General features: G+C 43.3%; 3 protein-coding genes across 8 annotated transcripts; 2 read left to right on the forward strand and 1 right to left on the reverse strand.

Annotated features, from left to right (window-relative positions):
- The first annotated feature begins 12,642 nt into the window (after positions 1-12,642).
- SPDEF (SAM pointed domain containing ETS transcription factor) lies at positions 12,643-38,896 on the forward strand. 3 transcript variants are annotated; one of them, XM_081915610.1, is made up of 6 exons: positions 12,643-13,099; positions 31,896-32,387; positions 34,839-35,036; positions 35,476-35,523; positions 37,055-37,195; positions 38,109-38,896. In XM_081915610.1, the coding sequence occupies exons 2-6, from the start codon at positions 31,922-31,924 to the stop codon at positions 38,285-38,287; spliced, it is 1,032 nt and encodes a 343-aa protein (XP_081771736.1). In that variant the 5' UTR covers positions 12,643-13,099; positions 31,896-31,921; the 3' UTR covers positions 38,288-38,896. The 3 variants fall into 3 exon arrangements, with proteins under 3 accessions (XP_081771736.1, XP_081771737.1, XP_081771735.1); XM_081915611.1 differs by lacking the exon at positions 12,643-13,099 and adding an exon at positions 15,112-15,150; XM_081915609.1 differs by lacking the exon at positions 12,643-13,099 and adding an exon at positions 15,231-15,347.
- Positions 38,897-42,337: 3,441 nt separating this feature from the next.
- PACSIN1 (protein kinase C and casein kinase substrate in neurons 1) lies at positions 42,338-121,306 on the reverse strand. 4 transcript variants are annotated; one of them, XM_081915597.1, is made up of 11 exons: positions 98,543-99,041; positions 72,947-73,117; positions 60,766-60,886; positions 59,320-59,476; positions 57,391-57,626; positions 56,487-56,642; positions 54,847-55,022; positions 50,869-50,992; positions 50,092-50,222; positions 49,784-49,977; positions 42,338-48,293 (listed from the first exon to the last, which is right to left on the reverse strand). In XM_081915597.1, the coding sequence occupies exons 3-11, from the start codon at positions 60,826-60,828 to the stop codon at positions 48,184-48,186; spliced, it is 1,347 nt and encodes a 448-aa protein (XP_081771723.1). In that variant the 5' UTR covers positions 60,829-60,886; positions 72,947-73,117; positions 98,543-99,041; the 3' UTR covers positions 42,338-48,183. The 4 variants fall into 4 exon arrangements, with proteins under 4 accessions (XP_081771723.1, XP_081771724.1, XP_081771722.1 ...); XM_081915598.1 differs by lacking the exons at positions 72,947-73,117; positions 98,543-99,041 and adding an exon at positions 121,286-121,306; XM_081915596.1 differs by lacking the exon at positions 72,947-73,117 and having other exon boundaries at positions 98,543-99,040.
- A 9,135-nt stretch (positions 121,307-130,441) lies between these two features.
- LOC309372251 (small ribosomal subunit protein eS10) lies at positions 130,442-136,520 on the forward strand. The gene is made up of 6 exons (XM_081915641.1): positions 130,442-130,594; positions 131,905-132,054; positions 132,669-132,840; positions 134,621-134,698; positions 135,279-135,334; positions 136,425-136,520. Exons 2-6 carry the CDS (start codon positions 131,905-131,907, stop codon positions 136,464-136,466), a joined length of 498 nt encoding a protein of 165 aa, XP_081771767.1. The 5' UTR covers positions 130,442-130,594; the 3' UTR covers positions 136,467-136,520.
- The last annotated feature ends 7,659 nt before the right edge of the window (positions 136,521-144,179 follow it).

Raw genomic sequence — 144,179 nt, forward strand, 5'->3', positions numbered from 1 at the left:
TTTTCCATGGTGCTTGCATGCTTAGTGCATGCATAGAGTTCTCCAAGATGCTCATTGTGTTTCTTATATGTGTGCACCCAGTGTGCTGAGTTCCACCTGCATATGAACTTCCCTGTTGTTTGTTATGAGTGTGGAAGTTCTTGTGCAGATGGAGCTTAGTGAGCACACTGACCAATGTGATCAAGAGCAGATCTGTGTAGCTTTGTGCTCAGGTTTCTCTAAATGGCTGCCATTTGTGGAACTGGCCAGTGATTGGCTTTGCTGCTTCAGGACTGCTTCATATGGAATCCAAGTTGTAAAAACACTTACAGAAACAAGCACGCCATACTGCAGAAGTAAGAATGCCCATGTTTTTCCTATGGTGTGGGGGAAATGCCTCATGAAGTTGCCTTAAAGTTAGTTAAAGCTACTAGTTGTGCTAATGGAGATTTCACTTGCTTGGGAAGCTTTAGATCAGTATGTAACATCCAAGCAGCATTAGTATGAGTGTTGCAAATCTTGATTCCACTTGTGTAATGAACAGGGTTGGGAATCTTTCTCAGTCTGAGGGTCAGATTCTTATCTGGCCAACCCTCCGAGAACCAAGTGGGTGTGCCCAAACTATAAGTGAGCATGTCCAATGCTTAGCTTGTTAAATAAAGTTCTTACCTTTTAAATAAAGCATGAAAAAATTTTGCTCCAATGCAACGAAGGGAAATGTGTCACTGAAAGAGGAGTCTGCAGCCACAGGGGCATCTTATCTTTTGCACTGTTGTCAGAAACACTCCTTACCTGTATACCTTTGCACATGCAGTGCTGAGCACAGTGTGTTTAAACAAGGTTGTCCAGATCTGGCAAGTGTTTATCCACAGCCATCCTGGGAATAAGGAGTAAACTGAATTAAAACAAAGAAGCATGTTGTGTTGTTGTTTACATTGTAAGGGGGTCATTTGACGCACATAAATAAAAGTTCCATACACATCTGACATGTGTAGAAAAATTTGGATATAAATGTGGTCCAGACAGGTGGCCTTTGCTGCGGAGGTTCTAGGCTTCAGTGTCATTTCTGCTGAAGAGTATTACTTTACCTTTGTGTGACTCACAAAGCATGATTAAGTCCAGGAAATTCCACCTGATGTTAGAGACAAGACAGTCAAGGATTACGTGCCTGTGGTTTATTTGATGATATTCATAACCCTCAATGGTTTTATTACATGCTACCATAAGGTACATGTCTATTGTCCTTGTGGTGAACCTGAGGTGAGCTGGAAAGGCAGGGAGATTCCTTCAGACCAAGTCATTTATTTTCTTATTCTCTGCTGCCATGATCTTGTGGGAAGAGCCATTGAACCCAACCAAATCAGTTTCCAGAAAGGACAAGAGGGAAAAAGAAAAAAGAAACACAATCCTTTGTTTATTTTCCCTTTTATTGCTTGTAGTGTTTTTTTTTTCTTTTCTTTTCTGGTGCTGTGCCCTGTTCTTTGAATTCCACTGTTTTGCCTATGTAACAAGATCTGGTTTGAATGGCAGTTGTGGAATATCTGTGGTTGCGAAATGCTGGGCTTTCTCATTCATTAGGTTGCGTATGTGAGAGAGCCTGTTATGTCACCTGCTGTTTGGAGCAGAAGAACCTGAAAATGCAAACGAAATCCAAGAGGCTCAAACATGGCAATTTCACTTAATCCATGTGTTGCTGCTAACCTGTGGCTGAACTACAACACTCATCCTGCCTTAGCCTGCATGGCCAAGTGTGTGGGATGATGCAGTTCATCAATATCTGGAGGTTCACAGATTGGCCATCCCTGGTGTAATGCATTAACACTCTTGTGATCAATCTATTATCCCTTTAAGCCATGTTTGTACTAGGCGGTTTTCTCCCTGGCAACAAGCAATTTTCAACTTGTCCCTCCTTACCCTGGTAAAATCTATATATATGTTTACAGCATTTTAGTGAGAAAGCTGCCTCAGGTGGCAGGTGCTGGGGTATCACAGAGTACGGTAGAATAATAGAATCATAGAATTGTAGAGTTAGAAGTGACCCCCGAGGGTAATCTAGTCTAACTCCCTGCAATGCAGGATAATTGTGATGGCAAGCTGTTGGGGACAGAGATGTGCATGACACACAGTTCACTCTAATGGGAAACAATTGCAATCTGGACTACTGGGATGGAACTTCAATTTCAACTGACTATTCAGCAAAGTGATTGCTCCCGTGAAGTAAGGCCTTACAAGGCTTTCCTCATCTGAATCCTGCAACAGGCACCTGCTGCTACTTGCGAATCTTGTTGAAGAGTTCCACATACTGGACCATTGTGCCAGCTGAGCTGTAGATGTTGTCATGCTTATTGCCAAACACAGAAGGGATTCCAGGAGCGTGACTTCTCATGAAGCTCTGCACGAACTCCATTAACAGGTTCCAGCAGTCGTTGGCTACCACACACGGACAGTATTCCACCTGGCAACAGAAACAAAAGCTCTGAAACAGAGAGGACTAGAGAAAATCCAGGGGATTCACTTGGCCCCTGGAGCTGAGGTTCCCTAGCCCTGGCCTAGAACTATATCAACAGATATTTATCAGGTCAAAATAAAACTGACCCATAGAACTGTGGTGTTACCCAAGTGGCCACAAAGGGTTTGAATAAAATGGGTTAAACTGTAGGAAAGATATATACTTTTTAGGTCAGTTATGATCTTGTTTTTCAGCCAGATTGCAACCTTTCTTCATCCTTCCTTTTTTGAGAGGAAAAGTGGATGTTGTAGCCATGGGCTGACTTGATTCCCCACTACCCAATATATAGAAACATTAGGGAAGGTTCTAGAAAGACATAACCTAATTCACTCTGAGTTGTGTTCTTCATGTGTGGGGAAAAACTAAAAGGAGGTTTAATCATCTGCTGATTGCTTCTGGTCTTCAGCGGGAGCTCCAGGCTACATCCTCTGTCAGGAAGGCCAATAGGTACTTTTCATTCCTGATTCAGCTGTTGCCTTCTCTGTAGCACACATGGTATGATCTATCTGCCTCTTATACATGCTAGGCAAGTATTATGAATGAGAACCAATGTGTATTTGCTCTTTGGTAATTGACAACTGGTGTGTTCTGACTGGGTGAGATTCTAATGTGCCTAATCTCAACCTGTGCTACTGCTTTGGACCTCTTAATTGAGTGATGGGGAAAGGGTGTGATGATGACCCTCTAAGGGAGTTACGTGCACAGATGTTGGAACCTGGCGACTTGATACTCCAGTTAGATTTCCCCCCTCAGAAATACCACACTGGTCTAACTCAATCGTGTGGCAGCTTTTGATTAGTGTGTAAATGTATGGTACATCTAGGCCTAGTGGCAAAGCTGAGACAACCAGATTGAATTCTATGATCCCCATAGGTGGCTGGGTAAGGGCTCTCCAAAGGACCCTAGCTACATCACACCCAATTAACTGTAGCATTCCAGAAATAATTCTTAGAGGGAAACCAACTGCAGTTTGTCTTATACTCTAGTCCCAAAGTTAGCACAAATTCAGCCTTTCTGGTCTCACTGTGAGGCTACAGTAGGTTGGCAGACTCCCAAAGCAGCATTTGAATTGATGCGCTGTAAACCCTTTTGCTACAGTTCCCCTTCAGGCACAAAGAGAAAGTAAACAGTCTCCTGGGATTAATTAAATTGCAGTGGAACTGAATATTTTTAAACCCTGGAAACGCAACCTGGCCCTGGACCCTTATTGTAATAAGCATTTGCTTTGTGTACTTTTCACACACAAAGATTCTTCTGCTCTGTCTCCTATTAGGTCAGGGGTGTTTGCAGAAGGAATGCTTTCATGGGGAAGATAGGCCAATTTGGAATGCTCTCTGTCAGATGCATCTTTCCTAAGATGGTCTCTGCCAGTGCTACTGTGTTCCATTGGAGCTCTAAGCTTGAGCACATTCTAGCTAGGGTGTCAACAGTTTTCGCCAAATGAACAAGAGCTGGAGAGTAGCACTTCTCTTGCTTGCAATGGGATCCAAATGGTGACTGATCTCTTTTTACTTCCTGCACAGTTTTAGGAGACTGGCAGTGCCATGGGGTGTTTGTGTCCAAAGATAAGCACTTTGGGATCCCATTAATGTCAATGAAATTAATTAACTGAAATCAATGTAAGTTTTTAACTTTGGATGGATTGTGCAAAAAAAAAAAAAACAAATTTGAAAGACTTTTATTGGTTTTGATATGTTGATATTGTAAGTTTCTGAATGTTGCCATAGTATATGTGTGTTTCAGTTGAGAATCTTGTGATTATATTATTTCAGTTCTTGTTTTGTCTTTTACTTCTTGTGCTCCTTGCTGGAAGAGGAAGACATCCAACAAATAAATAAAAATCCATTTTTAAAGCCCAGCTGCATGAATTGCGTGTAGGTGTCCAAGATACTTGATTCTACTTCAGTGTAAAAGGGTGTTTTTGAAGATGCTGGGAACTTTTGGATAGAGAATATCGTAGAGAAGATGTGTTCGACAATTTGCAGACACTGAAAAGGAATAGTATAATTGCTTCCATTGATACAACGGCTAAAAGCAGCTCAGCATGTATTTCCCTTTGCTATATAACTTTTAGGAAAACACTGAGGGCCCTCTAGATGTCCTTTTTATTGTGCATTTATAATAATTTGTGCTCATGATGGCGTAGAGACAATTACATGATATCCCACTTTGCCTCAGCAAAGGTTTCAGGTGGAGTGCCAGACATTCTGCTTTGTTTCAAATTGGTGTGTGTCCTGCAGTTTCCTGCCAAAATTCTGTAACTTTTTATACCACAAATGTTCCAGGGGGTGAGGGTAAGGGTGTTCTCCTGCTTTTGTTGTGCTATAGCACAAGAGTGACTCTCCAGATTGCACTAATGCAGTAACCATGGGAAACATTGCTGAACAATGTTGCATTTTAAGGTTTCACTCTGTTTTAGTTTTATGTTGGCTTTGATTTATGTGCTACTTCTTTTGAAAGTTGATTTGAGTTACTTTTTGTATATACAGTCATACCTTATGTTACATTTGCTTCAGGTTGCGCCCCACGGCAACCCGGAGGTACCGGAAAGGGTTACTTCTGGGTTTCGCCGCTCGCGCATGCGCAAACACGCAAAATGACGTCACACGCATGAGCAGAAGCAGCGAATCGCGACCCGCGCGTGCGCAGACGCGGGTTGCGTTCTTTTCAGGTTGCGATTGGGCCTCTGGAACGGATCCCGTTCGCAACCATAGGTACCACTGTATATAAAAAGTGCACTAAGAAGTGCAATAAATAATATAATAAAATGCATACATATACACATAACTTTATTTGTATTCCACTGTTTCAACCATACTCAAGGTGGCTTAAAACATGAAAAAATGCATAACTACAACATAACAACAGCAACAACTCCTCCAATGATAAACCTCAACCAATACCCCAGCCCCTAATAGCGCCTAACACCTAGCAAAGCAAAATGCTGAGTGGGTGATGCAGTACTGATCCACGATTAGTGCACTATTTTTGTGCCAGTGACATGTTGCAGAGTACACCCACCAGTCTGCAGGGGCCCTAACTCTGTAGATCCCAGTGGCTTTCATGCTAGGTAACCTTCTCCAGCGCAGGCATTTCTCCTGCTACTTCATCTTTGTTTCTAAGCTGCGTTATGTTAGCAACTACAGGAAACCTTCGAACAGCAATTAATGAAGGCTGTCAGGTTGTTTATTTTATGTAGTAGATTTCTCCCATTGTGCCATATCTTAAGTTTCCACATTTAAAGACACTCCTGCATTTCTATTCATAAACTATGATAAAGTTATCTTTGCTTAGACAGGGTACAAGTGGAGGCAGTGGCATAGCGTGGGTTGTCAGCACCCGGGGCAAGGCAAGTAATTTGCGCCCCCAACCCGTGGATTTGCGCCCCCTAACCCGTGGATTTGCGCCCCTAATCCATGGATTTGCACCCCCTAACCCCCAGATGTTGCGCCCGGTGCGGCCGGCCCCCCCTGCACCCCCCACGCTACGCCACTGAGTGGAGGAGCCGAGACATGCTCAGAGTGCTGCTTCCAAGTTCTTACATAAAATTAACTCCAATTGAGAGTACTAGAGATGGTAGTAGCCTCCCAGCAATTTTCTTTCTCCTGATGACCTCTGCATGTAGGTGGCTTTTGATTTATCTCTTCTGGTAGCTTTGCATGGACCTTTGCAGCATTGCCATTTTGCTGAATTAGATGGGTTGAAATCAACTTACTTGATTAATGGTCCTTTTTTCTCTTTTGCTGAAAAAAAAAGTGCTTTGATACATGTGAGTGGCTGGTCTTTAAGGGCTGAAAGGCATGGGACTCCTCTTAAAAGGAAGTCAGCATCTTTCTACCATGTAGGGTTGGGAGGACATAAGGGCCTTTTATGGAAAAAGGAAGCACCGAGAATGGCAAAACAGGAACATCACAAAGAACGGAAGTATGCTTCCCTCTGCCATATGTGAAGTAGCAAGCACCAGTTGTTTCAAACAGCTCGAAAAACACATAACATGACCCTTCTGAATCAGGTCACTGGTCCACGCCCATCCAGTGCAGCAACCTATTCTCACAGTGGCCAACTAGATGACTCTAGGAAGTCTATAAGCAGGACATGAGTGCCACAGCAATTCTCTGTGATGTGAGACTTCCAGTACTTGCTATTCAGAGGCATATAGTGATAGAACATAGTCATCATGGCTAGAAAGAAAAAGATGAGCAAGAAGAGTTGAGAATCGAGATAATAATTTACACTGTGAGACTTGAAGACCAAGGAGCAAAACAAGGCAACAATCAGAACATGATAAAATAAGCACTGGAATAATATTTTTAGAAGTCAGTAGATTTTTTTTAAAAAAAACCACAGTTTTTATTACATAGAGAGAACCAAACTTTAAGTAGTGCATGAATTTAAGCCAAAAAAAGAAGTCTCAAACTTAACACCTAGATATGCAACATGCTGAGAAAACCAAAATATGATACAGTGGTACCTCGGGTTACAAACGCTTCAGATTACAGATGCTTCAGGTTACAGACTCTGCTAACCCAGAAATAGTACCTCGGGTTAAGAACTTTGCTTCAGGATGAGAACAGAAATCGTGCAGTGGCGGCATGGCAGCAGTGGGAGGCCCCATCAGCTAAAGTGGTACCTCAGGTTAAGAACAGTTTCAGGTTAAGAACGGACCTCCAGAACGAATTAGGTTCTTAACCTGAGGTACCACTGTATACTCTTTGTTTGTTTATGTAATTTGTATACCAGCCTTCATCAAAACGATCCCAGTGTGGTTTGTTTGGAGCAAGGATGGGGAACCTGTGCCCCTCCAGATGTTGTTGGACTCCAACTCACATCAGCTCCGGTCACCATGACCAATTGTCAAGGATAATGTGAGTTGTAGACCAACAATATCTGGAGGGCAACAGGTTCCTCGTCCCTGGTTTAGAGGATGAGTATTTCTATGAACTGGGACGCGGGTGGCGCTGTGGGTAAAATCTCAGCACCTAGGACTTGCCGATCGCATGGTTGGCGGTTCGAATCCCCGTGGCGGGGTGCGCTCCCGTTGTTCGGTCCCAGCGCCTGCCAACCTAGCAGTTCGAAAGCGCCTCCGGGTGCAAGTAGATAAATAGGGACCGCTTACCAGCGGGAAGGTAAACAGCGTTTCCGTGTGCTGCGCTGGCTCGCCAGATGCAGCTTGTCACGCTGGCCACGTGACCCGGAAGTGTCTGCGGACAGCGCTGGCTCCCGGCCTCTAGAGTGAGATGAACGCACAACCCTAGAGTCTGTCAAGACTGGCCCGCACGGGCAGGGGTACCTTTACCTTTTATTTCTATGAACTAAGTTAATCCTGAAATATATCCCTTTGTTCACCTTTCCTAGTGGGAAGATGAGCTGCACAACGTGATTCCTTGCTGGGCCGAGGAAAGCTGTTTAGGTTCTTACACAGGCAGATGGGAGCAGTGAAAGAGCAACTCTGTCTTGCAGTTTGTGAGTCTGCCATGAAGGATCAGGTGCTGCCAGTTCGTACAAGGACAAGAGGGGAAGCCAGTTGGAGTGGATGCAAGGCACTTGTTTTCCACTGAACATCGCTAGAAGTACAGGCTGCTCTTCTAACACTGAGTTAATGAAAAGTTTCTTGGCTCTAGCACACCAGAGTCCCATCCCTACCTCCTGCCACGTGTGTAAAACCTGACTTGGATTATAAAGTACTCCTCAAAATGAGAAAAGAAAAAAGCCACCCGCAGTGACAAAGGAGGCAATCTAGAGAAAACTGTTCCACCACGATAAGATAACTTTGATATACAGTATTTCAAAAGAGAGACTTAAACCCCTCACAGTTATTGATAGCATGGGAATGTACATGGAGTGCTTATGCCAGTGCTTGTGAAACTTTAATGTGTAGGCATCCTTTAATTTTAGAAGCAAAACAGTGTTTTGATTGTGCGCTTATCTGTCTTGCGGCTTTCCATTGCAAAGAAACTAGTGAAGGAAATGGGGACCTTTCCCCTCTGGATCAACCACAGCCTGAACTACTGATGGCAAAGGAGTTTTTCTGTAATGTCTTGGACTGCTAAGTGGCACTTTAACATTCTAAAGCAAACAAGAGATTGCCATTTCCTCTCTGATAACAAAGCAGCATTTACTTAGTACTACACTGTTTTTTTAAAAAATGGAATCCGCAGATTCTACTCTTCTTGAGGAACAGAGAGGATCTGCCATGTTACCAGAAAGCAAAAAGGATGATCTTGCTTGACAGTTCAAGAAATCTATTCTTAGTGACAAAGCAGGATCTGGTTTTACCTGTCTGGACTTGGACTCTACCATCTGTGTAGAGGGGCTGTAGAAAATGAGAAACCAAGGAATGCAGTTAACAGAGGAAATAAAAGTAAAAGCATAGTGTCATATCCAATGGACACAACTAACTTATTTCCACCAACTTCAAAGGGTCTATTCTGAATGGAATGTAATTGGCTAGAATTCATAAGGATTTTCATATCGAGTTGAAACAATTGTCCACCCAGCTTCACATTCTGCCTTTCAACTGAGGTCAGCCAAGCGCCTCTGAGAAATTTATAAACTTAGATGTCAGCATCTAACTTAAATTCCTCTCTCTCCCGACTGACCAACTTTCCAGCTCCCATTGGTTGTTGGGTCACCAGGAGGCATATCCAGGGCCTGTCTATCACAGATGGTGATACAGTGGTACCTCAAGTTAAGTACTCAATTCGTTCCGGAGGTTCGTACTTAACCTGAAACTGTTCTTAACCTGAAGCACCACTTTAGCTAATGGGGCCTCCTGCTGCGCCACCGCTGCACGATTTCTGTTCTCATCCTGAAGCAAAGTTCTTAACCTGAAGCACTACTTCTAAGTTAGCGGAGTCTGTAACCTGAAGCATATGTAACCCAAGGTACCACTGTATCCAGTTTCTGTTGTTTGATCTCAGCATCTTATGATCAGAGGTCTGCTGTCTTTGAGTGTGGAAAGGGTGGTCCTAGAGAACATAAGTATTGGCCATCAATAAAGTTCATCTCATCTGTCTTTGTACCTAGTTCTTTAAAACAAAACCTTTATGCTAGAAGTCACCTCAATACCCTATAATGATTAAGTCACAGGGCTAAGTGTTGGAACACATATCACTCTTCATGTTGATCCTACTGTCTAGCTTTCCATTTTGTCTTAATGTTAATGTATAACATAGAAATCAGCCCTGAGTGCTCACTGGAAGGACAGATCCTGAAGCTGAGGCTCCAATACTTTGGCCACCTCATGAGAAGAGAAGACTCCCTGGAAAAGACCCTGATGTTGGGAAAGATTGAGGGCACAAGGAGAAGGGGACGACAGAGGACGAGATGGTTGGACAGTGTTCTCAAAGCTACCAGCATAAGTTTGACCAAACTGCGGGAGGCAGTGGAAGACAGGAGTGCCTGGCGTGCTCTGGTCCATGGGGTCAAGAAGAGTCGGACACGACCAAACGACTAAACAACAACAACATAACATAGAAATAGAATTGTAGAGATGGAAGGGCCCCAGGGGTCATCTAGTACAACTCCCTGCAATGCAGGAATCTCACCTAAAGCATACACGACAGATGGCCACCCAACCTCTGAACTCCAGAGACACAGCAGGACTCCTGACAGTCCTCCTTTTTGTGTGTCACATTCTCCAGGGGTTTGCTTCCAGCATTGAGTGATCTTTCTTCTGCCTAGGGACACCCTGCCTGCGTCTCTGTTCCAGGACAATCCACTCTAGTGAGAATTTCCTCATCTTGTCCGATAGCTCAAAGTGTGGATCGGCGAGCCTCAAGTTGCTGTACCTTCTCTTTCAGGAAGGCAACCAGCTTCCCCTTGGTGCAGGTGTAGTTTTGCATGAGCTCAGGCAGGAAGACAAATATAGCACAGGTGTTGCACATCACTGCAGCAGCTTGCTCACTGTCCATGTCTCTTGGTCCTATGTACACTGTGTGACGGCACTCCAGGCTTCCCCCTCAAACTCCCCCACCAAATACCCTCACAAACATTCTTATTTACCAGTCCTAGTCATGACAGCTTCACCTGCTGGATTTCTTCCTGCAGTGCTCAAATTAAAAGTGCAGCAGAGCTGTCTTCCTGCAGGTGGTGCTGTTGGCGCTGCTCCAGCCCATGTATGAAACAGGTGCTTCACTAAGATGGCGGCTCCCATGAAGCACAGCGCTTGAGGAGAGGGAAGGCTGGGAAGCTGCAAATATGAGCTTTTTTCCCAGATGCTGAGAGGAGAGCACAGCCACCTGAGGACTTCTGGACAGTTTTTGTCCCCCACCTTTCCACCTTTCCACTTTTTCTTGTTTGCTTTCTTATTTGTCTTGGGACTGCCTGGGCATTGGAGGGGGTGGAGGGGTGGGAAGAAGAGGCTTCTTCTTCCCTGTGTTTGTCTGGCTGGCTCGTCTTTGCTCCCTTTATACCTCCCCCACCGATTAAACACAGATTAAAAACTCAGCGCTGGAGACACAGAGAGTTCCATTTTGAGAATGAATCCTTTATTTTCATACTTTCTCCATGTCACTCATTGTTTTATAAACCTCTGTCAGTTCCTCCCCTGCAGCCATTTCCCCTCCTGGCTAAACAAACCCAACTATTTAATCCTCCCCCCCCCTTTTTGGTATCAGAAGCTATCTATTTCTCTGACCTTTGTTCATTTGCTTCTGCTCAAATGGATGTTGAACCCCTGATACTCTAGAGAAGCTGAAGAATTGCCAGAAAACCATTCTCAACTAGGAATGGGGAATAAATTTGATTTAGTTCACATTGATAACTGAACCTACAAGATTCACTCTATCTGAAACAGTATGTGAACCAAAACTCAGGCAGTTTGTGTTTCTGAATTTTGCAATGCTCTTCTCCAACCAACTAATGTGTACAAATATATCTATACTAGAGCTGCTGCCTCTGTCTGAGGCTACAAAGCCTTTTCTGCAGTGGTGCCCAACAAGGGAACTCCCATCTCAGTTAAGCTGGCCTGATGCTCCCGTTGTTGTTTTTGCTTCTTCATTATCTGCCAGGTGCTTGACAGAGTCTGTACTGTTCCTCTGAAAACAGATTTTTCTCAGCTTTTTTTTTTTTAAATTGTTCCCTGCTATTTTTAGTTATTGTTTCCCCTCCCCACTTTTACTGATGTTGTTAGCTACCCTAAGGCTTTGGCAAGAAGACAGGATATTAATCTTGATAGTCCCAAAAAAGTTCATCTAAGGAGAATAGTAGAACTATGCATGTAATAATTGCAAAATATATGATTACTTGTGCATGTATATACAGGGGGGATTATAGTGTTGTTCATCCCTTGAATAATTATTATTTACACTGATGTCCATATTTGCCCCTAGCCTTCATGCACAAAGTTATATGTAGAAATTTGTGGCTTTGTTTCCTTTTAGTTTTGATAGTCTTCATATATACGCACACACAGGTCAAACAACTGCATCCCCTTTACAGCTTGAGGGATTCTGTACTATAGTTGAACTTGCCCAATAGCCTTTGCCAACCTGGTGCCCTCCACCATTTTGGATGCCAACTCCTATTTCCCACAGGCAGTCTTCTGTGAGAAGAGGGTGCTGGACTAGATGGGCCATTGGCTTGAACCACCAGGTTTGTCTTAGGTTGCTGTGCATCATCATAACCTGCCTCCTAGTTTCTGTAGTATAGGCTCCTGCTGACATGGTGGCTATGCTCTGCCTCTGTGGTTGAGGCACTGACGCTTCTGAATTCCAGTTGCTGAATACTACAGGAGGAGAGAATGCTCTTGTGCTCAGCTCCTGCCTGCAGGTTTCCCACAGGCATGTGTATGCTGGACTAGATAGGCTATTGGCCTGATCAGGCAGGCCCTTCTTACGTTCTTATGACATGCCATTGAGTTTGCCTTGTAGTGCATATATACATGAGGAGATTTCAAAGCTAGCCTACAGGCAGTGTATAAGCTCTCTCTTTCTGGATGTGTTGGGCACAAAGGGTTGTTAGTCCAGCTGGAGTTCTGAATGATTTAAAGATAGAGACAGAGAGGGCAAATTGCTGGGGTAAGAGGATTTGTTTGTTTGACTTGTACGTGGGATTTTCACATATTCAAGGGTTAACTGTAGGCTGGGATATTTAAACACCTCCAACTGAGGTAAGCACACAACTTGTTTGTTCAGGTAAATAAGGAAGGAATTAGATATAATGGGCAAAGGAAGCTTTTTCCTGAACACATTGCATTCCTAGTGTTCAGTTCAGCTGCAGGGCTATCCCTGGTACATAACTAGAGTTAGGTGCCTGTTATCTGAATGCATTTCTTTACATATTCAGCCCCTGCCACTGAGCTGCTCTGAACAGTCTGGTGGCCTGTATGCATTCCACAACCTGTGGCAGATGCTTTAGGTGGTCTCTTCCACCCCAGGAAGTTTGATGTGTCTTTAAGTACATGGCCCTGTTGCAAATAGTCATTTGATTCTGGTGCAAGAAGAAACATCGACCTCAGCTGTTTGGTTGCCTTAACCAAGTCCCCAGCCTCTTTTCTTTGAGTCCTCCATGCCCAGTGGGGGCATTTCAGATTGACAAGAGCATTTTCCTTACAACTTTACTGGATCGATGCTGCCACTGATAGCTGCCACTTCTCTGCTAACCTAAAGGGTAAGTGTGAACATTTTTAACTGATAGATGTCAGAAGCAAGCCTCTCCACTGTTTCAAAAACCCAATGCTATATCTCTGTCTGAAGTAATGTGTATGTATGTCTTGTTCTAAGCGAGCTATGATTTTTAAGATTTTCCTTTTGGCATCCCCTTACATGAACAGTCCATTCTTTGTCACCAGATGCCACTTGGCTGAATGTGTACAATTCCCCCCTTCCTTGCAATCTAAGGGATCTTCAGCAACCTGAGAAAATACATAAGTTGTCCTGCAACTACTGTTTTGCCGATGCAACATAACTATGCCTTTGACAATGTTCCCCAAGGTTAGCCATCCCTGTATTTGATCTGCAACAGCCATTCTACACGTAAAACCATTGCTTGACGTTAAAGCCATCAAGCGCCACATGTTTGTGTGTGGACTCTCTTGCTGTGCTTGTCCACCTGGCAACTTACTGCATTTCTGGCTCGATGCATGAACTCAAAACTAGAAGTGTCAGAAGCCATACCAGTCCTGGGGGCGGTGGCTGCGGGGGGAAGGAATAAATTGTTTCACAAGAGATTTTTCTGCCATTTTCTGCTGTGCTAGGTGCACTGACTTCAACATTTCTACAGTGCACTGTGTAGATTACTGGGGTTCACAGTAGAAGCTCTGTGGCTTGGGAGGGTCAAATGTGCTGCATCTAAAGCAAAGCTGTGTAGTGTAGCATAGATCTTATAAATAACTGGCATGTAACTATGATGACTGGTTGTTGGCATCCATCTGTCTCGAGAGATAGTGGAGTGTACTGGGGGGAAGGGTTTGAAGTCAAACCACTGCATTAGTAGCACTGAAGTGACCTTCCTGGGGCACAAAACAGGGCAGTGTGTATGGAGATATTGGGCTGCCCAGACAAAAAGAACCCCCTCTTGGCTCCACTAATGTGGTCCAAAGGAAAGCAGAGCAATACGTTTGCCACCAGCGTGCCTGCAGGAGTTGCTGGAAGGGGCCACCCAACCTTCTTAGGAACTCCACTCTGGATTTGTGTAGGGTTATCTCTCAAAGATGTCTTGCAAGGCAGTAAATGTTTAGGATCAGAGTTTTCCTTCTCCTAGATGGGCTACTTTCCCAAGTTGACGAGCCCCATCTGCCCCTCACTTCCCTCTACAGCATATGCAAGAAACTGCCTTCTTGCCCCCACAACTGGTCTCGTCCATTCAATCTGCTGGAGCTTGTCTTCGCATGCAGGGGAAGTCCCTAACTCACTGAGGGTCTAAGTCCCATCTGTTACCCTCACCAGGTTTAACTGACCAGTCAAAGCCGTTCCTGGAATGTGGCTGCTGACAGCACCTAGGAGCCACAGGTGAAGGCTAAGTGCAGAATGGGGACCAAAGGTGGACAATGTACTACTCCTCCCCTAACACCCCACACACTCCTCAACCTATTAACAGTTCTAATAATTCACTGAAGTAGTTTTAGGTACATGTGAAACAGAATTCAGCAGCCGTGACTTAAAGCTAATTTGGTGATGATTGGTGGCTGAGACATAGCTACAGAAGGCCATTCTGCATCTTTCATTCTTATCCCCCTCACCGCAAACCAGTAGCCTCTTCAAGCTGCTCCCCTCAGTTCCCCTGCCCCAGGGCCAAAGGCAAATTGACATTATGCTGGTTTGTTTCCCCCCCTTTGTGGTTATGCTTGGTTAGTGAAACACAAATGACACCTCACCTGCCAAATCCCTTCACAACTATTTCTCAAAGATGCAGGATTCCTTGCCGGGCAAGCAACTTCCCAGGAGAGGGAAGAGGGATTTATAAGCAAGGGCTTCTCACCATTTTGAGGGGAACATCAAGCTCTGCTGCTCAGCTGGGACATGCTCAGGTTTGAGTTCTGCTGGTAGCCAGACCACGCCCTGCGCTGTTCCCATCTGAGCAGTGGGAATCAATAGAGTTGCAGGTGGAGAGAGGGCAGTCTGACCCTGGGACATGAAGACCTGTTCGCAAAGGAATAGGAACATCAAAGCCAGCTCAGAATAGGGGGCGCCATTACCCATGCATCTCTGCAGTGTCTCCAGGTAAACAGTTGCATGGATATTGGTTTTCCACTTATGCTTCTGTCCGATCGAAATGTGGATGGAAGAACTGACAACCTGATCTTTCCTCTTAACACCTAGTGACAATTTGTTGAAAATGGCTAATTTAGGGAATTTCTTTGGAGGGAGAGTGGTTGATGAACTGAGGATTAAGGATGAAGTGCTGGGGAGAGATAAAGGTGAGAATATATGAAAGGGTGCTCCCAGAAACTTTTGACTGCAACATCACTCTTTGATTTATTAACAATAGAAAAAGATGTTTACTTCTTTCCAGGTAAGAACTCCATTTACTTTGTAGACTTTATGTTGAGAATAAATTTGACTCACTGCCAGTAAAAACTTTTGTGGCACCAGAGCATTTCTCTCTTTTTTCTCATTGGTGGGGAATTTTGGAGATCAGAGCTTAAATCCATGATCAGCCATGGTTACATTGAGTAGTTTTTCTCAACCACGTTGTTCATCTCTAAAGTGGGCATTTTAATAAGGACTCCTCAATAAAGCATATTAGCAAAGAGAAGTCTGACAGAAGCATTCTGCATGTTAAAAGCTCCTTTTAGAGGGAACATAACTGTGAGTAAGAGAGGACACAACTGGGTCAGTGAATAATTGTGTGTGTTACCCCATTCAGAGTTATTGGGAGACAAAGTTGGAATTTGTATCAATACAATGTGGTTCTTCCTTATATTAGCATAGTACAGCACCATTTGCTATCAAGGTGTCCTTATGTAATTTTGAGCATGAAGTATAATGTGCAATATAAAACACTGATAAACTGCAATAAGGTATAGTACAGTGAGACATTGCAATATGGTGAAGTGTAGTTCACACGGCATTGGTACTAGAATCAATATCAGGGTAAGCAGCTGTCTGTCGCTGTCAAAATGAATGTGGCAAACATGTAGCAACTGCAGTTTACACAGGTAGGATGCTGTGCACAATGATCAACATCTTCTGTGGCAGCGCTGTGGTGATCCATCCATTAGTTTACGGAGCTGAAGAAACATTAAATCTGGATTTTTTAAAACAAACACAACCATTTGATTCTTTGGTGAAGTATGAATAAGAATTCAGAATCCAAGGTGCTCCAGCCTCTATCCTCTGTTTCCCACCTGCAAAATGGGGGCAATACTGCCACCTATCTTTAAAAGGTGAATGTTGAGGGAAAGTAGTGCAGTATATGTTATTACTGGGAGGGATTCTCTCCATTGCTGAACTTCCACAAGCTTACAGAATTCATTCTTGAAAGTTCTTTCAGAACACTAGGCCAAGGGTGGTTAACCTCCCATTGACCCTGACCATTGGTCATGTTGGCTATGGCTGATGGGAGTTGTAGTTCAGCAACATCTGGAGGGCCATGGGTTAACCACCTTTGTGCTAGGCCAACAAAAGTATTGCATCTACCTAATTAACAAGTCCACTTACATGGTAGATAAATGACTGTTGTGAAGTATAGGTTGACTTGCCTTCTGGAGAAGCAAGTCAGATGTGGAGGGCTTTCTGTGTGTGGAGGAGTGCTATTCCGTCAGGCGGCAGACCTAGACCCCCAGGTTACAAATAGAACTCACTGAGCTTTCTCTGCAAAGGTGTGGATCAGAACCAGGGACAGTTCTCAAGGGCATCTGTGGCTCTGCTCTTGAAATATTGGGGTGGGGCTGATTGAATTAAGCATCCTCTCTACATGGTGTCAGACAAAATTGTGAGAAATTCTGATCTGTGGTGGGTTGGTGGGTGCCATTCACAGTGACAATGAAATGAAGCTTCCTTGCAGTGCAACATTTGGGTTGTGAGTTGAAGTTTTCAGACTCTTAAAAGTGCACACGGTGGAAAATTATCAGAATCGAAGGGGAAATTATGAACCGTTCTACTCACATCTCAGTACTGAATAATATTGGCCTAGAAAATATTGAACTTGATAAAACAGTGGGAATATAATGAGATACAAAAATATCTGTGTGTTCCTAAATCTTTACACGCCATGGACATGAAGTAAATAAATAATAGAATTTTATTTTGGGAAGCTTTGCGTTTGAAACTACCTGACAACCAAAACAATGTTCTCCTTTTTGATTCTGAGCCTGAGCTGAACCCACTCCTAAGAGGGTAAGCATGAGTCTTTTAAATTGACTGCCGAGTTACGGGCAACCCACACCATCCTGACAATCCCAAACACTCGCTCTGGAAATCTAGTCCCATGAAAATGTCCTTGCAGAAATATGGACTTTCCAGTGATGATAACCAGGCATTTTGACAGCCTCGGCTGGCTATCTCCATTTCCCAGTTTCTTAACTTCACTTGGCTCTGAAGTAGCAAAGTATTTTTCATGACCAATTTGATAAGCCAATAAAAGGCATCTAATTGACTTCTCCTCCCCACCAGCTGGCTGGCAGGCAAAACAAAGCAAACAGGGCTTTAGTTATTCTGCACCCAACCTGCTGAACATTGATAACTTTTGTCTCCAAGTGCTTGGAACCCAGGTGGTTCTTCTACTTGGTTTGTTTTTCCTGTTGTGTAGTACCTAATGCCCTAAGTGTTGGAAGGTGCCCAGGGACCAAATCTGTCAGCTCCTTTCATCATATTAGAGTGAGTTAGTAGGCATTCTTGACGATACTAATTCCAAGCACGGGCAGTGGGAACAGCCACACTCACTCTGATGTTCTGATCAATGGGTAGGTCTTAAGATATTAGGCCTGGTGGGAGGTAGAATCTGTATACTGCTGGAAGCAGCTGACAAAACGCTCTGGGGAAGGAAATGTAATAAAATATTGAGCTGAGAGTTTTGCCAAGTTGATGATTGACAGGGCTGCTATCTTGATCTGTCTATTGATCTAGATATGTTGTATACCTGAATGCAATTTAAATTGAGAACTGGTGTGTGCTGCATACAGAGGTACACATATACATGATTGTATATTCCCCCCTTAAAATGAAATTATTTCTTTGTAGGGGAAAAATATCACATATGAAGAACCCCTCAGAGTTCTGCAATCTGTGTGAAGAACAACCACCATTGGAAACCATAGTAAAGGTGTAGACTGTAATCTCAGCTCCATATTTGGATTGGTGAACATCAGTGTCAGGCAATGTGGCGCCTTTCAGATGTCATGCACTACAACTCCCATCATCTCTAACCACTGACCATGGTGGCTGGGGCTGATGGGAGTTGTAGTCCAACAATATCTGGAGGGTGCCAACACATTGACTTTCTCTTTCCTAGCTGTGCATAAAGTCAGAATCAAATTCTTGATTCCAGAGTCAAATTTTTAAGATCTCAGGGTGGGCTACAACAATTAAATACAATGTTAAAACAATTTAAAACAACTTATACTCCTAAAACTACCCATGCTTAGGTGTCAAATCCCAGTGTTTGAATATTTTAAAGTTTGAATAGTTTTTAGCTCTTGCTGCGACTTTCATTTATATTTTTGAATTTGCATTTGCTTTCTTATTCTGTCTTTATTTTTGAATGAGCTGCCCTGGAAGCACAGCTGCACGGCAGAGTCTTAATTTTAAAAATAAAATAAAAATAGCCATATGATCCTTTTCCAGGCTAGTTCCACTTCTCTGTTTCTCTCACATTGTAAAGACCACACACAGGCTTGCAGTCTGGATTAATTTTATTTACAGAGTCAGTATGTCACCTAAAGCAGTGTTCTCTAGGCTGCTTACAGAAATAGAAGAAAAAAATAAAATACAATAAAAGCAAATCAGTGAAACAACAAAAAGCAGTATTAAAAAAATGAGCAGCAGCAAGTTCGACATCACTGAAAGCAGAACCTAAAGTGTGGTGGAACAGTGCCCAGCTTTAGTTTAAATTAAGGTAAGAAAATCCAGGCAACGTTACCAGGTTTTGTGTCACCAAAAGACTGAAAATACAGATGTAGCACTCATATCTGCTATCTGAGCTTCTCTCTCCTCTGCTATAAAGAGTGCTATCAATTTGCATATGTTTACTAAGAGCTCTGCTGTGGAATTCATCCTAAACCAACCTATTTGCCTGCAGAATTAAGTTTAATTAATAGGATCATTGTCGAGAGCAGGCTTTATTCTCTGCTCTCAGCATAGGTGAACCAAGCTCTGTTGAGGTCAGCAGCAAAAAAGAACAGTTAGCCAAAGCTGGGTTCCATGATGACATTAGAAAATGTTGTCCAGACCTAAATGTGAATGGTTACTGAAAGTAAGATAGATTTAGACGCCAGACAAACAGAATTCAGAAGGAGATGCATAGACTGCTGAAGGGGAATCCCAGGGCTCCAAGAGGGTCTTTGTGACCAGTGGTAGGTGGGGTGGTTATTTACCTTTTTGAACAAGTCCAGAACCATAGTATTTTTAGACCTTCCTTTCTTCCATATAAGCAGGTAGTGCTGGTAGCCAGGGCTCCATATTACCAACAACCTCTGCTGAGCCCTTTTGGGTGAGGAGAGGCTTTGGTGCACTTATCTATGCCTTCCAACCTTTTTAATGGTCTAGTGCTTGATCTGGTGCTGCCCTTGAAGAGAATATGGAAGTCTGAGTGGTGACATTAACCAACCTTTTCAGAAGGTAAAATTAAAATTATTTGGTTTTCCAAAACCAGTTCATGTGCTTCTTCATCAAACGTAGACTTACCAAACTAAATGTTGCCCAATAACAAAAATAATAGCCTTTTTCAATTCCTCACACTGAAAAACATATTTTTAAAACCCCTGACTGAAGAAATTTGCAAAAATTAAGTTTCATCTCCTAAAATGACATGCCCTATGGGGTGGGGAGGTATATGGGTGCAATAGTCCACATTTAGCAATAGATTAAGACAGCCCACCCTTGAGCCTTCAAGTTTTGTTGATTCTGACCTGACTCACTCCCTGTGCCATTTCAAATCTGTCGCATGTCTTAAGGTGTGGCTCTGCCTTGCCAGATGCCTGAGGGCCAAACTGCAAGTTATACAAATAATGTGACTGTTGTGTGGTTGTTTTTGACTTGTGAAATAGGTGTTGCAAAAGAGGCCACTAGGATTGGGACCAAACTTCTCAGGGAAGAGGGGTAGCCCATTATTCCTGTGCTACAACCATCCACCTCAAAGCTGCTGTTTTTATTGACACAATATTTATTTGGTGCATTTATATCCTGCCTTTCTTCCATCACGGAAGGCAGTGTGCATGTGGTTCCTGGGCAGTCTCCCATCCAGGCACCGACTCTAGCTTTACAAGTCATATGGACTACAAATGTGTCTCATTTTGAAATCAAAGTTGTGATTCTCAGGGGTGTTGAATTCTGCAAACCCCATGTCAGTACCAAACTCCATTGTAAAATGGACATTAGCAGTCTGTCAAGCAGAGCCCGGCCACTCCAAGATTGCATTAAGCCAGGTAATTTTGGTGCAAGTTAAGCCATAGTTTCCTTTCCTTTGAGATAATTTGATATACAAAATTTGGGCCAAAACCCCAAAATTGTTAATCAACATGAAAGGGTTTAGCTTTAGTCTCAGGCTCTCTCCAAGGTGCTGGGGCTGACAACGAGGAACTAAGGAGGAAACACCCCCACCCCTGTTAATGACCTGTTAATGACCTGTTATGATTAACCGCTGTTTGCTTAAGCCCCAAGCAATTAGACTGTCTCTGCCTTTGAAAAATTAATAAGAGCACTGAGAAGAAATAAAACTCCAGTGGCTACCTGTAGCATGGAGCTGCAGATTCAAAGCCCATTGGGTCCTTCTGAAATATTTGAAATGAATTATAATGATGTAGGAATCGTGGGCTCAAGTGTGTAGAAAAGTGAGGTGATAGAGGGAAAATGTTTGAGAAGAGAAATAATAGAAATATGAAACAGAGACCAGTCACTGAACATTTAATGAGCTTTGGGGACAAAATTAAGGAGAGTGATGTTTTTTAATCACTAGAGAAGGTTCAGTGGTGGAAAAAAGAGGGTGAAATTGCAGTGTGGATGTATATAATGTGCCTACAGAAGCAAGGAGCTCAGAGTCCTAGTCAGAGTCATGGAAAGGAAGGACTTTGTAACTGGTCAAAAGCTGTGGATTTGATGTTTTAATTAAGGGATGGAAAGAGGGTTGTGAGAGAGAAAAAACTAGCTTTCCTTTCCTTTCTTTGGATAGTTGCTATTTCCCTGGCTTGCTGTTGCAGTGAATCCATTTCTTTTTTAGAGCAGCTTCTCCATGTAAACAGTTCCCCACCTATCCCATAAACATAAAGGCAGCAGGCAGCCTCCGTGCCAAAGCCAGAGAAAGCCAAACAAAGGTCCCCACCCATAAAGTACAGCACGTTTTGTCAGAAGATCACTCAGGCCTTTTGCTTTCACAGTCTAGGCAGCCTTCGTCAACCTGTGCCCACCAGCAGTGCTAGATATGGCCCATGGGAGTTGTAGTCCACAACATCAGTCATGGCCTGTTGGTTCCTAGAAGTCAAGACTGAAATGTTTGATGGTGCCTCTTTGGGACCTTGGTGTGTTTTGCCTCTGGTCTGGCAAGCTGTGGAGCACAACCATGAAGCAGGGAAGTGTGGGTAGAACAGACAGGAGTGCTGTTCCAGCTCTCTGCTGCAACCAAGCCAGCAGGCCCTACTATCCAGGGATGCCATAAGCCACCAGCTACTTGTGATATTCACAGGCGTCGTAAGTTGGCTACCATTAATTTAAAGCAGCCTTCACCAACCTGGTACCCTCCGGACATTGTTGGACCACAACTCCCATCAGTGTGCTGGCTGGGGCTGATGGGAGTTGTAGTCCAGCAACATATGGAAAGCAGCAGGTTGGTGAAGACTTCTTTAGAGCAGGGTTGGGAGGGGGGACTTTTACAGGCCAAGGGCCACATTATCAGTGGAGAATAATGATCAGAGTTCAAGGGCCCATTCCAGCCAGACGAAAGCACATAAGGAAGGTGTGAAGCAGGCCCAGTGAAGACTGTGGCCTGAGAAGAGACCCATGGGTCAGCTTGAGAAGTCTGGAGGGGGGTGCATTTGGACCCTGGGCACAGGGCACCCCACCCCTGCTGTAGAGAATGAAGTTCATCCCTTCTACCTGACAAGAAATGAGGTTTCAGTGGTCTGAAATATAAATGTTGCTGTTCCACTAGCCCCATCTATCCTCACCTTAGTTACTTAATAGGCTGTCTGGGGAAGGATACTTATAGCTAAGGCAGGTGGAACACAGCAGAAACAAACTACATCTGGCATAAGAAGCCAGGCACAAGCCCTGCAGATTAGATGGCAATTGGGATGTGCTACCAAGAGTGGGGTGTGCAGTTGGGAAAGTAATTCTGCAACACCCAGCATAAAACCTAGTAACTTTTACATGTAGGATATAAACATCTTGTCTGTGTCAGTGTGCACTGCTTGAAATGCTGATGGGAAGGTGGTGGCGTTTCGTCCCATGTTTTCCCGACCAGGACATGGAGAGCCTGAGCATGCAGGTGACAGGGAGAGGCCAACAGGCAGCTGCAGCTCTGCTGACGTCAAGCCATCAAAATGCCTGGCATGCTATCTACTTCATTATCTCCTTTGCTTGTGGTCTAGGCAGGAGTATGATCTAATCCCACTTCCAAGCAACCCCCCACCGTCATAATTCGGCAGAGGGCTTCCAATAAAGGGCCTTGCAAGCTGTTACCAGATTCTCTTTTGTGTCGGAAGCCACATGGGGGCTGGATTTAGGGCTGATTTCTTGGGGCCTTAATTTAATCCAGAGCAAATAAACTGGAGGTTTGGAGCTGGGCAACATCTCTCTGGGTAACCTAGAGGCATAAGCACTCTTTGGGGATTCCTAGTATTAGAAGCATTATTCCCACCTGCTCCCCAAAAGCAGTTTTCTGAACAGCTGGCATTGTCCTTGACCTGTGGAGAGCCAGACTTCATGGTATTTAACAGGAAAAGATCCATGGCCTTTGCGGGATAAAATAATTACATGGTTGAAGGGGCAAACAGTCCATCAGCTCCAAATCTGTGTGGTAAAATATGACCCTACCTATATCATATTTTGCCATATGCAACCTGCATAATCTATCCACAGGTCAACCCACAGAATGCAGTCTGTTTGAAAACCTATCTCATCTGAGTAAATTCTATAGGAATATCTTTCCTGGCTTAGATACAGCCATTTATTCAGTCTTGTGTTCAGCCTCTGATAGAGACTATAGGCAGGATCCACCTAACCGGTCCCATCAATGGAAGCCCTGCACAACGACTTCCACTTGTGCAGTGGGGCTTCCCCTGCTCTTCTCCCTCTGTGTGCCCCCACACCTCAGAAAATGGCTGTGGGGGAAGGGGATCAGGAAGATCCCCAAAATAGCACACGGGGAGGAGAGGAGGTGTTATTCTGCCTGGCAAGCTGGAGTGCTTGCAGAAGACGAGATGATTGGAGTGTGATGTACTTGAGAGAACTTAGTCCCTTGAGTCCCTTATTAGTCTTCTGGTAATGATGAGGATGTTTATTTGTTGCAACTTACCTAATAATAATAAAAAGGGATGCAGGTGGCGCTGTGGGTTAAACCACAGAGCCTAGAACTTGCCGATCAGAAGGTTGGCTGTTCGAATCCCTGTGACGGGGTGAGCTCCCATTGTTTGGTCCCTGCTCCTGCCAACCTAGCAGTTCGAAAGCATGTCAAAGTGCAAGTAGATAAATAGGTACCACTCTGGTGGGAAGGTAAACGGCCTTTCCGTGTGCTGCTCTGGTTCGCCAGAAGTGGCTTGGTCATGCTGGCCACATGACCCGGAAGCTATATGCTGGTTCCCTCGGCCAATAAAGCGAGATGAGCGCTGCAACCCCAGAGTCGGTCACGACTGAACCTAATGGTCAGGGGTCCCTTTACCTTTACCTAATAAAAAATGGAAACCACAAAGAACCAACAATAACAACAACTATAAAGCAAGACCTAAAGTGATGGCCACAAACTTGGAAGGCTGTAAAAGAGGATTTGACAAACTCATGGTAGATGAAGCTATCAATGGCTACTAACCACAATAGCTATGTTCTCCCTCTGCTGTCAGAGGCAGTGTGCTTCTGAGTGCCAGGTGGGGAGAATCACAGGTGGGGAAAGTTGCTGTTGCACTCAGGTATGTGGCCTTCCTATAGGCATATGCAGAAAGTGCTGCTGTGCTCATGTCCTGTGTTTGGGCTTCCCAGAGGCATCTGGTTGGCCACTGTGAGAACAGGATCCTGCACTGGATTGGCCTTTGACCTGATCTAGCAGGGCTCTTCTTAAGAGCTTACTGGCTGCTGTCCCTTTCACTACTGTTCATGGGACAGCAAATATTCACTTTCTTTTTCTATCTATGCCACATGTTACTGTTGTTGTTAACATGGGATAGAAGGTAGAGGCAAAACCTAAGACTGAATCCAGCCACTGTTTTACACTGGTGATATTATAGACCATTTTTAGCACAAACTGCCTTGCTCTGTTTTGTAAACGAATGTTCCCCTTATTTGAGTACATAGGAAGCTGCCTTTTATCAGGTCCGACTATTTGTCCTCTTGCCTAGTATTTTCTGTTCTGACTGGCAGCAGATGTCCAGGATCTCAGCAAAGGTTTTCCACACAACCTGCTCCTTGTCTTTTAACTGAAGTTGTCTTTTAACTGAAGAACCTGCATGCAAAAGCAAGTCCTCTATCACTGAACTATGGTCCCTTGCCTAAATGGTTTTCAGTGAATGAGGATGTGCCCTAAACAATACCCAACACTCTCCTGCGCTGCACATGGCAAGAGCAGGTCAGCAGTAGTCAGCAAACCTTTCTTTTGTGGGACTTGGTTGTTACTAATCTTCTCCCTGAGGAACCTCAAACAAGTTCTGATGAACCCCAAGGACTCCAGAATACAGTTTGAAAACATATGCAAAATACCATCCCAATCTCTGAGCGGTGCAAGATTCCAGGGATTCCAGGCACTTACTCAGGGTTCATGTTTCCTTTTGGGAATGAGGCACAGTGGAGACTGTGGTGTCTTTATGATTTATGGTTTATTGACACATATATACAATCTGAGTCTATGATGGAGAAGTTCTGTGATAGAGTCTATGATGGATGCCCCTCTGAACAGCAGTGAAGTGCCATTCAGATGTTGCTGGACTCCCATCAGTTCCAGCCTGCGTATCTTATGGTAATGGTAGTTATAATCAAACATCTGGAGATTGGGGAAGGCTGATCTAGAATTAAACTGGAGGACTAATTAATTTTTGATTTGCATTTGTAATGAGGCATGGTAGTTCTATTAGCCCAATACATTTTGCAGTTCAAAGCCAAGCCAAGATGCATCCTACAACCCCAATGTTAGGGTCAGCACTTCAAAAAGTCCTGCTGTGCCATTCAAACACTAATTCCAGTCTCCACCTATCTCCCCTCTTAGTGTTATCTGAAGCAGGTCCCTATTGCATGGCAGGGGCATGACAACATGTATGAATATTAGCTGTGCACAAGTGACAGATCCCTTTAGGTCCTGTTCCCTCCCCACTGAGATCTGGTGTCAGATTTTCCATGTGCTCTGGGAACCAGAGGCCCAACTCATTTGCTCACATATCATGTTCTGCAGCACAGGCTCTTGCTGTCCCTGGGATATCAATGTCCCAAATTTATGCTGCTGCTTTTCCCTTTTTCCTGTTTCTGTCGTCTGTTGGCTTCTCCTGCCTGTGGAACTGCCAACAAGAACCAGGACATTCTGGGACTTAAGAGAGCATGTTGCATAAAGAGGCACACACATCTCTCTTCTAGAATTTCCTGTACAGGCACAAATTCTCTCCCCCTCACCCCAATTGTTGTTTTCCAACACTGATTCAGATCAACTCCAACAAATCTCACAAGATCTCGTGTGATCCCATATAGATCCAGGGAAATTAGAAGAAGCATCTTCAAGCATGATCTTTATCAATACTATAATGAATAGAATAGAATAGAACAGAATAGAATAAGGCTAGGCTTCCTTCATATCTGGGTGAAGTTCCAATTTCCCCTGCCTAGGCTCACATCAGCTTAATTAGGAACATTAAAATTTATGCCAGTATCTTTCATGAACATTTGGTTGGAAGCATAGTCTTATTTTAAGACTGTCCTCCACTTTCTTCCCTATTTGCAGGATAAAGCACTAAAAATACAGAGAGAGAGAGAGAGAGAGAGAGAGAGAGAGAGAGAGAGAGAGAGAGAGAGACCTGGTGGGTTCAGCCACATTTGTGAGCAATTGTACATGTTCTCATGTGAATGCAGCAGAGACATCCATTCTGTCAAAACTTGTGTCAGTGGGTGATATAATTTGGGGGGATGGGTATGTGAGAAATGAACCCAGTGATGCTGTATGGTCTGAAGGCATGTGAGGCTGCAGAAGCACAGCAGATTTGAGTCTGGCCAGTGCCTGGATGGGTGATTGTCTTGGATCACCTTGGGTTCCATGATGGAAGAAAGGTGGGATAGAAATGTAAGGGGGAAATTAAATGAGAGTAAACATTTTGGGTGCATTAATGAAGTTTGCAGGATCATAGTTGCTGGAAGTGGTGCCAGTAGAAATACTACTTTCCATAATTTTAGAAGTCACAAATATGTCTTCTCAAATATTGAGGGCTGGGGGTGGCGGTGGTGGAATATAGGTTGGTGGTAACTGAGCATGCAGTTTGCATGCAGATGGGTCCAGGTTCAATTCCTGGTATGTCTAGTTAAAACATTCAGGTAGCAAGTAATGGAGAAAGAAAGAACTACCTGAGACCCTGGAGAGCTCCTACCAACCAGAGTAGTAATACTGGGCTAAATGTAGTATAAATGGTAGAAGACAGCTTCCTATGTGGCTAAATATATTGTCAGCAGTTTGTATTTTCACCGGGAGCTCTCCAAAGGTCACAGTCTTCTGTCTTAATGGAAGCCTTTGAGTTGAACAATCCCTTGAGCATCTGTGCCTGATTTGTCAGCGCTGTGTTTGAATTACCTGCCCATTAGAAATTACACTGTGCCAGCAAGTCTGAGTTGAAACCAACTTGTACTGCCTGTGCACGGAAGGAACGGAGTGCTTGCTTTGCTTAGGTTAAGTTGTTCTTTTATTTGCTTTTTCTGCAAAAAGAGCCAAACTTTCACAGATCTACGACAGAGATACGGCTTTTGAAATGTCAGCCTTTTACATTGTACTTTGATTAGTACAAACAACGCTGCAGTTTTTTAAAAAAATGATCAAATGCTAAAGTTTTCTTGAAATCTTTTTTTTCTTTTCTTTAACTATGGGTATTAATTTCAGCTATGATTATAATTTTCCAATTATAACATGCCATGTAAGAGATAGGATTTAATAGTGATCAAATGAGGTCAGCAACTCATGCGGTTATTTATTATTTTTATTTTAAAGAGCTCCACAGTTCATGTGTTTGTGTCACCGCTGGAAAACCCTTTTACCTCCCCAGTGCCCCACTTTCTAAATCTGTAACATATCTTGTCTTTAGCTGTAGCTGTGCAGATCCACATGAGTTTTTAATTTCATTTAATTATCCCTCCCAGAGATAATTAGGAAATATCTGTAGCTGTAAATTAGAGATGTTGGACCACTCTGTGTGATAAGTGGCAGGAACCTGCATGCCTGGTTTGCTTTAAGAACAAATCAAACTGTAAGATGCCCTCTTCCACTTGTCTTTCATTGGCCAGTAATGGGTCTCTGGCTTGCAGCAAGTGGTGACATTTAATTATATCTTATTTACGATATAGCATTCATGTTGGGGAGCAAATATGGGTCCAGCCCTTGGGCAGAAACTTACTAGAAACAGCAGTACGGAAATGAATTTTTTTGGCACACTGAAGTGAGCAAAGATAGTAACGTACTGTACAGAACACTTCTGCAAATAAAACCCTTACACAAAGGGCACCTTTATTTGGCTCAAAGAAGGCTACAGCAAGCTCGAGAGATTCCTTTGCTGCTGTTTTTAAATGTGAGCTGTGATTCCCAGGAACCTGAAAGGTGGCCCAAAATGCTACACTGAAATAAGTCATGGCATGAAGGCAATGAACCAGTGCCCTTCCTCATACCAATATTCCCACCTCTATAACGGTAAAGCCATTCATCCTTATTTTGCTGACATGAAATTGATAATAGTTTCTGGTTGGCATGTGGTGGTTGAAAATTTGTGGCTTAATAGTTTGAACTCACGTTTTACTCGTTTTTAGCAGTCCTGTGTGCTGCTAGAAATGACAGGGGTTAAAAGCAGTACAGTGGTACCTCAGGTTAAGTACTTAATTCATTCTGGAGGTCTGTTCTTAACCTGAAACAGTTCTTAACCTGAAGCACCACTTTAGCTAATGGGGCCTCCAGCTGCCGCTGCATAATTTCTGTTCTCATCCTGAAGCAAAGTTCTTAACCTGAGGTAATATTTCTGGGTTAGTGGAGTCTGTAACCTGAAGCGTATGTAACCTGAAGCGTATGTAACCCGAGGTACCACTGTATACACATTGTTGGCTTGAATACAAACAAATAAAATAAATGTATGCTACTTTTGTTAGGGTCATTGCTGTATGATTGGGTTTGGTCATTGCTGTGCTTCTTACTAGCACTGAGTCACGATTTCTGAAATGCCACATGAAAATTCTAGAGTTCTTTGACAGAGAGTATAATACAATTTGAGGATGGGGAGGGTTGTGTGGCGATACCAATAAAAAGAAGAGGCCTTGTAAGCTATGGACTCCAGACACATTTGGATATCCTAGCCTCAACAGCAGCCTTTTAACCACACTCTCATTTCAGAGTGATTCTTTCCCCTCCCACCTTTAAAGCCTCAGGGAACAGCCAGGCTTTCTGTTTGGTTTGTGACAGTTACCAAGGTTGCCATGGAAATTCAGAAGGCTCATCCCTTTCTCTGTTGAGGCCAGGCCTCTCTGTACCAAAGACAGATGGGTGTGATGTTTTAAAGCTCAGATTAAAATAAAAGAAAGTTCATTCAGATCATGATTTCAGGGCTGAAATGTTTGTGGATAAATAATCCATCAGATGTCACCTGTCTGAACTTGTGTATAGGACAGTTCTTTGAGGGAGATTGTACCAGGCCAAATGTGGATACTGCAGTGACTGAGATTTAGGAGATCTGGGTTCCATTATCTCTGCTGCCATGCACTTTATATAAGATTCTGGTTCATTTAGCTAGTCTCAGATCTTCACTTCTAATATTTCAATGACACTTGCCTGTGCCCACCTTCATAAACATTGTTAAGCTATGTCTAAGGCTGTGGGGGGTGCTCATTCTGCTGTCTCCCCAAAACCTTGATTCTTGGAACTTAGTGCATGTTTATTTGGAAATAAATAACCTGTTTCAGGCAGGTGTGTTTAGGTTCAAAGTCAAACTCTAGGTTCTCCTATGTGCATCCACCCTGGCCTTCTGAATGTGTTCAACTTACCTGCCTGGTACTTGATAAGATACCAAAACATTATTTTCTGTAGCAAGCAGGTGTTTTGTTTTTGTTTTTAAATCAAATCTACTTTTCACAGCAAGTGGAGAATCAATCAAATCTGGTGGGAAAGCTCTGATGGCGTGATGCATTCGATTCATATCACCTCACCTATTCCCAGTTTGATGGAAAATGTCTTCAAAAAGCCAAACCTCCCAAGAAGTCACTGAGAGTTGTTAGGGGACCTGTGGTAGACCAGCACCGTTTGCAAACTGCAGTTCCCAGGATTCCTTGGGGGAAAGCCTTGACTGTTAAAGTGGTATAAGAGTGCTTTAAATGCATTGTATGGATTTGACCCTAGTTTTTGCTCTGTACAAGAAGACATTGCAACAAACTAGAGCAAAGGTGTGAGTTCACACTCAACAGCCACAATCACAGTGTCTTTTCTATTACATTTGTGTACATTTTGGATATCCCACTGATGTCCAATTAACTCCTGCACATATACATCCCTCAGCCTTGATGTTATCTCTGCATGCACACATGTGTCCAGGAACTTAACACCACAAAGAAGTGGTCTTCTTTTATATACACTTCTGCTTGAGTGTGGCTGACTGGAGTGATTTTTAAAAGGAAAACAGAATGTTTCAATATCTCACTATGCTTTATGAAGGGAATAGAAGAGAAGCTACTGAGAAGTGGACTGTGTGTGGTCCATACCTGAGCCCTTTAATCTTAGAAGGAAAAGCAGCATACAGTGGTACCTCGGGTTAAGTACTTAATTTATTCCGGAGGTCCGTTCTTAACCTGAAACTGTTCTTAACCTGAAGCACCACTTTAGCTAATGGGGCCTCCTGCTGCTGCCGCGCCGCCAGAGTACGATTTCTGTTCTTGTCCTGAAGCAAAGTTCTTAACCTGAAGCACTATTGCTGGGTTAGCAGAGTCTGTAACCTGAAGCGTATGTAACCCGAGGTACCACTGTATCACAGGGAGCAAGCAAGTTGTTGTCTGCATAGCAATGCAAACAAATAATGATTCTCAAATAATCCAAATGGGCTTTATTCTGATATCTCACCTGGGGTAGATAGGAGAATTTTCTGAAAACAATAGTTCAAAAGTAGCTGTTTGAGGACCTCCCCTGTCACACTGACCTTCCATTTCATTCTGACATTAAAACTGCAGAAAGAATACCTGGCCAGAAGAAGACCGTATGAGATGCTGGTCTCTGTACCATGTGAGCATCCAGCCTTTGCTTGCAGGGCTGTCAGCTGTGCATTACACCCCAATGGCATTTTAAAATGTTAGTTTAGCCACAGTTCTGGTTGCTGGGCAATTTAAGATGTGTAAATATTCACATAAGTAGGAGTTTCCCTTCATCTGGGTGAAATAGACACCACAGTTTTGTTTTGACCCCTAAACATGTAAAGGTTCACAGAGTAACACGGGCATGCTCCAGCCCCTGTGTCAATAGCATTTTACATGATCACATCTGATTTCTCTTTTAAACACACACACACACACACACACACACACACACACACACACCAGTGAATAAACTATTGAGATTCTTAGAAAGTTGAGATAATTTGGATCTGTTTTAGTTCTTTACTTTTTTGTATGTTTTAAAGTAGGATTGCAATTGTTTCTTGATTTTACTGTTTTATCCTTTGTAAACTGCTTTGAGGGCTTTTTCTTCTTAATAATCAAGCAGTCTATAAAATTTATGAAACAAACAAACATGCAAATTGTAAGGAAGTCTCACCATTGGAGTAGAATTGAATATATAGAATTAAGCTGGCTCTGCAACCAAGGTGCTCCTTTGAGAGGCAACGTGCAGACTAAGGATGACAAACAGGAATACAGACGCAAGTTTATCATACCAAAAAACAAAATAAAATACCAGACTGAACTTTCAAACTCCAGCACTAAATGTGGTTTGAGCCCATCTGTGATTTTTTTGGTCGTGTGTTGACAAGTTCCCTTTGATGCGTTCGGCATGTTAAAGGTTTTGGTCCCTCCTCCTTTCTCACCCTCAGGAAAGTAGAAAGAGATTTGCTGTTGCTCACCATAAAGATATTATCTGATCCTGATCATGGGCAACTCTCTCTTCTGCATTTGATTATCCCTTTGCCCTTACTGACAGGATTCCTTCCCCTGCCCTCTTATTGCCAAATGACCCAGAAGAGAAGTTGCCTGGGCTCATGAAGAGCTATTTAACCTATTTTCATCTAGAGGTCTCTTTGGCCACAGAGTGACTCTTTGGTGGTTTCTTTCCTGTTAACAGGCTTAGCTCTCCTCCATTGTGCCTGATCACTGGGCAGAAATGCAGAAATTACTATCAAACCATCCCTTCTAACTGGTGTGTGGGTTTCTCTGCCCCCCCTTTCCTTCCTTCTCCCTTTCCTTGATGACAGATCTGGAGACAAACCTGTGCAGAGTGATGGGCAGTGCTGACCAAGGTTTGACTGCTCTGCCGCGCAGCCGGGTCACCCTTCAAGATCCTTTGCTCTATTCTGGTCTCGACAAACTGCCTGTTGCCCAAGACCCTGACAGCCAGAGTTGGAGGTCCCTTGACAGTCCTAGCCCTCCTGCCACACCCGAGCAAACCCTACCCACCTTCTGCTTGCAGTACTTTGATATGCTTTACCCAGACGACAGCAACTGGGTTCCGAAGGGTCTGGCCGAAAGCCAGCAGCCCAGCAGCCAAGGCGGCAGGGCAGAAGTACCTAAAGAACCTGAGCAGTGCCCTATCATTGACAGTCAAGGTTTGAGCCTTACACCTGATATGGACTACCAAGCCAGTCTTCACCTGGAAGAACACTCCCTGGAGCAAGTGCAGAGTATGGTGGTGGGTGAAGTGCTCAAGGACATTGAAACAGCTTGCAAGCTTCTCAATATCGCTGCAGGTGAGTACCTAGAGCATCCTCTTCTTTTACTGCTTGGGAGGCCTAGCTAGGAAGGCCTATTAGCCCACTGAGGGGAAATATTTATTTATGGTGTGGTTGCTGCTGAGTTAATTTCTAGGCAATGATGCAAATTCGTAAGCTGAAGTCAATATTGCTTGCCTAACATTGGCGGGTCCCATGCTAGTCTCAGGCCACCACTTATGTTGCCTGTGAAAGATACCGTGTATGCTGTTGGTGCAATGTGGCTATTGAATAGAGTTGCCACAATGGGCATGAGTCAAAACTGCATTGGGGTTGGCATGAGAATGTATGGAATAGGCCCTTGCCTCAGTGGCAGACCTTGGGGGTCTCAAATTTCACTGGTGCCCTCCCCCTGCCTCTTGTCTTCTGGTTTACTTCATAGTTGCAGCGCCCCCTGCAGTTGCACCAGCCACACTTCCCTAAATCTGCCTCTGCTTTCCTACCTCCTTGCTTTCAACCTCTGTAACAAGGGGGCCTGAAAGCATTCTTCATATGATATTGTGTAGAATGGCCTATGCGGGGCCCGCTCTGTTTAATCATTGGCTTATCTCAAGCATCTAAAGCCAATTGAAATCTGTGAAAACTCTGTTGACTTCTGTTCTGCCAAATGTTGACCTTTAGCCCATGAAACAGAGTGGTTGCGAATCCCATTAATAATAATAATAATAATAATAATAATAATAATAATAATAATAATACTCCACCCATCTGCTTGGGCTTCCTCAGCCACTCTGGGCAGCTTCCAGCACATAAAAAGCGTCAAACATTAAAAACTTCCCAATAATGGACTGCCTCCACATGTCTTCTAAAAGTTGTGCACTTCTTTATCTCCTTGACATCGGATGTCAAATTCTAAAGACTAAGAATTTGTGATCTAAAATATTCTGTCACCCAAACCCCCCAAATTCTGCAAAATATTCAGTTTCACATTTCCCACTCGACCCTGTGGTTTGTTTTTTTTTAAGGGAAGGAACAGGGAATAACCCATGCTTCTGATTACAGTTAGCTGCAGAGAGGAATGGTGTTTCACATTGTGAAGCTCTACATACTCAAAAGGCAGGGGCCAAGGGGAAAGATACTGGGCTGGCCCAACAGTTTTGTGTCTCCTGAAATGGGTGCTGTCAACTGGAAAAATATGAAGCAGGATGGGGTTTTTTATTCATTAACCATTTGGGATAAGCCCTTCGAGACTTTATCAAGCCACAGGCTTATTATGCAGCAGCATTCCTTCCTTTCCCTTGATTCGTCAATGTCCCCTCCCTCCATATGAGGAAGATCAGAGAAGTATCTGGGAATGGATGTGAGAATGTTTATCAGAATATTGTGCCCTATATCTGCTGAGTGTGCTATTCTAGGCACCAGTCTTGCTACTTTCCCCACTTGCCCTGGAATTAGCATTGTTCACCCACATAGAACTCCTGGGTGACTTGCAGAAGACTTATTTGATTTTGTTTTCTGCTGTCTTGGAGCTATAAGGAAAGACTTCACAGCTGGTAGCGCACATTATGACATGAATGCACCATTACAACTATCAGTACTGATTATTTTTTTACTTCTACCATCCCAGTGGCTCTTGAACTGTCTAGGACTTTTGTTTCAGTGTATCTGAAGAAGTGTGCATGCACACAAAAGCTCATACAAACTTAGTTGGTCTCTAAGGTGCTACTGGAAGGATTTTTTTTATTTTGTTTTGACTACAGCAGACCAACACGGCTACCTACCTGTATCTTGAACTGCTGTTCTTTTTCTCAATTTGAATCAAAGGCGGTTTAGGAGAAAATGCATCAAAATGATGCAATGTTTCGTAAGAAGCAACAGGATAGATATTGATTGTGGCTAACACGTGTATGCAATTTCCCAAACCAGTAGTAGAAGCACAGTCATCTGTGTACGTAGCCTGGGTCTCTGTGTGATATAAACAAATGCTACACCATGAAAAATGGCAGCTTGGAGATCACACACTGGCATCAGAGGTATTGGCTGAAGAATTTAAAAAACCACACAGCAAAAGTTGTAGCAGAAGGCATGGGGGAAAGAACTCTCTATCACTATGCATTGGCAAATGAGGCAATTTGACTTTTTGTAGATTTTTTTTTTTAAGCAGAATGATAATTTTGTTTCATATTCTTTCAGTGTGAGACACGGAGAATGTGTTTACATTTTATTCTCATTGTTCAATTCCTTACTATGTCATTAGCATTGTGTTAGGTCTGGAATAAATTTCATTTCAAGCATGGGGAGTTTCCCCACACATATACCTTTGAGAGTTGTGGACAAACCAGAACGTGGGGGAAGTTCTCCTCTGCTAATGCTGGTCATCTAGAATGCTTTGTGCATTTTCTTTGTAGATGAATTATACTTAAGACAATACAAACTGTTGGGGTTTTTTTGGGGGGGAATATACCCAGTATCTCTTTGTTTCCCTTATAGACCCAGCAGATTGGACTCCAGGGAATGTCCAGAAGTGGATCTTGTGGACAGAACACCAATACAGGCTCCCCCAGATTGGGAAATCATTCCAGGATCTGGGTGGGAAGGACCTGTGTGCCATGTCTGAGGAGCAGTTCCGTCAGCGATCCCCAGCATGTGGGGATGTCCTGCATGCTCATCTGGACATCTGGAAGTCAGGTATCTAGAGACTGAGCTGGAAAAAATATATATTACAGCTAAAAAGCAGAACTTTTTTTTAAAACTCTTAGCAATCTCCTATTGCTGTCTGGGAATTCATTCCTGCAAACCAATGCTGCCTTTACAGGGAAAGGGAAATAATTTATGTTGATGGAACTTTTCATACCATTGGCTTATGGCCATGTTCACTGAAATTGTGCCAGCATTCAGCCTGATGGAACAGCAAGTCTTTCGGTTCAATTATTTCTCTGTTAGGCAATCAATAGTGGAAATGATGTAGGGTGGATGGGCCTGTCACGCAGCAGGGAACTGGGGTTTTCCTTCCAAATCTATGAGCAAGTGCTTTCCTTGAGATCCTCAGGTGTGGGGAAACGGGGCCCATCAGAGTGCAATGGCCAGACCACTGGACTATCCTGTGACATTTGTGTTTGTTTCCCAGCTGCCTGGATGAAGGAGAAAGCTGCCCCTGGAGAGATGCATTACTGTGGTGAGCTCAGCCTTTCCGCATGTAACCAAAGCAAGCAGTAAATGAGTGAATGAATGAATGAATGAATGAATGAATGAATGATGTGGGGAGGAGAGTAGAAACAGCTGGGAAGCGACTGGGGTGCAGATGAAGAGGTTCAGGAAACCAAGTGGTGTTTTTAGCCACTATGCAAATGAATTGCAGTATGACTTGTAACAGATGCCAGTTTGTGTTCTGCTTATTGTGTTGTCTTCTTGCTGTTGGGCAAAAAGAGGAAATGTATACTTCCATTCTTTTGGGGTGATTTTTAAAATTAGAATTAAAATAGTTGTACCCCACCTTTCCACGAAAATGTCAAGGCAGCTTAGAAACAGGTGACTGGAGCTGATGGGAGTTGTAGGTCAAAGTATCCAGAGGGCACCAGGTAGATGTAAGAAGAGCCTGCTGGATCAAGCCACTGGCCCATTAGTTCAGCATCCTGTTCTCACAGTGACTGATCAGATGTCTATGGGAAACCAGCAAGATAGATCCGAGCACAAGAGCCCTCTCCCTTTCTGTAGTTTCAGAAGCAACTGGTATAGTGGAACCCCGGTTTTCAAACGTAATCCATTCCAGAAGTCTGTTCTGCTTCCAAAATGTTCAAAAACTGAGGATCAAAGGGCTGTCAGAAAGTTCAATGGGGAAAATTGAGAAATGCACCTTGGAAGTGCACATTTGGAAATGAAAGCATTCACTTCCAGGTTTTCGGCATTCGGCTTCCAAAATGTTTGGCAGCCAAGACGTTCGAAAACCGAGGTTTGACTATATTCAGAAGCATTGTTGTCTCCAACTATAGAGGCAGATCCTAGCCATCATGGCTTGTAGCCATCAATAACCACCCCCTCTATAAATTTGTCTAATCCTATTTCAAAGCCATCCAAGTTAGTGGCCATCACTGCCTCCTGTGGGAGTAAGATTGATTGATTGATTGATTGATTGATTGATGTGCCGGCCATCTAACTGGGTTACCCCAGTCATTCTGGGTGGCCTCCAACCAATTAAAACACAGTAAGACATCAAACATTAAAACTTCCCTATACAGGGCTGCCTTTAGATGTCTTCTAAAATAGTTTAACTATGCGCTGTGAGAATAAGTACTTTTAAAAAATCTGTCCTGAATCTTCCAACAGTGCAACAATAGAGAAGGCTCTCTCTTGTATCTCGGCTAAATGTAGCTGAGATGTTAGTGGGATGGAAAGCAGAGCCTTTGCTGTGGGTATTTATGGACAGACAGGCTGATATGGGAGGAGGTGATCATTTGGACAGCTTCGTTCTAAGCCATTTAGTGCTTTAAATGTATCAATCAGCATTTTGAATTCATTATGGAAATAAACAGGAAGCCAGTGTAGCTCTTGCAAAAGGAGTCACTTGCTCCCAACCATTTGCCCCAGTCACAGGCCTAATTGCCACATTCTCTAGTGGGTGAAATTGCTGGACATTTTTCAAAGGCAGCTCTGTGCAAAGTGCATTGTAGCAATCTAATCTGCCTTCTCCTGGCCATGGTAATTTATAGGAAGTGAAGAGAACTGGACAGACAGTGAGGTGGACTCATCCTGCTCTGGCCAACCCATTCACTTGTGGCAGTTTCTGAAAGAGCTTCTTCTGAAACCCCATAACTATGGACGCTTCATTCGCTGGCTTAATAAGGAAAAAGGTGAGTGTTGTTGATTCCTTCTTGAAATTTCAGTGCCACCTCCTGACTTAGGGGCATAGGCCTTCATCTCCAGGTTTCATTCATGCAGTCATAAACTCAGAGATATTTTTATGGTGGTAGTTCATATGTCCAGGCATATTAAACCATTGGCATGAAACCTCTGACCTCCATTACTCATGATTCATATATGTAAGGTTACTATTGTGCCTCTCCATATTTAAGTGATATGTGACCTATTCCCATTAAGCTCTCTTGCAGTATTTGGTGCTTATGAGGTCATTGAAAACTTCTTTTTTGCTGCTGCTTATTTATTTATTTAAAAGTATTTTTTTGAAGCCCATGCTTCAGCTAAAAAGTCCTCCAATATCACTCACACATCACTGAAAAAGACAGCCCTGTACTTGGGCTTAGAAACTAAACAGATATGACACTAAAGATAAATAGATTGGGAGGGAGGAGGAAATATGCAAACTCAGCTACAAGATCAGTCTCTGACCAACATCTGATGTGGCAGCTGGAGCCAGAGTTAGAGAGGTATGGGGCTGACAATAATAATATTTATTAATTAGTGATTGTTTTATATCCTCCTTACATGTCATAAGGAGCTCAAAATGGAATCCCGTCAAGCTCTTAGATTCAAGTTCTTATAATGACCAGCTGGGGCAGAAAACCTCAAGGGGGGTAGGTGCCAAAAGACGTGGGTCTCTCAACCACACCAACAGAGTTTTGCTTCCTTTACTACAGCCTGATGTTAATGGCTGTCTGTTAAATAAACTACATTTTCAATTAGACACTCTTCCGATTCAAAATATTGTTACAGTGCCTGGGAGTTGATTACGGTTAGATTGTAAATAGATTTGGGTGAAAACAAATGCTTTAATTGGCCTTGCTGCTTGTCATATTTACTTTCTAGGTATATTCAAGATTGAAGATTCCGCCCAGGTGGCTCGTTTATGGGGAATCCGGAAGAACCGGCCTGCTATGAACTATGACAAGCTGAGTCGCTCCATCCGGCAATATTATAAGAAAGGGATCATCAGGAAACCAGACATCTCCCAACGCCTGGTCTACCAGTTTGTACACCCTGTCTGAAGAACAAATTCAGAAACACTGACTACATTATGAGCTGGAGGACTTCTGGAAGCATGGTACCCCTTAACCTCTGCAATATAACAATTTTAAAATGCAGATGAAGTCAGGGGTTGGACAAGAGGCAGGAGCCCATTGGATTCGGCTGCTGAACTTCCAAATAATCATGAGACCCCTGCTTGTTACTTGAGAACAAGGAAACAAATAAACTATTGTTGTCAAAGTAAAACAGCAAAGAGAAGTAACTGCTGTGAAATGTATGAAGTATGTATGCTTCATTTTGGGATTCACAGATCTGAATATACAAAATTTTACCTTTCTGTACATTTATCTAAACATATTATCTATACATAACCAGCTGCATGCTTATGGGAAGTCAAGAGGAGGAGGAAGGGTAACAGTAGAGAGAGACTCGACTCTAACCAGCAGATGTTGCTTCCTTTTCAGTGAAGTCATTGGTAGAATATGGTAGGAATAAAAGCAAAGGGGGGGGGGTGTTGTTGTTGTTCTGCAACTTTGCTAAATGCAAACTAGGAAGCAAATCTCTCAAAGCCGCTCATAAACGAGTCAGATCTTGCAATAAATGCATTTGGGAAGGACCTCATAGCCTAATCATCAGTGCTGCATTGTTCCATATTCTGTCATGCTGCAGTGCAAACCTCTGAGTTGTCTGAATGCCCCAATACCCTCTGATCTTCCTTTGCTGTCCGCTTATGAAGCAGAAAGCAAAAATTATTATGAGACGAGGAAATTGCTATGGCAGAGGAGAGACAACAATCTGAGTGACCCCCCCCCCCATTTTTACTAATGGCACAACAGCTTGGGATTTGATGTTGGAGATATGGAGTTTTATATTGATACAAACGAGGGGTAGTCTTCAGTATAAGAGGTATGACGTAAGTTGAGAATCTGGCTGGCAATACTATATTGGATCTATGATTAAGAAGAGAGTATGAGCCTATCTCAAGGGAACAGCTCAGAAAGCCTACCCAAGTTTGGTATTAATGGACCAGCCACTTTCTCATACAGTCAGTGAATAAGAATGGTGACTGTTTGAGGTATTGTTAGGAGAAGGACAGAGTCACCCATTCTCAGTGTGTGAATGAGCCTGGCTTGAGAGGAAAGACAATAGGATCGTGTACAGTCCTTTTCTGGCAGAGCTCATGCTGACCCAAGACTAGAACACTCTGGCACCTGCATGCTTACAGGGGCCAATTGGCTTAGCATTTGGGTAAATCTGAGAAAAGCAGTGCCACCACTAGGCTCTCATGGTGCTGCTGGCAATCATATAAGGTGGTGTGATGCTGATCCCTGGGGGATGGCAACCATCCCAAGAACGGACAAAGCCGTAGTGCCTTTGCTGTTGACTTTCTGAAAATATGATGCTGGGTTTTTGTTGTTGTTGCGGTTCAGTAGCTAATGCTAGGAATTAGAGAGCACCTCCCAATCTCACAGGGTGGCTTTCCATGAATCACTCTCTTGTCACTCAGATGCTCTCAGTTCCCTGCCTGCAAAATTGCCTGTGCCAAATTAAGCCAACTGTGTGCACTTTGTAACTCGGATGGATGGACAACAGCAAGGCAAAGAAGGATGTGCCATGCACACTATTTACCTCACACTGCAAATTGAGAGGATGTGGGGGAATAGTTGCATGTGTGTGGTCCTTCTGTTCTTCTGTTTTACTTGCAGACATCCTGGCAAAATCACCAGACCTTGTTGAAAAAAATCTGTCAGGGCAACCAAAGAATAGAAGACTGAAGTTCCTCTTAATACCATGGAACAAGCACAACATTGAGACTTGTGTAATAAATAGCCAGAATGGGTACAAGGGAATCTGTTTACTGTACTGAATAATGCATAGTAGCTTAAATTACCTTTGTGTGTGTGTGTGTGTGTTCAGAATATTAGTGCAAATTATTACTTTGTGTAGACAGTCTTTGAATCTGAAGGTAAGTGCCTTCTCAAGGTGCAAGACCAATTCTTCGCCAAATGTTATCTGAAACTGCCTAACCAAATTGTTGCAGTTGTCATCCTCCTTTCTGGAGGGGCTCCTGTGCCTTTTAAGAGCTGCACAACAGACAGAAATTAAAAAGGTCAAGTTGCTCCCTTGCTAATTCATCTCAGAGTTAGCCCAGTCATTTCATTAACAGAATTCTCTTCACATGGGTTTGAGACACAGCAAACCCACCTTAATTTTCCATGGGCTTGGGTGGAGGGGACAAGTCTTCATTTTAGCAGTGGCCTCATATAGTTGTCGCAGTTTGATATTCAGGTTTTCAGAACAGGACGTGTTAATTCAATTCACTATGGAGCATAGGTCAGTATGTGTTGGCCCTCGAGGATGCTGAGTGACTCTCTCACAACTGTCAGTCGCTGAGACACAATAGTAGGTGAGTAATGGGGCTTGTCATGGGACGCAGGTGGCGCTGTGGGTTAAAGCCTCAGTGCCTAGGACTTGCCGATCGAAAGGTCGGCGGTTCGAATCCCTGCGGCGGGGTGCGCTCCCACTGCTCAGTCCCAGCGCCTGCCAACCTAGCAGTTCGAAAGCACCTCCAGGTGCAAGTAGATAAATAGGGACCGCTTACCAGCGGGAAGGTAAACGGCGTTTCCGTGTGCGGCTCTGGCTCGCCAGATGCAGCTTTGTCACGCTGGCCACGTGACCCGGAAGTGTCTCCGGACAGCGCTGGCCCCTGGCCTCTTAAGTGAGATGGGCGCACAACCCCAGAGTCTGTCAAGACTGGCCCGTACGGGCAGGGGTACCTTTACCTTTACCTTTAATGGGGCTTGTCAAAGAATCATTTTGGGGGATGAGTGTAAGAGTCCCATCCCTACTCTCTTGTCTCTGCAAATTGTTTAATCCTACTTTGCAAAATCCAGGATGCAGCTTTCCGCTACTCCTATGATCTTTAATGTGCAGTTTGTTCAACCTTTGACTAATTTGTGTTCAAAGTGATTTTCTTTTACATTTCTGTGTCTTGACAGCTCATAGCTTAAATGGAGAATTTAGAGACAAAGGTCCTTATGAAATTACTAACCCATATAAAAAATACATACTTAAAACCAATTTCCAATAGCTGTTATGGCAACTGCTTTTTCCTTGGTTTGTGGAAACATTAATATTTGATTAGCAGGTGGGATCCTTTTATAGAAAAAAACACAATCAAATGTGCCCGTTTTGGGTATTATTCAACTATGTTTGATTCAGAGAAGTCCCATTGAAATTAATGGATTGAACACTGCCATATTTATTCATTTCAATGGGCCAATTGCATGTAAGTTGAATGCCACGCTTAATTTCTTTATAGTGGAAGCATAGAATATAGATGCTGCTGCCGTTTGTAAAATGGAAATGTACAGATTGGGGGAGTCAACCACATCCTTGCAGTGCATAATAGGAAGACAGCAAGCAAGCACCTGGAAAATAAAACAGCTGCAGGGAATTATGATAAATGCTTAAAGAAAATGGAACTGTGTGGCTATTGTGTGGCATAACAAAAAGCACCTTCTTTCCTCCCCACATTGCAATAAATTATGATGCTTCGAGCAGAAGAAGTTGGTGGTGATGAGAAATTTATATTAGAGTGTGCAAGGGGATTGTTGCTTCTTGAGGATATGCATCTATTCATATGCACACTATGGGTCCTAAGGACGTACAGTACCTCTTGGGAGTGTAAATACCTGGCTGTAGCACAGGACTGAGGAAAGACATCACTAGGGAATAGTTGCTTCCTGGAAGATAAGTGCTCAAAAAATAAAAAGTTAAAAACAACTCAGATTGCCTAATGTGCTCTGTCAGTTAATGCAGCTGTGAAATCCGCATGTGATAAAGGGCTCCTGTACCTTTAACAGCAGATACAGTTTTGCCCATCACTACAGCACCTGAGGAACACAACTGCACCTGCTGAATTCCTGCTAGAGGTATCTGTTAAAGGCACAGGAGCACTATTTTCTGTTGCATGTTGTCAACCCATGTTGAGTTTCCGTTTCCTGTGTCATAAAACCTGATCCCTCCCTAGAATCTCTGCCAACAGCAACAAAGCTAAACACACTGTGCATGAATAAAATAATCCTTTTATTATTGTTTTTCTTAAGTATAGTTTTTGCTCTTTATGGAAGAGGAGGCAGACTGGCATGACACAGATACATTACTCTCCATCTGTTAGTATGTAGCTTTGCTGACAGTAACAATCTCCCCCAGTCCCCCAGGGCTTTAATCAGAAGGAGTAGACCAGGGATAGTCAACCTTTTTATACCTACCACCCACTAATGCATCTTTCTTGATGGTAAAATTTCCTTACCACCCACCAGTGCTCGATGGAAGTCAGCTTGTGCCATAGAACCCCCTACTACCCACCTAGAATCCTGAAATGTCACTGGCGGGCAGTAGGGACCAGGTTGACAACCCCTGGAGTAGACAAAGGGACCATAGCTTTTCTTTGGATCCAGCATTCACTATGTGGCCCTTGGCCCACACAACAATTACAGGAACCTTACTGCTGATTCTCAAGAGCACTTCCAGGAGGGTAGCCACTAGGCAGACTGTGATTCGGGCATCTCGTTTCATTACATGGAGGTAGGCATGTGAAGGCTAAGGGTTTGGAAAGAATTGCATTGACTTTTAGGGTGCTGTTGAAAGTGCTGAAAAAGCTACTCCCAAGAGGTTGGCATGCTAAAAGTTAATGCACAGAGAATTCTGCATGTGCCTGCCTTTATCCATCTGCCTCTATGTGTGCCACTGACGGCCTCGGAACCAGTACAGCTACCATTCCAGAGATGGGCATGAGAATCAGCCCTTCCAATGTCAGTAAATGGCTCTCTTAACAAGCAAATCTCTGCTTTCTTCTCTCTAAGAACTGGGGTGAGGGCTCCTAGGTCATGCTAGCATTAATTTTTGATACCTTGGGGGTGATGGTGCAGGGATGTGGCAGCAGAGGCTTAACTCGCGCCAGAATCAAGGCTTTCATTAACTCTTCCTCATCCTCTACCATTAGCAAAGCACATCCATTGGTTTTCCCCATATGCATCTTCTGACTCCCGCTCAACAGTCAAGGAAGTCCAAATGCAATGCTTTCTATGCAGAGTGAGACAACTTAGGGAATAGTGCCTTATGTGAAAACTGCTGCTACCCTCACCAAAGATCAGCTTTACCTGTTGGAACAAGAATGGGGTATATTCAGAACTTTCTGAGCATAACAAAAAGAAAGCAGGACTTTGTCAAACCTTGAGCCATATTATCCAGCTGTCAGATGGGGTGCAAGTCAGTGGCTTGCTCTTAGTAACAGGCTTGGGCTGGAGTTCAAATTAAGTCTTGAGTAGTTTGAACTTGGAGAGAAATCTAATTTAAGTTGGAAGTGCAGCATCAGCTAGTCACTAATCTAGGAGTCAGAACTACTCCTTGTTCACCTTCCACCCCCGTGACCTGATCAACCTCAGCATGAAGCTCATCTTGTAAACATGACGGCTACATCTACATCAGGAGATGTTAAAGAGTACGAGAATCAAACAAGAATTAAAATCCATATAACATTTACATAGATCAGTTATCATTTTTGTATACACAGTAATACAGTCACAATATATATATATATATTTATTATATATATATATACCTTTTTGTTTTAAATTACACAATCAATGTACAAAAAAAAACAGGTGCATTGCTGAGACAACAGCATTCCTCAAAGTTTTTCTTAACCTAACAAAACAAAACAAAAGTTGAAGGTCGGAAAAATATTGTCTATGTTATCCAGTATGCAGCATGTTTTGTTCAGAAACAACACTTGGTTCACTGGCTCCAATAATTTGTAAGATATACAGGTTGCAGTGGAGGAGGAAGGATGGCGGCTCTATAGAAAGAAACTTGGGGGAGGGGATGACTGGGGGCATTCAAGGAAAGATTTGAAGACTCATATATAGACTAGCTAAGCTACAATAGCCATAAGCATCTGTGGGTCCCCAGCTGGATGAATCCAATGTAGACGAGGACACTTTGGAAGAGGAATGTTAATAAAAGTGTACTATAAGCAGACATGAAACAAGAAGCCTTCTGGCAAACAGAAGCAGAGCACTCTGAGGTGAGATATGCGAAATGAACAAATTAGGCAATGGGAGGTAGCTGGATGATGGAATCATCAGATTCCATTGGTTTGAAATATGTCAACCAAAGATGGGTCAAGCCCAGGTGATGTGCAGCATTGATGATATGCACCATGTACACTGTGCTACCATGGAGAAGAGAAATTGAGAAAAGAACTGCTGAGACTTCCCTCTAATCTACCTTATCATTAGATGTTCTAGTTTCTCGGATGGAAAAAAAAGGCTGCAAGGAACCCATGTATTTGAGTAAAGGGCAAGGATTTTCCCAAGGTAAGGAAGCCTGAGAAGATAAGAATACAGAAATAAATTGTGATTATTTCAGCTTCCTAACTTTTGGAGAAGAAAACACAACTTCTTAAAAGCCTATCTGACCGGAGCTATTTAAAAAAATCAACAACTGAATAATTTGTGAGTAAACAGATTTGAAGGAATGTCTTTACATGTAAGTTTTTTTGGACAAAAATATTCTTAAAGATAATCAAATTAAATTTGCTCCCACCCCTTAATTTCATCTAATTCTACTTTTCCACAAATGTCACCAGCAACAATTTTGCTTCCCTTTAGAGCAGATGTTGTAATTATGTTTAACATATCGACTCCCTATTTATATTGCACCACACACAATCACTTTGTGAATAGCTCTGTTTGCAGAAGGACTCCTCTGTGTGTAACTTTCTTTCCATGTACAAAAAATCTTTCCATTCATGGAATGATTACACTGGAGGGAGCCAACTGGTATTTGCTTCTTCATCCTTCATATGGGAATGGTGGATTCAGGTCAGCATTTAGTGCATAAAGAAACATAAGTATTATTACTTGATTTATGTACCACCCTTCATCAAAAGATGTCAGGGTGGTTCACAATAATGTTGTAATTAACAAAAAGTATCTTCCATCCAATATTTTTTCCCCATTGAATACCAGAAATTAGTTACTCTGATTGGAGACATTTCCACTGAAATGCTTGAATCTACTATGTGACTTTCTATTGATGAATTTTACACCAAATCACCTATAGAAAAATGGTGGCCTCACCCATGCTTGCAGGGATACATCCAAAGTCAGTTAACCAATATCTAGGTGGTACAAAATATATTGTTTCTTTAGTGATCCTTGTAGGGCTCAAACTCATGTTCACAGACAGGACAAAGGCTTGCTAGAAGATTCAACTTATTAAGTACGCTAGAGAACTTAAAAATAATGAAGGATCCTCATTTACTGGCACAGAAGGGTTCCTGAATCATAAACAAGTTTAGATCCCAGTTCAATGATATCTTTGGCCAAACAGAGCGATGACTGAAAGAAGCTGTCATCCTATGCTAATTTTTCCTATGATAGCTTCTTCAGCTCTAGATAGGTGGTTCTCTTGTGCCAACTGTGAAGGATTTGGATGGGGAAAGGTAGGGAAATGTCACTTCCCTTTGATCTAGAACGCAGGTGGGGAAACTGTTCGGGTCTGAAGTCTGCATTCTTTCTGGACAACTTTCCAAGGGCCGCATGTCACAGGTAAAAGTGGGCGGCGTGACAAATGTAGAGTTTACCTTTGTACAGTAGGCTAGTTTCTATGCACACCAATTTTATTCTCCATATTGATAAGCAGGAGACACTATCGGAATTCAAGAGCACACTCCAGCCAGGGAAAACTACTCAAGTGAAAAGCAGGGCCAGGGAGGGTGTTTGGCCTGAGGAGAGTTCTGAGGGACAGACAGAGAGGAGAGGCCTGGAAGGTTTGGTAATTGGGTCTCACGTTCTCCACCCCTGATCTAGGAGCATGCTAACTTCTTACCAGTTTCCTTAATCTATGAGGACATAGCTATCCCAACCAAATAATTTCTCATTTCCAGTATGAACACAGAATACTTCTGGAGGCTGAAGCAAACCAAACACACTTTCACTGCTAACGTGGACCTTTAAGTGTTTGGGATTACATTTAATCTAAACTCTAGGCATCCATTCATACTGTCCTCAGCTCAAAGAGCTGAAGTGCTAACTTCAAGGCCCAGGAAGGAAACACAGAACTTCAGCTGACACATCCTGGCCAGCCCTCAAACTCCTTCCTTCCACTTCTGTGGAATGCATACTTTTTCCAAACAGGACGGGGCTTCAACATGGATTTGGCGCTTTATGAGGGATTCAATCACAAATATTCCTTTTAGCAGTCTTCTTATACTGCCTGAAAAAGGGACAAAGCACCTCACTTTAGAACAAACTTTTCTCAGCAGTCTCAGTTATATTTTCTGCTATCCTTGGGTCAGCTGACTGCTTCCATGGCTCCAAACTGTTCAAAATCAATACACAAAATTAGACACAATTGCTGCTAATATCACAATGTGCACAGAAATCCAACTGGAATTTCCAATACTTTAAGGATACTTCTTCCTGGCATCAGCGCTGGCATCTATTACTAGCCACACATCTCATCTACTGAATGCCTTCTACGTCATATGTTGCATGACATCACACTGACAACTTCCTGTTTCCTTAATCATAAATTACATAGGTTTTCCCACCCCAGTTGATACAGAGATGCAGCCTCCCACCTCACTTTGGCGAACTTAACCATGTTCACACTATTAAATTTCCAGTCAACATCCAGGCAGTTGTTGATATATTCTCCATAGCTAAAGGCTTGGATTCCAATCAACTATATGTTTCCAAAGGCATCCTGTAGCAACTGAATGGGCAATCTTGTTTAAGAATGAAAACTGTGGCAAATCACCACTTTCAAACAAGGTTTTCGGACCATATCACAACAATGAATTTATCTTTCAAAGAGTGCCTGGTGGTCTGTCTGATTATGCAGGCAGCCTAAATTAGCTTTCACAGGTTTGCATCTTATTGTTTTTCCTGCTTCAATAGATACCTCTCAGAATGGAAGCAGCACAGAAATCTGTGTTGTTTTTGAATTAAAGGGATGCATTTGCTCCACCACTAACTGATCAGGTTCCCAATAATGGAGCCCACGTTCTGCAAAAGAAACTGGGAGAAAGGAGCAAGTGAGGTACACCTGAATTATTTGCATAGGGTGTCCATCTTGAGCTCAAAGTTTCAGTATGTCTCCAGTCAGCAGAAGGGGAAGCCTGATCATGCTCCAAATATATGGGGGAAATGGGATCTTGGGGCTCTGCGTGGCGAACCCTTTGATTTAAATAGCATATGCATACAATAACTTCAGCTAATGCAATGGCTCAGGATGATCAGTTGACTAGTAGAATATTACTGTGCAAGAACACTGACTGAGGCTCTTTGCAGAAGACAAAGAGTAGCTGTCTTGTTGCTTTTCAAAATGGGAATAGGCAAGAAAGAAAATGCAGAAGGGAAATGGATAGGAATAACAAATCAAATAACAAATCCTCCTTATTTTTTACTTGTTCAATCTATTCAGAGAGGGTGAAGTGGATTTAATGGCCCCAGCATTTCAGAATTTCTCAGGCCAATTGCAGGGTAGATCACAAATACATTAACCTTAAAAACCAACCAATCAGAAGCCTTGTTGGTCAGGTTTTAAGGACTTGAGGTCCTGACTTTCACTTATTAAGGAAGCCCTCCAGAGACAGTGTCAACCTTTTCGTATCTCATTATCTCAAACAGAAAGGAAGAAAATAAAAAGATTAAAGCGATCACAAAATACTCTTCAGAAATGTCTATTAAAAAAATAAGATCGGTCGGAAAATATGTTTGGATATTTCTAACTGTGCTGCGTGGGTGACGGGACGGCAAGATGGCTACTTGGCTGGAATAGAGAGATAGGCGATGACAGCGGGTTGGTTTGTTTTTCTGACAGCAGTGAGAACACGATAAAACTAGATAGACTCCACGTAGTTAGCTGGATAAAGACCCAGTTGCCCGTTGTCCAGACGCCCTTTGCACCAGCCTTGTTCGTCTTCTTCACCTAATTTGGTTAATTCATCACCTAGAAGAAGGAGAAGAACAAATTTGAAATTGGCGGCTCCTTGTCAATTTATCGCAGTAAGGGGCAAATGACACCAAAGGACGGGGGTGCTTTCCCAACCGTCCACTTTTCTGCTCCAAATCTCTCACCTCAGCTACTTTCAGCATATATTTAACCTTGTGCAATTCTGTGCAGGGAGAAACAATGGGCTGCATGATTTCGAGCAGGAAAAAGGTTTGTGGGTGGGCGGAGCCTAAAGGTCCCCTTCCTTCTGCTATCCTCAAATTCTCAGAGCACATCCACATTTTGTTTTGTGTTGTGCTTTCTATGCACAGGTCCAGGATTTCTAGGTCTGTGTTAGAGCGGGTTGTTTTGTTTTTTTGTCTCACCACTTTCGCTGGGAAAACTTGTGTTTTAATGCTGAATTGGAACAAACTGCAATCCATGGAAAACCCAATTGCCATTTGTTCCAATTCAGGGTTGACAGCAAGTTTTCCTGGGGAAAGCAGTGGGGCAGACACGTGTGCACGTGCGCACGCACCCCCCCCCCCCACTGAGACACAGACCTAGAAATCCTGGACCCGTGCCTAGGAAGCGCAGCATAAAAGGTAGTGTGGATAAAGCCCTCAGTCTCCCAAGGCTGTTTTACATTAAAATATTAGGTGCAAATGGCACCACTCACCAAGCACAAAAAAGGGAACAGCAGTGGCAGAGAGGGAGGGGAGGCCAAGGTAACAGGTGGTGGTATGAAAGGTCGGGGAAATGGGGACCCTACAGAAAGTGTCTTGTCTGGAGTCCTCCCAAACCTGGCAGCACCTCTGAGAGGACATATGTACAAGCTGCAGGAACAACTATGATGTTTTCACCACCACCATCATCAATTAAATTTGCATACCACCCTATACCTGCACATCTCAGGGCGGTTCACAGGATAAAATAACTATATATATATAAAAAAACAGAATAAAGAGGAAGGGTTTTGCATGGTGCTTAAAGGTGTATAATGGAGGAGCCAGGTGAACTTCCCTGGGGAGAGCATTCCACAGATGGGGATCCACTGCAGAGAAGACCCGTTCTTGTGTTGTCACCCTCTGAACCTCTCAAGGAGGAGGCACATGAAAGAGGGCTTCAGAAGACGATCTCAGGGTCCAGGTAGGTTCATATGGAAAGAGGAGGCCCTGAGCCGTTTAAGGCTTTATAGGTCAAAACCAGAATTTTGAATTGGGCCTGGAAACTAATTGGTAGCCAGTACAGTTGGACCAGGTGTAATATGCTCAACCTGTCTTGTTCAGTGAGCAACCTGGTCACTAAATTCTGCAATAGCTGAAGTTTCTGAACAGTCTTCTGAGGCAGCCCTACGTATAACGCATTGCAGTAATCTAACCTTGAGGCTACCAGAGCATAGACAACAAGGAGGTTGTGGCCAGTATCCGTGAGACAGCACTAGCCCAGGCAGCAATCTGTCATCTGTTCATCTCAGCCATCACCACTTAGCAAATCTTAAGACATACCTGCTTTGAAACTCAGCTCGTCCTGCTCCTGCCCGTCATAGTCATACAGAGCTCGTACACGCACGCCTTTCGCAGCTGGCTCTTCCTCAAAGGAGTTGGCACCACCATTGGCTTCACTGGAGTTGTAGGTGTTGCCGCCCTCATCGTCTGACCACTCGGCAGCGTAGGCTTGGCTACGTTCATAGCTGCTCACGCTGGCAATGCAACAGGGCACCATGAGAACCGATACTATAGCACAAAGCCCTGGAGATGGCTAAGCACAATGGCACTCTATGGCCTCCCGTTTCCAGGATTCTTGGCATACTCACCTGCCACGGTCTCCAGCTTGTGCTGCTGCCTCCCCACCCCCACTGGCATTGGATGCGTTGCTTGTTTCATTCTTTTTGGGAGGTTTCTCTTTCCTTGCTACTGGTTGTGCTGCTGCATCTGGGTTCCACTCCTGCAGCCAAGGAAATGTACCATTGAATTCTTAACAGTGTTGCACTGCTCTCCTAACCCCCAGTTCTAATCATAAGAGCCCTGCTGGATCAGACCAAAGGCCTATTTCATCTTGCCTTCCTTTCTGCCACAGTGGCCCACTGGGTGCCTCTGGGAACCCCAAAAACAGGCCACGTAGGCAGTAGTCTTCTCCTGCTCTTGCTCCTCAGCAGCTAGCATTCGGTGGCAAATTGCTTCTCTGAATATCAAAGCTCAAGAGACCCACTGAGGCTAGCAGCTGTTGAATCTGCAGGCTACAGCCTACCTGACATAAAGCGAAGGGTCACAGCTCAGTGGTAGAGAACCTGTTTGCATGCAGAAGGTCCCAAGTTCAATAAGCTGCATCTCCAGGTAGGCATGGGAGACAACTCTGTTTGAAATCCCAGAAAGACTCTTCTAGTCAGTGTAGACCAAGGTTTCCCAAACTTGGGTCTCCAGCTGTTGTTGGACTACAACTCCCATCATCCCTAGCTAGCAGGACCACTGGTCAGGGATGATGGGAATTGCAGCCCCAAAACAGCTAGAGTTTGGGAAACCCTGGTGTAGATTATACTGAACTACAGAATTGCAGCCACCCCTGGTTTCGGCTTAAGAGGACAGTTTCTTACCTCTACCTGAGGCCAGTTCATGGGCATTCCTGGGCCACTAGTGTTGCGGAACCACCGTAGGTCTTCTTGTGCATCGGCTGCGCGGATGGTCTGCTCCAGCTCACGGTACACCTTAGCATAGCTGCTTGTTTCAAACAGACATACAAGCAAACACACCTCTCAATACTGGGCATGAGTAGTGTGGCAAAAGCAGTGGCTTTTTCATACAAAAGCTCCCAAGTCCAATCCTTAGCATCTTAAGATACGGCTAGGAAAGGCTGCTCTCTATCTGTGAAACCCTGGAGAGTTGCTGCTAGCTCGTGTAGTCCACGTTGAGCTAAGGCAGCCTCTTGAGCTCATCATCTATAACCAAGGAAATCTGAGCACTCAGATTGTTCTAATTAAGCACAAGGGGGCGCCAGCAGCACACATAAATTGGACCAGCACTGGCTTTGAAGTGCAAGGAGGATGGCAGTGTGACTTTGCAGCTATGCCATCTGTGATTCCATTATAGAGGTGTCTGAGCATCCTTACAAAAAAATCTGGCTGTTTAAGTAAGATTGTAAAATATCTATCACTAAGGACAGTCCATTTTCCTTAGTAGTAATGAATGGGGAAGTTACTGGAAGGTATCAAAGTGGGAGGCCTTAAGCTATGATTCGCTCACAGTCCCTTCATTTTACTTTGCAGCTAGGAGGACATCAGGGAATGGGCAATCCTTCCTTTTCGCAGAATACCTCTGTGGAATTTCAGAGAGATCATGTGATCCAGCTTTCAGGTTCTTCACCTTCAAGCAATGATGGCTCATTTTTATTTGGGATACCTTCTTTATTTGGGGCTTATTCCTACTGTCGTTGAGGAGCTATCCTCTGGGTGTATCATATCACTGCTATATGTTTTTGGCAGATTCCGAAGTCTTTCCTGTTCACCCAAGTAGTCTCTGTTTAGGAAAGTTTTTAATGTTTGATGTTTTATCACATTATTATTATTATTATTATTATTATTATTATTATTATTATTATAGCCACCCAGAGTAGCTGGGGAAACCCACCCAGATGGGTGGGGTATAAATAATAAATCAATAATAATCATTATCATTATCATTGATAGTGGTTGGTATATTATGTTGGCCATTGTGGAGATGGAAAAAACTGTATTACTCCATATATGATTTTATATTTTTGTGTACTGCTTCGAAATTCTGAATTATTAAGCGGTGTAGAAGTTTTTTCAATCAATCAATCAATTTTGTTTCTGACACATTTATGACCTTTTGCACTCTGATTAGTTTCAGGATTGTGCAATCCAAACCAACTTTTTCCTTGCAGTGGTCTTATGATAGGCATTTTGTCCACTACCTCACATATACCAATCTATCCAATCTACACAAGATGCAGATAGAAACATACTTTTGCACTTACGAAAATTATTTAGACAGTCCATAGAAACTGGCTCAAGCTTTCATCCCTCTTAGATTTCCAGCTACAGCTCCTACAGCAGGGAGAACTTTTGGAGCTTGTTGCTGGGTGCGGGTGGTACCTTGGTTTAAGAACAGCCCTGATTAAGAACTATTCGGTTTACAAACTCTGCAAAACCGGAAGTAGTGTCCCGGTTTGTGAACTTTACCTCGGTCTAAGAATGGAATCTGAACGGTGGAAGGGCACCGGCGGTGGGAGGCCTCATTAGGGAAACCGTGCCTTGGTTTAAGAACGGTTTCAGTATAAGAACGGACCTCTAGAACGGATTAAGTTCGTAAACTGAGGTACCACTGTATAGAATTTCTGAAAGGAAAAATATCCCAATGTTTTTATGAGCTCCAGTAGGCCTCCTCCTAGTTTAGGGTGGCTCTCAAGATTTGAAACCCACAGCCACCATTTGGTAGGCTCCAAGCTTGCACAGTAACACACACACTCACTGTCATCTCATCTGCAGTTACAGATTTTGGGATACTGAGAGCCATCTCTCCTAGCCTTGGAGGCCTCAGCTCCAAACAATATCTATAATATATCAAATGTTTTTGTTTTTTAAAAAAGGCAGTCTGAGATCTCTTTCACACACTCACACACACACACACACACACACACACACACACACACACGTACATATTCCCCAACTGTGGATGGAGAATTTACTAAATTACACATTACCCAACTCCCCCACAATTATTCAGTTCAAATTTTGTGTATATGTATAAAATAACCAGGCATGCTTCTGGTACTTGAAAAATAAACACTGCTGCTGCTAACGTAGCACACATCTGCTCAGACATTGCACTGGCTGTTTGGGGATTGTGAATTAATTTGCTTCTGCCACTGAATGTCCCCTTGCTGTCCTGACAGATATACTAGAAGCTTGTTAATGAGAATGGCAACACTTCTCTCTTCAGCTTCCTTCTATGGCTGGATCTACATGTGCAGCAGGTTGAGATTGGTGTTAGACAGGGGTGTGCATCAGCTCTGTGAGGAGGCTGAATAACAAGGGGAATTGGGATTATTCTTTTAGGGGACTCCCCCCCCCCCAGGTTGAAGTATTAATAACCTCCCCAAGTCCTTCCAAAGGCCTGGAATTGCATTTCTCTGTCACCTTATTTCTGCGTTTTTCTGTTCTGCTTTCCTATAAATCTCTGTTTCACTAGGCCCTCAAGAAGTGAGGCTCTCCAAACTGCTGCATGCAGAACATTTAAGAGCTCTAGATTTTTTGTGTGCTAAAGCACAGCAGCAGCGAATGTTTTTAAGAGTTAAATGCTTCATTTCAGGCATTTTTTAAAATCCAACATTCTCTGTTTTAACAACTCTACAACTTCAGCTGACTGCAGGCAGTGTTCTAGAGGGTCTCACATTGTAAGGCCTGTGGGACACCTGTAAATATCTAGAGAATTTAAAAAAAAATCTAGAAAGAAAGACTGGTGTGCAAAATTATTTTGCAAAAGGCTTTAAGACAGCCTCCATGCTCCTATTTCAGCCTGCAAAAACACTGTTTGAAACAGCTGCCTCCTTCTCCTTTACGTGCCTCCTTTTCCAAAGGACTTTAAGACAGTCCCATGTTCCTGTTTCAGCCTCCAGAGTCTGAAATAGGACCACAAGAACTCTCTAAAAGTGCTTTGCAGAAGTGCTGTTTGAATCAGTTTGAGCTTCTCCTGTAAGTAAGTAGAAAGAAGCGGGTGTGTGAGAGAGAGACGCATTTATTTAAAGGAGAAGTGTAAGCTGCTTCAAACATTACTTTCACAAAGGGCTCTAATCCCTGATCTTGAGCAGCTCCTTTGATGCAGGAGCTACAGCATCTACAAGAGATGGCTGACTAGCCTCTGCTTGAGACTGCTAGCAAATGAGAACTTCCCCCACCCCAGCAACTACTGATCTCGTCATGGAACAGTCTGTATGGTAACCAGAGATGAAAGTGGAGCCAGTGTAGACTGTCCAAGGTGCAATGCCAGTGTGTGACACTTGTGTGCTGTGTTTTCTTAAGAGAAATTTCCCCCATTGTTCCCATATGATGCTAAAATGCTGATTTGGGTGCAGGAGATGCACCCATACAGATGCACAGTTGAATAAAAGGGAAGTTGACAAGGCTGGGAAGAAACTCCAAGTGCTCACTCAAGGACTATCCCTTTCACATAAATCATGGGGGCATTTTCTACAGGGCTGTTTCAGAGTTTTGGGGCACTTTCAGATTGCTGCTATTTTCAGGTGGGATTCAACCGCATTCTGGCAAATTCATGTTACCCAGTTAAAAGTTGATTTGATGCTCTTGCACAAGAAATCTGTTTCCCCCTCAATATCAGACTTTTTGTGATAAGGAAAGTGACAGAAATACACAATGGAAAGTGTGGAGCGACCATTGCTTGCTGCAATGTCATATAATCTCTCCACAAGTACATCAGAATGAATGCACAATAAATAGACAACACTGTCTAACCTCCCAGTAAACCTTGTGCAAGCAAATGAGGATGAATGCTCAATAAACAGGTTGCCTGGAAGCAACCTCGGGGAAATATGATACCTGTTGTTCTCTGCCAGGTTCAGGTGCCGCTTGATGTCCAACAGCACCTCCTTCAGGAAGATGAGTCTCTTCTCTTCGAATTGCTGGCATTGCTCAAAGACCTGCTCCATACTTTCCATGTACTGTGGGGTACACTTACTAAGCTCATCCACCACCTTTTCATACTTCTCCTGGGTCTGTGGACACAAAAGGGGGACTCAGATTAAGATCCAGTTACTGAGAACGGCACCCTGTTCCCACAGCAAGACCTGTCTAGGCAGGCTTTCTGGGCTGGATATTCAGTGTGCTTAAACATGTCTAGTTCCACTGTTTTCAATATAGTAACACTGACCTACACCATGTAAGGTTTTGACTGCCTAGGCTTATTTCAGAGCAGCGCTGAATTAAAATTAAATTAAGTCATCTATAGAGAAGACTTCTGGAAGGCTCTGTGGCATTGCTGCAGAAAAGAATAGATGTTGTTGATGAAGCTCATTACAGAAATGGATGGGAACAGAAGTCCCTTGTTCACTATGGATTGCTCAAGAGCCACGCATGAACTTGTATCGAGACCTGATAAAGAGGTTCAGTTAGCGTATATGTTTCAGAAACATGAAAGAAACCAAAGACAGTTGATATCAAGGAAGCAATGGAACAATCCCCCATCCATGCTGTTCTGGTGGTTCTCCTGACTCCCCCGAGCCAATTTTAGGGGATACAGCAAGATGGAGAGGCAAGGAAGGCTGCTGATGGGGTTCGTTAGGTGACTCCTGCCCAGTGCCCAGAACTGCATTACCAGCTCTGGGGCAGTAAAGCATTATGGAGGAATTATTTTTCCAGCTCCTGTGTAGCAGCAAGTAGGTCACCAGATTCACTTCACAGCAGTGGGGAGAGGCAGGAGAGAGACTGGCAGATGCTGCACAGGGAAGGAGATATCATGCCCACGCTATTTTTCACTGCCTTAGAGCCATAAAAGCAACAGCGAGGTACAAAGTGAATTGTTGGTGAAGAGAACCCAATGATCTTGCCCGTTGCTGCAGGCTTCTCCTGTCTTAGCAGGGGAAAATTTTGTAAGCCAGCTACAGAGGACCAAAGCAAATGTAAAGCTTTCCTCAAAGCCAAGGCACATTGGGAATATGGACTTCTTCCCAGCTCTACTGGTTCCCCCATCCCTGGGTGCTACTGAGAACGTTGCAGTGTCGATGATCAGGGAGGAAAAAGGGCAAGCAGGAGCTAAGCAGACTTGCATGAGTCCACACCGCTCTGTCAATTACACCTGGGTCATGTGACCAAGAAAAGGAGTGCATGTGTAGGATGTACATGAGTGAATGCATGTGAGAATGGTGTGAACTGCTGTATGAGAGGAACAAAACGATAAGAGAATATGGATGTGAGCACCACAGACGAGGGGGCAGGCATGCAGAGGGACAAGGATGATAAAGGGCCTTTTGTGTAAGGATGAGGAAGTGAATGTATTAGAAGGTTGTTCATGTTTGTGTAAGAGTGTGCATGCACATACTGTAAAACATTGTGCGTGCATTAGTTACTTTTTTTTGTCTGCGCCTTTATCTACATGGGAAGATGGTTGCGTTACTCAGATGTTCAAAGGGAGAAATTTCCATGTGTGTCAATTTGTCTATATCCTTGGTGGTCACTCCTACCTTTTGCACATCCTGCTTGCATTTTTCCACTTTGTCTTGCAGCTTCTTTTGCTGATCTGGAGTGATGGACTGCTCAGCTTTGCTGTTGGCTTCTCGGGTCATGGCGAGCTTCTCCTCTTTGCATGCCAGGTGATACGCTTTCTTGGCTGTTTCCAGCTGGTTTGAGTTGAGAAAAGAAGGAAAGGGTGACTGCTGAGGCCCAGTACAACATTCCTATCTCCTGTTTCTTATGAAACTGCTGCAGTAAGATTGAGGCCAGAAATGCTCACTTTTGCTGGAAACAATTCCTCTCCATTACAAATCCACCCCCCCCCTTCATAAAGCCCATTGCCCATGCTTTCAAAAAATCCAAACTCTGTCCTTTGAAATCCAATCTGACTACTGTAGTAAACTGCACAAGGACATAGCAATGCTTTCTCTGTAGGCATAAAGACTAGAGACTTGAATTCATCAGGTTCTGCAAAGTCAAATTATGTGGTTTACAACTATATGTAGATTACTAGAGAACTGGCAAGTACTTCTTACTTCCCAGGTGTGTGTGTGTGCGTGTGTGTGTGCGTGTGTGTGTGTGTGGATGTCCCTTAGCTACACTGAGACCCATCTAGGTCTATGAAAGTATAAACTAAACCATGAAGGTAGGGCTCTACAGACACTGGATACATATGCAACATGATCCATTTTTGTGCCACACATTGTGATCTTTATATTATCTTGCAGGTATGACTTGATCCCCTTAAGATAAAACAGACTCCTGCCCACATCCCATGTTAGGGTTCTGTGGCTAAAATGGGATGGGGATGCTCTCTCAGTCACAGCCCAAGGAAGCTGTTGGGTTCCTTTCCTCCATAAAATGATTGACCTCATGAGTCACTCTGCCCTTCTCTCCTCCTCCAGCCCTTCCTACCTCCTTCATCTTCTTGGCCCAGGGTTTCTGTGCTTTCCGAAAACCATCCTCTGCTTCCTTGGCCTCCTTGAAGCCTCCCATGATCTGTTTGTGGAAGGCATCCTTCTGCCAGTTCTTCACCTTCTCGAAGTCGTCGTTCAACAAGCTATTCTTCACTTCTTGATGCAGCTCGCTCACCTTGTCCGCCTCTGTCATTATGGCCATCCACGCTTTCTCCAAACTGCCGTACTGTGGGCCTATGTACCGAGAGCACCAGCAAGGCTGGGGTGACCATTGGGCATCCTGAAATAACACCCTGTTCCTCCCTTGCAGGCTACACACTCTCATAATTCACTCACAATACATTAAGGGACTGTAACCTTTGCCATTTTGCTGGTTAGAACACTGTGGCAGAGAACTGAGAAGTACATAGTGACAAGAGACTTGAACAATATCTAGGCGTTCTAGTTCTTAGAGCAGGGGATGAGAAACCTGTGGACCTCCAGGTGCTGCTAGACTCAGCAACAGACCCATCCACTCCAAATAGCATAGCCGATGGTCAGGGAGGGTGGAACAATGTGTGGAAGGCCACAGGTTCCCATCCCTGTTTTAGACTACTGTTCTTTGTGCAGTAGTTTTGCAGTTGATAGTTACTGAGGCAGGGGACCCACCCACATTATCAGCAAGGCAACCCCTCCATCTCATGTGCCAAACCATTTTGTGTGCATTTTTCTTTATTCTCTATTTAATTCTGTGAAAGCTGTGCAGTGGAGTACACATTCCCCCTTATTCTTTTTTGACCAAGAGACAGGAGTAGGAGGGTCAGTCTGGAGCAATTCTTTTTGGGGGGGTGGGGGTGGATAACACTAGTGGGAGGCAGCAAATCCCGCCCCCTTCCTGTTTCAATGATCAATACCTTTGTCAAAGGAGGGCTACTAATTGAATACCACCCAAATCCCAAAAACCAGAATTTCTCAGGAGTTTGTGTTCTCCGTTGTGTGTAATCAACAGCTCCATGTGGCTGTTTGGAAGACTGGGGAACTGGTACCAGAAGAGGGTTAACCACCCACTTCCGCAGTGTCAGTTATGGAGGGTAGTATTCCATTCAGTTTTACTGAGAGTAGACCTTCTGAAATTATTGGTTCTCACCAACTTTCACCAATTTCAATAGTTCTACTCTTGAGTAAAGGTTCAAGACCACCTCCAGGCTTGAAAGAGGTTGCATTGGACTATTGACCTTGAAACAAACAAACAGCAGCCCAAAAGTACCCAGGAGAGATCCTGATCACTGACCTCTCACATCAGGTCTAATTTTGCCCACTATATCCTGACACAACTTAGAGGCTATTCTCCATGCTGCCTGTAGTTATACAGAACAGGGTATCATGCTGCTGCTGGCACTGGGTCTGCACTAATATGCATCAACAATGGACTGTGATTGTATGCACACTTATTTGGGAGTACGTCCCGCTGGACACAGTAGGGCTTGCATCTTTGTAAACATGCATTTCATTAGGCTGCAAGAAAGAAGCGAGATTTTAAAAACTCTTGTTGTGTTTACATAGCTCATGAGGTTTTAGCTGATCTGACTCATTTTATGAATAACTTAATATGTTGGGCTTTGTTGTGCATTATTATCCTAATTTATCTGTTTACTGAAAGCTTCTTGGGCCAAATGTGTACTTGGAAACAATAAATTTCTGAATAAACAACTAATAGTCTGGGAAGGCCCATGCAGCAGCAGCTTGTTCACAGAGCCCCAGCATAGCTTTTACTATTAGATGAAAATAATTAATCTAAAATAATTCCTGGGGAAACATTCTTCCTCTACATTACACAGGGGGGGGGGGGAGGAAGGACTGATGCCACCTTGCAAATTGCTGTTCCTGTCTCTTCCATTTCCCATCTGCTCTCCCCATTCTGCCCCACCCCAGTATGGAGGAGAAATACCTTTCTCTATTAGCTGCCTCCACCGTTTGGACCAATCAACCAGCTGCTGGGAATATGCCTTCTCAATCTTGGCCCGCTCATGGACACAGTTCATCAGGTCATTGCACAGCCGATAACCATCATCAATCCGTTTCACCGTCCGTTTGTAGTTCCCTACCTGCCAGACACATGAACAGCTGCATGGTAAGAGTGACTAGCTGGAGTCCAAGAGATAGTCCTGGAGGCCAGCCTGGCACAGGGCAACCAGGAGTGCAAAAAAATAACAGATTCTTATCTCTCCAACCCAACATGAGCCACAAGTTTGACATGTGGGTGGGGCTAATCCGATGATTGTTTATGCTAGCACAGCACCCTGTACAGCTCTTTGCAGTCCCCATGATCAGCTGCTTTGGGGGGGCTTGCAAGGAGCCACATACAGTGCCATGCAAGTCAGCAGATCACTGCTTGCAAAGTGCAGCGCACTGAGCTTTTGCAAGCACCAACAATCAACTGGTTGTCTGTGCTTGAAAAGTGATGTACATGGGGCTTCACAAGTGTTGCCAACCTGCTGATCAGCACCATCTGAAAAACCCCTTTGCCCCAGCTGCATCTTTACCTACCCTACACCTGATGTCAGGAGGGTATGGCTTGGCCAAAATGGCCTGGTTTGGCCAAATGGAGAAGCCCAATTAGGTCTGTGGGCCAGATGTTCCTCACTGCTGCCCTACATGATATCAGTGAATTGGGGATCATTTAGTGAATGTGATGATGGCACCATGCTAGCTAACCAATTAGATTTACTCTATTGAAGGTAAGGGCAAAACTTCCTGGACTGGTCAGATGGATGATCCTATTCCATCAGATCACTAATTGCTCTCACACTAATACAACTAGCAAGGTCACTTTTGTCCCCTTTGACTGCAACTCCCCCCCCATGTGGAATAAGGGGCCCATCCTGCAGGTGCCAGCCATGTCAGCAAAATGTGCCCTTTTTTAACCAGTGAGTAACCACAACTAGCTAGATTATAAGGTTTAGAAGGCAGAGATTCCAGGGTAGAAGGATGACTCCCAGAAGCTCATGAGCTCTGGAAACTTTTGCTTTAGAAATTAAGTATTAAGAAGGCGCCCGAGTTGTGGGGACAACATCTTCTAGAAGGAAAAGCATCAGAAGAGCAAACTGTATATGATCAACACTGCTTTTTTCCAGAAGGTTCTCTCCATCTTCTACCCTTTCTTTCTGCAAAATCCATTGCACTGCTGTTGAAAACCTATGGCAATGCATGGCTTCCCTTCTCTAAAACCTTGGGTTCAAGAGTCAACCAGGACCACCAATCAGAAATCTCATTTGCATGAGGCCAACAGGGAAGCTTGGGTTGGACCTTGGAGGGGCTGTATTATGCTGCCCCTCTCCTCCACCCGTGTTTCTTCAGAAGATACATATGTGGTTTGTGCTGAGGGGACTCTTACCTCCCAGAAACTGTCAGTTATTTCCTCAGCAGATGCCGCAGACTCATCATAGGAGCCTGACATGGTTTGTGGCCCTTGGGGTTTATGGTAAAATGTTCAGCCACTCTGCAGACCTCATGCACTGCAAGGGATAAGAAAAGATGAGGAGAAAGTTCATGCAAACTTTGAAAGGAACCATGGCTGGCCCAAGACATTTTGCCATCTGAAGCAAAGAGCAAGATGGCACCCACCCCTTCCATTCCAGGTGTGGAAGCCATTCCAGGACTTGTCCTTGATAAGCACTACATTTCAGGGTTTCTTTGCAGAAAAAAATGGCCTCTTGTTAGAGCAAAATTAACATTCCTGCAGCCCTCCATCCTTCAAGACGCATCCTTCAAGAAACAATGTACCCATTTCCTTCCATTATTAGTAGTATTGCCAAATTGCAAATAAACAAATACCAGACCCACAACACACAGCATTTGAAGCAGATAGGAGCTCCCTCTCTTTATCTGCACTAATGGCAATGCAACACAGAATATGCTGAAGTTTGACAAGCTGATCCCAGTGGTGTTTCTGTCCCATGCAGCAGCCTATGGAAGTAAACAAGGCTAGATTCTCTTTTCCTATGCTCAGGATAATTATTACCCTTCCCGTCCTCCCAGGATACAAATTATAAAGCTTGTTGGGGATGGCAAGGCAAGAGCCATTGGTCATTTTGTGGCTCTTTGAATTTACTACAGCTCTTTGAATTTACTACAGCCTATTAAAATGTTGCCATCCCGGGCTAGGTCAGTGACTCTGCAAACAAGCTCTGTGAGGTGGCTGCTATGGAAGGCCTCCCATGTGGCTGGTGCTTACTGTCAACATAAATGCTCACATGAACAGATGGTCACAGATATTAAGTGTCCCTTGCCCATCTCTCAAGCAAACAATGGGGGCCGCTCAGGGATGCATGAGGGACAAGAAGGGGCTTAGTGGAAATGAAGAAGCTGGGAATACAAGGATACAGTACAGTACTTCCATTGCTCCCTTAGGAAACCAAAGCATGCCCTATCCTTCTGCTGCATCTCAGTTCTGTCTGCCTTTCCCTTCGCAATCCCAGTCTGCCTTCTCTGCCCCTCTGTCTGCAATAAATCCAGTGAGGAATTAAATTCAGGCAGAAAGTGTTTGGAATTGGAAAGCATCTTCTCCAGTCTTCATTTTTTTTTAAAAAAACCACACACACAGAGGGAGAGAGGGAAATGGTTGGGGGAGATAATGTACACCACAACTTAGATAGATTGGACCCTCCCCCCATCACATTCCTGTCTTATTAAAGGTAAAGGTACCCCTTGACAGACTCTGGGGTTGTGCGCCCATCTCATTTAAGAGGCCAGAGGCCAGCGCTGTCCGGAGACACTTCCGGGTCACGTGGCCAGCGTGACAAAGCTGCATCTGGTGAGCCAGCGCAGCACACGGAAACGCCGTTTACCTTCCCGCTAGTAAGCGGTCCCTATTTATCTACTTGCACCTGGGGGTGCTTTCGAACTGCTAGGTTGGCAGGCGCTGGGACCGAGTAACGGGAGCGCACCCCGCCGCGGGGATTCGAACCACCGACCTTTCGATCGGCAAGCCCTAGGCGCTGAGGCTTTAACCCACAGCGCCACCCACGTCCCCGTCTTATTAGGACACATCTATTCCTGTCTATTCTATAGACTTCATAAAAACATCACTCTTCAAAGCCCTGCTCAAGTCTAAGGGTATATTGCACAACATCAGGAATGATGTGTCTGCTGTCAGTCAGGAATGAACCACTATTAGCTCACACGGTAAGGCAAAACACCTTCAAAAAGGGAATGCTATGCTTAGGATGGGGATCATACCATGACAGAGGTTTATGGATGCATGTCTTCTTGCCTTCTCTAAAGTAGGATGGTCTGTTCTGTTCCATGTCAGCTGGTGGGGTTAATGGGAAACAAGCTCGAAAGCTTGTTTCTGATTATGTGGACTGCAACTCCCACCAGCCCCAGCCTGCATGGAAGGCCCCAGATTGGGGAAGGCTTCTCTAGAGACATTTCAACATAATCTGTACTGATCTTCAGAGAAATGTGAAAAGGGCAAGCTACTTAACCCTTCGGCATCATCCAAAGGAGTAAAGTGCTGTTGTCTCTTTTATTGAAAAGGTTACATCTAACTCTCTACCTTTGCCAATGCGTGAAATTTGGACATATAATAATGGTGCCTTTTGTAAATAACTTTGTTCTTTTGTTGGTGTGAAACATACATACGTACACACAGAGAGAGAGAGAGAGAGAGAGAGAGAGAGAGAGAGAGAGGGAGAGAGAGGGAGGGAGGGAGGGAGAGAGGGAGGCAGGGCTGGCATGGGAAGGGAGGTTTCTCAGTCAGTTACCCCAGATCACCTATGTGTAGGATGGCCAGGTTTAAATAGATGGGCAAGTCTTCTACAGTTTGAATTTTTGGGCAGAAGAAGGCATTCCAGCAGATGCCTTCTTTGTGCCCCTATACAAATCTTATGCCGTGGATAGCCTATGTCCAGTCTGGATTGTTTATGGAGTGCTTATATGACAATGTGCATTCACCTTGATTTACCGTATTTACAGATATTCCTGTTTACACATATTCCTGTTAACAATTCATTCATTCCCACACTTTTCAATGTTTCCCCCATTATTTTCCCAACAGTAAAATGTCCCTTTTCTGGATTTGTGGCCCTAGGACAAGAGGGTGCTTTAATTTACTTTAACTGCACAAACCTATTGTTCTGGTGTGCGCCTGAATCCTTACTGGAAAACGGTGACAGTCTGGAGGTTCCTAATTCTTGCAAAACTGTAGCAGGGCAGCTACAACTGCTAAAAATGTCCTCTGCATAGCTCTGAAACTTACAGAATCCCTGACCTCTGCAGGGTCTAATTACTATTTGTGTTAATGTTTATGCGAAATACTTTGCAGACATGTAGAATCAGACTACATTTGAGTCTAGATTAGCACAATTATTTTTGTTGTGATTAAGACATTCTCAGTTAATTTTGGGGGGGTAGATTTTGCTCAAGGAACTGGTCTGAACAAATGCCATAACATGTTCCAGAACAGTGCTTACTATGTCCATTAAAACCACTTTCAGAAAGCTGTATCGGGCTAAAGAGACCATATGATCTATCAGAGACAGTGATAGTTCTCTCTGTGTGGTGAAACAACTCCATGTCTCCATTATTTCACCTGAAAATGTGGAACAAGATACTGAGATACCTTTTTAAAGGCAAGTGAAGCCTCTTTCTGAAGGAATGTGATGGTTGCTTAAATCGTTCTGTTCAACCCAGAAATCAACTTTTTTTCATGAGCCTCTTTAGAAGTGGCAAAACAGAACAGGCAGAGATCCTGGCTAAGAAATTGAGGGCTGTATTGGACAGAAGCATTGCTTGGAAAGAAAATGCCAACCCATGCAGATTCTAGAGCAGTAGCAGTCAGCCTGTAACACTGACTGCTGGCTGCATTCTTGGGAACAATCCTAAGGTACTATGCAGGTGTTGAAGGGTCCATTTATTGAGCCATTTATTTGGTAGCCAAAAGCAGATGCAGCACCTCTTACCAAATAGGTAATGATAAATGCTCTGAGCTGGCATGGAATATCATCCATTAATGCAAAGCACTATTACTTTATATTTGCAGCAGGAGCACTATTTATTTTCTTGGGGGTGGGGTGGGGTGGGGAGGGCCTTTCGTTTGGCAGATCTGACTGGCATAAGGCTCCAGCCTTCTGGATTCTGTGCTGAAATGGTTACAGGAGCTTCTGAGCTTGTTGCAAAGGCTGGCTTTAAGAGCTCACTGCAGTGGAACTAACAGTGCCTGGAAGGGATTTAGTGATATAACTCAGGAACCTACCAATCCAAGCTTGTCTTATAAATAAACGTCTCCCGGTGTCCCTTGCATGTTGACACAGGGGCATAGCTTTGTGTGTAAGTGCACAGAGAGTGAGACTTACTTGGCAATGCATGCCTGCACATGTAAACACCAGCAACTGACACTGCAGCACATGCACACATAGCAATGTAGAATATATTGAGGCAGCTGTAGCTCCCCAAGCCCAGCTGGGTTCAAAGTAATAAACAAACAAAGCAATATGCACAGCTGGGATATAAACTCAGCAAGTATTGCAAGGTGTGGCATCTCACAGAGATATATATTCCACAACATGTGTACATATAAAGGCGCATTAACAACCACATAGAAAAATATACATGCTATCACATAGACCAGTGAAGCCTCATCAACTATAAATAAAACCAGGACAGCACATGATAGATTTGCTCATGTGAGAAGTGTTACATGACTCCTGAGGATCCACGCAGATCTACACACTTTCTTATTAGCAGAATCAGAATTCAAAAGGTTTGCTAAGAAATGAAAGGTATTAATAGCATCGCTGCAAAAATTACAGAATTACCTCCCTGTGGTTTTGAAATACAATACATGGAAATAGCATATCTGTACCATTACACCATGCTCTGCTATGCACACATAAGGTAAAGGTAAAAAGGTAAAGTCTAGTCAAAGTCTAGTCAAAGACGACTATGGGGTTGCAGTGCTCATCTCACTTTCAGGCTGAGGGAGCCAGCATTTGTCTACAGAAAGCTTTCTGGGTCATGTGGCCAGCATGACTAAACTGCTTCTGGAGCAATGGTACACCATGACGGAAACCAGAGCGCACAAAAACACTATGCGCTATGCACACACAGGTAAACATACACAGTACACAAACACACATGGCAGAGCTTCTGATTTTCCACCCTTCCCCTTCCCCTCTTCTATTCAGGAAATCTAAGTCTCCTAAAGAAAAAACAGTTTAATTTCTCAGCCCCTCTGTAATTGCTGGCTGCCATAGGCTAAATTTATACCAACCACATGCTGCTAATGCCCACTACCCTACACAGTACTCCATCTGTACTCTGTGAACATGTTCATTCCCCATTTTGGGATTCTGTTTATCCACCTGCCTCAGCTGTCACCTGGTGGAGGATGACAATTGCAGCATGTATCATCACAGCCAGATGCCGTCCCTACTCCCACCTTTAACTGAAAATGGCTACTCGTATTCTACAGGCATGCTCTGTATAAGATAATGCTGAGGCCAAAACACAAGAGCGGGAACATATTTTGGTCTGCTGTGAAATGTGCTCCCTCAGCTTTGCAAGGTTGTAGGGGTTGTGCGGAGCGGGGAGGGAGACATTCCTGTCGCCAAGGCACCTGGGCAAATTCTTCCTCTCCCAACCTAATTGCACCTACGTTCAATAGTTGGGGCAGAATGTGGGAGGAATCACAGGCACAGCCGGGGGGGCAAGGAGGGCAGCTACCCCCCATAATCAATAAAAATAAATTAAAATACCTAGCAAAGTGAGGTTATGCCGCTCTAACAAAAGGCCTGTCCCCTCCTAACAAAAATCCTGGCTACTCCCATGGGAGGAATGTGCATTTGGATGCTCAACTGAATGTGGATCCAGCCAAAAGTTAACGCAATGAAGATGGACATCTAAATATACGTCAAACCATAGAGGAAGTAAATGCACATGGCACTCTCTTCAATGGGATGAGCATTTCAGTTTGCATGCAAATGCCCATCCCCAACCATTCATGTTTAGCTACATACGACTAGAGCTGGATCAGGGCCAAACTCTTGCTAGGAAACATTAGTAGGGAACAAAATTACCAGTACCTAGGAAACCCCAGTACAATGTCCAACCCACAACTGCAATTAGAACAAAGGATGTCATCTGATTCATTATATGGAACTGCGATGTTCATTACATGATTCTTGCTTGGTGAGATCATGCAGTAAAAAAGAATAAAGCCTCAAAGATGGTACCAAAGCATCAGCATATCAGGATTCTGAACAGGCATAAGAAAAACATGAGGCCATTACATTTTAGCAGCCCTTGAAAGCTGCTTATGAGCTGCAGGTGTTGAGCAAGAAAATTTCATGGCAAGTAAGGAAACAGGAGGAATCAGAGGTGAAGGAAGAGTCGGACAACAATAGGGGATACAGAGATGATGAGAATGAAAATACAGGTCATTGACCATAATAGACTGATTGATTGAAGCGAAGGATAGAGAGAGAAATGGAGATTCCACAATTCCCATTATCCCTGAATATTGGTTATGCTAGCTGGGCCGAGATGAGTTTTAATCCAAAGCACCTGGCAGGGATCTGGTTGATACCCTGAACTAGGGGTATCAAATATCTTCTCAATGGTACTAGAGCGGTGGACTGTACACCACAACCTTGGCAATGAACTTTGATTCCAGTGGAGTCCCATCACAGCAGCTGAAGGGAGTGATCTGCAAAAGCAGGACCTTCAAACCAAGTCTACCAGCACTGGGTGATAGTCAATGTAGGATGGGTGAACCTGCAGTGTAAAAATGTCTGTAAGAAAGTATTTAGTGGGAAGAGAATGAAGAGGAGCAGATAGGTTTCAAAGTGAAACTGGGTTGGAAATAGAAAAAAAGGTTAAGTACCTGGGGGTAAATCTGACATCAAAAAATGTGAACTTATTTAAAGACAACTATGAAAAATGTTGGACAGAAGTTAAGAAAGACTTAGACATATGGTCTAGGCTGAAACTTTCCTTGTTAGGCCGAATTGCTGTTATCAAGATGAATGTATTGCCAAGAATGTTGTTTTTATTTCAGACGCTACAGATTCTAGACAAAATGGACTGTTTCAAGAGGTGGCAGAAAGATATATCTAAATTTGTCTGGCAGGGCAAAAAGCCCAGAATAAAATTTAAGATCTTAACCGATGCAAAAGATAGAGGGGGCTTTGCCCTGCCAGACTTAAGACTTTATTATGAATCAGCAGCCTTTTGCTGGTTGAAGCAATGGCTACTTCTTGAAGACACAGACATTCTTGATCTGGAAGGATATGACAATAGTTTTGGTTGGCATGCATATTTGTGGTATGACAAGGTAAAGGTGTATAAAAGTTTTAAGAACCATATTGTCAGGAAAGCATTGTACAATGTTTGGAATAGATATAAGGATTTATTGGAAAGTAAAACCCCTAGGTGGTTGTCACCAATGGAAGCGAAAGCAGTGAAAAAAATTAATATGGACTCTAATTGGCCTAAGTATTGTGAAATTTTAGAATATGATGGCGAAAGACTGAAGCTACAAAGTTTTGAGAAACTAAAGCATAAAGTTCGAGATTGGTTACACTACCGTCAGATAAATGAGATGTTTAAGCAGGACAGGAAACTTGGTTTTCAGAAGGAGAGGTCAAAGTTAGAAACAGAATTGTTAGAATCCAATACTAAAAACTTATCTAAAATGTATAATTTGCTGCTGAAATGGAATACACAGGATGAAACAGTGAAATCAGCTATGATTAAATGGGCACAGGATATTGGTCATGACATTATGTTTGACGACTGGGAACAGTTATGGACCACCGGTGTTAAATTTACGGCATGTAATGCCCTGAAAGAGAATATAATGAAAATGATTTATAGGTGGTACATGACCCCAGTCAAACTTGCAAAGATTTACCATCTGCCCAATAACAAATGTTGGAAATGTAATGAGGCTGAAGGTACCTTTTACCATCTTTGGTGGACCTGCCCAAAGATTAAGGCCTACTGGGAAATGATCTATAATGAAATTAAGAAAGTCCTTAAGTGGACATTTGTAAAGAAACCGGAGGCTTTTCTCTTGGGCATGGTCGGCCAATTGGTATCAAAGAAGGATAAGACATTCTTTATGTATGCAACCACGGCAGCAAGAATCCTGTTGGCAAAGTATTGGAAGATGCAAGAATTACCTACTCTGGAAGAATGGCAATAGAAGGTGATGGAATATATGGGACTGGCAGAGATGACCGGCAGAATCCGTGACCAGAGGAAAGAGACAGTGGAAGAGGACTGGGGGAAATTTAAAACATATCTAAAAAATTACTGTAAAATTGTGGATTGATAAGATGTTAAGGGGTAGGAAACAAAGAACTACAGCTGTAAATCTTAAACTTCAAGGAAATTTAAAAGGGACTTAACTAAAGACTGATTGATGAGTTGCTCGAAAAATGGTAAAACAAGGATGTGGCGAAGGGAAGGCATGGGGAAGTCAATTTTTGTTGTTTGTTTTTGATGTTTGTGTTTGTATTGTATTGTCATTAATATGTGTAAAAACTAATAAAAATATTTAAAAAAAAAAAAGAGAATGAAGAGGAGCAACCTCAATATCAATATATTAAGATCTATTCTCTTTGTCAATCTTGAAGATGATTTATTTATTAATTGATGATTTTATTTGTAGGCAGTTTGTGTCATTTCCTGTCGTTAGTTGTCATTAGGACCTTGTGGAAACTGTCATTGAATCTTAATGTCCATTGCCAATTACCGGTAATCTTTGATAAGTAATAGGTACCATTCAAGAGGCCATGTATTTCAGGGCTCATAAAACCAGCCATTCAAGCTCGTATGATAGTGGTTGGCTCTGACCCTTCCCTGTGCCAGGAATTGAACTGCTATCCTGAACATCTGCTGGACTATGTGGGGAGGAGTGCTGCAGATCCAGAAGACAAGGCGCAGGTTTATAATACAGACCCACTGACCTCCTACTCAGCAATCCTACCACATATGTAAACTCTCACAACACATGAAATAGAATGGTTTCACATCTCTTGAGTCATGAAACAAATTCATTTCATGACTCGTGAGACTGTACATATGTGAAAGGATCTTGAGGTAGAAGGTTTTGTTTTATTTCTGGAAGGATATAAATAGGCTGAATCACTTAACAGCTTGCAGCTTTTTTTATCTCATTTGCCAATTAGTGCATTGCTTGAGCCAGACTACTGAAAGGTCCTGGCTGTTTTGAAGAAAAGAAGTGGAGGATTCATTGAAGGTCCATCTCCAGGTGTGACTAAGCCCTGGGCAAAATAAGGCCTGGTGGGCCCCTCCATCAATGATGGGCTCGTGTGGGCTTATCTGACGACTGTCAGCACTTTTGTTGGTTCTGACACAAGTGAACTTCTTGGACTAGCTGCACTTCAGGACAGGGCACAAGAGCCTGTGCCACCTGAGATACAGAGAGCCACCCCTGCTCCTGGTCCTCCTTTTCTCTGTCCTCTGCCCCACCACTTCTCCCCCATGTTGCTGCTGGTGGCAGCAGCAGCAGGAGTGCTGCCACATCTCTCTCCTTCCTCACTCTTTTCCTTGCTGGAGCACAGGAGCTACCTCTCTTCCTCCTTCTTATTGGAAGAAGGGGTCCTTCCTCAGAGCAATACACTGTGATGAGGTGGCTTGGAGATTTCCTGAAGGGCTGCGCTGTCTGCGCTGACTAGATATTCTCTTTAAACTGAGGTAAAAATGTAGAATAAGGTCCTTTCTCCAAGCAAGGGAAGGCAGTGGCAGAGGAGAATAGCCCTGCAGAAGCCTCACAGGAGTGGACTGAAGTTGGTGGGGACACTGCCCCATTTGTCCTAGTAGACTATTCTACACTGAACTAGCATGGCAAAAATCTAAAAGCTCTCTCAGGCCTGATCTGTATGTTTCTGCTGTAGTTGCTGCTGTAGGGATGGGCATCGTACCGCACAGCTCTGAAAGGTAAGCCATTTGTGTGAAGCAACAGCCACATAGGTTGGCATTAGCCAAGCTGGCAGGTCCTCCTTCTATGTGAACATTCTTGAGGCATACCTGGAACATGTGGGTGCTGCTTCACACAAACAGCTTTTCCTTGGTGTCATCTGCGCTTGCAATGAGTCTCAGCCTAGGTGTGCCCCGAATCTGAACATGGTGAGTCATTCCAGCACCTGCAGTTTCAGCATAAGGCTGCAATTTGTACCATAGTGTCATCATGCTTTCCTCTTGCCTGGTGTCTGGTAGCTATCACTTATAAATGAGTCTATGTATTTGGATTTAAATTCCCTTCATTCTCCCCCCCCCCCAATAACCTATGGGAAGGGTTAAGATAAAACTAAAATGGCATTGCAATAAGAGAGAGTGGGTAGGTTTTTTGCTGTTGCTGCTGCTGCAGCAGCAGCAGCTATGGAAACAGCATTGTCATTCTTGCTGGGTTTTAGTATTCGGTTGGTTAACGCATTTGACTTACAAAATGTGTGGAAAAGAAATGTGTGTATACATAAACTATGACTCAATACTTTAATTATTTGCATAAATTAATCCACACTTGAAAGCCTTCATTGGTTCCTCATGAGACAGCTATCTGCTCCCCTCTTAAAGCCAAGAAATACTGCAGTGGGGTCAGCCACGATCAGAGGTGCAGCTTCTTAAGCTCACGATGCCAAACGATACTTGCATGCAAAAATACAAAAGTGTGATTTTTCTGGGTCTTGGAACAAGGAGCCAACCTTAGCCAGCAGCCAGACAAGTGAGGCTGCTTCTGGCCAAGTGCCTAAATAAGTCCACTAATCAATAAACAGCTGCTGAGACAGCAAACAGCTTGCAGAGGGCAGGTAGCATTTCAGAAAGCCACCGAAAATATGGCTTCATCATTGTCAGCAGAGGAGAAGGCAAGGGGAACTGGTACAGCCACAAAATGAAACAGCTGAAGGAGAGAGGCCTAGTACTGCCTTGTATTCCTTACAGTGGCGATTGTGTGTGCTTGTGTGCGGGTGCGCACACGTTTTGACCTCAGTCGCAGTCATTTATCATGCCCTGCAGTAACCCTAACATTGACCTGAAAAATACTTCAAAGGAAAGCTATGCTGTAAGTTTCCCTTCTATGTCAAGACTCTCTCTGTGATGTAAACCAGCTGGCTTTTTACATAGCAGTTCCCCACCCCAGGCAATTTTTCATTTCATCTGAAGACAGCATCTTGCAGAGAAGATGAGTGTCAACACTGCACACCAAAATGCTTCCCTCTTGCTAAAACTCAGTGGGGGGGGGCATTCCAGTGGTGTCAGAAGCGGTGGGGCGGGCACCCCTCCTCATGGGTGGGCCGGCTCTGTTATTGCCATTTACCACTGTTTTCACTTTCACTCCCTTGCTCTGTTGGCTTGAAGTTATATTGTAAGCTCCTTGGGGAAGGGATATTTCCTCTTTTATTCAGTAAAGCACCATGCCCCATGGTGGCTCTAGGTAAAAACAAACAAACAAACAAACAAACAAAGTTCCAGTGTGGCTCGGCAGAAGAAATATACCAAACATTTTTTGAATTTTTTTGATATATTTGGCCAGGCAAAGATAACAAAGGTGAACATTGAAGAAGATTTTTGCTGCCAGCCCTGCTCTGCAACTGGTTACTGAATCGCCTATTCCAGGCTCCCTCTTTGCTCTTTGTCTACTCTGGCATTGCTCCTTGAAGGGGTATCCAAAGAGGTGGGATTAAAGCCTGCTCACTCTGGGGGCTTTTCAGTAAACAGTCACCTCTTCTATTCAGCCAGGGGGAAGACTGGATATTTTCTATTTCTTCTTGTAATCTGGATACAAAGGCAGTGAAAGGGCACGCTAATGACTTGCCATACCCCATACTGCACATGTGCCTGCGCTTCCAAACACCCACATCGCGTAAAGCAAGGATGATTGTACTGTTAGTGTAGTCATGAAGTTCAGGGCTCTGCAGCACAAATCAATGAGAACAATGCACACGTGGTCAACAGTATTCAAGGATTTGTGCAGTTAATAATATGTGAAAAGATGGGTTTTGTGCACTTGCTAAAAATGTCATTTCCATGTGCATAACAAGATAATATACAACCCGTAAGATTGGGTTGTATATGGCTGAAAAAGGAGAACCTGCGCTAACAGGCAAAACTGCACTAAAGCTCGTACATGCTCTTTCGCTGCCATAGCTTGCTCAATGCACACTCAAAGTCTATAGGCTGGGGTCACCAACCTTTTGAGGCCTGCAAGCACATTTGGAATTTTGAGAGAGTGCTGGAATTTGGAATTTTGAGAGAGAGAGAGAGAGAGAGAGAGAGAGAGAGAGAGGGAGGAAGGAAGGAAGGAAGGAAGGAAGGAAGGAAGGAAGGATAGAACATGAATACACAAACACAGGGCTGTTTCATAGGGTCTGGCTAGAAGCTGGATCCAGCTGAATTAAAATGGATCTTGAATTTGCATGACTTGTAGAGAGTTGGAAGGGACCCCAAAGGTCTTCTGATTCAACCCCCTGCAATGCAGGAATCTCAACTAAAGCACCCATGACTGATGGCCATCCAACCTCTGCTTTAAAATTTCTAATGTCCACCACCATGCAAGGGAGACCATTCCACCGTCAAACTGTAGTTCATGGCTGCTGAAGGTCTATTGGCAATCCACTGTGAAACAGTGGGATAGAGTCATGGCCGGAGTGATCATCATCTAATTTTGTTAGCCCTGTTATTTCTCCTGGGTTGCCCTCAAGGCAGACTTTCCAGACGATCTGAAAACACAGGCAAAACAAAGTATAAAATTCAACTGTTCACAGCAGAGCCATTTTGACTCTAAGCTTCTAAATGCACCATCTTGACTTTCCAAAATAAAGCACTTGTGTCAACAGCAAGAGATGCTATGTGCTCAATAGTTTGTAACTGACGGAAACCAGTTATACTTTGGAATCCTGCTTATGAATGCCGCCAGGGAACACACTGGGAGAGAGTACTGCAGATGAAGAACAACACTGTGTGTGTCTCAAAAGGTCCCTTTGGGCTATGTACAAACTATACCTTTAGAGCACATTTTTCTGTCAAAAAATTCTGGGCACTGTAGTTAGTTAAGGGCTTTGGGGAATTCTAACTCTGTGAGGGGTGAACTACCATGTTCCTAATTATTTGAGGTGGGGAAATACAGTGGTACCTCGGGTTACATAAGCATCAGGTTACAGACTCTGCTAAGCAAGAAATAGTGCTTCAGGATGAGAACAGAAATCGTGCTCTGGCGGCGCGGCGGCAGCAGGAGGCCCCATTAGCTAAAGTGGTGCTTCAGGTTAAGAACAGTTTCAGGTTAAGTACGGACCTCCAGAACAAATTAAGTACTTAACCTGAGGTACCACTGTATGCTTCAGATGTGTAGTGTATACACAGGTATGCTTTAAAAAGTCCATTCAGGGTGATTTGTTATCATGATGGGATCAGAGAGGCTATGCATGATCCTACTTTCAATACGGTTTATGCCTGCAAAAGTTTCAGGGTGCACATACTGATTTGTTTCACATCAGTGCACATCCTGTAACTTCCTGCTGAAATTCTGTAACTATATATTCCCAGTTTATTTTGTCTCATTTCTGTTGTGTTGCAGCACAAGGGTGACCCTTCAGAGGGCACTAATGTGGTAACATTAGGGAAGCATCACGGAACAACTAAAAAGGTGGAACCAGTGCTTTCTTTCGGGGGGGGTCGCAGAGGTAGGCATACCGCTAAACATTTTGTGAATCTAAGTTTGGCCTCATTGAGGGGCAGTATTTCAATCATAGAATCATAGAGTTGGAAGAGACCACAAGGGCCATCGAGTCCAACCCCCTGCCAAGCAGGAAACACCATCAGAGCACTCCTGACATATGGTTGTCAAGCCTCTGCTTAAAAGGTAAAGGTAAAGGTACCCCTGCCCGTACGGGCCAGTCTTGCCAGACTCTGGGGTTGTGCGCCCATCTCACTTAAGAGGCCAGGGGCCAGCGCTGTCCGAAGACACTTCCGGGTCACGTGGCCAGCGTGACATCGCTGCTCTGGCGAGCCAGAGCCGCACACGGAAACGCCGTTTACCTTCCCGCTGACAAGCGGTCCCTATTTATCTACTTGCACCCGGAGGTGCTTTCGAACTGCTAGGTTGGCAGGCGCTGGGACCGAGCAGCGGGAGCGCACCCCGCCACAGGGATTCGAACCGCCGACCTTTCGATCGGCAAGTCCTAGGCGCTGAGGCTTTAACCCACAGCGCCACCTGCGTCCCAAGCCTCTGCTTAAAGACCTCCAAAGAAGGAGACTCCACCACACTCCTTGGCAGCAAATTCCACTGTCAAACAGCTCTTACTATCAGGAAGTTCTTCCTAATGTTTAGGTGGAATCTTCTTTCTTGTAGTTTGGATCCATTGCTCCGTGTCCGCTTCTCTGGAGCAGCAGAAAACAACCTTTCTCCCTCCTCTATGTGACATCCTTTTATATATTTGAACATGGCTATCATATCACCCCTTAACTTCCTCTTCTCCAGGCTAAACATGCCCAGCTCCCTTAGCCGTTCCTCATAAGGCATCGTTTCCAGGCCTTTGACCATTTTGGTTGCCCTCCTCTGGACACGTTGCAGTTTGTCAGTGTCCTTCTTGAACTGTGGTGCCCAGAACTGGACACAGTACTCCAGGTGAGGTCTGACCAGAGCAGAATACAGTGGCACTATTACTTCCCTTGATCTAGATGCTATACTCCTATTGATGCAGCCCAGAATTGCATTGGCTTTTTTAGCTGCCGAGTCACACTGTTGGCTCATGTCAAGTTTGTGGTCAACCTAGACTCCTAGATCCTTTTCACATGTACTGCTCTCAAGCCAGGTGTCACCCATCTTGTATTTGTGCCTCTCATTTTTTTTTGCCCAAGTGCAATACTTTACATTTCTCTCTGTTAAAATTCATCTTGTTTGTTTTGGCCCAGTTCTCTAATCTGTCAAGGTCATTTTGAAGTGTGATCCTGTCCTCTGGGGTGTTAGCCACCCCTCCCAGTTTGGTGTCATCTGCAAATTTGATCAGGATGCCCTTGAGTCCATCATCCAAGTCGTTGATAAAGATGTTGAATAAGACCGGGCCCAAGACAGAACCCTGTGGCACCCCACTAGTCACTCTTCTCCAGGATGAAGAGGAACCATTGATGAGCACCCTTTGGGTTCGGTCAGTCAGCCAGTTACAAATGCACTGAGTGGTAGCATAGTCAACTTGTTCAGCTGGAAAGTTTTTGGCCCAGTGGAACATTGTTGCAAGTGGGTTGCTGGTAACTTTGTTGCACAACAAATTTTCACTAGTGCAGCTGTTAAATTGGCAAGAGCCCTTGCATTATTAGACAGAGAATATTGGATACATCCCATTTTCATTTGACTGTGTAACTCCAGTCTGTATTTGGTTGTAGCAACTATACAGTGATTAATAACTTCCCTGTGAGGGAGAAGTATTATCTCCATTAAGTGGAGGTGAGCCACTAGGGCTAACTACAGAATGCATGAAATTCCAGGGGGGTGCCTCCCCCCCCAAGCTGTTTTGTGAATATGAGTGGGGAAATTAAGCATGGGAGTAATGGGAGGAGCTGTGTGTGCGTCTTATGGAGCGAATGCAGGCTGCACAGCTATCCCAGAAGCCAGAACAGCAAGAGGAATTGCTGCTTTCCCTGTGCAGTGGATTGATCCCTCTTGATGTTCTGGCTTCTGAGATTCAGAATATTTTTTTTTCTTGTTTTCCTCCTCCAAAAACTAGGTGCGTCTTGTGGTCTGGTGCGTCTTATAGAGCAAAAAATACGGTACTTCACAGGGTTGTTGTAAGGGTAAAATAAAAGGGGGAACAATGCGGGCTGCTCTGAGCTGCTCTGTGACAGAAGGGTGGGGTAAAAAAGCAATAAACAAGTAGAATGGACTGATAACAGGCGACAGGGTTTCCTAGATGTATATATAGGTCACGAGAGTCTTCTATGTGGAGTTAGGACAGGCTGTTATTTGCTATTCTTTATTTTGGCAGTAATGCCAAGTAGAATAATTTCCTTGTTGCTACATCTGATCAGTATAATACTGATTTTTTAAAAAAACCAAACAGATTTTTGAATGATTTCCCTTGGAAAATAACACATAGCAATAATAATGGCGACAGTAGTTAAGCTATAGGGAAAAACCAATCCACAGTGTATGAAATGGAGGGCTCCCTTGTTCTGACGACATCTTATATGGAAACTTGAAAGGCCCAGTGAGTCCAGCATCCTGCTTCCCGCAGAGGCCAAGCAAATGCCCACAAGCAGAACATGTAAGCAACAATGGTCCTCTACCACTATTGTTCTCCAGCTACCTGTGAACCTGGGTGTAGCATATAGCCACCATGATTAGTAGCCACTGATATGATTGCCCTATCCTCCATTAACCTGTCAAAGCCCTTTAAAGGCTTTGCAAGTCATTGTTAAGTTGTGGCAGCCATTTCTGCAGGTTAGCTATGCACCTACGTTTATACTACCTTCTGTCTGTCCTGAAACTCCTGCCATCCTGCATACTTCCTAATAAAGTGTATGCCTTTCCAAGACAAGGTCAATATATTACAGATCGTTAATTCTCTATAGCACAATTTGGTCACACTAGTACTTTCTAATTTTCATTCATTCGTTTGTTTTTACTATTACTATTTGTTAAATAGTCTTGTCAAAAACATTTTCAGAAGCCTTTGGTAGATTGGAAAGAGGATTTCTTTATATCTATTCATGAACAAGATGCGAAGAGATGTGAATCTGCCTGGGGTCTTACGATAAAGGGCAGGTAAGAGATCCAGTAAGTAAATAATAAATAAGATTAGAATTGTTGCATTTAGTGTTTACAAAAATGTGTGCAAGGGTAGACTCCTGCAATAATTTTAATGATTTTTATTTTTAGGAAATATATTATCCTGAAGGGGAGCACATTCCGAAACACATTGGGGCTGTGGGTCAGCGGTAGGCAACCTAAGGCCTGAGGGCTGGATGCGGCCCAATCGCCTTCTCAATCCGGCCCGTGGATGGTCCGGGAATCAGCGTGTTTTTACATGAGTAGAATGTGTCCTTATATTTAAAATGCATCTCTGGGTTATTTGTGGGGCCTGCCTGGTGTTTTTACATGAGTAGAATGTGTGCTTTTATTTAAAATGCATCTCTGGATTATTTGTGGGGCATAGGAATTCGTTCCTCCCCCCCCCCATATAGTCCAGCCCACCACATGGTCTGAGGGACGGTGGACCGACCCACAGTTGAAAAAGATTGCTGACCCCTGCGATGCTTCTGTGGATAAGCACAACTTCTGCGAAACTCCACTTTACACCAGTGTGTTTGATGACAACCCTCTCTTTTAATATGTTGCATAATCAAGAGGCAACACTGTGAGATGAAGGATTTGGAGGTGGGAAAGACTTCTTTAAAATGAAAGCAAAAACACAGTGCTTCATTGGCAGCACACATAAATTTGTCCTTGATAAGCGTGTCTGTGTGTGCAGAGATGCCTCTTAAGATGGACATCACAAAATGCCTACATCTAAGAGTACAGTCACGTAGGAGGGATTCCTCTATCAACAAAGTGTTTATGTTGGACGGCCCTTAGGGGAATAACTGGGTTTTCACACCAGCCTTCTACAACTGGGTGTCCTCCAGATGTTTTGTACTACAACTCACATCATCCCTGACAGTTGGCCATGCTGGCTGGCGCTGGTGGGAGCCGCAATCCAAAACATCAGGTTGGGAAAAGTTGCTTTATAGACTCTCTGCCCCCCATTTCTATGAACTACTTATCCACATGGCAGGAGGTGCAAACAGAGCGGATTTTTATTCGAACTGACGGCCTGTGTTTCTGAGGCTGATGAGACATTGTAGGCAGCATTCTTCGCCAGCTTATCCTTGAGGGAAACATGACCCAGGCTCTGTCAAGTCGCAGTGCGACAGCAGATACTGCTGGAGGAGAACTGCTGGGTTCCTCTGTGGGGAGGTGGCAGCAGCAATTGTTTCCAAGGAAGATTTTTTGGAAGAGCCAATACGAAGCAAGCAGGCCATGGTAGGCGGGAGATGCACATAATATATGCAGTGATGAGTGATGTCATCTGGAGATTTGGAATGAGTTGCCACTTATCTAGCTATATTTTTTCCCTTTTTGTCAAAAGTGGAAGAGCTGAACCAAGTGCTTGGAGCTGGTAATGGACTGGGTTAGGGCTAATAAACTGAAGCTCAATTTGTTGTTGGAAGCAGTGTGCTTCTGAATACCAGTTGCTGGAAACTGCAGGAGGGGAAAGTGCTGTTGCGCTCAGCTCCTGCCTGTGTTGGTCACTGTGAGGACAAGATGCCGGATTAGGTGGGCCACTAGCCTGATCCAGCAGGATTTTCTTATGTTCAGACAAGATGGATGGTCCATCTGACCTGGGAAGGGGGGTTCATTCTGTTCTGAAGCATGTTGTATACCCCCTCAAATGTCATGTTTATCATTTTTGGGTGTTGGTAGATACAGTCCTTATGTTAGAAGTGCAGGTTTCACCAGCGGCACAAAGCACCTGTCTGGAGCAGAGGTTCATGCATCAAATCTGGCTCCTTCTGGACAGAGACAGCTTTCCCACAGTTTTCCATGTTCTACTAACATCCAGGACTGACTTCTGCAATGCACTGAAGATATTTAATAAATTTCATTTGTTTGTCTGTCATCGGTTATATAGTTCATATTTTGCCAGTGTTGAAAAAGCCCCATTGACTTCCAATCAATAATTCAAGGTGCTGGTTTAACCTGGTTTAGAACTAAGGTATTTAAAGTACTGCCTCTGCCCCTATGAAATTGTCCATGCATTAGAATGATTAGTGAGGCACTTCTCTAAGTAACTAGGTGTTTGGTGGCATCCCATTACTGGATTGTACTCCCTAGAACCTACACTCTTGTCCCCTTGGAACCTGGTAACATCATGTTGTTGTTGTTAATTTTTTTTGAAAAACAATAAAATATTTTTTAAAGAAAAAGAAGTAATACAGATATGACCTTTGTGTGGATAAGAAAAGCTCTACTGAGTTATTATCTGAACTGTGCAAATGGGTAAGTGTGGCATGCTGTACAAAGAAGTGCAATCTTGACCTAATCCAGAGGGAAATATTGGTCTGCTCCTTCTACTGCAATGCTGGGACAGAACCAGCTTATCTCAGGTGTGTAGCTCTATGGCCATCTGCTCTATCTATAACACCAACTGGTTTTCCACATGACATTTTTAGCACCTTTCTTTGCTCTGGCGCATAATCTTCATGGAGAGAATACATTTGCTCATTTCTTAATTTCAAACACACAGCATCACAGGTTCTTTAACTTTATTGCCTGTCCAAGGTGAGTTCACAGGCGTTTGATCATCACTTAGTGAAGCACAACATCTGAGTATGATTTGCTTGTTTGAAAACTGCCACCATAGATAAAATATGAGACCAAAAATAGCAGAAATATCTTTCATATTAATTGAGATCACCTTAAGCACAATAATTTTCACTTGAGGGTTTTCACATGTTCAGATGAGCCATCAGGTAATAAGCGAAAGGTGATGTACAGATTACAGCTTTTTGAAGAATCAGAAGCAGTATTGTAGAGTTGGTGCTGTTCATGAGAAACAAACATTGCCATTCCCTGACCCACTCATTTTGCATATTTCTGTAGCACTTCAAGGGCAATTATTTTACCAGTGGGACGCGGGTGGCGCTGTGGGTTAAACCACAGAGCCTAGGACTTGCCGATTAGCAGGTTGGTGGTTCAAATCCCCGCGATGGGGTGAGCTTCCGTTGCTCAGTCCCTGCTCCCGCAACCTAGCAAAGTGCAAGTAGATAAATAGGTACCGCTCTGGCGGGAAGGTAAACCGTGTTTCTGTGCGCTGCTCTGGTATGCCAGAAGTGGCTTAGTCATGCTGGCCACATGACCCGGAAGCTGTACGCCGGCTCCCGTGGCCAATAAAGCGAGATGAGGACCGCAACCCCAGTCGGTCACGACTGGACCTAACGGTCAGGGGTCCCTTTACCTTTACCTTTAAATACATTATATATACTTTATATTATGTGGATACAATCATTAATATTATGTATATGACAGAATCAGTATCTATCCATAGAAACAGCCTTTGTAAAGGAAAGCAGCAGCAGCAATGCAAGGCTCCATCTTCTTCATCTTCTTTAGTAATGTTCCTTCATTTAAGAACATTATCTTACTCTTAAAATTTCCTTTAGAAATGACATTGACTATACCAGAAACTGTTTTGCCAGCTGATCTAGTCAATAATTTAACCACTCCATTGGCTTGTATCCTACATAGCAAAAATTAGGGCAATTAGAATAGGAACTTGCCACATGCACGCACATAACTGCAATTTCCCTCCTCTCCCATTACATTTGTACCATTACCAAGCTGCTACTGCTAAATTGGGACTAATTTATTTAGGAGGAATATGCCCAATTGCTCTTACATTACCAAGTCATGTACTGGCGTGTATGAATCATCCCTAACTTTCCCTGGAAGAGTCCTCAGCCATCTAGCAACATTTTAGAACCACTCCAGCCCAGGCAATCCATTGGATGTGTCAATAATGGGTTTACAAATGCACCAGTTTCCTCACCTGGCTGTCTGAAACCTTGCAATCTAGTGATAGAACAGGGCCAGAGTACCCCACGTCTCCCTCTAAAGAAGGAAAATGCAGGTAGGTACTGTCAGATGAGCATTTATGCTTGCCTCTTTAAGAATGTATTTGGAAGGTTGCAATCTGGAGATGATAAGCTAGGATTGAAATTATCTGGGTGGGATAGCAGGCTCCAAAGAAACTCAAACATCTAAATGGGAAATAGTGGTACTAATGAGAAACGCCAGCCTACAGAGAACTAACGTTAAGAAGTTAGTTCTCTCTTGAAAGATATATGCTTCCATGCCTCCTCTTTCATCTCTTTCCAAAGTGGGTTAGATTCCACTGCCTCCTGGCTGCTCCTGTAGCCTGCCGGGCACAATCTAGCAGAAAATAGACTGCTCTAGGGAAAGGTTATTAATCACAGATAAAATAATCCAATGCTGACTGAGTGCTCAAAAGTGCTCTAATCGGAGATAAAACTGATAGAACACACTCTGGCAGGCACAGGCAGAAACTGAAAGCACAACAGGCCCTTGTGATGCAGTAAAAACTGTATCAGCCAATCACCATCCTGAAGAAGCCTGAAGGAGTATACACCCCTCCTCCCTATCTCAGACAATCTTGCAAGCACAGAATAAATTATGCCCCCCCCCCCACATCCCAGAGTAGCCTCGTACAGCTCCTGGGTAGCATGGAGGGATACATCTGACCATTTACGGCATGTTTGCACAATAGGATTCCTTGCTGGGAGTAGAAACAGGCTATTCCTTCTTGTCCCTTCTCCTCCTACAGCATTCTTATTCACAGGTGCAAAGTTTATGTAATCAAAACACAGCGACAGAATTACCTGCTGTGTGAAGTGGGAGAATAGGCTGTTTACTCATTGGGATGGGGAGAAATTTAATTTTCTTAGCATTTTAATGAGGGGCTACCTAATTCACACTTCTTGAAATGGTAACGTGCAGAGTTATCCTTTAAAATTTGCACGTCTCTGAATTTTGTGATCGAGCTCTCCAGCCAAACAATGCGTACAAACATGCATTCATTAGGAAAATGTGTCCATAGAAATGCATGTATTTGTGAAAATAACACCCAAAAGTGCATTCCACATGGGAAATTGCTTGCAAAATATGTGTATATTAGTCAAATGCATACAAAAATGGGTGTATTGGGGGGAAATGCACACTAAAATGCTGACAATTTTTCATGAAGGCTTTTAAATCAACCACCTAACAAAAACCTCTGCACATTTCATAAGAAATGATAGAAATCCCTATCTGTTTACTCATGAGAAGATTTTCTGGTAAGGAGGAGGGTAGGGCTTCAAAATTTACCTCTTGGTGTGGCAGTCAGCAGCTCCTCCGCACAATACGTAATTTATAAAATTCACATTTGCAAAGTATGATGAAGACCACTAGCTGAAAGGTTTCAAGAGGGAAACAGGCAAATTCATGGAGGATAGCTGTGTCTGTGGCTACCATTGATGCAACCTTCCAGGAGGATTCTTATGCTCTTTCCAGATAGTGAATCTACTCCTAAGGGGAACCAGCATTGTTCCACATGGTATCTATTTAGACATTACACAAAACATGGCAGGGAAAGGACGTCCTCTTCAATGGGGCACACTTTCCTGCAACAAAAGCTGAGGTCACTAAAGAGTAAACGTCTATGTCAGATGTGGAGAAAACTGCATCAATTATTCCTTTAATATATCCCAAAGCTATTATGAATGCTCCCTTGTTTATATGAATAGATCAGTGGGGCATGGGGTAAATGGGAGATGAAGAACTGCCTTTGCTGAGCATACTGCCTTTGCCAACACAGCACTGCGTTTTTTTATGTAAATACAAGAGCGAATATGCCTTTCAAGCTCTCAACGATGCATCCACTATCACACAGCAAGGGGTGATACTGAGGCAAATATATTTGTAGTGTTGCTCTTGCTTTGCCCTGCGCATTGCAATGCCTTAATATACCCTCATCTGTCTCATTATTTGAGGCACTGGTATATGGATTCTGTGCCAATTGTGGTTGTTCCAGGGCCATAATATGAAGGATGCTCCCTTCCATGTTTAAGAGAAAACAAATATGCATATACTGTACATGCGATAGAATGGAAAGAGTTCCTTTAGCTAGTCATACACTGGAAACAGCAACTGGAAACCATACACAACCTTATTCTGATCTTTCCTGTCACCAGATATTCTAGAATGGGGCACATGTATGATGATGCCAGATCACCCCTCCTGCGTTTCTCCCTCTTATGGAGACCAGTGTCTGCTTGAAGGAAGCCCAGATGGGAGCCACAAACCCCCATTCTCTCTCTTCATTGATTCCTTCTTCAGTAACCAGCACTAGAGGGAGGGACAACAATGCAGCTGCATGTTGGAATGATGCGGTCTTCTTCCTTGCCCCTCCCCACCCGCCCTCTCACCCATTATAGATCTGAAGCATTTAATCAAGCACAAATCCCATCTGCCATTAAGGAAATGACCCCTGGGGCTCCTGTCAAATATAGGGTAGGATTCCTGCCCCTCACAGAATCTGAGAGGGTTGATGAAATCCGAGGTGATGGGTTAGGATGCTGAGCTGCCCTAAAGGCAGAGGATTTCCCCACTGAGATACAAAAAGGATTTGGCCAGTAGCAGAAAGAGCATCTCCATCATATGTATACAAGTCTGTCTACACAAGTCTGTCCTCTTGCGAGGAGCTGCATTTATGCAAAGACGGCAGAGTTTTATCCTCTTTTGTTATGCCAATTCCTATGCAGCAGATGCTCTTCTTGCAGTAATCAGTAATGCTCTTCTTGCTTGGTAATCATAGGAATTGTAACTCTATGAATCGGGAGCGTAGAGATCTGTGCTTAGAGTCCTCTGTTACTTGGTCTCCTCACCAAATTACAGTTCCCATAATTTTATTTTTATTTCTTTAATGGGAAGCTGTGAAAGTTAAACTGGTACGAGAACATGTACATATGTAACTTAGATGTACAGTGGTACGTCAGGTTACATACGCTTCAGGTTACATACACTTCAGGTTACAGACTCTGCTAACCCAGAAATAGTACCTCGGGTTAAGAACTTTGCTTCAGGATGAGAAGAGAAATTGTGCTCCGGTGGCGCAGCAGCAGGAGGAGGTCCCATTAGCTAAAGTGGTGCTTCGGGTTAAGAACAGTTTCAGGTTAAGAACGGACCTCCGGAACGAATTAAGTACTTAACCTGAGGTACCACTGTACTGTTAGGGGAACTTTCCAGTGCTGCTTAACTGTACTAGGAAATATGAAATTGTCTCACTCAAGCTGGAGAACAGAAAATTAAAGAGAGGCCTGATAGCTGTCTTCAAATATCAGAAGGACTGTCATGCAGAAGATGGACTGGACTTGTTCTCCATTGCTTCAGAGGGCAGGGCTTGGGTGGAAGCAGAGAAATGTCCTTTTGGTAAAACCTGCAGAACAGGCAACCTCAGGATGAGTTGAGCTCTCCTTCACTGGAGACATTTAAGCAGAAGCTGGGTCAGGCAAACTGTGCATCCTGCATGACAAATCCTACACTGAGTAAGGGGTTTGATAACCTCCCAAGCCCCTATGAAATATCCATTTTCTACGCTTCCAACTGAGTGTGGGAAGTCAGATGCTTTTACTTCTGGGACACCTTCACACATACCACGGAAAGTGAGCCTTGAGGACTGCACAGCTCATACTAGTCTTGCCCCTGTTACTTGAGGTGAGACACAGACAGAGGCAGAGTTAGCTGCTCTGGCACGCGGGGTGGGGCAAGCGCCCCAAGTGGGCTGGGTGAGCATCCCACGGGGGTGGGACAGCAAACATGGGGGTGCCGCTGCCCACAGCGAGCATCCCACGATGGCGGCGCGGCGAGCGTCCTAGGGGGGCACCACGGTGACGTCACCCCCCCCCCAGGGATGACACCCAGGGCAAACCGCACCCCTCTTCCTCCGCCAGTGGGCACAGACCAGCACGGAATGAAGCTCCTGCTCTTGCACGTGGATCATATGGATTGGGAAGCTCTGGAATAATACTTCTAATCCTTGAAATCAGAATGACTTGCCCCAAGGCATCAACACCCCTCAAATAATATGCAGGTAACTAGCAAGAACTGGTGGGAAAATGATTATCCACTTATCACCCAGGAGGTGAGCCAAGCTTGGGGGAACCGTGTTTGAAGCAACAGACTCTAGAGAGGTAAGTGACAGTAAGGGTCTACATTTTCTATGTGGAATGAGGCGGCGGGCACCTTGCTTTTATAATTGAATGCGGCACACACAGGTAGATGTGCTGGGGAGGAACCACAGCTAATTATACGGCACACACTTTGAATGCAGGTCCCAGGTTCAGTCCCAGACACCTTCAGATAAAAAGGAAACAGAAAGCAAGTGATGTGAAAGACCCTGGACAGCCACTGTCATCCTGGGCAGATAACACTGGGTTAAATAGTCTTTGACAGGCAGCTTCCTAATACATGCGGCTGTCTTTAGAATGCATCTACTTTGCCAGGTTTGGCATTCCTGAGTCACAAAGGCACTGTAGGCTATGCGAGGAGCTTGCACATGTACCTAAGAGAAGGCACAATTTAGAGGAGTCTAGTTAACATACTGCGTAGGATGGCCTCAAAGTGCCTTTTAGAGGAGAGTAAATTTATGTGGGGTGGGGGTGGGGATTCTTAGAACTGAGGGGGAAAGTGCCTGCTCCACTGCTGCTTCTCCTTTAGTTCTAATAATTTAAAATCAAGCCAGTATTACCTTCCTGCCAATAGGTACGGCTATGCCTCATATAATCCCCCCCCCCCTGAAATATGTTCTGACTGGAGAACCTTTGTGTTGTCTATGCTGCACATACTGTGACTCACCCATTCCAGGGGTGTCAGAGTCTGCGAGAGATGCAGAGGAGAGGTGCTCTGCAAGAGGGAAGAAGGGTAGGGGAGATCTCTGGCACTTAAGTCAAATCAGATCCCTGCTCAAGATCCCTAAGGCCAAATCCCAAAGTGTTCAGTGGGAGATGTCCTTTCTGGCATAATGTGACATTGTCTTTGCTCACCAAGGCTCTGTTCTCAAATCAGCAGAATTCAACTGCTGTTAACCTTCTAGCCGACTTGGGGCTTTGCTAAGGGCAAAGAGCAGGTTATTAAGTTAAGGCAGAGCTTTAAAAAATGTTAAGGGACTCGCTTCTTGATTGGTTTAAGAAAATGAACAGTCTGAACCCACTTAGCTGTCTGGAAGGCAAGTATATATTCCCAGGAAAAGGATATGTATGTTGTTGTATGACTAAAGTAAAGGGTGGGGAACCTGTGGCCCTCCAGAGGTTGTTGGACTATAATTCTGTCACCCCTGGACAGTAGCCATGCTGACCGGGGCTGAGGCCTCCAGGTTCACCACCCCTGGGTTAAATTGTAATGGGCTAGATGAGGGCAAACAAACTGAGGCTCAATCCAGAGAAGACAGATAAACTCAGAGACATATTCCGGAATGGGGATTCAACGTGTTTGGGATGGGTTGTACTTGCTTTGAAAAGTCAGGTCCATAGTTTCACCCTTACACCTAGATGACCAGGTGACAGCAGTGGTGAAGAGTACCTTTGCCCAGCTTAGGCTAGTGTATCAGCTTTGTGGTGCAGTTGCAATAGGGATTCTTAAGGATCCCCCCATTCCAATACAAACAGACCAGATCTGTACCCCCCAGACTGATGCGCAGATTGGGATTATTTATTATTATTTGATTATTAAATTTATATACCATCCTTCATTCAAAGATCATAGGGTGGTTTACAGTTTAAAAACAAAAATATGTAACATAACAACAAACTAACAAACAAAACATATCCCCCAGGCACATTTAAAAGTCTGTAGATTGTTTAATCAGCACAGGCCTGGGTAAAGAGGAATGTATATGCCTGGCTTCACTCATTTACTATGTTGACATTGCCTTGGAACGTAGTTACTCTTTGGATTTTGCATTTCTCCAGATGTAGGATAAAATGCATCTAAAAATACATACCTTGAGCAAAAATATCTATGTAAAAATGGATTTTCATGCAGATGTTAAGAAAATGGGAAGTATAACCTGCAGACAGGATAGAATGGAGTTATGAATGAACACATGTGAAACTGGTATAGACTAGATATCTGATGATCAATTCCTAGCTGCAAATAGGCCTATTTCTATTCCATTAAGATAGTCTGGTCCAGCACTCAGTTTCACTTACTCTTTTGAGAGGGGTGGAATATATGCATGGCTGGGAGCAAAAGTCAATTGAGTAGATAGAGTATGGCAGGGAAACTTCTTTTCTGCAAGCTGACTAGTGCTCCTTGAATGGATCATGGCACTGAACAAGAAAAATAAGAATAGCCACTGAGTTGCTTCCATGTTTTGATGAAAGAGAGACTAAGGGTAGTATTATTCCAAGTAGACCCGTTGAAATTAATGAATATTACTAAGATAGGTCCATTAATTTCAATGGGTCTATCCTTCCCCTCTTGGAGGAGAGCATTTGGTCTGCCTCAAGTTTATTGTCATCAATAGCAAAGGCCACCAAATAACAAGGATTTAATATGCCTGAAAGTCAAACTGTATTTCACAGCTGAGTCTCAGGTTTTATGCTGCCGCCGCCCCACCCCCACCTCCCGGCGAAACATAAAACATACGTTGTCAGATGTAGAAGTAACCTGTGAGATCCCATAGAATTCTTTCAGATATGTTTTGTCTGTGGTCACAGTGTGGAATTGGAATAGCCTCATGTCACTAGTGTCTTATTTCAGTTTCTAGTGCCTGGTAAGTGATATGACTGCAGCATCCTGTGACAGCTACAGAAGCAGCTACTGAATTCAGCTGAGAGGTCTGTTCTCTGAAATCAGTGGGACTCAACAGCTACCATTAACCTTTTAGCAGTCTTGGGGCTTTACTAAGGGCAAAGGGCAGGTTGTGCTACAGCAGCAGCAGAAGGAAGTCAAGGGACTGGAGCTCCTCGATTTAAGGGGCACAGCAAGAGCAGCAAAAGGAACAGTCTGGATCCACATGGCTGGCTAGAGGGAAGGGACCTATTCTAAGGAAGGTGCTTATTCCCCTCTGAGCATGCTCCTAGCTCCTGCATTAGTAGTACAAGAGAAACACAGGTCCAATTCCATCCTAAAGGGAATGAGACCACTCATGTTCAACAGATATGTAGCAATTAAAAAGCAATTTTAAAGAAGCTAAAGCAAATATATGTCTTGAGAATGGTTAAATGTGTGGGAGAGGTGGGTATGGCAGTTGCAAAACAAGTTACAGAAAACTAGACTATAACATAGTTCCTTCACATTAAACTTTTCCAGCACAATTCTACGTTTTACCCAGAAATATGTCCCACTGAATTCGGTGGGCACTTAGTGAGCATGGGATTGCAGCCCTAAATCTTAATGCTGTTTCCTACTGCTAAATTCTCATTAACATAGCAAGATATGCCTTGTTTGCTGATGAATTAATTGCCTCCGTGCTATCTCCTATGGCCAATCATTGCATGGATTTTCATTTACTCCCTGCTTTAAACTTTTTGGAAATTTCTAATGACCTCTGAGAATGACTTATCTCTGTTGTCTTATCTCTGGTTCTGTTATTATACATTTGCTTATTTTCCCTCTTCTCTCTCCTTTTAGGGTGTTAGGCATTATTTTGAAAGGTAAATCGCCTTGATTACTTCATCAGAAAGTATATCCCCTTGATTTAAGTGATTAGATATTTGGTCAGAATACTGAAAGCAGAAATAGCTGGGTCCATCTTCCACCTAAGAAAATTAGATTGATGGGAGAGGAGAGCCCTGCTCAGAGATTCTAAATCCCTCAAGCAATGAGGATGAGCTGGAGGGATAACTTCTGCTGCAGGCAGCCTTTTCTGGTTCTGTAGGCTCCCTGAACAATTTAGAGCTCTGATCTTCCAGGGTTCTAAATCCTGTGGGAAGCCTATATGAGCAGAGCAGGCTCCCTGGCTTAGAAGTTACCTCTCCAATGGAGATGGCAACAAAGTGGGAGGCAAAACTGGTCCCTGCTACCCCTTACTGGGTGAGGGATTAAGAATAACTGCATAAGGTCAGTGTTCACACATCATCTAAAATCCACAGCTTTATATATGTGTGATTCCTATCACTATGCATATAGGCATATGTGGGAGGAAGCCTACGATTTCTTGTCATTTTCTGTAACAGGCTTACCAATATCACACCTCTAAGTAGCAAAGTACTGATCGGTGTGTTATAGGAAATCTGCAGATGACTGGCTCCATGGCAGGAGAGGAGGATTCTGGCAGGGTAAATATACATATGAACATTTTCAGTGTGTTGTTGAAGAAGCAGGATTATGTAACAGAAAGCACACACGCAAAAATCCCCAAGTTATTCACAGGAACAAGCAAATATTGGTGGCTCTCTAAATATTTGCCATTAAAAAATAAAGCAGCAATATAAATTAACTAATTTGCCTCCCATGGATATGTGAAGAGGCCCCTACTGATTTGTCCCGAATTTCAGCTGCAAAAAATAAATAAATGATCGAACATTTCAAAATCTCAACAATCCTTTGAAATGATTTCCATTTTATGTAGAAAATGATGCTGAGAGACCTTGCCAAAGATTTCTGGTCTCGTACCCACTAGCTGCATTAAATAGAAACGTTGGTAGTATAATCAAAGATGGATGAGTGACTCTCCAGATTTTGTTGGACTCCAACTCTGGACCAGGAATGATGGGGTTTATAGTCCAACATCTGGAGGTCCACAGGTTCCTCAACCTTGCCACAGAAAATTAAGCACAACCCTTAGTGCTAAGTTACTATTGTGCATGTGTGTTCCATACAACTTGGGTGTCCTGGACAGGCTATGTCCCACCCCAACAGCAGGGTAGCATCTAGCGTGTTGCTGCTATCCTGCAGCAACAACAATTGCCAAGCAGTCATTTTCTTATTTCTTCAGGCCCTGGTAAAAAAACACTTGTCAAAACTGGGCCTGAGAATGCAGCTCCTAAGACCACATGCCAATGAATTAAACCCAATGAAGTAAATCCAACACAGAGATGGGATTTCGTTTTAGGCCTGCTAGAAATTGTGTAGTCAGGTTCTTATCCTGGAGGTGGTGCAAGAGTTATCACTGGTACTGGGCAAATGATATGAGGCTGAAGAATAAATGATGGCCTACATTTGTTTTATACTGACTCTTTGCGTACCCAACCTTCAATCTCTATTTTAATTCTATATAAAATTAGGGTATTTTTCTTCCCTGACTGTCTTGATTGGAAGCACTTTAAGACAGATTCTTATTAGTAACATGAATATTGTATGGCACACCAGGACCTCTAGGGGCTCATTTTGACACAAATAACTCTTGTTGATTAGCTGTATTTTGTTAACTGCTCAGGCTAAAACACAAGAATATTTCCAGCAGCCAAATGCTTTTAGAATGCTGCTAGGGTTTTTTTGTTTCTTCCTTGTGAAACACAGCTTCTTACACTTAAAAGATAACCTTTTATGTCTCTAAACATGAATTTCAACCTGTTTAAAGACAGCCTGTCAGAAATCCACAGGTATATTTATTACAAAAAAAGCTGCTTTCCAAAGAAAGCTTAGCTTTCAGCACATACACACAGAGTATACACCCCCCACAGACCCATATTGTTCTCTCTCTAGTAAACACAGAAATTAAAAGCTATTCCGATTGAAACCTTCTATTTGGAGGGTGCAATATTACTTTCATTTCTTCTTAAACTACTGCTAAACATACGGATTTGCACAGAATTTCTAGAGATTACAAACTGCCATCTTGTTCCTATTTTGTATCAGTTTGTCTCTCATAAGTAGCGTTGAAGCAGTTACAGTTGGTGACGGGGCTTTTGGGAAGATCTGAGCCAAATTATGTTTCTCTAATTGCTAGGGACATCTGATTTGTAGGGGGAAAAAACTATCACAGAGGCAATGTTCAGATAAGGTGGATAAGCTCCTTTGTTCTCTCTCTGTGTTGCTAGCTTTTAATTGCAAAAAAGATGATTAATTCCTGTCTGATTTTAACGGAAGTCCTTAGAAAAAATATAGTATAATATAGAAAAATGATCCCATAAACCACTATACTTGTACAATTTAATGGAGAACAATTCAAGCCTCTATAGAGGCTTTATACTGTTATGAGTTTGTGGGGAGGAAGTAGATTACGTGCAATATCCTTTTACCCCTGGATCCAGCAAGTCTTAAAAAAATAACCCAGGCTAGCTTCCTATGCTGAGGTGATTGCCTGGGTGATGGGCCATTAAGAGAACAAAGGAAAGGGGGCTCTGTGCGAGATGGCATACTAACAAGGCCTGAGTTGAGGGCTGAAAGTGGTGTTATGAAGAGGTAAAGCAGCAAGCTGGAGAGTCAGAGCAAAGTTTGATTTCTGTTTGAATCCAAGGCTGTGGCTATGGAAGAAACAAGACCCCTTTGTGGTGTTAATGCTGTGAACCTCTCCATCGTAGGCTCAGGTTGTATATATGTGTAAATAAACCATATATCATAAAGACACCACTGTGTCCGCTGTGCCTCATTTCCAAAAGGAAGTGTAAACCTTGACGAAGTGACTTGAAACCCTGGAATCTTGCACCACTAGGAGTTTGGAGTGGCATGCAACAATACTTCCTCTCAGTCCTTTTTTCTTCATCTGGGGGTACTCAAGGGTACGCAGTACCAGCACCTTTTCCCCAAGAAGAAAAGCAGTAGTTAAAACTGTGGCACTTACTATAACAACTTCATGGTGAGTGCTGGCACTCATACCTTGATCTCCCTCCAAGGTCTGACTTCTGCTTGCCTTGCAGTTCTGTCTGCCTGGGGAACTAAGGAGGTCTGACACCCCCTTCCTCAGACCATCAGTCCTAAATTCCTTCCACAATTTTTTTTTACACATATATACAACCTGAGCATGGGATGGAATGGCTCATAGCATTAACAGACATTGCTCCCTCACTTGCTTTCTAGGGGGGCGTTCCCAAAGCCTTGGATTCAGCACAGAGCAAATTCAGCCTCTTGTGTCTTTCAGACAAGAGTAAATGAAGACTAGCTCTTGGGCTACTGTTTTCCTACCTACAAGATGATGTGGCTCCCAGCCAGGATGTGGGGGGAGGGACTTATCCCCTCCTGAAATGGTTTCACGTCTGCACTTGACCAACTCTTCAGAATGGATGCCTAACAGACTTGAGCAGGCTCATTGCCTTAACAAAGAGGCTGGTTTAGTAAGTTCAGCACCCACATCTTACAGATACAAAATCACACACTTGTTTGGGACCCAACAATATAATCCAAACCAATCCCCCAACCCCAGTGCCTAACATTGCCACTTTTATTTTCAAGCGAAAGCAACCATGTGTGGCCCTGGTCCAGCACTGCACTCCTGATCTGGAATCAGGACATGCACTTGTTCTCTGCCCCAAATCACCACCAGAATCGGTGCTATGTACTCTAAGTGCAGCAAATAGTAGGGGGGTCATCAGCAGAAAAACGAAGCTGCTTTTTCTTCAAATTAAAAGTGGCATGATTAAGCACACCTTTAAAAAAAGGAAAGAAAGAGAAGTGAGATTAAAATAAAGTGTGGTTTGCCCCAGTTTCTACCTAGAAGAGAGGAACAGGCTGTGGTTTGCTACCACCTGGAGAACCCTCAAAATAAAATAATAATGATGATATTTATTTATTTATTTATTTATACCCCGCCCATCAGGCTGGGTTTCCCCAGCCACTCTGGGCAGTTTTCAACAGAACATTGAATACAGAATAAAACTTCAAACATTAAAAACTATCTTCAGATTTCTTCTAAAAGTTGGATAGTTGTTTATTTCCTTGACATCAGATGGGAGAGTGTTCCACAGGGCAGGTGCTACTACTGAGTAGGCCCTCTGCCTGGTTCCCATTAAAAATGTGTTTTAAATATGGAGCTGGCTTCAGGATCCTCCCTACGTGTTTATTTATTATGGCATTTTTTTATCCCACTAACACTCCAAGGACCTCAGGATGGTATGCATTGTGTTCCTATTCTTTCGTCCTCACCACAATCCTAAAATGTACCGGTAGCTTAGGCTGAGAGATTGCAACTGGCCCAAGATCAACTAGGTTTGCATCTTGTCTGAACAGGGATCTGAACCTTTCTCTTCCTGGTTCAAGCCTCTATCTTTGACACCACACTGGCTCTCTGAGCATTTATAAAACCTGCTGCCATACCAAAGTAGTCCCGTTTTTTACAACCATCTTTAAAAGGGAAATAAATGGTTGCAGCTTAAGGCTGCAACTCAACATATATTATAAACTGGGGAGGGGCAAGGCCCTGCCAAACCTCTAGATTCAGCAAAGGTTTAGAATTTGAGCAAACTCACAAATTCATGAATTTCGCAAGCGCTGGAAATAACACCAGCTAGCTGCCTCATGAGGCCAGCCTTGTGATGGCTCACTGGGGGTGGGTCACTGAAGACCCTAAAGACTGCTAATGGCTTCATCTGTTTGATAAATGTTAGCCAGCTGCAAACCATAAGACTCTTTGCCCAGCATGGAGGGGGAGGCTGCCAGGCTTACAGTGGGTGTTGCTATATGCAGAAGAGAGAGGAGTTGTTTCTGCAAGTGGTTCTGGGAAGGAGGAGGAGGAAGTGGACAGAAAGTCATATGAGGCTAAAGAGAAGTAGTCATGATGCAGGGGCACAGATAGCTTGGCTTCCTCTCTTTGCAGATCTGTGTTTGCTGCTCGTAGAAAAACAACAAAGGACTGCCTTGTGATGTGAATGCTGGGAACTCTCTCCATCTAAACACAGGTTGTAATCATGTGTAAATAAACCATATTTCATAAAGACACTGCAGTCTCCGCTGTGCCTAATTTCCAATGGAAACACAAACCCTGGGTAAGCAGCTGGAACCCCTGGAGTCTCACACCACTTTGAGATAGGGGTGGGATGTAACAATACGTTTACCTGGGAGTAAGTCTCACTGAAGTCAGTGCATAGCTTTGTTCCTCAAGTCTTGTTTAAAACATTATGCAATGGAAAGGAAATACCTTGTCGTCTGCTAAAGATTAATATAACTGATTGTGACCTGTTAGTTTGTTTTTAAACCCCATTAGAATTGCTATGCTATGCAAAGCTATAAAACAAGCAGGGGTGGGCCTTCTTTATATTTCCAAATTATATTTATATATAAAATAAAACTCCTGCACCAAGGTAGCTCAAGCCCTATGCCAAGAAAAGCCATATTCTGCAATCTCTAACAGTAATGCCTGCCAACCATATTTGCATACCGTATACATGCTTGCTTTGCAGAAGTCAATCAGCTTCGGCAGGTCATGAGGAAGGACAGAATGCTATGCAGGGCACTGAAGTCAGGTCTGCCTGTGGCTGAAAATGGCTACTAAGCCTCTTCAGTCTCTTGGGATGTCATCAGGCATTGCTCACAACCTTTCCAGATTTTTGTTTCATATTAGTAACAGGATGTTGAATTCTACACTTGCATAGAATTGCAGAGTTTTCACAGCTCTTGTTATATGTACATGGTTTTCCTTTTCCCCTTTTCCTTATTATCGTTATGAACTATTGTAGCAGCAAGTTGCCAGTTTTCAGTTCACCTCTGCTGTGAACTCACTAGGTTGCCTTAGGCCAGCCAATCTCTCTCTCTCTACAATATTGGAGGCAACAATAGTGACTTATTTTACAGGCTTGTTGTAAGGATTATAGCTAGATTTTGAAGCACTCTGAACTCTTGGAATATTAAATTTTATCATCTTTCTCATCAAATAAGGACCTAATACATTAGAACACCCTTATTAAGAAAGTCAATCCAGAGCAAGGATTGAGCAGCCTTCATATTAAAAAAGAGTATATAGAGATGTGTTATACTTTCTTGCAAATCTGACATCTAGAAAACAATGCCCTTGGATGCCATCAGCCAGCAATGGGAAGGTGTCCAGCTATCATAATTTTGTGTTTTCCTTTTGGTGCTTGGCAATGATAGATGTTAGTAGGAGAGAAAACATCAAAAATTTCAAAATGGGAAGAGGATAATCAACGACCCACACCCAACAACCTTACAATTTTGAGAGAAAATGATGGTTTGCCTTTTAAAAGGGGAACCTTTTATTCTTAGCATCTGTTATGAAAGGATTTAATGGAAGCATGGTGCAACACTTTCTGCCTTCCACTAAAACTCCCCCCACCCCCACGTTTCTCCTTCCTTCTAGGGTAGGGAATGGAGAATCAAATTCTGCTGAAATGCTCGAAAAGCCTTATTGCAAACAGTTGTGTTTTGCAGACTTCTTCTGAATACAGAATTTGATTCCTTTTTATGTTGCTTTCTTATTTAACAAAATACACCTAACAGGGAGGCTAGTTTTGCTGTCTAAACAAGTGCTATCCAGGCCCTCACAGCAGCTAGTGAACCATGGCACTCGGGCAGGGACTATGAGGGCTTCACAAGCAAGTGTAGTCATTGCATCCGTGTTCCAGGTGACTGCTTCCGTGATGGCAGGTCTTGTTTAGTGCATACAAAACCTCAGGCTGAAGCTTGCTCTAAAAACACTTCAGCCTTTAACTTATTGTCAAGCATCCTTTAAAATCAGAATGCCAAGGATGCACTGTGATCTTGCTGGAATCTGTACTTGCATATTATACTTGCTGCAGCACTTGGAAGCATGCCAATGCCAGGAAGCAGCTTTGCACATGCCTCGTGATAATGGTTGCCTCCATGCTTGCAATTTCTCTCTCTCCTTTGGAGATGAGAAGATATTATCTAAGAACCAGCAATCAAGAATCATCTTCAAATTTTCACAGCCTCTGTTTTCTGTCCTAGTCTCTAAATGTACATGATGCTCTACAGGATAAACTAGATGATATATCAGGTCCCTGCCTAGAGGAGCTTACAGTTATTCCAGAAACAAGGCAATGGAGATATTTAGGTATCTCTCGGCAAATGAAAGGAGACAGTGACATGACAAATTATTAGACAGAGCACTGAGACTGTCAACTTTATTCAAATATGGGACTTAGAGAAGAATGAATTTATAGGCTTTGTTTTGTAAAGAGGTCCTGAGGCTGCCACATGTGCCACTAAAATCCTATTGGCTTCAGTTCCAATTTGCACCTGTGCCACTTCTAGTCTTGTCTGTTTTATAAAGTCTTACAGACTGGATCAAAATGGGATAGCAGTTTGCCACAATAGGTTGTTGAGAAAATACATTGATAATATAAAAGGGGTTTGCTTGATAGGGTATGAAGGAGCATATAATTTGGATTTGATGCATAGGAGAGTCACAGAAGAACTGGATACTCTGTAGAATGCAAGCAAAGCTAGAGGCAAAAATCAGATGGTATTATGCTGAAAACTGGGTGTGTGGGATGTATTAAGGATAGTGAAGTACTTGGCTTCAATCATGGCTTCAGGAAATTGATGCAAGTTTTCGTAAAGGGGGGGAATTGAGTGACAGGCTTCTGTGATTGCAGTGAGTGACTAAAGGTAACTAAATCTAGGAGAACGCTACAAACCATCCAAGGGCCAATTCACATGACCATTTGGGCAAATGATGGCAATGGGATTATGCTGCCATATTGCCTCCCTGTCCATGGTGAACAGGTCATGCACCAATCCCACGAAGTACAGGCTCTCACTCTTAACATGCCTGCATGCAATAAAGAACCTCTGATCTTACGTGTTATTAGACTGGCAGACAGACCATAACCACAATGATTTTAAGTCATTTCTAGAAACCACTGCACCTGATGACTGAGTTACTCTGCCCAGCAAGAAGACATAAGGATAGACAGGATATATTTGCTCTCAGGTTACATATTTAGGACTATAAGCCCCACACCAAGCCCCACACCAACTATATCACCTTAGACCTTGTTTCTCCTCAGTCACAGAAGAGAGTTCCCACAGCACACCTACAGGAATGAGGCATAGCTCACCTGTTTACAATGATTAGTCTTCCTCCCTGCCCCCTATCAAGAACAATTCGTTCTGCTATGAGGAGGGGGTGATGGTGCATGGCTTAAATTGAGCAGGATGAAAATAGCTAAAAGAAATAATTCAGCATAAAGCAGATTGTAGGCATGTGTGCATCACATTGGTTCCTTTTTCCAGATCTAGCTTCTCTCTTCCTGGAATAATGAGGAATGTCCTTGCAGTATTGGAAATGGAAAGAATAATGTAATGGACCCTAAAAGATGGAAACCTTGGCCTACCCTGCTGCCATTGCCCATTAGCTTGGCCTGGAGACGACAAATAATAAAAAAAAGGCTGGCTATATTTGATCAGAGATCTGAAGGCATTCCAGATGGAGTTAGGGATCATGGTCCTTCCCTTTGCCCAAAATGTTTCCAGCATTCCTTCCTTGAAGAGGCCAAGAAATACCCTCCCCCTCTTTGAGAACCTTTGGCACCCCTGGAAGAGGCGGCAAATGAACCTGTCTTGCAATCTCATAATATTAATAATAATCACAGAATCACAGTGTTGGATGGGGTCCTGAGGGTCATCTAGTCCAACCCCCTGCAATGCAGGAATCTCATTAAAGCATCCAAGACAGATATAATATATAGATAAATCCCAGGCTAAACATACCCAACTCCCTCAACCATTCCCCATAAGGCTTGGTTTCCAGACCCCTGATCATCTTGGTCGCTCTCCTCTGCACACGTTCCAGCTTGTCAATATCCTTCTTAAACTGTGGCGCCCAGAAATGGACCCAGTACTCCAGGTGTGGTCTGACCAAGGCAGAATAGTGTGGGACTATTATTTCCCTTGACCTGGATATTATACGTTGATGCAACCTAGAACGACATTAGCTTTTTTTGCTGCTGCATCACACAGAAGTGTTGTTGTCGTTCAAGGAGCAGTGCAATTCTTCCTTAAATGAAAATGGTGCAGACAGTCTAAGTCTGAAAGGTCAGTACAACTGCAGAATGTGCTCATCATTGCCATGGCTGGAAAGTACCCAGTGGGATCATCTAGTTCACCCCTGTGTCCAGAGGCAGGCTGCCCTGCAGCAAGGTACATCAATCAAGGTGGGGACCCAGCCACATGTCAGTTCAGTTAAGAGTCCTTTGCTCATCCTGGTATCATTTCCAGCCACCCGCCCACCAGGTGCTTGCGGAACTGCCAGCTGCTTTGCCCCACCATTCAGCCCCAACGCAGGCTCTTGTCACAGTAGCGCACTTCTCCTTCCCACTGCTTGTAGTGCAACCCACATCTTGTCAGGTGCAACCCCAATAGGAAAAAATAAGAAAAAAGGGAAGTAGAGGAGAGATCCAGAGATGCACGGGACAAGCTTCTACCGAGGCGCAACTAAAGAGATGAAGCCCAGGGACTGCCCCTTCCAGCCCCCTGCCCCTCCGGAAAGGTTCTTCGGTGGGGCTGTGTGCCCACCCCATGCCTCTTTTGCAGAAACTGATGGACCTTTGCTTCAAATCCCACCGTCCCCGCTTCGATGCTGCAGGGCTGGCGGGTGGGAGGCGGAGGAGGAAAAGAAATGGGGGGTGCAAAATATGAACCCCGATAATTATTCCCCCCCACACGAACACACACCCCGACATAAGAGACGAAGGCTTACCTGCGCAGTTCCGGCCGCTGCTTAGCGCGGGAGGCTTAGCAGACTGTCCGGGAAGGCTCCCTTGCAAGACCCCTCGAGAAAGGCTGAGGAGCCACAGCGGTGTGTGTGTGTGTGTGTTACTGTGTGTGTGTGTGTGTGCGCGCGCGCGCGTGCAGGAGGGCGGGGGAGGAAAGGGAGTTCAAATTCCTCTCCCACCTGAACCGCGGCGAGCGCGCGAGGTTTGCTTCCTCTGGCGAAGCTCCGACTCCAGCAGCAGCTTCGCGACGACTGCGGGCAAATCGCTCCCCCTCCTCGACCGGCCGCCCACCTCCTTCTGCTGGTTTCTATGGCAACTGGGTAATGCTCAGCGCATCCTGCCTGCCAGCGCCGACTCTTCCCCACCAACACACACACTCTCTCTCCAGCCGCTCTCCCTCCCACCACCCGGGTTGCGCGCGCGCAGACAAAACTGCACGCACACACATACAAACATATATGTCCAGGCGCAGTGCGCGCGGGCTCTCGCCTCGGCGGAATGTTCCTCCCGCGCGCAGGTGGCAGTAGAACGCCTTAAACCCGCCTCCCGCACCTGCTTCTTCTCACCGCCCCCCCCCCCGCTCGCAACGCCGGGTTCTGCTGACACACGCAAGCGCGCGTGACTACAGGCAAGCGTGCGACACGTGTGGTGCTCCCTCAAGTGATACATGTAAGGACACACGAGCTTGCTCGCCAGGGACTATCTGTGCGCAGCAGGCCGGAAGACGGTACATATCGCGAGGCCTTCCCGAGGAGACGTCTCCTGGAGAAGCTGAGGTCTGTGCATGCTCCAGCCATTCTGCTGTCCCTCAGGGCAGGACTTTGGGATGGAAGACCTACTTAGGAAGACTGTCCCACCACGCAGCAGAATGAACAGAGGGCCCTCAGGTGCCACAGGGCTGCCTCACGTTAAGAAAAACGTAAGAAAAGCCCTGCTGGATCCAGCGAAACGGCCCATCTCTTCCAATGACCTGTCTTCTCCTCAACAGGATTCTCCCCCTTTGGGGTTCCCAGCAAATGGTATCAATAGGCAAACTGCCTGAAGGCATAGACATTTATGGCCAAGTATACCTAAGGATCCTGGGAACTGGTGTTTCTCGCTCTCAAAGCCCCTCAGAGCCACCCCAATTGGTGGCCGTTGCTGCACCTTGTGGGAGGAGCGAGTTGCATAGTTTAACTTCACTTCTGAAGTGAAGTAATACAAATGACCATTGAAAGAACACCCTTCCCCCATAAGACAATGAAGGCCAAGCTAAAATTACCTAACTGCACTAATGCATCACAGACTCCTTGGTAAGGATGATAGATGAAGTCATCTAAAGTGGAACCCTAACATTGGAGAGATGACCACCCATGCATTTTCATGGACTACCCTAACAACATGGTCTCCCTAGCCTACAAAGTCTTTGGGTTTGCTTGTGCAATTAGGTAACTTTACAAGATAGAGTATACCATTCTTGTAGACCACTGTAGAAGCAGCATCTATTTAGGGAGCCTATTTCTGGGATGTTTTATATGTTACTTTTTCTGCTCTAAGAGTATCAGCAGCTCTTATAAGATCTTCCTGCAGGAATCCAGGCTCAAGTGGGATGTGCGCTTGTCATTTGGACTGGAGGACTGACTTGCAGTAGACTTGGAAGTAGAGTCACAGTTGGATCCCCCTACCTGCCCTAGGTAAAGTGCCTCTTAAAAAGTGCTCCCCGAAGCAAGACAAAGATGAAGCAATCTACCAGGTGCACCTACTGCAGCCTCATCACAGCAGCAATGTCAGTTCACTGACATTCGTCTACGCTAACCAATTAAACAAACAACAACTCCTAGAGGGAGGGAAGTTTTTGCATGTGTGAGAAGATGTGACAGTAACTGCTGTCCCTGGAGGACTAGAGTGATTTTAAAGGGGTGCGGTAATAGGCTGAAGAAAATTTCCGCTCTGTATTGCAAGTTCTGGTAGCTGGTAACCAGATGGCCCCTAAATACCCAATTTTTAGTGATTTGCAGTATTTTGCTCCTTTAAAAAAGTACCTTTCTTCCTCTAGCCAGTATGCCATCCATTGCTGTTATGGGTACTTTGTGGAATAGGTGAGCACCCTACCTGAATAGTGCTTGTGCCACTAGTGGTGTGTGATACAACTCCTCTGCCTCAAATTTTTGGGTCTTTTAAAAAAGAAGCATTAGAGGCTGTGTGCCCCTCAGCTGTACAAATCATGTGCATGAGTGCTCAATCCAGTCATTTTAAAAAAGCAACAAGCTCGAGTAAAGCCATCTATCCAGCTCTCTCCGTGGTGCCCTGCAATTTTGTCAACTGTTGGTACTTGAGTTACTGCTTTGTAACAAGTGAGCAAAGGCATTCTTCTTCCTGCATATAGCCAATGTTATGAAGTGCCTACCTGATTTAGTAGGCACTAGGCACTTCATAATATAGCAGGGGGACTAGTCAATTTTAATTTCCATGTCTAGGTGAAGAGAAAGTGGTTTGGTTTTTTTAAAAAAAAATAGAGGCAAAGAGCAGTACAGCTATCCTCTGAATGTATTCTGCCCTGGATTGTCTGTCTCTCCCCACTCTCTCCCCATAAGCTTCCATTATATGTAGATGGGATAAAATGCTAGAGAACTTGTGAGACTTGTACTAAAGCTAAAATGTGACTTGCTGTCTATGCGGGGAATGCCTGTACTTGTTAAAATCTGTTCAGTGACAAGTGGATTATACTCTCCACTCCACAGTGCAACCCAAGCTATTGTACAAAAAAAATCAAAGGCCTATGCTGAACTTGGATGAAACATTTCTCTGGAAATCTGCAATGTTTTTGTCTTATTTTGTACTTAGCTGTTTCTGCCTACTGTATCCCCCCACCCCTTCTGTCCTTGTTCCTTGTTCTCACTGCTTTCTTTCAAGTGTCTTGCCAAAGTCCACCGAATCAGCATCATAGCCAAGTGAATATCTATACCCGGCTTTCCCACAACCAAGCCTTCTCCACCACAGAAAATTTATCCCCTCCCATAAAAGGCCCAGTGCAGCAAACAGGAATTATTTAAGGAAAGTGGGGAGGGAATCTGCATGCAGTGCATAACTTTCCACAAAGCTCAGCATCTCTTTGCAACATTATGTAAGATAAGAAAGTTGCATTGGCCCAGTTTCCAAAATATGCCACTGGGACAGAGAGAAGCCACAAGGGCTAGTTCATACAACCTTTTTAACATGTAGGTCACAGCTTGAATGTTGGGCATGGTGTTCAGTCTTGTGAATGCTCCAGATATATGGCCATTGCTTATTTGAAAACCCTCCACAATGTGTCATAGGCTAGAAGTTAGTGATGAGCCACAATCTCAACACATAATGGAGACATGCAAGACCATTCACAATGCCAGACAGTGTCAAGAAATGTAATCTCCCGATGGGTAACATAGCTTTGACCCAAGTGATTTTTCTTAATGTTAAACAACATCTGAAGCAGAAAAAACAACTTGCACCCTTGAATTTAAAAAGCCCAGATCTTGTGTCCCCATTAATTTAGCTGTGTTGCACAAATGGGAAGACTAATCTGGAATGTCACGGCTGGGGTCTATGGGAGAATGGTGCTTTCCTTGAGGAAGCCAATGTCCTTAGTGGTGCTTCTGTACAACTAGATAATAAGAGATTAGAGGAAATCTAAAGCTACTAACAGGCACATCCTTAGAAGCTGTTAGAGCTGCCAACAGGCCAGTCCTTAGAAGCAGCTGCAGTAATGATTCCGTTTGCCTAAGGAGGGTTGTTCTGTTGTTCAGGAGAGCTAGGATCAAGTTGCTCTGAGAACGTAAACCAGGTCCCTTGTGGCTTTCTCCCTGTCTCAGGCAGCCTCTCATCTTTCTTCTAAAGAGCACATTTGACTTCCTAATGAAGCACAGTAGGGCTCTCTGTCTTCAGCACCCTTCATCTGGCTTCTTGATTCCCCATTTCAGCAGGAGAGGGAGTGTAGGCACAGACAGACAATAATTCACTCACAGGCTAGGAATAGACGTGAGAAATGGCTTCACCTTTGATGGCTCATCTCTGCCTTCCATTCCTTCTGCACCTTGCTAAACTAAAAGTCCTTTTGTTACTTCTGATGTTTCTTTTTTCTTTCCTTCATTCCTCTGGCATATGGTTCCTTCCCTTTTTTCATCAAAAGCCTCCTGAAGATCTCAAAGAGAAGCTCTCTCGCCGGATTTCCCATTTTGAGATAGGCCAACTTTACCTACAGGTAAAGTTTTTATCCACTGGGGCCAGGCAGGAGATAAGAATATACCCCATGGAAGGAATAATACAAAGCTCTACTTTTCAGAGAACAGGGGTGGGGGGAAGCTTCCTCAGTAGAGAATTGCACAAAACAGGTATTGGTATAACTGCTGTATGTCCATACGCTAGACTGAATCCCTTGTGCCAGTTTAAGTTACAGATGAATTAACCAGTATGAGAGAATGAGAGAGTTATGCTTCCCCATGGTTAAACGGTTTAAAAAATAATGAGAATTATTGCTGCTGCTGTTGTTATTGCTACCTGGCTTTTCATAGACAAGCTTTTTATTTGAGCATGCTGGTTTGCTTTTCAGATCTGGATAATTTCTACATGTGTAAAACCAGCACCTTTGGGACAAATCTGACAGGAGGATCTGACATTACCATGCAGGCAAACGTAACATCTGTAAACTACTGGCTTAGATAAGAGCCCCATTATTCAGGTGCCATACAGATGTGGTATTGAAAGCAGTCTTACTCTGTTAAGAGCCATTTTTGAGAGATGACTCTGCAAATCTAACAGCATGTGGCTACATGCTCATTCACACTTGGCTTTTTCAGGTCCAAGCCCAAATGTTGTGTGTGAAACAGGTTTTAAAAATAGCTGTGTTATGCTTCATTGCTGTTCCTCTCCAATCACCATGAACAACACTGCAATTGTAACATTTCCATCAATTTCTCAGTATGCAAAGCTTTTTCTCCTGCAGTTCAGTTGACTTTCATTAGCTAGCAGAAGGGAACAGAGGAAATAAATAGACTCATACAGTACAATCTATATATTCTGACTTAAAAGTAAGCTTCCTTAAATTCAGTGGAACCTCCTCCCAGGTAAATGGGCATAGGATTGCAGTCCTTGTATATATTTCTCCCAATGTTTTTTTAAAATCGGAAATGAATACGAGATGCTATGAGTTCAAGGGGAGGAATGGCAGAATCCCCACTCCTGGCACAACATTTTTATGTGCTCAGAATTGTTGTGCAAGCTGCTTTTCCCACTAATGGAAGAAAATATACTGGAGGGGCAAATTCTCCTTCTTGTAACAATCAGGATAAATATGCATAATATCCCATGCCATGTTTAGTTTGGGCCTATTCCTTCTTTAGTGGGACGCAGGTGGCGCTGTGGGTTAAAGCCTCAGTGCCTAGGACTTGCCGATCGAAAGGTCAGCGGTTCGAATCCCTGCGGCGGGGTGCGCTCCCGCTGCTCGGTCCCAGCGCCTGCCAACCTAGCAGTTCGAAAGCACCTCCGGGTGCAAGTAGATAAATAGGGACCGCTTACCAGCGGGAAGGTAAACGGCGTTTCCGTGTGCGGCTCTGGCTCGCCAGAGCAGCTTCGTCACGCTGGCCACGTGACCCAGAAGTGTCTCCGGACAGCGCTGGCCCCTCGCCTCTTAAGTGAGATGGGCGCACAACCCCAGAGTCTGTCAAGACTGGCCCGTACGGGCAGGGGTACCTTTACCTTTACCTATTCCTTCTTTGCACAAGTTCTCTTCTTCACATGTGAGCAAATTTTGCACCCACTTCATGTTCATGTGCAATTAATTATATTGTGATAGGATGCCGTACAGCCTCACTGCTCTAACCCAGAGCCAAAGTGGGGAATTTAAATGGCAGACTGGTTCAGTCACTGGTACAACTATGCTACTGCCATCTACACAGGGACCAAAGCAACATCAAACATTTGCTCAAGACTTTTTGCTGCCTGATGAAAATCCCAAATGGTGCACATGCACACACCCCTAAGGCCATCTCTGTTAAAGGTTTGCTGCACCATTCAGAAACCAATTCCTGCCTTCATCTCAATGTGCTGCCTGAAGTAGGTGGTTTCACTGTGCTTCGAGGCAGGACTGATGCTGGATATGCCATAATGGGACCTTCCCATCCCATCTCAAGTCTGCTTTCTTGAGTCCTCTGTGGCCTGTTGTTGTGCCATATTGTAGAAGCAGCTGGAAGCTTTTGGCTGTTGCCTCTGTGCTTCCCATAGTCCCTTCCACCTTCAAACAAGAGATGCACTCAGCTAGTTGCCTGTTTCAGATACCCTTCCCTACTTCCTGGGAAAATGCAGACGCTACGCTATTTGTGTCCTTAATTAGAATCACAGAATAATTGGGCCCTCTGCAGTTGCTTGCTCAGAAAGCAAATCATTGTGCCACTGTGTCATTGTGCAGGTGGCATCAGAAACCCAGCTTCATTCCACCAAAACAATCCACCTTTTGTTTGCTAATTTCTAGCCCTTCAGGCATCCTCCGGAACTCTTTCCAGGGAAAGGGCATGGTCTCTGACATGAAGGGCTCAATTTTTCTGGCAAGCTGCAAGGATCTTTGTGGAAGATGCTGTTTGTAAGGCCGGGAAAAGGGACTTGCTACTTTCCCAAGATCCCAGCCCTGCTATTAATATAGACAGGGTCCAGTTCTGGAGATTTGTGGCACGTAGAGCTATTTGTGTCACTGAGTGCAAAAACCCTTCCAGGCTATCATGCTTGCATTTTGCATCCACTTGGCATTGGTGAGAGAGGCTGGGCAAAGTGCAAGTAATGATGAGTTGAGGCTGTGTTTCTGCAAGTCCCTCTCATTTTAAAATATCTTATTTCATTGGAGATTGCATTTTCTCTGATGTGCTGATTAGTGTGTTGGCCATTTCCTCCATGCCCATCTCTGGTATACAGCCCTGGAGGGTAGGCCAATTCTCAGTGTGGTCCTTGGGCAAAAAACAAACAAACAAAAAAACTAAATCGGGTGTAAAAGAAGGAATTGCAGAGAGCATTTTGTCAAATCTTCTTTTGTCATGCAGATGTGAAAAGCTGCACTTGTTGAAATTCTCCTGTACTGTATAACCTACTAAAAGTACAGAATCTTGTCCTCCTCTTCTTACCCGAAGCACAATCTAGTATTTGAATTGGATGTGCAGACTAAGGTCATGTAGACAGATCAGGATCATGATGGCTGGCTATGCTTCAACGTATGTGTTACTGGTCCCATGTGTTACTGCTGTGCATCTAGCTAGGGCTGGGTGATATATCAACATACCATCCAAAACTGGTTTGAAGTCCATATCGTGATATTTTTTGACCTGGTAATATATCGTAAATCATGTGTGCATTATGCAGAAATCCCAATGTGGGAAAATCCGTGAAGCCAACCAGTGTTTCTCTCAATTCCTGCAGCCCCATTAACTCTGCCAGCTCAGCTTTCCCCTGCCTCCTGCAGGGGGCAGTGAATTGCAAGAGCAGGTGCTGGCAAAAATCACAGTGCAGGAAAAATCATGAAGCCAACCAATGCCTCTACATAGCTCTATCCTTATTTCAGACATTGTCATATATTGGTATCACAATGTTTAGTTGGTGATATCTCACAATGTTAAAAACCAGATATCGCCCAGCCCTACATCTAGCAAAAGATGAGAAGAGGGATTTATGGCTACATGCACGCAGGGTACCTGCACCTGCTTTCAGGAAACTGGCAAGACCATAGTTCCCAATTCTGTCTTTGAACATGTATGCTTTTTATGTCCTGGGTAATATGTCTATTAAATTTTATTTACCGTAAATGCTTTTCAATGGCTATATGTTTCAGTCAGGAACTCTTGCTTTTTGTGTACTTGAAACTGTTCTTTTTGGCAATAGGGTGTTATTTTCTACAATTTTATCTATGTACCTAGCGGAGGCTTCCTCAACCTCAGCCCTCCAGAAGTTTTTGGCCTACAACTCCCATGATCCCTAGCTAGCAGGATCAGTGGTCAGGGATGCTGGGAATTGTAGTCTCAAAACATCTGGAAGGCTGAGGTTGAGGAAGCCTGGCCTAGAGAGACCTAACACCATTTTTGCCTATTATCTGTTACCTATATCTACATCTTTACAGGAATGCAATCGTCCTTAAAGCACTAACATTATCAACAGCTATCAATGCCCACCCTCAATTTTCTTAATTTAAAAAGGCATCACTGACCATTGGGCATGCTGGCTGAGGCTCATGGGAGCTGAGCTCTACAACATCTGGAGGACCACAGGTTCCCCATTCCTAATATGAGAAAAGGCGCCAACATTGTGGGCAAGCAGGGTGTTATGACACATGGAACTAGATTGCTGTTAAGAATGAGCTAAAGAGCATCAAGGGCCAACAATCACTGTTCCACAGAGGGTAGGGGGACTATGTGCAATAGGCTGGAATTCAGTTCAAATTGCAAATAGTCTCACTGCCTCTTGGTCTATTCACATCTGTCTCTTTCAGAAAAAGAAATTATTCCCTTGCCATCTGCCCCCGTGTGTAGTAAATCAATAGCTACCCTTAACGTACAACAGAATCCAAGCGCCAGCGATTCAGAATCCTTTTACGATTAAATCCATCCTGGCTCTCTGAGCAGTTTCATCAGTACTAGCAACCTATTAATCACTGCTTCATTTTGAGGAAGCAAGGCCAAGGGAAAGTTGCTGGAGAGGATCTGATCATGGCTTGGCCAGCCGTGGCAGGTGCTTGCAGAAAAAAGTGAGCCCAGTTTAGAAAAGGGAAGGCACCATCATGCCTGAGCACAGTTCACCCTTACAGTTACCACCTGACCTCAGTAGACCATATTATTCCCAAAATAATAAGATTATTCACATCCTAGCTATCTGCACATCACTTCTGCTTTTAATCCCTTGTGCAAAACTTCCTGAGCCATGCTCCAAGCTGGAGGGGCATTTAGGTTTAAGATGCTTATTTTCCTCAAACTTTGCACCATATCAAACAAGGGTTAGGAACATCAAGCTGTGTGGCCCTTGGGACTCTCCCTAGGCCATGCCCCCTTCACAGGCCACACCACCTTCCCAAGCTCCTCTGTCCCACTCAGACCCCAGTTCAGGCCGGATGTAGATAATTGGTCCAACTCATGCCCTGCTTGTGCACTGCCAACACTGAAATTCACATTGTTAATCAACAGTGTCAGAAACCTGCGCTAACCCCTATGTTTCCTTAGCTTTTAGCCGTCACATATTTTCCCTGCGGAACCTATTTCTGTGGGTACCAGAGAGGACTGCTGATGCACCACAGTATTGTATACTGCTTACTGTTCTTCTTTTAACAAATGGGACGAGAAATAGAAGGAGGAAGAAGGCTAAGCATCCCCTGACATCAGTCTGCTGTCAGAGACTTTGGGAGAGCTGCTGTAGAAATGTTTGAATTAGCATTTCCACAGAGGACACAAAAGCCAAGGAGCCGCAGTGTGAGCAAGCAAGGCTCTCCTTAATCCAGTTATCAAAGTACTTGCAGCTACAATTTGCAAGGGGAGGTGTGACGGCAGCAGATACTGAGGAAAAAGAATTCATCTGTGGCTGCTGGCGCAGAAGGGATATATATTTAGGCAATCGTTTGGAGAAGGCCAGCCATTTTTATAATACAGGTTATATAAGAAACTTGGGTGCTTCTTAACAGGAGATACCTAAAATCAATTACTGAAATAACTGCAGGTTTATGAAGCACTAATAACGAACAGTAAACCAAGTATTTTGCTGGATGTGGCATAAATGCAGCTGATCTGAGACTGAGGAAACTAAAGGGAATTTGTTGTATAGCCATTCTTGGAGAGGGCCAGAAATGAAATATGTAAACTACCTATGTCATAACTGCCATACCTAGCAGACCAGGGCATCAATCTGAGAGAGAGAAGATGGTTCTGAAATCCATGGCAGGATCTTCCACATCAGCTCCACATTTGTTCATTCAAAGCCTCATGCAGAAAAGAGTTTACCAGCTCCATCTGGTACGTAGGCTGAGACCCTATCTGCCTGCGGACTGTCTTGCCAGAGTGGTGCATGCTCTGGTTATCTCCCACTTGGACTACTGCAATGCACTCTACGTGGGGCTACCTTTGAAGGTGACTCGGAAACTACAACTAATCCAGAATGCGGCAGCTAGACTGGAGACTGGGAGCGGCCGCCGAGACCATATAACACCGGTCTTGAAAGACCTACATTGGCTCCCAGTATGTTTCCGAGCACAATTCAAAGTGTTGGTGCTGACCTTTAAAGCCCTAAATGGCCTCGGTCCAGTATACCTGAAGGAGCGTCTCCACCCCCATCATTCTGCCCGGACGCTGAGGTCCAGCGCCGAGGGCCTTCTGGCGGTTCCCTCATTGCGAGAAGCAAAGCTACAGGGAACCAGACAGAGGGCCTTCTCGGTAGTGGCGCCCACCCTGTGGAACGCCCTTCCAGCAGATGTCAAAGCGATAAACAACTACCTGACATTCAGAAGACATCTTAAGGCAGCCTTGTTCAGGGAAGTTTCTAACGTGTGATATTTTACTGTATTTTTGGTTTTTATGGAAGCTGCCCAGAGTGGCTGGGGAGGCCCAGCCAGATGGGCGGGGTATAAATAATAAATTCTTCTTCTTCTTCTTCTTCTTCTTCTTCTTCTTCTTCTTCTTCTTCTTCTTCTTCTTCTTCTTCTTCTTAAGCAAATGAGTAAGTCAAGAGTAGAAGCCACAGTAGTGCTCACCAGTTTGTTTGATAGAAATAATCCCTTTATTCCACAAAGAGTCCTAGTTTGAATAGCCAGTGTTTTAATTGCTGTTAACAAGTAGGAAACAATGCCCCTATCTCCCATCCACCAGGATGTCTGCTGAAGGCTGTTGCATGAACTAAAATTAAACATTAATACGGAATGGAGTGTCTGATTTATGTGATGCAGAGCCTTGGCCAATTTAGAGTTATTTGCAGAGTGCATCAAGGCAATAACAAGTGTTGCTACTAGAAACGGGTGAACTCCCCTTGCTCTGTCCCAGCTTCTGCTAACCTAGCAGTTCAAAAGCACACCAGTCCAAGTAGATAAAGAGGTACCGCTGCAGCCGGAAGGTAAACGATGTTTCTGTGCACTCTGGCTTCCGTCACGGTGTTCTGTTGTGTCAGAAGTGATTTAGACATGCTGGCCACATGATGCAGAAAGCTGTCTGTGGACAAATGCCAGCTCCCTTAGCCTGAAAGCAGAGTGGAGCGCTGCACCCCATAGTCTCCTTTGACTGGACTTCACCATCCAGGGGTCCTTTACCTTTACTACTAAAATCCTATCTCTCACCAGATTTGGTTAGTCCTAGGAGTAGGGAGGGCTCCTTCCTGACAGCCACATCCAGAGCCACTTGAGATAAATACATTTCAGATGTTTGTTATTGCATTTATATTTCTACATGCTGAAACAGGCTAACAACTGGGAATTGCCCTGTAAGATCAGCTAAGTAATGCCCTAGCTAACCTGTCTGGATGAAGAGAAAGCAGTTTATTTATTAAAATATTTATACCACGCTATTCATTTAAAATATCAGAACGGTTTCCAACAGTTATACATAAAACCATACAATAAATGCCATGTGAATATTTTGCTAGCACTTCTTCCAGTTGCACAGAGAACAAGACCAGCTTGCACAGCTATGCCTTTTTGCTGGTGCACTAAGAGAGCTCGACAGCTCCCCTTGCGTTTCTGCTGCACGTAGCCAGACAAGGTAAAAGGCTGTAGCATCGCTGATGTGAAAAAGGGTAGTTGCCCTCCAGGCATAGGTGCTAATGGTTTCGTGACAGCTCTACTCCCAGCACATGCTGTAGGTGGATGCTTCTGAAAGCTGTAACTAGAACCTGTGAGTGTGTGTTATCAATTTGTGGGACAATAGCAGGTGACAGGCTTAGAGCCACAGCCTGGGGATATTATATCCGGAAGGAATTCCCCCAGGGTGGGGCTGTGATAAAGGCTGCTGCCTGGAGCTTAACAATGCCGAACAACGGAGTGCCCTGTTAGAGCCTTGGCCAAATAATAATCTGTGTTCAAGAGAGGCAGGGGAATCTAGACAAGAGATGCTCACGAATGAGGCTGACGCAGTGCTGAACTCCAATTGGGGATATCAGTTTACACCAGTTGTTCACGTGAACCCTGGCCAAGACTGTTAATCTCCCTGCCAACGGAGGTGACAGAGAGTAATGCCTGCTGATATTTCCTGAACCCTTTGAACTAGAAACAGATTGGGAACCTCTCCATCCTTTGCCTAAAACTCCTAAATGGCAAGCTGGGTTCAGATTAAAACCCAAATAGCATGTTTTCTCCAGTTTCCAATTAAGCCCATCTAGCCAGGTCCTGTTTTATAAACTACTCTTGGAGTTTATTATGAACTGAACTTGTACTAACTCCTCAAAATCTGAAGTGATCCAGATACACAAATACCTAATTGGAACCCCCAGTATATGTCGCTTCTGCAAATATATCCGTATATATTTATAGATCCTTCTCCATCTAAATCAGGGATGGGGAACTATGTCTGCCCATATGTTGTTCCCCTACAGTTCCCATCACCTATAACCATTGGCCCTGATGGCTGGGGTGGATGAGAGTTGGAGTCCAACAAAATCTAGAGAGCAACAGGTTTCTCATCCTTAATCTAAAGCAAGTGGTGCAGTTGATTGGAACTTGAGATAGGATCTCCTCTCTATCAGCATCCCAGTCCCAAAAGAAATTTAGATTAGCCCCATTCCTGGTGGTTTTTAAGTTGGCAGTAAAATGTTTCTACTGTCTTTCATGAGGCTTTTAATTGTGTTCAGTTTGAATAAATTATTTAATTCCTCTGCTCTTTATGTATCTGATCTTTGCTAAAACATGTTTAATAATTTTATTTTTCCCTCTGTGAGTTTAAACTGCCTTGTTTAGAGCTGAAAAGTGGTTTAGAAATATTCTTAATGAATGAATGTAAATAAATGTCATAATGGAGTTATCTGTCCACAGTAATGCTTCTCCTGTGTTTGACCAAAATAACACAAATAATGAGCTAGGTTCATCAGCTTTTATGTTAACATCTCAATTACAAAAGGTAACCCTCACTCCCACAGATTCTTGGGCTGAGGACGCCTTGAGCAGTTGCACTCAGGTAAGCTGCCTTGTGAGCTGACAGAAAGCTTATTTGCCCCCTTAAGTCCATAAATGTCCACTTCTCACAGTCTGATGGAGCTTAGACGGTAGCATTGTGAAGTTTTAGGCAGAAGCAGAATCATAATAGCAAAACACATATTTCCCCCAATTCAGAACTTATATTTATTTGTATGGAATCAAGGCAGCAGAAAAAGACATACTGCTTGAAAATAAAATGTTGCATTATAATATTACTTATAAAACTTTATAAAACTGTTAGTGGGCTCAGCTAAACAGGTACGAAAATTACCAATTCCCAGAATTTTTTTAATTTCATTGTTCAAACCAGGAAGAAGCAGATTGGGTTAGAGACACAAGCCCCTGAACAACAACATCATAAAAAATACACATGGGTTGGATGCAAAAAGGACAAGAAGCAACCTGACAGTGGAGTAGCGTGGGTTGTCAGCACCCGGGGCAAGGCAAGTAATTTGCGCCCTCTAACCTGTGGATTTGCGCCCCCTAACCCTAACCCCCAGATGTTGCGCCTGATGCGGCCGCCCCCCCTGCACCCCCCACGCTACGCCACTGCAACCTGAGTTTCTCTGGAATGCCAGCAGGGGCCCTAGATGACACTGGGCCCAGGCAGGGCTAGTGCTATCATTGGGCTAATTACATAGTCACCTAGGGTGCAGATCTCACAGGGTCACAGCATTGACCTTTCAGGGGCACAATTTCATATAGATTAGTTTTTGTTCTATCTTATAAGATTGCAGAGTAACTGGAGATACTACCAAACTTTGAGACAGAACAAGTTAGAAAAAGGAGAAAGAAACAGCAGTTTGAGTATGAGGTCCAAGAAGAGACGCCACGAGACGCAAAGCAGAAATTCAAGGTACGGTAGGTTTCTACTGTGGCTTAGACATGGCCACATAAGCTGTTGAAGTGAGATTCTGACAGCTACAACAATGGAATTCCCACTTTGGCTATGATATATACAGTATCAACAAAAAAAATCTATTGAAGATGTACTTAAGGCCTGCAAGAATTTCAAAAAATCATTGTTGCACAATGGAAACAACGATATTGATGCTGAAAGTCTGTGAGTGTGAACTTATAACTCAAAGAATCCACAGTCCATACCACCACCACAAAAACTGCTGGGTAATGTGCCTAATGTTTCTGTTGCTCTAGGGATCCTTCTCATATTTCCAGTGTCAGTGGCAAGTGGTGAACACAGTTTCTCAAAGCTCAAACTTATAAAAACTGACATATACTGAACAATGGTGCAAAATAGACTAGTTGGCTTACCAACTATATCAGTTGAACATGCCTAAGCATCAGCTTCCGGAGGCGGCGCGAACGGCAATAGCTGCCAGCTCCTGAACGGGAGAGGGTAGCTCCGTCGAAACGGGTCGCCCGCTACGGCGAAGCGGGGACCCATCCAGAAAAACCACAGGCAGCAGAAGCCTGTGGTCCTGAGACCCGGCGGGCGCCAAAAGCAGCCCCCAAAACGACGAAGGGACCCCGTAAGGGGCTCCGGACCGCGGAGGGGGTAGCGGCACTGTGGGTCGTTTCGCGATCAACGGAGCGAAGCCGCGTTGCTGTTGCCGGTGAGCGCTGACCTTTCTTCTTGAAACTGCTAACTTTGGAAAGCAACAACCCGTGAGTAATCTGGACAATATACTTTTAAAGCCTCTAAAAATTGTGAATTTGGCCGAAAGCGGAGTGACGAAAAACAGGAAGTCCGTCTTCCGCTGACACTGAACTTGAAAGTAAAGAGCAGGAGGAGTGGAGACAAAGAGTAACGTTTTGCATTGACTGATCTGGCACCTATTTAAACTGTTGTTCCTGGCTGATTTAAAGACTTTAAGTGGCTGATTTTTGGACCTTTATTGAGACAAGGATACCCGTCTTCTGTTGATCTATTGGATTATAAATAAAAGCAAGAAACCCAGGTACTGGAGCTGCCTGAGTAACTGAGCAGACAGTCTGCAGGCTTTGGATACTTTGAATCTGAACTTTGGAACATACTGAGTTTGAATTTGTTACTTTGAAACACTTGCTGTCTAAGCACTTTTGGAAACAATGTTTGGCTTTAAGTTTTAACTCTGCTAAAATTTATCTTTGTGAAGATCTTTGGAGATCAATTCAGACTTATTAATTTTAATTGGATTGGACTTCCTCCCCAAAGACATTCTAAGCTCCACCTAGAGGATTTTTGGATTTACAGCAGTGACTTTGTTTTACTTTCTCTTTCCCGGCCTCCTGGTTGAGTGTTACCATCTGGGCTCTTACTTTCTCATGGGAACAATTCAGTTTGACCTTGGTTTTTAGATAACTTTGGAATGAGTGGAACAAGAAAAAGGGGAAGAACTAGACAAACAACGTTAACTTTACCGACAGTCTCACAGCGTAGATCATCTGTGCCTGTTTTGCCTACTACTTTGCCTCCTGAGGCAGAAGCGGCTTCCCTGCTACAATCAGGGGAGGGAGAAATTGAGGAATTACAACTGGAAGATATGGCCTCAGGAGCAAGTGGCACTGTTTTGGAGAAAATTTTTGAAAAATTGGAGGCTCTGGACAGAAAGGTTGACCAGCAATCAGCTAAAATTGACTTAAACACAGAAAGTTTAAATAGACTAACTGGACAAGTTGCACAGAATGTTCAATCTATTGGAGAACTGAAGGAGGCTGTAGGTGAAAATCGGAAATTGGCGGAAGACACTAGCCAAAGATTGGGACAGCTTGAAAAAGAAGTAAGACCACTCAGCAAACAAGTAGGAGAACACCAGATCTACTTTTCCATGACAGAACTTCGGAACAGGGAGGCCAATTTAAGGATACGCTCAATTCCAGAAGTGGAAGAAGGTAACTTAACTGAGTTCCTCACCAAAGAATTTTCCAAGTTTTGGAACTTAGAAGAAAAAGACTTTAAAATACTATCTGCTTTTAGGCTTGGAAGACTTATAAAGAAGGAGAAGCCCAGAGACTGTTTGATAATATTGAGATCAAAGGAGGAAAGGGACAAGATTCTAGGCTTGCACTACGGAAAGTCACTGGATATTTTGGACAAAAGAATTGAAATTTATAAGGATATTCCTAAACAGCTGTTGGATCTTCGATCAGACTATTCGGAATTAGTAAAATTGCTAAGGAGCAACTCAATCATCTTCAGGTGGGAGTTTCCCCAAGGTTTATCGTTTACTTTCAGAGGGAGGAAGACCAAAATTAGAACGCCGGAGGATAGAGACAAGTTTTTGGTGGCACACGGAGAAGATCTTCATAAAGGACTTGGATTACCCCCAGGGCCTGAACCTCCGGGGGTTCCTGCACCCCCGGACCCCCGAAAATCTGAGAACAAGGTACCCCCACAGCAAGAATAACCAGATATATTCAGGATGTCTCTGCAACTTTTGAGCTGGAACATAAATGGCTGCAATATTCCAGGAAAAAGGAGAAAAATCTTTCACATCTTAAAAAAGGAACATTTGGACATTATTTGTTTACAGGAAACACATGTGACTAGGCTCCACAGAAAAGTGTTAATAAATAAAAGACTTGGTCAGGAATTTATATCTTCGGATACAGTTAAAAAGAGAGGTGTGGTAATTTATGCAAAAGAGAGCCTTTCACCTAAATTTCTGTTTAAAGACGAGCATGGAAGAATTTTGGCGATAGAAATACAACATCAAGGAGAAAAAATATTGATATTAGGAATTTATGCCCCAAATGAAGGAAAATCGGAATTTTATAAGAAGTTGCATGAGACTATGCTGGACTATCTGGACTACAACAACATCATTATGATGGGAGATATGAATGGAGTCGTATCAAACAACATGGATAAGTCACAGAGTCAAAAAATTTCTAAAGATGGGAGACTACCAAAGACCTTCTTTGAAATGACAGACAATATGGACTGGATTGACATTTGGAGAGTGAGAAACCCCTTGGGAAGGGAAGGAACATTTTTCTCTGAAGCCCAACTGACTTGGACAAGAATCGACCAGATATGGATAACTAGAGGTCTGGCACCTAAGATCAGAAAGGTGGAAATCTGCCCAAAGACATGCTCCGACCATAACGCACTGAGAATGGACATGACATTGATTCCAACCGGTTCCTTCAGATGGAAGATGAATGATGGCTTGTTTAGAGATCAGGAGATTACCAAGAAGGCCCAAAAAGCTCTAAAGGATTATTTTGAGATCAATATGAACACCACAGTGGAAAAAAGAACTATCTGGGATGCAAGTAAGGCCGTGATGAGGGGGTTCCTGATACAACAGAACACGGTAAAGAAAAGGAAACAAAACGAAAGGAAAGATAAAATTTTGGAAAAAAATTAAGGAGTTGGAGAAGAAGTTAAGACTTAATCCGAAGTCTCAGCCGATTCTGAGAGAAATCAAACTTTATCAAGCACAATATTCCAAATTGATAAATCAGGAAATAGAATGGAAAATCAAACTAATGAAACAAAAAACTTTTGAGTCGGCTAATAAATGTGGAAAACTGCTAGCTTGGCAGTTGAAGAGGAGACAAAAGTTAAATACAGTGACAAATTTAGAGATTGAAGGAAGATGTATCCAGAACCCCGGAGAGATTAGAAAGTGTTTCCAGAGATATTTCAAAAAATTATACACTCAAGGGCCACAAGATGAAGCAGCGATTAAACAATTTTTAAAGACAAATGGACTGGCAAAGTTGTCAGAAGAAAATAGATCAATTCTGAATGGCAAAATAACACGACAAGAGATTGAGCAGGCCATCCAAAACATGAAACAGGGCAAATCACCAGGACCAGACGGGCTGACCTCCAAGTACTATAAGACATTGAAAGACTATCTGATACAACCACTGATGGAGGTCAGCAATGAAATTTTAGAGGGGAAGAAGGCGCCAGAATCGTGGAAAGAAGCTTTCATCACATTGATACCAAAATCGGAAACTGAAAAGACACAGCTTAAGAACTACCGTCCCATCTCCCTTTTAAATGTGGATTACAAAATATTTGCAGACGTTTTGGCAAGTAGATTCAAGAGGGTTTTAAACAAAGTAATTCATAAAGACCAGGCAGGCTTTCTCCCAGGTAGACATATGTCTGCTAATACAAGGAACATTATAGATATATTGGAGCTTTTACAAACAGACATAAATACTAAAGCTGTTTTAATTTTTATAGATGCGGAGAAGGCCTTTGACAACATATCCTGGAAGTTTATGAAAGGGAATTTAAAAGAAATGGGAGTGGGCCGGGGGTTTGAGAATGGGATTGATGCAATATACTCAGAACAAAAGGCTAAACTGATAGTTAACAATGTGGTTACAGAAGAGTTTAAAATTGAAAAAGGAACACGACAAGGCTGTCCGATTTCCCCGTTATTATTCATTTCGGTCCTGGAGGTGCTCTTGAACACGATTAGAGGGGACAGGTTGGTGGAAGGGATACAGGTCGGAGCGAAACAATATAAACTTAAAGCGTTTGCAGATGACTTAGTTCTGACATTACAGGAGCCAGAATCTAGTACGAAAAGAGTACTACAACTAATCCAAGATTTTGGTCGGGTGGCGGGATTTAAACTAAATAAGCAAAAAACTAAGGTGTTGGGAAAAAACTTGACAGATATTGAGTCGGAACGGTTTCAGAGAGAGACAGAGTTAACTGTGGTTAAGAAAGTTAAATACCTAGGGGTAAACATAACAGCAAAGAATCTGAGTCTGTTCAAAGATAATTATGAAAAATGTTGGTCTGAAATTAAGAGAGACTTGGATAGCTGGTCAAAATTGAAACTTTCATTGTTAGGTCGAATAGCTGCTATTAAGATGAATGTATTGCCAAAAATGTTGTTTTTGTTTCAGACATTGCAGATTGTAGATAAAACGGAGTGCTTCCGGAAGTGGCAGAAAGATATCTCCAAATTTGTCTGGCAGGGCAAAAAGCCCAGAATCAAGTTTAAGATACTAACGGACGCAAAACAAAGAGGGGGCTTTGCCCTGCCAGACTTAAAGTTGTACTATGAAGCCGCAGCTTTCTGCTGGCTAAAAGACTGGCTACTTCTGGAGGACACTGACGTGCTGGATTTGGAAGGTTTTAACAATGCATTTGGATGGCATGCATATTTATGGTATGATAAGGTTAAGATTAACAAGGTCTTTAAGAACCATATTGTCAGAAAAGCAATATTTAATGTCTGGACAAGATACAAAGACTTATTAGAGAACAAAACACCGAGGTGGCTGTCACCTTTGGAGGCTAAGGCCCGAAAAAGACCCAATATGGAGGCCAATTGGCCAAAATATTGGGAAATACTAGAAAGGGATGGAGACAATTGGAAACTGCAGAGTTTAGAGAAAATGAAAGATAAAGTGCGAGACTGGTTACACTATGCTCAGATTAAAGAAGTGTTTAAGATTGATAAAAAGTTAGGATTCCAAGTGGAGAAATCGAAACTGGAAACAGAACTGTTAGAACCTAAGACTAAGGTACTTTCAAAAATGTATAACTTGCTGCTGAAATGGAACACACAAGACGAATTGGTTAAATCGGCTATGATAAAGTGGGCCCAAGATATAGGGCACAACATTATGTTTGAGGACTGGGAAAGGTTATGGACCACCGGGCTGAACTTCACAGCATGTAATGCTCTGAAGGAAAATGTAATGAAAATGATATACAGATGGTACATGACCCCAGTGAAATTGGCTAAAATATACCATTCGTCTGATAACAAATGTTGGAAATGTAAGGAAAATGAAGGAACATTCTTTCACCTCTGGTGGACCTGCCCTAAAGTGAAGGCCTTCTGGGAAATGATATATAATGAGTTAAAAAAGGTATTTAAGTATACCTTCACCAAGAAACCAGAGGCCTTCCTTCTGGGCATGGTCGGCCAGAACGTGTTAAAGAAGGACAGAACATTTTTTATGTATGCTACAACGGCGGCAAGGATACTTATTGCTAAGAGCTGGAAAACCCAAGATCTACCCACACTGGAAGAATGGCAGATGCAGCTGATGGACTATATGCAACTAGCTGAGATGACTGGCAGAATCCGCGACCTGGGAGAGGAGAGGGTTAAAGAAGACTGGAAGAAATTTAAGATTTATTTACAAAAGTATTGTAATTTGGTTGAATCATAACAAGGAAGCCAGAGCAGAAATAACTGTCTACCATTAAATTATAATTTTTTATTTGAGTTTAACCTAAATACTGCACTTAAGATTATAAACAAGATGATAATTTGCTTGGAAAAATTCGTTTTTAATGATGAAAGTGGAAGCGGGAGACGTGAGGGGGTCCACAATAGAATGAAAGGATGTTATTAAACCTATTCTGTTTGTTAAATATGTATCTGTAAAAAATCTTAATAAAAATTTTTATAAAAAAAAATGAACATGCCTAAGCATCAGCCTGAAGGAACTGGTAAACGAAAAGGCATGCAAAGTGAGATTTTGATATGCCTGAAATTGAAACTTTTAAGGAACTTAAATTTTAACATCACACTTCACAAAATTACTCAAAATGATTTGTGTGCTAAAACATTTTCTTTTGTATTTGAGAAAAACAATAAAATATTTTTGTATTACTTATTCTTGCAATTTAGCAGTTTCGTTTTGTGCTTGTTGTTTTTGTTACAAGACATCTCTTTTTGAAAATTGAAGTTAGCAATTTTTGGAGGTATGTGCATGCAAGGGCACAAAATACCCTGGCACTGGATCCAGGAGTCGTTGAGGTCCTGGGTATCTAAAGCTCCAATCCTTTATACACTTACCCAGGAGTAAGCGTCACTGAGGTTTACTTCTGAGTAGACATCCAAGGGATTGCACTGACAATTAATGATTCAGGGAGCTGCGCTAAGTGTACATATACCACTAAAGAGATTAACATTTTGAAGAGTTTCTTAGCAGGAACACGATGGAATGAAAGGAATGGAAGGCATCACTATCAAAAACTTTGCTCTGTCTGGAAAAGTAGTGTCTTCTAGCAGCAAGTGTGGGCATCTCTTGATACTCAGAAAACTGAACTGTTTTAAAAGAGTCACTAAACTACTCCCTAAGTAATGGTAAGATGAATCTACATTGACAAAGTTAGTTTTCATTCAAGGCCACCTCAAATTCTACAGCTGTTATAGCATAGTAACCTTGTATACTTTGCATCAAAAAGCCAAGTCCAAATGTGGCTCCCTGGCATATTTCCAAACAACACATGAGCCTTTTGTTTATAACTTTATTAATATTAAAATGTGATTCCGCCCCATCTCTGAACTACTCCAGCCAAGTGCAGATATAATTTTCCATTTTCAAATTTGAGCTTATCAGTCTCTTATCATGCAATCCTATACACACTTTCCTGAGTAGACCTGCATAAATTTGCTCTGTTGCTGCTGTTCTTGTCATGCAGGACTGAAGTAGGGGTGTTTCTTTATGCCTTTTCCCATTGTTGATGTTCAGGTGGGAGGGGTTTCATTACGTTGGAGCAGAGATAGAAAAGACTGTGCCAATGGATAACTGCGCAGTCTTCCTTGGAAGACTATGCTAGTGGAGACCTGGAAAACACCCTACTAGGCTAATCATTTCCCACTAATCTGTTTCCTCTCCTGCATGGCTGCCTTAGAAACAGCTGGCAGTGTAAAAAGGTATAAAGCTAAAACCAAGGAGACCCAGATAGATTCTGTAGAGCTTATGGATCAGCGCTTATCAGAGACAGAACAGCTGATCTTAAGATGGTGCCAGCTTTGTGTTTATGTTCCCGTCAGGGACAGCAAATCACAATTGCAACCAAGATGGTACGCTAAATGTTGTTTGGCGTCTGCGTATTACACTGATAGAGCTTCCAGATCACAGTCACACCATATTTCTATATCATGTGTTGAATACCGGTATATTCTGGGTTTCAGTTTTATTTGTATAGTGCCATCAATGCCCATGTTGCAGCGTACACAAGAAATATGACATGACACATCTATAACAACTGTGTATAAGAACTCAGCTAGAGACTACCCAGCACCTCTCAGACACAACACATCCATCAACCTCATTCCTAGCCACCAGCTTTTGTATAATAAGTGATGCTTCTCTGTCTACCTGGATAGCATCTAATGAATCCTCTGGGCTTTGCTTATGCTGGGAGGGAGCTATTGAATTGAAGTGGTGAAATAAGAACCATTGAGGGTAATTTGAACTGTTGGGAGGTGGAAATCACCCAAAACAAGAACCCTGCCATAACCAAAGGTGGATCCTTACACGACGTGGTGCCACCCCTTGTGAGAATGCCTCATGAGTGTCTGTGTCTTTTGTGAGCATGAATGGAATGACGGCAGCACAGCAATTAGAAACAGGACCTTATGCTGTTCTACGGTTCTCAACAGTCACCTGATGCCAGCTTGTCTCATGGGAACATTATAGGCCTAACACCCGCACCTTTAGATCAGCCTAGCAGATTGGCTGCCGGCATACTAAAAGCGACGTACAACCCTGCCAAGGCTGGCTCCATCCCAAAAAAATGTAGTCTGATGCCGTGGACCACCTGGCTGATGGAACAGCCTGCTGTAATGTGAGTACAACCCCCCAGATGACACAATAAAGATGCTCTTAAGGGACGGGAGAATCCCTCATGGCCTACCTTTCTGGAGTGGTTGTAGAGACCATCAGATGCTGCCAGATAAGCGAGGTCCCAATGCCCGTCAGGTTGATAGCAGTCTGGCCTGCCTGGCTCACTTTCAGTTTAGGATGCCAGTTTGCCTGGCAAAGGAACTATACTGGATTCTTCCCTTTCTTTCTTTCTCTGCCTGTACACATTGGAAGGAAGGTCACAGCAGATGGGGAGGAGGGGGGTAAAGATCAGCCCAGAGATTAGAGAGGCATTTTTAGCCAGCCAATCGGTGGCCAGGCTGTGAGTAATGACTCGCTGACAGCACAAGGTGAAAACATTACTGCAGAGAAAGCATAAAATAAGATCAGGGGGTATAAGTGCTCTCCCTTTCCTGGGATCCCCCTATTTCCCATTCCCCCCCCCATATTTGCCATTGTGTCTTTTTATCTAGCCTTTTGCAAATTTGTCCCTTTCTTCCACCTCCCATTTTCCCCTCTACTTCCCTCCACTTTTTCTCCTTTCTTCTCCCCTTTCTCATTCTTTCTTCCTTGTTACTTCAACAGTTCCCACCACCAGCAGATTCTCAGAGCTAAAGCAGACCTGATGCCAATCACATATTTAGCCCCTGTGTGGGCTGAAAGTAATATTATCACAATTAAGGGGGGGGGGGAAGTAGCTGGAAAACTGTTTAACCAATTATTAAACAATTTATTTTAAAAAATGAAAAGGGGTCATAAAATGGTACCCAGCAGAACAGTTATAGTGAATGTGTGCTGAGCTTCAAAGAGTTACCAATCAAAGCATCTATGTCAAACCCACTGGTATGGACAGAAGATAGTAGGATGTACACACAAAAGAGGCATGATGCTATAGATACTATAGGGAAGGTGTGGCCCTCCAGCTGTTGCTGAACTCCAATTCCCATCATCCCTGGCCATTGGCTATGCTTACTGGGGCTGATAGGAGTTGGGAGTCCAACAACACCTGGAGGAACACAGCTTCCCCAGAACTGCTGATAATGTGGATAGCCAGTTGCAATTGTGCTTGTAGTTTACAGCTGAAGAGCAATGACTGGGGCTAAGTCTGGAAGCAGGCACTGTGGCTCTGTTTGTTTCCTTTAAAAAAAATGAACTATGTTTTGCCCATGTGCATTATACTGAAACAGCTTGTATAAAAATAACATTAAAGTACAGTAAAATAAATGTCACTGCTGCTAGACATTCTAAACATGTTTGGAAAACTCTGCAGATAAAAAGATGGGCCACATATAAGTAATGCAGGAAATAATCCTTGGATTACCTGACTTGAAGTATGTATAATCTGGGTAGCAGTAGATGCAAAGATGGATTCTGTAGAATACGCTTTTAGAAAAGAATGTTGTAATTATTAAACAAAAGAAACTGAACTCCATTGACGAAAACCTGCTGTGAGAGAATCAGGCCACTAGTTTGCCCTCTTGTGGCGATGTGTTACACTTGATACAATCCAAACTGGAAAGGTATCATAGTGCTTTTATTAGGACAAACTAAAAATCACAAAACAGTGATGCTTTATGGTCTGCAGTGGAACGTAAGAAAGGTAGTGTGACACTGCTCCTGTACATATCCCCCACCCCATCAACATTTCCGTCTGCAATTTTTCTTTCTTGCTTGACACAGTCAGCCCAGAATAGTCCTGAACTCCAGGGAATATGTCTCGGGCTTTGACTGGCCAATATTTTCTTCTCATGCATACTGCTGCTGCTGTAGATGTGGAATAATTGCACTGCAGCCAAAGGAATTTGTTATGTAACTGAAACAACAAAAACGTGTAACTTCCAAATGAAGGAAAGATGATTTCCTGAATCCAGGACAAATGGACTGAAGAAACAACTTTCCTTCTAAGCAATGCTATGGCATAAAAATGTTAACTTACTGCCCCAAACATGGGCATATGTTAGGGGGCGCAAGATTTATGGGAGGGGGCAGAAGCAAGCTTTCTGCGATGCAATTGGTCAGATTGTTAAGTATTTTTATTTATTTCCTTGATTTGGAGGAGGGCAGCTGCCCCCTGGCTACACCCATGGAAAGGTTCACATCACCTCAAAAATGTTTGCTTCTGGCTTTGTTCTCTTTTGTTTCATGAGACAATGGTTAAATTGCAAAAACAACCAAACCAATCCAATTCAAATGACAGCCTGATATTTCCTGAGGCAAGTCAAAGCATTGACTATGTGGGAGTTGAGGAGATTTGATCCTGATTTAATCAAAGGTTAAAAGGAGGTTTGCTCTATAACATTTCCTGCACTCTTTACAGTCACCCAACTAAGTTCCAAACGGGAACAAACTTACCATACTTAACTTGTCAGATATAGCTTCTGACCTTGATGGAAATGAGCTGCCTACTCTGCAGGAATGTCTTGCCATGACATCCACATTACTGCAGCCTTTCTGCATGAGAGCTGCTGGCTCATTTGCCATTAAAGACAAATGGCACCTGCCTCTCCACAGCTGCCTCTCCTTTTGACATGACGCTTGAGCAGTTCCTGTCTAGGCTGAAAGCAGTGGGGTTCTGTCTACCCAAGGGCCTTGTGTGCAGACAGAAGTAATCTCCTCCAAAACAATTTGGGGCAGAAAATGAACTCTGTGGGGTGTCCTAGAATCCAACCCACCCTACCTGTGTCCTAGCCTCAAAGGTCACTTCCAGACTATTTGTTATGTCTTCCTCCTCAATTTACGGTATTTGTTTATGGGGACGTTGAATGATGCTGGCTATTTAGTAAGCATTTATTCTGATTTGTTTGCAGGGAGGTTATGCAATAGTGCATGAAGCATTTGCTATCCTAATCCTGCACTTCCCAGTGCATTTTCCTGTCACTTTGGAGGTGGGGGTGGAGGAAGGTGGTTTGTTGCACAAGAAAACCAAAATCAACCCGAATTGCACAATCTGAATTTGGCAGTATGCGATTGAATGCCACCCCCAAATAGAGACAATCTGGAAGTTCCCTGAGGCAAAGTAAGGGCACTTACAGATGTGGCTCCCAGCAGTAATGATAGTGCTGAATCAGAAAGCGCAACTGGAAGTACCTCAAAAAATGGTCGCTTCTATATATAGCATTTTGCAGGGATCAGCATTCTGAATCAGATTACGAGTCAGACAACCCACATTGAAGGTTCCAGCTCCTGTGCTGATTGCTCTTAGTCCAGATGGCCTGGCAGGATCAGCTCAGACAGCAAGAGTAAAAGCAGACGGAATAATGATGGCAGTTCTAAATTCCTTCAGTAACTGCATAGCCAGTGGGAAGCCCTAGAGAATACTGCCCACTGTGGAAGTTTAGAGGTACCACCACTATGTGAGGCGTTACAGTAGCTTTGCCACCCATGCTGATCCTTCATATATGTCTGAACTTGCAACAGTTGGCTTAGGGACTAGCCTTGGGCATGCTTGTGATTGACTACTAGTATTCTGACTCAAAGCGCTGCTTATCCACACAACACAATGCTGGGACATGCCCTAAATGTGCATTTCTAAAGTAGTCTGAGAGTTTGGGAAGGAACCATAGCTCAATGGTAAAGTACATAATTTGCATGCAGGAGACACCAGGTTCAATTCCTGGCATGCCCAGGTAGGGCTGGGAGAGACCCGTGTTTAAAATCTCAGAGAGCTGCTGCCAGCTCAGTGTAGACTATCCTGAGCTAGATGGATGAACAGCGTGACTCAGAATAAAGCAGTTTACTGTATTCCTATGCTCAGAAGCACCAGCAAAGCCCTTGCATCAGCTGATTGGTGGGATTTGAAAAGGGCAGCACATAGAGCTATCATGCAAGACCCAACTATCAGCTGATCATCCATCCAGGCAGAATTGGGTCACCTGACATCACAATGACAGGTGTGTAGCACTACCCACTCGTCAACCTTGGCTTGTGTGGCTAGGTGGGGGTGGGGATAAGGATTTTGCCTACCAGTTGGATCCAATTCCCTATATGCGATTTGAAGTAAATAAAACATCCATTGGATAATGAAGATCCTTGCAAAGGTGAACGTACGGTATTTGCAGGGAAAGGGAGATGTACATGTATGGCAACACCACATGCATTTTATCCAGAGGAAGCATAAGAGGAGGCGGAAGGATTCACAGTAATAATTCTAGATGGGTGTAGGTGACTATATGAAGCAAGGAAAAGTAAAAGAGGGAGCACAGAACAGGACACAGATCCAAATGTGTTTTGCAGCCTTAGTCTGTGATGTTAATTTCTTCCTTTTACATTAGCATGGAGTATATACACTCACATCTGCCCTCTGGCATTGATTTGAGATGTTACAGACACCCTTTCCTTCAGACCTTGCATCTAGTAAGTGGCTCTTTGTTGGTTGGTTTACATATGCCCCAGAAACAAGAGCATAGTTATTTGAGCTGGGACAGCATTGACAGTCCTCTGGAGAACCTCTCTCTCACTATCTACTCAGCCAAAGCTGACTGCTACCCTTCTCCTGTATTATTCATTCTCTTATACACAGTCCCTGATTGGTGGCATAGATGCAATGTGATATGTTAAACTGGTACATGGCTGTGATGAAACTAGGCTGGTGTAGAGGAGCTCCATCTCTCCACTGCTCTGACTCAGACTTTTGAAAGGAGTTGCTTTTAAAACGGAAGGAACATGAAGAGTAACTTTTAAGCAGACCCCACACCATACATTTAAAGCACATTCAATGCTTGTTTAAAGCACGACTTCCCCCAGAGAATCCTGGGAAATGTACCCCTCACAGAGCAACAGCTCCCACCACCCTTAACAAACTACACTTCTCAGGATTATTTGGGGGAAATGGGCTTTTTTGTCCAATCAGAAGGCTGAGCTGGATTTTAGGTGGAGCCACATGATGCTTGATTTGATCAGCAAGAAAATATGCTGGTTTCCCTGTTGTCCTGGAAAGGTTGAGGAGTGGAAGCCAAAGACTATATCACTTAATCTGAAAGGTTCAGTGGCTTCTATTTAACATCTAGGGTTGCTACCTCCCCCCTAACACAAGTCTATCGCTCTTAAGAACTGCACAACAGACAGAAATGAGCAGGCGCAGTTTTCGAAAGAGTGCAGAGGTGCTGGTATGTGGGAGAAGATTGGCTTACATGTGCAAAACTATAATGAATAATGTTTTCAAGGCTTGGAAGGGCTCTTGTGAAGATACAGCTCTATGAATGCCATCCTCCAATTGAAGTGTGCTTAAGGTAGACTCTGATAATTTCCACCCTTAGGACCATTGTCAGATGTTGGTGTGGTTGCTCGAGAGCAAACAGGCAAGACTCCAACCTGTCTTTTCCAAGCTTTATTATTAATACAAACTATTTACAGTGCAGAACATCGCAAGTCCATGTCCGATCAGTCTCTTGTAGAATCTGGGCGTGGCCGGTCCTTGTACCTCCCCCAGCATAACAGTCGTGTGACCCCCATCCTTCTCCTCCCCTCTCTGCGCCCAAACCTCCTGCGCAGAGTGGGCATTGGCAAAGGGGTACTTCACTCCTCTCTGGTTTGCTCAGGCTCGGTGTTGGGGCTCTCCCTAGCATCTTCTGGTCCCTGCACCCCCTCCCCACTGGAGGCGGGGCTTTCCTCCTCACCAGAGGAGGAACTGCTTTGCAAGATCTTTGCAGGCTCCCTGTAAAACAATTGCTCTTCCACCTCTTGCCTCTCAGCTGATGGCAGTTCCCTGACAATCATATGATTTATTTCATTTCATTTACGAAATGTCTCTGGTGAAGCAACCTGAAGCAATTAACAACAAAAACATGTAAATTACAATTTCTAGTCTGATGCAGATAAAGACTGGGATAAAAATGTCCACTTAAGAATGCTTGTTGGAAGAGGAAGGTGTTAAACAGTCACCAAAACGCTAATAGAGATAGTGCCTGTCTAATATTCCATGGGAGGAAGTTCCAAAGGGCAGGTGCTGCTACATTAAAAGTCTGATTCCTACATTGTACAGGGCAGACCTATTGCTGGGATGGCGTCTGCAGGAGCACCTCTTTGATATAGAAGAGGTCTAGAGGCTTCATACATTAGCACTAGTACCTTGAACTTAGCCTGGCAGCTCATTGGCAGCCAGTGCAATTATTTTAGCAATAGGGTTACATGATGGTGATATTCTGTGCCAACAGTGAAGCTTCTGGGTCAATCTTCTGGGCCAACCGGAAGATTTGGAGATGTTCTCAATCAAAGCTGGTAGAAGGCACTCCTACTTACTGGGCTCACCTAGGCCTCTAGTGACAGAGATGGATCAATTAGCATCCCTAAACTATGAATCTCCTCTTTCAGAGGGAGTATGACCCCTTCCAAGCAAGTGATTAATTATCCAGACAGGGGTACTGCTCACCCACAATACCTGTGGTTTGCCAGAATTCAGAATCAGCTTGTTGGCCCTTATTCAGCCACTGGCTTGAATGGCTTCTCCTAATTCAAGTGTTACACAGAAATAAAACTGGATATCATCATACTGATGACACCTTGCACAAAATCTTCTAATGACAGTGCCCAATGATTTCATATACATGCTACATAGCACTGAGGAAAGGATGGCGTCCTGTGGCATCCCACAGCACAGCTGCCAGGGGCCAGAAAGAAAATACTCTGTGATATTCTTTGAAACCAAGATGATTCACAATTTTTTAAAAGCATGCTTTTAAACCTGTCACTTTTATTTTGAAGAAAAAGCAGTCATGAGGCCCTGATCCAGAATGTGTGCCTGAACTAGATCAGGACCCTGCACCAATTTCACTTCCTTAGCTTGTACTATTTGCAGTAAACATCTGTATTTTTATCCATTGCATTTCTTAATAACAATGAGAAAAAAAGAAGTAACCATTGACTATTTATCTCAGTGACGCATTACACAAGTGTGAGAGTGGACCAGTAGAAAGAGGGAGGATACTGTATTTTGTTTCTACATCACTTTCTAAGAATCATTTAAGGCCCGCCTTGGTGAAAATTTCAGGAACCTAGTTTATTTTAATAATTACACTGCCCCCTTCTGGTCTTCTGTGGGCAGGACCATAGTTTATGAAAGTTTCCCATACCCCAGAGGGAGAAAAGGAACTTTTGTTTAATCTTTACATACAGAAAAGCATTTTCACACATATTTCCTTGGTAACTGTATTTGAACAATCATACCAAACAATTTCACCATGGCATCTCCATAAGAACTCGGTTAGGAAGTCAAATATTTTCAAGGGAGTAAGGAGAGCCAAGGTCAACTCAGTGGCGTAGCGTGGGTTGTCAGCACCCGGGGCAAGTAATTTGCGCCCCCTAACCCGTGGATTTGCGCCCCCTAACCCGTGGATTTGTGCCCCCTAACCCGTGGATTTGTGCCCCCTAACCCTAACCCCCAGATGTTGCGCCCGGTGCGGCCGGCCCCCCTGCACCCCCCACGCTATGCCACTGGGTTAACTGGTTACCAGCTGTAGGTGGGAAACCTGTTCTTCATTGCACACAGCTATCTTATCTGAATAGCTACTCACCAGCAACAACAGGCCACGTAACAGATATTTAAACCTAGGGATGAGAAGGGAATTTCAAAGACTTCATTCCAGGGTAAAATTGTTGAATTAGAATTATTAAGAAATCAATAAAGAGTGTTAAATAATATAGCAAAGATGTTTGAGTTATCACCAATTATTGCTATTGTGAATGGTCAGTATTTTTATAGCTCCCTTAATTCCTTCAGTTGAAAACGTTGACCCTTGTAGGGATGCAGGATCTCATGCAGCTGTAGAGGCATAGACTCTGCATAAACCCCTTTGCAGACAATTTTTTTTTTGCATTCTGTGTTTACTTGCGCAGCCCAATTCTCTGCATGCCCTGCATCCTGCATTTTCTCATTGTGTAATATAACACAGCAACCCTTCAATTACTTCTTTATTTAAATGATTTATAGCCCACTTTTTAAGCACATGCTTCACAAAGCATCTCATAACATAAATGCAGATACAAAGCCAAACACAATAAAAAAACCATTTAAAATATTCATTTATAATAAGACTAACTCTGAAATCCATTGCCAAACAATGAAACTGTAGCAATAAAAATTCAGATGGCTTCAGCCTAGTGGCCCATTTATGACCCCAGCTTTTATTTATTTATTTATTTACTAAATTGACACCCCACCCTGCTCCCAAAGGCGCTCAGTTTGGCCCATCAAGAGCACCATGGAAAAAGTACGGTAGGTCTTCAAAGCTCACTGACAGGATATAAGGGATAAGGCTTCTGAGCAGACTCTCTGATGTAGATTTTGAGGTACAGGTAGCCTGGCATTATTAAATGGCATTTAATGATGATGATGATAATCTAGGGTTGCCATATGTCTGGAATTTCCCAGACATTGCCGGGATTCAGCCATCGGAAACAGTGCCTGGGAGGAAAACACTTAAACGTCTGGGAAAATGCAGACGTATGGCAACCCATGTAGGAAGTGTAGATTTGGGCGAATTTACTTAAAAATAGCTCAGAAACTTCTCTTTCCCTCCCTTGTGTCTGGATTTTCACTTTTTGAAATACGGCAATCCTAGGCCAGTGGTGAGAAACCTACCAGTTATTTCAGCCTGAGGGCCACATTCCATTCACAAGGGCCACATACCAGTGGTGTAGGCCTGGAAACGTGCTGGCAACCAGTGCAACTGACCAAGATAGGTGCAGCATGCTTTGACCACCTGGCACCCGTCAGGAATGGAAGGGTGGAGGGTGACATCTTGTACCAGTTACGAGTTTCTGATCGGTCTTGAAAGGCAGCCCCTCGCAAGAGTGCAACTGCAGGAGCCCAATTGAAGGGCACCAGTGCGTGAATGCAACGTTGTAATTTATTTGCCGCACAAATACAACAATATAGAAAAGGCCTCAGCAGCAGCCAGATTCTAAGCACAAAATTGATTCAAGCCCCAGTGCTTTCTTATTCCCCAGACTGCTTTAATGCCGCAAATGCTAGGCCTAGCTGTCTTTTGCTAGGTAATGTATGAAATAAAGCGTACACAACACGTTAATTAGAGACATTGTTACTGTACTTATTACAGTTGGATCTTCATTGTATATTTATGGTTTTTTTTAAAAAAAATAACTTTCACAAGAAAATAAAGTAACATACATCAGAGACAGCTATAATCACGGCTTCCCTAAGTAGCGATTAGACTAGTACAGTATTTCTAATCAGACGCGTTCCCTATTTCCGGGTCCACGACAGTTGAGCAGGGACGCAGAGAACAGAACTCTCGGGCAGCGCAGTAGCCACCTCTTTAAACGCAAGGGTCCTTCTAAGGGAGGAAGTGCTCGCACTGCGCATGCTCCTTCCTTTCCAGCGTTCGAGCCTCTTGCCGCCGCCACGGTAAGGCCTTGCTCTGGCCGCCCCATCTTCCCCGTATCGCCCCCATCCTGTGTCTGGTCGGCCCGGCTCCTCACTCTGCTACGCCTGGGCGCCTTGCTCTTCCTCCCTGCCAGGCTCGTTTTGGCCGGAGAGGAGTCGGAGATGGAAAACGGGGCATGGATGCGGGGCGGGAATTGGGTGCCCGGCTGGAAGGCGGCAGTTTGTTAAGCCAGGCCGCGGCTCCTCTAGAGTTGGAGTAGGAGTGCGTGTGGGCTTGGGAGACTTAACACTAGCTTAGCCCTCGCGCCCGTCTCCCTCGAGGAGCATGTGCATGGTATATAATGAGTCGATCGTAAAATGGAAGTTGTGTGTCCCTGAATGTGTTCTGCGAAGAAGCAAAGCAGGGAGTGGTGAGAGGTCGTTTTAGGGCTTTAAATGAAGACAGAGTTAGGCTAATGATAAAAATGGGGACTTTGCTAGGGAAGCTTTTATGTGAAACTATCTTAATAGCCTGGTATTATATGCATAATTATTTGGAAGAAAGTTGCATTGAGTTGAATGGGGTAAATAAGTATACAGTATCCAAGATTACAGCTTTGAAGTCAAAAGTTCTCAATATCATCAAACTTTACTCTTGCTGTAATGGTTAGTGGAGGCTGCATAGAGCACCTGGTTTATATGGAACTTGCTTTTCTGAGTATTCTGCATGGATGTTGCCAGAGAAAGTGTAGGTCCCATGTAGGACCCCGTGCAAAGGGTCCCATGTTCAATTCATATCAATATTTTAAAGAATCGGTTACAGATAGGTAGCCGTGTTGGTCTGCCATAGTCAAAACAAAAAAAAAATTCCTTCCAGTAGCACCTTAAAGACAAACTAAGTTAGTTCTTGGTATGAGCTTTCGTGTGCATGCACACGAAAGCTCATACCAAGAACTAACTTAGTTGGTCTTTAAGGTGCTACTGGAAGGAATTTTTTTTGTTTTAAAGAATCGGGTGGAAGATGATGAATAGAGAGAATACTTTCTGATGATTAGGGTTACTTCCTGAGACACTTCAGAGATGATGCTACTGGACTAAATGGACAAAGTCTGATTTGGTATAAGGCAGTTTGCTATGACAGGTCTTGTCTAGCGTTGCTTAAAATTGAGGTATACAGCGTTTTAATGTAAGCTTAGTATGCATCTCTTCTTTCATACTCTTCAGCTTCCAACAGAGTAAAATAATGTACTAGATTACTTTGTACCATTTTCTTGAGAAAACGTGTGTGTGTGTCTTAACTTTGAACTAAAAAAGGGGCTGCTCTTTAAAGTTTAATCTATAATTTCCTGCAGATGTTGATGCCTAAAAAAAACCGCATTGCCATCTACGAACTCCTTTTTAAGGAGGGAGTGATGGTAGCTAAGAAAGATGTTCATATGCCTAAACACCCAGAACTGGCAGACAAAAATGTGCCCAACCTCCACGTCATGAAAGCAATGCAGGTAAGGCACTGGCTTTCAACTGGTATGTTGCACCCTGACGTTAAGTGAGTTGCACCAGTGGTAGCATAACCAACATTTTCTGAATGTTGTTCATCTTTAAAAAAATAACTAACCAATCCAGGTCAAGGCTTCTGTGCTTCTAATAGTTGCATAGAAGAAGTGAGTGCAGGAAGTGCAACTTTGACCCCCCTGAAAGATCTTTGCAGTAAAGAATTTTAAATTGGGTCCTATGTTGCCAGTTGGAATTAAGAGTGAGTTCTGGATCTGAAAAGGTTGAAAGCTAGGCTAGTAAGATAGGGAAGCCTAAAGGTGCCTAACAGTTTTATTAACATTGTGGTAGGAAGAAAGGGAATACCAAAAACTTGCCATATTTTGCAGAACACTTACATAAACATCTGCAATCTCATTATACAACATAATCCATCTTTTAAAACTGGCGATGATTCGTTCCCCTCTCCCCATCCCTAACGCTGAGCTTCCTCCCGCCTTTGCCACTAATGTTTGCATGTAGAGTTCAAGATGTAGAAAGTTGTTAGTGTTAATTAACGTTATTAAGAATTGCTGTGAACAAATAAGTACTAACGATAATTACAACTAGACTTATATCTTCTTAGTCGCTGAAATCTCGTGGTTATGTGAAGGAGCAGTTTGCATGGAGGCATTTCTACTGGTATTTGACCAATGAGGGCATCCAGTACTTGAGGGACTACCTCCATCTGCCGCCTGAAATTGTGCCTGCCACCTTGCGCCGCAGTCGTCCTGAAACTGGACGACCCCGGCCAAAAGGTAAGCTTTAATTCACATTACTTGCTTGGATTTGCTGTTGACGTAGTGTCCAGAATTCTTTCCTTGGATGAAGCAAGAATTACATTTTGGCAAAAGCACTTGGATTTGTGAACGTGATTCTCACAAAGTCCTCTAACTCTTAAGACTAGGACACAAACATTTAAGTATTTCTGCTGGGATGTGCCTTCAACTATGTGAATGCACCGTTACAGAAGGGCAAGTGTCTGATAGGTTGCAGGTACTATGAGTTCAACTTGTACAAATTACTAGGCTATTGACTTTAGGAATCAGAATTGTTGAGTTGGAAGGGACCTCAAGGGCCATCTAATCCAATCCCCTGCAATGAAGGAACGAACAGTTTCTTGCATTCATTTGTATTTTGCTAACTAAGACTCCTTACCACTATTCAATTCTACATCCAAGACAGCTATATTTTATTGGAGCTAAATTAAGAGAGCACAGTGTTAAGAAGCCTGACTTTGCCAAATACATTTCATGGCTGGAAATGGAGGTGTTTCATTATCCTTGTAGGTGTGAATCTATTGGAGACGTATGTTAGAAAACTCTACATTTTAATGAAATGTTTCTAGGTTGTCCAGGTGAATCAGTCCAAAATAGTCTCTTTGGTCATATAAGCACGGTCATAAGAATGATACTGGTCAGAATGCTAACTTTTGTTTTGCCTTGAAGAGAAAATAATTTAAACTTGCCACATCAAGGCCATGTACAGTTTTGAACTATGACACATTTAGCAGAGTTCTGTTTGAATTCATTTCCTATCGTTTTTACACATGCTTTGCACTCTCATGTTGACATATTGAATAAACTTACAGGCAGTTGTATACAGTCATACCTTGGAAGTCGAACCAAATCCATTCCGGAAGTCTGTTTGACTTCCAATATGTTCAGAAACCAAAGCACAGCTTCTGATTGGCTGCAGGGAGCTCCTGCAGCCAATCAGAAGCCGCGGAAGCCATGTTTAATGTTTGGGTTCCAAAGAATGTTTGCAAACCGAAACACTCACTTCTGGGTTTGCGGCACTTGGGAGCCAAAACGTCTTAAGTACCAAGGCGTTCAGTATACAAGGTACGACTTTACTTGATTAGGTGATTCTTACATATTTGATAGTGCATTCAGTTATTAGTGGAGTGTTGCTGCTATAGATTCATCTGTCACAATAGCATAGGTCTCTTGGATCTGTTTTCAGGTTCATCCAGCTGTAAGCCCAACTATGTACAGAATTTTGACCATAACTGATACCCAATAGATGAAAATCTAGTCTGGTTTTAAATGTACAAGGGAGGCAGCTGTTTGGGATACAACAGCCATGTACTGCCTGCTTTATGACAAGTGGCTTTGTGTGTATCAACCTACCTTGCCAATAGAGCATTCACTGTAAGTTTAGCATTCAACACTACCAGGAATTCAGGCCCACAGGTTGAAGGCAGTGACAGTTGCTCATTCCTCGAATAATGCTTAGATCATAGTGAAGGTGGTTGTTCTGTTTTTAAGTTCAAAATGGTTAAGAGTGGTCCAAATGGATTAGCTTTCAGCTGAACTATTAAAAAAATAGCGCTTTTCAAGGGAGAAATGTATTTGGTATTTTTGAAGTCCTTTCCCTTGTAATAAAAATGTTTTATCAACACACTGGTACACAATGTGGTTAATAAATACTACTGACTTAATTTTAAATAAGATATACATTTTTGAAGAACTTAAAACCCTATGACTGTTAAGCTGAAAGCTTCTTGATTGATTTGTCCTGTTTTTGCCTTTTCAGGTTTGGAGGGTGAGCGTCCTGCTCGCCTTACACGGGGAGAGGCTGACAGGGACACCTACAGACGCAGTGCTGCTCCTCGTAAGTGTTTAAAACGAGAGGTTAACCGGTCTCTGCCATTGCTTTCTTGTATCTAGCTTTTCATTCATTTAAAATGAGATAGTATTGAAGTTTGGAGGAAATACAGCACGTATTGGCTAGCCTTGGGAACCAGCGAAAACGTGGTTGCTGGTACCTAGGAACCCTCCCCTATTGGGAGTTGGACAGTCTCTGAATATGAGCGCCTGAGCAGGGTAGTGCAACACAGCCCTAATCCTGGGCTTTTGCGATAATCCCTCCAGTTGTGCTTTGGACTTGCGCTAAGATAAAAAGTGAAGTGTGACATAATGGTACAATTCCCCTCTGCTCATATTCTAAACCGGTGGGAAGGTTGGCTGGGCTTGTCAAGCTTCCCAGAGTCGGAAAGGGATGCTGCCAGGGCAAGAGCATTTGTAGGGCAGGAATATTGTATTTATGCAATCAACTTACATAAGTAACGTATGCCTAAATAATATCATGACTGTTAGCATTCTGATACTTTAAAAATGCTTTCAAAGATTATAGATACATCTCTACACGGTACTCCTTGTCTTGAATAATGTGGAGTGTTTTTTCTTCTCAGCTGGTGCTGACAAGAAGGCAGAGGCTGGAGCTGGGTCAGCTACTGAATTTCAGTTTGTAAGTATATATAGAATATTTAATTTTATGCAAATGCTTAAAAGAACATGTAAGCGCCTCTGACCAAAATCAGACACTTTCATATCTTCCTTGTTGAGTTTGCAACAGTATTGCAGGCACAATTACATGTATTTCAGGCTTCTGTTTATATTGCTGGGGTAATAATACGAATGGCACATGCTAATAAAGCTATCTTCTGAGTCCAATATGAATTCTAAAACAGCAGAGGGTGATGATGATTAGGCAGCATAGACTCCAGGCAAACTATAGTCATGGGCAGCTAGTCCCACATAATAACCCAGAAGCAGGCAGATGTCCCCATTCCATTGAAAAATGCATCTGGCTAGTTTGGGGTCACCAATGCAGATAGAAATGGGGAGCCAAATATTCATGGGCAGTAAGTGCAGGTGTCTTCCCATGTGAGAATCTCTCTTGCTAGAGTTGCTGGATTAGACAATGGGGACAGCTGCTGAATAATAAAATAATAGCAAAATAGCTGAATAATAAAAGATAGCAAAATGTTGCCGGTGTAAATCTGGGATTAATATTGAGCTACCTAACTTTCTCCCAAGGTTTTTCATTTGTTGGTTTTTTACATTGTCACGTTGCACCTTGTAAACTCTTTATTTCCTGACCTAACACAATTTTATTTATGGCAAATTGATCTCTATGCAGTATGCATGCCCTGCCAGATAAATGCTGGTGTTTTTCAACTACTTGATAGCTTAAATGCATTGCTATGCAGTGTATTCACTTGTCCAATTTGGTGTAGAAATTTTGATAACACTTGATCTAGGCTCTCATTGACTAGAATAATTGAACTTGTGTCTGAGCTACAGCTTGCCTGCTTTTCACCTGCATGCTCTCTAGCCCTTGCTTTATAGATAAGTGCCTTTGAATGACCTTCTTGTTCATATAAATGTTGTTTTGTTGCACTTTGGCCCCCATTTTGCCTATCTTAGAATTCAGGTAACTTCTCCTGTTATTTTTAGCAGTGAGAAGAGGCAGTGATGAATCATGCCAATGAATGAAATGTGTAGTAGTATTGGGTGCACTGATAATGTTTTCTTTTTCTTTTTTTGATTTACAGAGAGGTGGCTTTGGGCGTGGACGTGGTCAACCACCTCAGTAGAAATCTGTTGCTGTTTGGTTGCATCTTGTGTATAATAAATAGGTGAAAAATGCACTTTGTAGCTTTGAATCATTTAATTATGAAGCTTAATGGGTGAAATATTGCTTGTTTTAAAATGTGGAGGATAAACCCCAAAACATAGTAGGAATGATGTGTAAGATGACATGTGGTATATTGACTATTTACTTTAAAAGACAGATATCAAATCCTTGTGGCTCTTGCTAAGACTTCTAACTTGGAAGAAAATTGGGAAATGATTTCTTGATGTCAGAGGGATGAAGCATTAACTGTTGGCATACTTATCTTCGGCCCATTCTTCCCTGATTATGTTCCCCATCTAACTGGAGTCCCCATGTTATCCTCTTTGCATCTAGATGCAATCATCATTATCTTGCCTCCTGAAATTTGATTAAGTTGTGCAGGATGAATTTAAATTTTATATGCAATTTGTTCTGGCCTTAAATTTCAGGCTTGCATAGTTCACAACTTCGTGGATTGATGTGCCACTAGCAGTCAATGTAATCATAGTTGGGCACCATTGTCCCACAAAAAGTAAAAGCAGTCATTAACACTATTTCTTGCTTGACCTTGGTCCTGTTAGGGCAATAAATCATTATAAAAAGTCAAACAATTTAACAATTTAATACTTGTAGGTATGTTTTGTGCATAGGATTGCTGTATTGGCTTGATAGTTGTTTTTTTAAAGCTTTGATTAACAGGACAGGCTGCTATATTTAGCAAGCTTGTGATTCAGTCAACAAAGCATAAAAAGCTTTGCTACAGTATTGGGATGTATTTGTAATTGGGGGTTGTTGGAAGTATAGTCTCTCCTGTCTTGGTTCCATTCATTAAACTCCACAAAGGCTCACAGTCTTCACTTTACTGATGGAGAGCTGAAACAGATAGTGGACCAAGCATTTGCTAGTAGCAACCATTTGGAGAGAACTGGAAGAAAAAATGAGCAGCAAATATATGAAACCTTTTCTATTTATGAATTAGAAGTGTAAGGTACTATAGAATGCAGTTCTTAAATAAGGTTGCCAAAGATCTAGGCAGTTACAGATAGGTAGCCGTGTTGGTCTGCCATAGTCAAAACAAAAAAAATCCTTCCAGTAGCACCTTAAAGACCAACTAAGTTAGTTCTTGGTATGAGCTTTCGTGTGCATGCACACTTCTTCAGATACAGATACATCTAGGCAGTATATAGTTTCACCAGTAGATACTGAACAATGTGAAAGTAGGGTATGATTTTTATATATATAAAATGAGTACAGCTGAGTTACGGCGTTTAGCATGCCAACTGTGTTTGCCTCTTACTATTAATACCCATTTTGCATAGAAGAGTGTGTGCTGTTGTAAAGCTGGAGGAAATTGGTCTAGTGCCTAATACAGTGGTACCTGTAGTTGTGAACACGATCCGTTCTGGGGTGCTGTTCGTACCCGAGAAGTCCGCAACTAGAGCGGCACTTCTGCACAAGCACAGAGCGCGATAGAGTGCTTATGTACACGCATGGACGGTGAAGGATTTGCCACATTCGCAAGCTGAAAAGACACAACACAACACAATGTATGACTGTACTGGGCAGTCCTTTACATGCTTCTTGCATATATCTCGAGAACCATGATACCATTGGTGCTAATGACCTGCTTTTTGCACAGTGTGGTGGTGATATCCTTACTTATAGGTGTTACTTTGTTCTGGGCTCTTTAGAAGTCTGGAGACATTATTGGAAATCCCCAGCTTTCCTTTTTGGTGTGACTTCTTCTGATATAAGGTGTTAAGGCGGAATGAGATCTCTGAAGACCATGCTCTCAGCCCTTCTGTTATTTTAACATTCATATTTCACATTTTCTCCAAAAAATTCAATGTGGTGTACATGGTTCTCCTCCCTATTTTATTCTCATAGCAACCCACCCCGTGAAGGATAGGTTACGTTGAGAGACAGTGTCAGGACCATATGCTTGTGAAGATAGGCTTAAGTATGTGAGTAATGACCAGGGTTTTAGGACAGTAACAAATTTACAGTTGTGCATTGAGTACAGAATTTGGTGTCTTGAAGAAATTTGCATTGTCCTTTTAAAGGACTAGATAGAGGTTCCAGTGGTGAGGCAGGATTCTGCTGCTCTGCATAATTCCTGGTCCCTTCTCAAGACTTGCAAAAGCAGAATAAATTACAAAATGCATACAGTATATACCAGGGTGGGAAATGTAAGGTCATGGGGCCATATGCAGCCCTCCAGGCCTCTATTGGGAATCTTCCTAGGTCACACCCCACTTTCCCAGACCACATCCCTCACAGACCATGTTAAGCTGCCTGATTAGAATGTGTCCTTAAACAAGCCTCCTGCTTGTCTGGGTGAACAATGGAAATATGCATGAGTGTAGAAATCTGACTTGTTGCTGGAATATCTGCTTGGACCCACACACTTTTTCTGTTAACCCTGTCCACACTGGCATGTAAAACCTAGAAGTTGCCCATGAAGGAATGTGGCTCTTGAAAAAGGTTTCCCATCTCTGATTCGCACATACACCTACCTCCCAGAATTCAGCTCTTTACTCTCCCCAACTTGCACAGAGCATAATAGCTCTGCATGTTAACTTTTCTGTGGTTGGTAAGTAATGTTGTGCTCCAACGCAACAAATTTTATTCTTTTCCGGCATCATTACTGAATTGCAGTTAAACACAATATTAACGAGGCTATAACAAGAAGTCAAATATATCAGCAGGCAAACATGGTTTAATGTTTTCTGTCTGCATTTTGTATTAGGGCTAGTCAAAATACACAGTGAGCTGCAACTGTTTTCAGATTTGTGTTGCTAGTTTTAAAAATGTGCTCCCTGCTTAGATAGGGAAAGTTGGCATGCTTTCTAGTACTAGGTAATGAGATGGATGTCTAGAGGGCATTTCTTTTGCTGCTTTGTCAGTGACAATCTGGTGGTTTTAAGATTTTTTTCTAAATCTCAAAATGCTTTGAGCTTTTTGTGCTCATGGAATTGTCTACTGAATTGGGCTAAATATATATTGTGTGGATTGCATACTGTGGCGTAATGCTCCATTAGGAAGTGTTTCCACTCATCTCAGGATGTCACTGAGTTGCACTAGATAAACCCAAATGTAGCATGATCTGAGGCAAATGAAAACATCCCCCCCTTCCTGCAACACAACATTGATCTCCAGTTATTTTCAGAACAAGATGAGGGCCCATCCTATGCACTGGGTCTGCTTTCCATTAGGAAATGCTTCTCCCCCAGCTGGTACCTGGGCTTGTGGCCCAAAAGCCAGCTGGAGATGGAATTCAGAGGCATCCTTATCCATTAATGGAATCATAATCTGGAAATCACTTTGTTGGTGACAGCAACACTGAGCTTTCCAGATTATTTACAAGAACAGTCACAGTACTAAATTGAAACCCTGTTGGTAGGTTCATTTTGTAGACTCGGTATTATCACATCTCTTTTCCCTTAAAGGGACATGTGTTCGTGTGTTTCAAAACGTTTTTGGTGCTTATTTCAAATTTAGGGGATATCTTTTACCTCCCAAGTTTACTGCCCTGTCCTGGGTAACATAGGGCTTCATAGTATTCAACAATCTTTCCTTTACTCCTGGATCCTCAAGGAGGTAGCCTTTAAGAAATTTTACGAGGACTTCAGTAACTTTCATTTCCCCAGCAGTTCACACAAGAGATTCAATTACTGGACATCTCAGTTGCTTTCCTTTACCAAGTAGAATACACCACCGGATCCATTTGGCTACAAGACAATCTACACTCCAACTGCATTTATTTTTCTTTCCTGGACAAGGACCTAAACCTGAACTCCTCCCACCCAAGTACTCTTAAAACTACACTGAATGATATTCAGTGAAAATGAATTTCAATGAAATGAAGGAACAGACTGACAAAGCCAGATGAACCTAGGAGTTGCCTGCGACAGAACAGTCCCAAAGAGAAGGTGACAGAACACCATTAATCGCCTATAGCTTTCAGCTAAAAAGATTTTGACATCGGGAGCTCATTCTGTATAAATTACAGGTTTTGGGTTTTCTCACACACTCCCTTAATATAAGGTCAGGGTGGGGAACCTTTTTCAGCTTGAAGCCTGCATTCTCTTCTACATAAACCCCTTTCTATCCTCAGTCCAGGCAAGCAAGACATCAAAGTTAAAGGAGAAATTCAAGCAAACCAAAAACTTGAGTGTGTGAAGCAGGGCTGTAGCTTGGTGAAGAGATACCGACAGAGAGGCCTGGAGGGCTGCATTTGCTGACCCCCACACCCAGTCTGAGGTTCCCTACTGATGTAGGAGCTGGGCATTTTTTGTTACTTAACTTTTTAATTGTGTACTGTTTTAAGCTATTTGTATGCTGCTCAGATATTTCATATGGTGGAAAGGCTGATATCAGTCTTGCAAAATGTCATACCATCAGGGACTCGCCTTCCAGTGTGAAATGCCACATCATCTACCAATAATGACCTTTTGCTTTCCTCACAAGTTACAAAACAGGTTAAGCTCTCTGAAAAAGAATGGACACAATAGTAATGTTCAGCTACCGGGGGGACATATTTAGGGTGGCCAGGGCACACTCGTGTCATGGGTGCTGTTTTAATTCAGTAATTCCTTCAATAGGAAGTTCTGGTATGAAATTGTTGAATTAGAATTTCACTAAATCTATTCAGACTCATTGAGGGTTGTGGGCATCATTCCTATTTAGGTGTTTGGTCCTAATGAAGGTATTTAGGGAAGGTGTTTGGGGAAGTTTTTAATGTTTGAAGTTTTATTCTGTTTTTAATGTTTTGTTGAAAGCCGCCGAGAGTGGCTGGGGAAACCCAGCCAGATAGGTTGGGTAGAAATAATAAATTATTAACTATTATTATTCTTGCCCTATTGTAGATTACTGTTACTACCAGCTACTGTTGTTGTGACTGGATCACACTAGTCTTGTAGTATACATCTGGGTTTTGTGTAGAAATGCCACAGGGCTTCAATGTAAGTTTATTAAGCTGCAATCCCATACCCACTTGATTGGGAGAAAGGCTCATAAATTGTGGAACTTTCTTCCAAGTAAATCCATGTATTATTCTTTAAAGGTATACAAGCACACAATAGAAGTATTGTGGTATAACATACATAGCTGACCTGAAATAGTCTCGCTGTCACTCAAAGGCAGCACTGCCTTTACATTGTGGTCAGCTAAATATAATTCTTAGTTCAAAAGTCTATTCTTACTTTACATTTCCCCTTTTGGTTGCAGGGTATACATGTATCATCACTCTAGATATAGTCTAGGACTTTAGTCATCAGTTATAAGGGCAATTGTTTTGACTGATGTTGTAGTTTATTCTTTAGAATTCTTTGAGTTTCCCTAACAAGGTAAGCTGCTGTTCAGATAACATAGATATTATTAATGCTACCCATTTTGAACTTGCGCTTTATGAAGTCAACAAGAGGAACTGACACTTATAGGGCATAGGTAGTCAGCCCCTCTGGCATGCATGGACACTCAGTGCTATGCTTTTGCAGGGAATTGAAGGCCCATGTGTATCCCTCGCATTCCTATCTCGCCTTCCCTGCTGTTCCTGGTTAAGGGACATGACATTCAAGCTCCTGTTCCTTGACTGAAAAGTAAAAGCAGGTTTAATGGAGAAATGGAGGGTATGCACAGGCTTCCCATTTAATATAACAGCATGATGCAGTGTCAGCATATCATGAAGGAAGGAGGAAGAAACACAGCTTTTACCTCCTATGCTATGGGAATCCCATCAGGTTTGGGCATTGTGTCTACAGTGGACTGGCAGAAGATCTCTTATTACTGATTTATATGGATGCCTGCAACAAAGTAAGGCTGCAATCTCACATACACTGAACCTAGGAGTAAATCCCATTTTATTTTAATAGGGCTTCAGGGTTGACACACTTAGGATTTCACTATAAGCCATCAGTATGTTAATGACACTCAGTTCTATATCTCCATAACATCTGAATCAAGAGCTTGTGTAGGTCCTGGACTAGTGCCTGGGTGCAGGGTGGGTTTGAATCCTGTCAGGATGAAGGTGCTGTGGCAGTGTGGTTCTTGTGATTCAGAAAGTGGCCAGCTGCTTGCCCTGGATGGAGTTGTATTTCCCCTGAAGGAACAGGTATGCAGCTTTTGGATCCAGCTTTGTCAATTGAGGCCCAGCTGGCCTTAGTGGCTAGGACTGCCTTCGGCTCGTATGACAATTGCACCAGTTGTGGGATAGCTTAACCACAATAGTAGTAGACAGGAACTACGGTAGATTTACTGCATAATGCTGCAGCCCAATTACTGACAGGAGTAATTCCTCCGTCCACACTTGCTTGGAGAGCTACCTTGAACTCAACAGCTTGGGACCAGTTTACAAAGGATTGCCTTACCACATAAGTGCCCATTTTGATCTGTGGAAGTGATACATTTTGATAAATGTAACTACCTGCTTTCAAAGTTTTGAGTTTATTGGTATTAGGTATTTTTTTGGTATTGCTTCAAGTAAACCGCTTAAGAGGTTTTTGTTGATTAAGCGATATATAAATCATGTTAAATAATAAATAACGAAATGTTTGCATGCTAGACAGTACATAAAATCTGTACTTTAAACATGGGGCCATTGTGTCCACTTAAGTTTGGGGTGCCTTTTTGACCTATAAAGCCTTATGTGACTCAAGGACCACCTCTCACCAAAACCAGGCTGGACCTCAGAACCAACATGGACATTGCAATCATCATGGGCCCTTCCTCATGTGCTCCCTCCTCAGGAACTCCATAGGTTGGCAACATGAGAATACGACTTTTCAGTGGTGGTAACCCACTTGTGGAATGCTCTCTCTGGGAGGCTTGCCTGGTGCCATTAATACATAGCTTTAAGTGCTAGGCAAAAGCATTTCTTTTCACCAGGCCTTTGGCTCTTATCCTGGCCCAACTGCATTGGCTACCAATTAGTTTCCAGGCCAAATTCAAAGTGCTGGTTTTGACCTATAAAGCCTTAAATGCTTCAGGACTGCAAAAGCTCAAGGCCCACCTCTCTGCATATTAACTGACCTGGACCCTGCAATAATAATCTGAGGCCCTTCTTCATGTGCCGCCTCTGTGAGAAGTCTGGAGGGTGGCAACACGAGAACAGACCTTTTCTGCGGTGGCTCCCCATTTGTGCAATGCTCTCCCCAGGGTGGCTTGCCTGATGCCTCCGTTATACATCTTTAGGTGCCAGGCAAAAACATTCCTCTTCAAGGCCTTTGCCTAACTAAACAATCTATGGCCTTTTAAACTGTGTGTAGGGCGGGATTTTGTTGTTGTTGTAGTATGCTTCTTTTTTTTTATTGTAAACTGCCCTATGGTTTTCAAATAAAGGGTGGTATAGATATTTAATTATTACCTGTAGCCTTCTTGAGTGGATGGGATATTTTAATCCTGCCTTTTAAAAATAGGATTCTCTTTTAGATTTGTCTTTGGTTTTCTTTTATGCCAGTTTTAATGTGTTTGTTTATATATTGAGTTACCTTGGTAAAAATGAACCAAAAAATTTAATAAATACTACTGATAATATAACTAAAACTATTATTATTAACTGAGGGTTTAAAATATATTGCAGATATAATAGTAAACACATTGTTAATATTTTAAATTTTTATTTTATTACTATTGTTTGCTGCCTTGGGCTCTTTTGGGAAGATGTGATAAAAAATGTACTAATGCAAAAAAAAAT

This window comes from Podarcis melisellensis (assembly GCF_964234715.1).
Source record: "Podarcis melisellensis genome assembly, chromosome: 6".
Lineage (NCBI taxonomy): Eukaryota > Metazoa > Chordata > Lepidosauria > Squamata > Lacertidae > Podarcis > Podarcis melisellensis.

What these genes read in the sequence shown, in the direction of transcription:
- LOC309372251 (XM_081915641.1), top strand. Translation starts at nt 131,905, where the DNA reads ATGTTGATGCCTAAAAAAAACCGCATTGCCATCTACGAACTCCTTTTT. An exon ending in TGGACGACCCCGGCCAAAAG is followed by an intron (nt 132,841 to 134,620) that starts GTAAGCTTTAAT and finishes TTGCCTTTTCAG; the next exon opens with GTTTGGAGGGTGAGCGTCCT. An exon ending in CAGCTACTGAATTTCAGTTT is followed by an intron (nt 135,335 to 136,424) that starts GTAAGTATATAT and finishes TTTGATTTACAG; the next exon opens with AGAGGTGGCTTTGGGCGTGG.
- SPDEF (XM_081915609.1), top strand. Translation starts at nt 15,266, where the DNA reads ATGGCTAATTTAGGGAATTTCTTTGGAGGGAGAGTGGTTGATGAACTG. An exon ending in TGGAGAGATGCATTACTGTG is followed by an intron (nt 35,524 to 37,054) that starts GTGAGCTCAGCC and finishes GGTAATTTATAG; the next exon opens with GAAGTGAAGAGAACTGGACA. An exon ending in CTGGCTTAATAAGGAAAAAG is followed by an intron (nt 37,196 to 38,108) that starts GTGAGTGTTGTT and finishes TTTACTTTCTAG; the next exon opens with GTATATTCAAGATTGAAGAT.
- PACSIN1 (XM_081915598.1), bottom strand. Translation starts at nt 60,828, where the DNA reads ATGTCAGGCTCCTATGATGAGTCTGCGGCATCTGCTGAGGAAATAACT. An exon ending in TGAACTGGCCTCAGGTAGAG is followed by an intron (nt 50,223 to 50,868) that starts GTAAGAAACTGT and finishes CCTTGGCTGCAG; the next exon opens with GAGTGGAACCCAGATGCAGC. An exon ending in CGAGCTGAGTTTCAAAGCAG is followed by an intron (nt 48,294 to 49,783) that starts GTATGTCTTAAG and finishes TCCTTCTTCTAG; the next exon opens with GTGATGAATTAACCAAATTA.